Raw genomic sequence first — 144,179 nt, 5'->3', positions numbered from 1 at the left:
CAAAATTGATGTGTTGAAGACCTAATCCTCAGTACTTCAGAATGTAACTGTATTTGAAGATAAGGTCTTTAAAGAGGTAGTTAAATTAAAATAAGGTCATTGTGATGGACTTAATTCAGTATGACTGATAACCTTATATGAAGAGGAGATTTAAGCCCAGACATGTAAATAAAGATGAAGAGTACGAAGACATAGGGAGATGACAGCTATTTACAGAGAGGCCAGGTACAGATTTTTCCTTCACGGCCTTGCGAAGGAACCCTGCTGACACATTGACTTTGGAATTTAAGCCTCCAGAACCATGAGAAAATAAATTTGGCCTCTGGCTTGTATGCCACAGTCCTAGCAAACTGAAACAAAACACAAAAATCCCAAAACTGTCTCTTCTGGAATTAATTAGGATAACCAGCAAACTGATGGGGGGCAGGTGATTTCTGCTTCTATAGAAATGGCAAGAACCAAAGAGCAGTACCTTTGTATTAAAACATCTCCATTGTGATTTAAAAAAACAAAACATTAAGATTACATGAATTTCAAAGGAATTACCAAAAATTTATGTTTGCAACATAATTTTGCCAAGACTCTTTTGTTCAATTCTGACAACCCTGTGAAGTGAGTATGGAGATTTCAATCTGCAAGTTGACTTGCCCAATTCACACAGCTGGAATTTGAACTCAGATCTCCTACCTTTAAATCCCATTCTATCACAGTGAAACCTCTCTGCCCTGATTTCAACTGGGTTTAATTTCTTTTGTGTTAATTGCCTTTAATGGAAGAAGTTTCCTCTTTCTCTTTTCTATTTAACCTGAAGACCATGTCACTCATAAACAATAGAAATACTGGCAACTGGTGGTGTATTCAGGTTTTCTTATTGCCAATAATTTAAGATTATGAATTGTTTTTTCTTATAATGACAATTCATTCAGCTTTTCAAAACAATGAAATCATTTAGCCTCATGAACTTGTAATCTGTGTCTTAAAACTGAATGGTAAAATGTTATTCACTATGTATGTGTGAAAGATGTTATATCATTATGTATTACCCAAGATGTAATACAAGAATATCTCAATTATTTAAGAACACAATTACTCTCAGCATAATTATTGCTACATTTATTGTTATGAGGCCACAAATGATTCATTTAAATTTTTGTAATTTTCTGTGTTGTTTATAACGAGAAATAATGTTTAGGATGAGGGAATTGTAAATTTCTAACATCAAGTAGTCAGTTATATCAAGTTTACTTTATTTATAAGTCAAGAAAATAGAGATATGTTTACATTAAATTTTATGCCAAAAGCATTGAAATAAATAACATGTGGTGTTTTTATATCTCATTTATTACTTTCTACTTTCACTAAAGTTTTGTATGTGTTTTATATTTTACTGATTTGCTAAATCTCTGAAATCAAGATTCATATCTGCTTGGTCTTTGCAACTTCTATTTTGCTTGTAGTAAGTGCTCAATAAATATTTAATGAATGAACAACATCAAGATAGTTTTCCATGTATCACAGTTATTAAAAATATGAATAAGAATAATCATATGAATTAAATAAGAATAATCCACTATTTTTTGTATCAAAAAAAAACTGGGGCATCAAAATAAGAGTATTTATACCATAGTCAGATTTTAAACAAAGTGCTAACAACAGATGGTAGTGTTCTTTCATCTGTGTTAAATAGATTTTTTCACATTAACTTATGAATGGTGTTCATCAAATTTCTATAGCATAAGAAAAGTTTTCTTCCTTAAAATTTCTGCATTTAATATGTGACTTAAGAAACTAAAGTCCAGTAGTCTAGCTTATTTATGCCATCATCTTGGTGCATTGGACTCCCCTGGGATACTTGTAAAGTCACAATTCCTTCCTGCTGTTTCAATTAACGCTCTAGAACACTCATTATCTTCAGTAGAAACTATCTTTGAAACCATAACATCCTTCAGCTAGAAGTATGTTATTTGATTGTTCAGAGTTAAAAGGCTTAGAGTTTTTATTAAGGGACTCACACGGGGATGAAAACTACAAGTAGAGGAAGACTTTGGCCAAGACATTCAGAGAAATGGATCACCAAGTCCCTCCTGCTGCTTAGCAAAATAACCAAGTCCATAATTAGGGCATAGCTAAGGTTAAAATGCTAGGAACACACTTTTCCAGCTCTCTAAATGAGACAGCCTTTGCTTTCCAAATCATCTACCTCATCAGCTGGGGTTACAAGACCTCCTTTCTCACTCTGCCTACCCTTTAGTTGAGAAAGTAAGAACAACTCTTTAATCTTCCCCCATTTGACTAAATGGCTCCAGCCACCAGTCAACAAGGTTTATTGAGCCCCTTTTCTACGGAGATGCTGGGTGGCCATGCAGTATATTAGCACACGCACACACAAAGGGAAAAATTATATCTGCCTTTGAAGAACTCCAAATATGATAAATCCAGGAAAGATGTTAATTCCTATATCACCTTATTATTTTATTGGAATGTACAAAGACAGACACAAAGATCAACGTGAATAAATGCTGCCAAAAATATTTTCTTCTGCTGCATTGGGTATACTGCAGTGAAAAAGACACATGGGATAAACTGAGAATCCTCAGCTCACACAAATTGGCCTTATTTTTAGGCAAGTACACCACGTGAATTTGCAAATGCATTTGCTGAAAGGTGACCTTATTAGGAAAATTATCAACTACATGCTGTAAAGACATAAAATATATGACAAAATGGTTCTATAAATATTCAGCCTTCACTTTTTTAGGCAGAGACTAGTTGACTACAGGTAAAATCAGTGTTTCTCAAAATCTCATCTTCTTTTAAACAAGCAAATGTTAATATAAAGAGTTGTGAGAATTCTTATCAAAATGTTTTATTTACTGTTAAAAGGTTTGGGTTTTTTTGTTCTGCTTTTTGTCTTCTGATTTTTGCAATCTCATTCCACTAATGGAAGTGCAGTGTTTTGATAGACTGATAAAGACAGTGTATAACAACTCACGGGGAGAAGGAAACCAGTTTCTAAAACCATTTTATGATAACCTGAATCTCTCCTAATATTTTTTCTCTTGTGATATTCATTATAATGAATAAAGTTTCTCAGTGTTCTTGAGATTTATTGGCTTCATCACAGGCAAGAAATGTATTCTACCTAACTTCATTGAGTGCTATCCCCAACATGATTTTTGCTGTCTTATCATCCCTCCCTCCTTCTCGATTTCTCTGTCTCTTTCTCTCTTTCTGTCTCTCTCATTTCACAAATTATTTTAGGAGGAAGGGTAAAAAACTAGAATGAAGGTCATTGAGAACTAGGAACTGTGAAAGGTAATTATTTATCAAATGTTGACCTCTGGAAAGTAGGGACATACGTAAAGTTTAGTTTTTGGCTAAACGTTTGATTATGAAATCAGTGTAGTCAGTTCTTAAACAAAAGTTATTTCACAAAGGAAGCACTTTAATAACCAAAAGAGGAAAAAAAAGAGAAAAACAAAATATGTTCTGTAGTTGATATTAATGGCTCTTTTATTAAAGGTGAGGTGAACTAACTTTATAAAACATACTCTGATGCCTTTTCTGTAAAAAATATGAACCATTTTAGGACATTTCATGCATGTGTAGGCTCAGACACTGACTTAGGTGTTACATGCAGTTCATTATATATTTTTGTGAAGAAAAGAGACATTTTATTTACATAATTTAGATTTCTGTATCATTCATGCTAGACAGCTTATCGTAAGTTTAATGTATAGAATAACAGTGTGCACATCTTTAGGATGTTAGAGATTTATTTCTGGTCTGCAAATAGGGGATTAACTAGAATCATTCAGCAATTTCACAAATATATATTCAGTTTTTTCTGGGCTTTAGGTATGTACAAATTTGAGGGAAATGTGGTCCTTGACCCAAGGAGCTTATAGCCTAAGAGAGAAGTTACAGGACACATGCATATTCTTATTGTTAAATAAAACATATTCAAAATCATCAGAGGTTAAAAAGTGCTTTTGAATTGAGAGGAGTAAAAAATATATACATGGAACAGTTATCAAAGGTTCATTGGGATGAGCCTTAATATTAAGTCCTTAATATTTGGGCAAAAATTAGATGAAATCAATTGAATGAGTTTGGAGTAACAGTAACAAGAGACTAGAATGAGAAGGTAAGTATGGTCCTTGGCAGTGAATAATCCCATCTGACTAGAAAATAAGAGTATGGGAAAAATGAAGACAGAAAAAGAAGTTTGATAAAAATCTTGTACATTTCTTGAATGTTGAGCTAAATAATTTGGACTTTATTCCTCAAGTAATGAAGGAGAATGAGAATTAGTAGATACTGCATTATTATGCACCTTCTAAAACCAGTTATTTACATAGGCTATGTAATTTAATTTCCTCATCAACCTCATAATGAAAGCAATTTACACACAGGAGTCTATAAATGGGATTTAAGTGGCTCTTGTTCCAAAGCTCCTTTTTCTACATGACTTCTTTGTGGTCATAAATGACTTTGAGAATGTCATGAATGCTATGGTACTTCTTTCCAAAGAAACGCATATGTATACATATACACAAAATTTCTCTTACACTTTCATGGTATTTATTAATTTCCATTTTCATTCCCTGTTAAAACACTCTTGCTCCACCTAAAGATATGTCTCATAAGGCAATGCATTTCCTTCTGATTCCATGATCCAGTAATATTTCAACATGGGCATATATCAAAGAATGCTATAGAACTAAGTTTTCAATAAGGCCATTATGTTTCCTATTATGTCAATTAAAAAGGAATATATAAATTAAATGATTAAAACAATAATTTCACCCCAAATTTGGAAATGTTCATCTTATAAAACAAAACAGATTGGTCTAAATCTGAACCACCTCACATTAATTTGAATCTCTTCAATGTTTTATAAGCCTTTGTTTTACTTGTCTTAATATTTTTATCTAATGTTTTCCCTTTTTAAAAATCTGAATATCCTATTTTTACCCATATCTTTCAATTTAAATATAAACATTTTTGTTGGTTGGAAATTCTTGTATTTCAGTTGCTTAGTCATTTTGTCCTTAAGGTATTAGGGACAAAATGGCAAAATCTGAGTCCTGAATCTGTGTTGCTAGCAATGTGAATCTGGACACACTACACACACTGCATTTTATTTAAAACCATAAAACTCTGTCAGGTCCTTTTCCGGAAAATTGGGAGTAATAGTAATTATGCCCTTCCTTAAATGGCTATTATATGTAGAAAATTTCTAAATGATAGAAGTAGTTTAATATCCATGATATCCATTACTATTCAATTCGTGACCATTCTTTAAAACCTAGTTGGCATAACAGCATTAAGTTTGGGAATTTTTGTTTCTTTTGAGACAGAATCTTACTCTGTCACTCAGGCTGGAGTGAAGTGGCATAATCTCAGCTCACGGCAACCTCCACCTCCCAGGTTCAAGCAACTCTTCTGCTTCAACCTCCCGAGTAGCGCGGATTGCAGGTACATGCCACCATGCCCGGCTAATTTTTGTACTTTTAGTAGAGACAGGGTGTCACGAGCCCAGTTTGTTGGCCAAGCTGATCTCAAACTCCTGATCTTAGGTGATCCACCTGCCTCGCCCTCTCAAACTGCTAAGGTTACAGGTGTGAGCCACTATGCCCAGACAAGAAACAAGTTTAAAAGGCAAATATTTAAAAATAAGAAAAAGCATAGTTTAAAAGATAAATATATAAATAATAAATAACATAAGTGATGTAATAAAAGCTTAATATAAAATGCTAGGAAAACACAGAAGTAGTAATGACTGAGTCCTGGAGTAGTGCGATAAAGAGGTAACATTTGAGTGGAACCTTCCAGAAGCGGTTTTCTAGGTTGACCTAGCTGACTATTAAAGTAATTCTCCATGTAAAACAGTAGCTTCCTGTTCTTGTATAACATATTAGCCCATGGAACATGCTTTAGAATATGAACATTACATAAGCAAGAGAGATATGCTGTATTTTGATTTAAATGCTACTTACTGGACCATTTATGTGGTTGAAAACATGCAATATCTTTTCAGTTACATTGAGAAGTGCATACATTGCATTTGTTTGAAATTCAGGTATTAAAGTCAGATCATGTAAATGACATTAAAAAAACAATGAAACAAATGCATTATTTGAGGGGTCAAATACATTTTGTATTATCAATCAGTTTGAAAATTCTTATGAGTAATAATTACCAACTCTAAACCACACAAATGGCGTTGTTTCTAAATACGTCACCAAGGATGGATGTCTCTCCATGTCAATTCTCTCCTTGATATTGCACTTCTGTTCATTAGAGCTTCTTTAAAAAAAAAATATTTTAGGTTTAGGGGTACATGTATGTGCAGGATTGTTATAAAGGTAAACTGCATGTTGTTGGAGTTAGCTGTACACATTATTTAGTCACCCAGGTAATAAGGATAATACCCAATAGGTACTTTTTTAATCCTTTCCCTCCTCCCACTATCCACCCTCAATGCAGGCACCCCAGTGTCTGTAGTTTCCCTCTTTATGTCCATGTGTTCTTGTTGTTTAGATCCCACTTATAAGTAAGAAGATGCAGTATTTGGTTTTCTGTTTCTGTATCAGTTTGCTTAGGACAATGGCCTCCAGCTCCATCCATGTTGCTGCAAAGGACATGATCTCATTCTTTTTTTTCCAGGTAAAATTATTTTTTATTTTTTAACTTTTATTAAGTTCAGAGATACATGAGGTTTGTTTCATAGGTAAACCTGTGTCAGGAGGGTTTGTTGGATAGATTGTTTCATCACCCAGGTATTAAGCCTAGTACCCATTAGTTATTTTTCCTGATTTTCTCCCTCTTCCCACACTCCAGACTCCAATAGATCTCATTCTTTTTTATGGCTGCATAGTATTTCATGATGTATATGTACCACATTTTCTTTATTCAGTGTACCAGAGATGATCATTTAGATTGATTCCATATCTTTCCTACTGTGAATGATGCATGATTAACATACATGCATGTGTCTTTATGGTAGAATGAATCATATTCCTTTGCGTATATACTCAGCAGTGGGATTGCCGGGTGGAATAGTAATTCTGTTTTAAGTTCTTTGAGAAATTGCATCAGAACAGCCATTATTAAAAAGTCAAAAAATAACCGATGCTGCAAGGTTGCAGAGAAAAGGGAACACTTACAAACCGCTGGTGGGAGTGTAAGTTAATTCAGCCACTGTGGAAAGTAGAGTTGCTTTTCTTGCTCTGCCAGGAATCAGTCTAGTCATCTAACATTTACTGAGTCTTTAATCTGTACCAGTTACAATGCTAAGCATTCTGTAATGTTTTACTTTAGTTTTCTCCGATTTTACAGATGAAAAGTCAGATTGAAAGAGATTAAAGCAATTTACTCCAAGTCAAGAGAAAATTCTGTTAAAGGATGTAACTGAAATTTGAACAATATATTCACTCTGTGTCCATGAAATAAATCCTGAGATGCCTACAGGTAAGAGTGAGGCATATATTACACGAAAGATCCAAAACAAGCTCTACATGTTTCTGTGGTGGCCCAAGGTCCAGGATTAATAAATAAATCAGCAGCAAGACATTCAATGCCACATTAAGTGGACAGATAATTGTCTATTCAGCAGAGAAAGCCAGCACACCTCTAGCAGTCAGAGCCAAGGATTATCAGATGGTAAGCTGCGGGTTTCCTATCTGTAGGTTGTTGAGCTTCAACTGTGAGTGCAGGGCCAGGGATCCAGGCAGTTCAGAGGAGCATCAAGTCTCTTCCACCTGGAACTTTCATCCTTTAACTCACTTGTAAAGGGACATCATCACCATGCTAACAAATTAATGTGTACTGCCAGCTACCTGAATACAACTGAATGACTCATTTCAATGCACAATTTCTATCAAAGTAACAGGCAGTTTTTATCCCAGAGTTTCCAAATAACATAGGATTTTTCTACATGGCATGAGGGCTTTCTAGCCTAGATGCTTTCTGATAGCCATGACCTACCAAAGTGTCTTCTAGCTAGAACCTAGGATTCAAGGTAGCAATCAAAAACACTAAAATGTTATTTTCTTAATTAAAGAAAGGATGAAAGAGTGAGGTCAAATTTAGCATATATTGATGATCACCTACTACCACATACTTTAAGGTCAATGATTACATCTTATATAATCTTATATTCCCAAAACCTAACAAAAGTGACATTGCATAGTGAATATTCAGTAAACATTTGTGGGAGGATTATTTGGCCTGTTATTTGTATACTATCACTGAATTTAAATTTCATAAGGCTTTGAGACATGCTATTAATATTTCAATATTTTTATTGAGGTGATTAATTTTTTTCCAATAAAATCCAGCCAGTTACTGACTGCGTTGAAATTCAAAACCACATCTTCTCACCCTACATCTTGTTTTGAAGGTAACACCAGTGAATTTGATGATTCAAAAATGTGTACCTAATGATAAAGAATTGAAAGTATATGCAGTACCTACAAACTATGAGACATATCATGAGACATTGTTAATATTCATTTAATCCTCATAAAAATCTTTAGAAGTATTATTTCAACTTAACAGAAAAAGAGAGCTCAGAAGTATAGAAAAATGTGTTCAAGGTCAGACAACAGAATATGACTACTTACTATGTATCAAATACTTTATATATATTAGCTTCTCATGAGCTAGGAAGAATTTGAACCCCCAGAGTAAAATTCCAGCATCCATACTACATTATTTTTCATATGCTTATTCAGTGAGTTTTAATTTCCTGAATTTGATATTAAATATTTGGATTCAAATAGCTAAAACAAAATAGCGAAATCCATAAGACATAAAATTCACAAGTACCTTTCAGACAAAGACTTAGAGCATTATTCACAGTATTTCTTGAACTTCACAACCTGAAATACACACTTCATCCTCATCTGTGAAATCTCCCTTTTCACTTGGCCTATTTTAAATATTAATATTTAAACTTAAACCTCAACTGCAACAAAATACCATTTGATCCTATGTTTATAAATAATATAATACAAAACTTTCAAGATAGCAAAATGCTCACCATTACACTGAAGATGTATTAGCCAATGCAGAGTAGATGTTTGTGTACTAGTTCGACAGTTTAAAAATCAGATTTTTATATAATGTAAAGTACGATAAGCAATAGCTATTTTGATGAGTCCACTTCTAAGTCAAAATTGAGGATAACAAGACAGGGCCCTGCTTTGATAACCTTGGACATTTTGGAGAAAAGAAATAGTTATCTGTCCTTTCCATAACTCCACAATGAAGATAAGCCAGAAAGAAAGTATGGCTGTGCATATTTTGCACAGAAATGATTTAATAGAGATTTGAAAAATTAAAAGTAAATAAAAAGGGGCACCTTCTTTCTCCCACTACATTGTATATTTGCAGGTCTGTCATTGTTTTCTCCTCTGGTTTGTGAGCTCCTGAGGATAGTGATTTGTGTTTATGTTGTTATAAATCACCAAGCACACAAACCGTGCTCCATAAATATATAATAAGATGAACAGCAACACAAACATTACAAGAAAATGAAGTCCACGGTGACTCAACTTCACAATTCATGTGTGCCCTTCCACTTCCTCTGGCTCTGATTCAAATTGTCAGGATCTCTGAGCTTCTCTCCAATCATCAGCTCTTTCCATACACCTAAGGACTAATCTTTACCTTGAAATTTCCTGCTTACAAACTATTTTCTACCAAGTCATTATAAAGTAGCAGCTATTACTGGTGCTAAATTTATGAAATTCAACAAAGATCCATTAAGTAGTAAAAAATATTACTAGTGTTACATTGATCAACTTTTTTTTTTTTTTTTTTGAGACGGAGTCTCGCTCTGCCGCCCAGGCTGGAGTGCAGTGGCCGGATCTCAGCTCACTGCAGGCTCCGCCTCCCGGGTTCACGCAATTCTCCTGCCTCAGCCTCCCCAGTAGCTGGGACTACAGGCGCCCGCCACCTCGCCCGGCTAGTTTTTTTGTTTTGTTTTTTTTTGTTTTTTTTTTTTGTATTTTTTAGTAGAGACGGGGTTTCACCGTGTCAGCCAGGATGGTCTCGATCTCCTGACCTCGTGATCCGCCCGCCTCGGCCTCCCAAAGTGCTGGGATTACAGGCTTGAGCCACCGCGCCCGGCGCTAATTGATCAACTTTTAACAACTGCCCCAATTCCATGAAAATAAGTGAATAAATGAAGAGTTATGAATCCAGAACAAGAGAGGGAGGTTTCCAGGAGAGTACTTACACAGATTACTTGGAACTAGAATATTAATGCCAAATTACATTAAGTGATTTTCATATGCAGAAACAGAGAAATACATGAATATATTTCTTCAAAGGTGAATATGTTCCTTCAAGATTCCCCAAAGTTGGATATAGCTATTTAAAAAAAAATTGGTGATTGAAAAATGTCTACCAAATTTTTGTTGCCCTTTCAGTTATTAAACCAAATATTTGTAACAAAGAATCAGAGACTTCTGTGATAATGTCTCCTTATTACTCTTCAAAATAAATTTTATGATATAATCCATTTTAAATTTTAAAATACATTGGACTCTAGTAAAATCTGTTATAATGAATAGTTATGCCTATCTTTTAGCTGACCTGGCACAGGTATAAGCCAAGATTTTATTTGGTAAATTGGCAAATAACAATTTGGTTCTAATTTGAATCCTAATGGAAGGGCCGCTTCTGCCCCTCCCTTCAAACTTCAGTTGATTGTTTTCCAACTCCAAGCGTATATATATTACATAGTTGTTTTTTAAGTTTTAGAAGCATAAACATGCACTTTTTTTGGCACGCGGGGCTGATGCAATTAGGTTTTCAAGATGAAAAGTTGTAAAAAAAAAATTTTTTTTTAATTGTAAATTGATAAAGTCATCAGCTATTTTTAGAGTTCTAACCTCCATTCTAAAGGGGATATATAATCAATGAGGTTGATTGTGTTACTCTTCACATACATTTGGTCCCTCCCCTTCCTTGTGAAAGGTTGATGCATCACCGTGCTGTTTCACAAATTTGGCCATGTGACCTGTTTGGGTCAGTGAAAAAGGAGCAAATGTTATCACTTTTGCGGCCCAACTGTAGGAGTGACAGCATGGTTTGCATGCTCTCTCCTGCTTTCGTTAACTCACTTATCAAACAGTGAGCAGCTAATGGGTCACAGATTCTAGAATAAAGACAATGTAGAATAGAGCCACAGCTGTCCCACAGCAGACATGTAGCATGAAGAAGAAATAAATCCTTTTATTTTTGTAAGCTACTAAAATTTTGTGGTTGTTACTACAGAATTACTTGGCCTATCCTGTCTAACATACCTGTTCAATGTAACTCAAAAATGGTTGATGCTTTGTTTAGAGAGAATGTTTGGCTGTTGTTTACCATCAGAACCTCTAAAAGAATTTGTTCAATAGGGTCATTTATCATGAGGAAGTAACTGTAAACAGATGAACAAATCATTGTTACTGTGGTCAGGTAACAGGACATAGAAATAGTTTTGCCTGAAAAATTCTCTTAAATCTGTTAAATAAAATAATCACACCCCAGTTTAACCCACGTCTTTGTAATAACATGAGATTTCTCTTTTTAGAATGTTTTCATACGGACAGCCGAGAGTAAAGAATACAATGAGTAAACCATGTTTAATTATTTGCCTTTCTGTAAGAAGCACGTGTATTTATTTTTTTCTAACAACAAAAAGCACCATTCCTTACTCCAATGAAAAAATAAAACACAGGAAAAATGTTGTTTGGTTCAATGCCCACATTTTCCCACTTCACTTTTCATTTTGTTCTTGAAGTGCTGGTACTGAGGAGTGATTTTACTGTGTAAACAGCTCAGTATTTCCACTCATTTCTGGTAGTTACCAATGGCCTTTTATGGTGATTTAGGAGAATTCTGTTCCTGCCACATAACGTATTTAAGTTAAAAGGAGGTGTCAGGGTTCATGTTGTCAATGGTGCTAAATTCTTAAACCCTTACATATGCACAAATATGCAGTGTCAAGAAGAAATGATTTTGTTATCAGTAATACTGAAAGAGAAAGTGAGAGGGAGAGCACCCAGAAGGCAGCCTGGTTCCCTCAGAAGGGAATTAACATGTTCTGTTTTATCACATTCTTTGTAAAATACACTTTTTGTGTATGATTTGGAATTAGAGAATTCTTATTTTACATTAAAATACAGATAGATTTTCCAGCTCAATAGTTTCCCCAAAATCTCAGGCAATGAAACAGCCAATTGGACCAGCTTGAGAAAATAAAAATATGAAGATATTTTCTCTAATTGAGCTACACTGTGGAGGCCTTAATTGTATGCTATGTTTAAAAAGACAATCCGTGCCACCGACAATATTCATATTCTCTCTGTAGATGGCAGATGATTCGTCTCCAAGAATACTGTGATAAATGCCCTGCTACACTAGGAATCGAATGTTCTAATGTTTGAGGATATGCTTTGTTTTCACATCTGTATCAACACAAAATCTTTATTTGCAAGGTCTGTCATTTCAACTTACTTGTGAGAAATGATTTCCTCTCCTAGAGATTGTCAGTAGTCATCTTAGATTCGAGTCATCAACAAGGGCAGCAAATGGAGGAGAGTTCCTAATGCCAAGAATATACAAACATCTTATTCTAGAAAAAGATACTATCAGTGATTATTGCTCTAAGAAAGGGAGGGAAAAAAAAAGACTTTCAGAAACACTCTCAGTTCAATGAACCATATCCTACCTTTCCTCTTTCCAGAAAAATAAAATACACATGAATGAATGATATAAAAGAGGTCAGGTATATCAATGCTGTTTCACTCTTCAGTGATTTGTCTTTGGAAGTTCTTCAAAGGCAGCTAGGGTGAAGGAAAATTTCTTAGTTCTTGAGAAAATTAGTTGGAATTACAATGATAAAAAATTCAATAAGAAACGAGAAATGTGCATGACAAAGAAGCTAGGCTCCTTTCACTGAAAATCCAGATAAAAGACAAAGCACAAAACTTTAATGATGCTGATTAGATGCCATTCAGGGGCAGCCTCAGAAACTGAAAACTCCCCACTTTTGTAAGCATGGAGAAGATACTAAAGAAAATAAGAAAATTGTCTCAACCCTAAAAAATATAGTACACTACTCTGAACTAAAGGAGACAAAACATCCTATTTGGATGATTATAAGATATTTGGAGTAAAGATGTTTTCCGAAGACAAACTAATATGTAGTCAAGAAAGTATTTTAATAGGACAATTTTATTTTCAATAATATTTGAATTGATAGGCATTATCATTTGATAAATAAGCTGACCCTTAGCCTAAGAATCTATCTTATTCAGGGAATATATAATCCATGTGGAACCATGTGTCTAAATGTGTTTCTTCTGTGCTGTGTTTAGGGCTTTATGACATGCTGATCTCAATCCCTAGCCATGAATATGGCATCTTGGGATGGGCTGACTGATGACATCTTGAACTGGCAGTTTTCACCTCTGAGATAGGTTTGATTGCCCTGGCCTTTAAATGTCAGAGGCTGTGCAGGAAAGGTCGAGACTTTGCTCTTAAAGATCTAGCAGCTCCAAGATCTTCCCTGCTGATGAAGAAAAAGCAAATATTTTATTTCTTTTGAAATCTAGAAAATTTACTCTCCTCAAATTAAACAGAATAAGCAAAAACGTATCTCTATCGTCCTTCAACTCAGAGAGAGCTATTAAATTAAACTTAGCAACTTTCTTAAAGCTAGCCTTTAATCTCCAGAAGACATGTCTGAGGCATATTATTAAAATAAGAAAAAGGCCAGACGTGGATCCTCACACATGTAATCCCAGCTGTGATGCTAGGATGGGTTAATCACTGAGATCAGGAGTTTGAGACCAGCCTGGCCAGCATGGTGAAACCTCGTCTCTACTAAAAATACAAAAATTAGCAGAGCATGGTGGCAGGCACCTGTAATCTCAGCTACTTTGGAGGCTGAGGCAGGAGAATTGCTTGAACCCAGGGAGTGGAGGTTGCAGTGAGCTGAAATCACGTCACTGCACTCCAGTCTTAGCAACAGAATGAGACTCCATCTCAAAGAAAAAAAAAAAAGAAAAGAAAAAATGTTAAATCTTAGATAAGAGGCATTACTTGAAGTTGCAAAGCAGACACTGATTAACGTAAATGTGAAGAGGTTATATTCCTAAAAAAAGAAATATTTTTATCCCTGTTCATCTAGGATATAGGCTCTCCCTTATTAAAACTGCTTTAATGTTTAAAATAGAAAAAGAAAAATTATATCTATAGAAAAAGGGACAAATAAATATAGCTCATTAATAGTTTGGTTGAACATTCATAGCCGTGGAAGTATTTTAATATGACAATATTATTTTCAATAATACATAGCCATGGAAGTAGAATGATAGTTAATTGAAATCATTTTTCTAGTATAGCACTAGATAGAACATAGCATAGCACATAGCATAGCCCCTGCCAAAATATAACAAGAGTTACTACACAATACAATTTTCTGTTTTGTTTTGTTTTTTCAGACAGGGTCTCACTGTGTTGCCCAGGCTGGAGTGCAGTGGTGTGATCTTGGTTCACAGCAACCTCTGCTTCCTGGGTTCAAGCTATTCTCCCACCTAAGCTTCCCAAATAGCTGAGACTACAAGCATGTGCCACCACACTTGGCTAAATTTTTTGTATTTTTTAAAATAGAAACGGAGTTTTGCCATGTTGGCCAGGCTAGTCTCAAACTCCTGGGCTCAAGGGATTTGCTTGCCTCAGCCTCCCACAGTGTTGGGAGCCACTGAGCCTGGCTGCAATTTTAAATTTTCTAGTAGGTATGTTAAAAAGGTAAAAGGAACATAAATACATTTTGCTATGTTGTTTAACTAATTTTATAATAAATAATTAGTATTAAAACAACTTTATACTGCCTTGGCTAAGTTTGGCTCTAATGACTTAAAATGAAGAATAAAAAGTCCCTCAGTTGCAATAGCTGCATTTCAAGAACACAATACCCACACGTGCCTAGTGGCTCTCATACTGGACAGCACAATATGGGAACATATCAAGGTGAAAATATGCACATAAAAGTTGAGGAAAGGGAGGCTGAGATTGGGCAAATGAACTTTTTAAGGCTACCCAGCTGGAAAGAGTAAAGCCACCTCAACCAAGATCGTTTTTCTAAGCTCAAGATATTTAAGTAACGTCGTGCTGCATTCTAAAGCACTAAATTTTAATTTTACACACCAAAAAATCAAACAAACAAACCCCAAAACTTCTGTAGTTCTTAACAGTGCAGATCAATGAAGACTAATTCATTGATTATTTGGAAACTCAGAGGTTTCCAAACGAGCCTCTTTAAGACATATTCAGCAGCTCTGCAGGCTGATTAGGAGAAATGGACACTCTTAGGGCTCATATTTTATTCTTTCACTGAAATCGGCCAAATGTCCAAATTATCACAGCCCTCCTCCCCACGTTTTTCTCATTTTAGTTGGCCATTAGGGTTGTGGTTTTATTAAGGTTCTTGTGTCAGTGTCAGCCACATTCCAGAAATCAAGTGCATGTCATACCATATCCAGATCCTTTTTGAAAGTGTCCTTCCAGACAACTGGCCACAGGCAGAGTCACTCAGTTAACTCAGCTGTAACAGATGATGGATCTCCTTCACTATGGGATCTCTCATCCATCATAAAGCACACCCTGCTCTCTATAGAGATAATACATCATTACAGGGCTCAGGGACAAAAGAGAGAAGAATCACAAAGAATAATACACCAAAGAATGTGTTTTGTCAGCACAAGATAGAGCCACATCAAGCAAGCAAACAAAAAGAGAATTTTCTTCAGGTGTGAGTATGTTTGCTTTATAAAAATCTTCTGTTCGATGCCCCATTTTGTCTGTTGTAAACATGCTTTGTTGCTGCATAAAATTAAGAGTCATCCTTTGTGTTCTCAGACCTTATATCTCTTTCATTGAATTATCTTCTAATGTCCTGGACTGTACTGGAAACTGTCCCAGCGCCTTGTCAAATCCTTTTATTTTTGTTATGAAGCAGGTTTTACCTGAAGGAGATGCCCATTTGTTGCCAAACTGAATTAAGGAAAGTTGGATCTTTTAGAACAAGAAAAGCATATGAGTGGCTAAATAGCAAAGGACATTTTCTGTGTTTTTTCTACAGCACTAAAACAACACCATGTTCTTTCCATCTAAATAAAAAGACAAAACAGAACGCTTCCAACCCCTGCTGACGTTGTGCACATTATTTGATCATCGTTATCCCCACTTAACAGGTGGAGAAATTGAGATAGTGAAAGATATTTGGAGCTACCTAGTGCCACAAAATAGAAGACAGAGCTAGAAGTCATTAACTTTCTCAATTTGTACAGCACAGCTGAGGCACTGTGGTTTTGAAAAAGAACAGATGGTAAGTGAAGGCAAGAGCTGAAGATGAGACCTTCCTTTAGTAACTCAGAAAGCTGTGGAATGCTATTATGCATGCTAAGTAGGATAGACACTCCATATATTGAAAGCAAGCCATAGTGCCTTATATCAGGTTATAAAAAATATATCCCTTTCAAAAGGGTGGCCTATATTTATATTATCTTTTGGTGTCCTATTTTCAGGGGATCCAATTCAAAGAAAGTTTTTGTTTTTTTTTGTTTTAAATAGCAGGTGGTCTTTTCAGTGATCTGTTCTGCAAAGACCACCCACTATTCACCCCAAGCAGTAGGCTACAATTACATTTTTAGATGGGTTTCTCTATTTTTTTTTTTTTTTTTTTTTTTGCCATTTAGTTATCTAGTGCATTCAGAAAAATCTAATCCACAAATAAAGTCCATCTCTTGTTCCCAAATAAATTCTAACCTATTAAGGTTTTGCTTCTGTCTACAGAAACCCTGGAAACAAACTTTTTACTGTAATGCAAACCTGAGAACCAAGAAATCTGGATACTCTTCTTTTATGAGACTGCTTTTCATGTACCCATGACTTTTTTGTTTTTTTCTTTTTGTGAGATGGAGTCTCGCTCTGTCACCCAGGCTGCAGTGCAGTGGTGTGATCTCGGTTCACTGCAACCTCTGCCTCCCGGGTTCGAGTGGTTCTTCTGCCTCAGCCTCCCAAGTAACTGGGACTACAGGCCCGCACCACCACGCCAGGCTAATTTTTGTATTTTTAGTAGAGACAGGGTTTCACCATATTGGCCAGGCTGGTCTCGAACTCCTGATCTCGTGATCCACCCGCCTCGACCTCCCAAAGTGCTGGGATCACAAGCATGAGCCCACGGTACCCAGCCTTGTTTTCTTGATATATCAAAGAAGTGATACTTTAAGCTATGAGGCATAATTTCCTTCTGCCATATTCCCATCACTGATATTTAATTTTAATCTTATAATAACTTTTAATTCCATGTCTACAATTAAGACAAATTATTCAACTTTTAACTATATACTCTAAAACTACGCTAACATGGTAACCACTAGCCATATGTGGATATTAGCACATGAAAAGTGGCTAATTCTAACAGAGGTACACTGAAGTGTAAAATGCACATTGAATTTGAAAAACATTTAATACAAATAAAACATCTCAATTGTAATATTACACATTAAAATAATATTTGGAATATATTAGACTCAGTAAAACATTTTAAAAATTAACTTTGCCTTTTTAAACTTAACTTTTTAAAGTCGCTATCAAAAATCTAAAACTACATATATGACTCACATTTTAGTTTGATGGGATAATGCTACTATAGAGCAGGGGGTGGAAGCTTTTCCTGTGAAGGCCCAGGTACTAATACTTTAGATTTTGATGTGGCTATATGGTCCGTATTTTAATTATTCAGCTCTGCCACTATAGCATGAAATTAAGCATAAACAATAAACTGATGAGCATGGTTGTGTTCCAACAAAACTTTATGGACACAAATTAGAATTTCATATTATTTTCATACATTATGAAAGATTATTTTATTTTTTAACTGTTTAAAAGATTATTTTATTTTTTAACTGTTTAAAAGTTTTTTTTTTTTTTAATCTCCTTTCATGGTACAAAAAATAGTCTCCTTTCATGGGTCGAAAAAAGGATTCAGAATGGTCAGATTTGGCCCACCGGATGTGGTTTGTCAACCCTTGTTACGGAGTATATGTTACAAAAAGTTTGATGTGGGAGCAATCCTGTCATCCACCAAAGCCCATTATTCCTGTCAAAGAGAACCAAGTCCTGTAATAAAACTGGAAAAAGAAATTTTTTTGTTGTTGTTGTTGTTGTTGTTGTTGTTGTTGAGACAGAGTCTTGCTTTGTCGCCCAGCCTGGAGTGCAGTGGCCGGATCTCAGCTCACTGCAAGCTCCGCCTCCCGGGTTCACGCCATTCTCCTGCCTCAGCCTCCTGAGTAGCTGGGACTACAGGCGCCCGCCACCTCGCCCGGCTAGGTTTTTGTATTTTTTAGTAGAGACGGGGTTTCACCGTGTTAGCCAGGATGGTCTCGATCTCCTGACCTTGTGATCCGCCCGTCTCGGCCTCCCAAAGTGCTGGGATTACAGGCTTGAGCCACCGCGCCCGGCCCTCGGAAAAAGAAATCTTAAATGAGGATGGCTAGGATGAAAGTAGAGGTAAGGATACTGGTTTAATTTCTTGTGTTCCATAAATCACAAACATTTTTACCTTCAGGAATTAATGCTATCACATTTTATTCCAGATATTCTTATGCTAGTATTTTTTTATGCAAGTTTTAAAAAATGGAGGAGGTGAAGATGCTGAGACAGAGGGTAAAAAAGAATTCACGGATGTTAGTTAATTCTCATTCCTACATTTCAGTTGCCCTACCTGTTGTACGGTAGATCAGCTGGTGGGACTGAAAAAAGAAGTCAGCAGAAGGTGGTACCTTGGCAGAGTTGAAAAGCAGATGAAGTTTGTTATTTACATTTACCCATGTCTTCCATCTTTACCTGCTAACCTCTGACCTCACATAGTTTTTAGTAGGGCAAGTAGACTTTAAGCAGATAAACATGTATCATTTAACAATGTGAAAATGTGGCTGGGCGCGGTGGCTCATACCTGTAATCCCAGAACTTTGGGAGACCAAGGTGGGCGGATCACCTGAGGTTGGGAGTTCGATACCAGTCTGACCAACATGGAGAAACCCCATCTCTACTAAAAATACAAAATTAGCTGGGCGTGGTGGCACATGCCTGTAGTCCCAGCTACTAGGGAGGCTGAGGCAGGAGAATTGCTTGAAGCTGGGAGACGGAGGTTGTGGTGAGCCGAGTTGCACCACTGCACTCCAACCTGGGCAACAAGAGTGAAACTCCATCTCAAAAAACAAACAAACAAAACTGAAAATGTATGAAATAAAAGAGCAGGCACAATAGAATTGTGTTTCCCAAACTTAAACGTGCATATAACCTGAGAATTTTGTTAAAAGGCTGTACATGATTAAGTAGGTCTAGGTAATGCCTTTCATTCTGCATTTCTCTCAGGTGTCTGGATGATGCTGACATTTTGATTCTTAGACCACTTTTCTAAAATGCAAGGTTGACAGTGAGAAGTACTTTTGTCATTTTTGGTTCATTGATGCATCCTAATTACCTAGAACAGCACTTAGCACATAGTAATCACTCAAACACATTTTGAATGAATGAAAGTTGATAAAGAAGAAAATAACATGCATATATCATTTAGATGGAGGTATCCAAAAAATGTGTCTGATGGAGAAATATTTGAACTGAGCCTGGATCCAGAGCCATCTTACCTTCCAAATGCTACCACTGCATCCCTCTTTCCTCCACTGTTTATTCTCAACTCTAAGAATATGTTCTCATAAAAAACCCCAAATAAAGATGGAGATTATGGATAAGAGTGAAATATGTTGCCGCTTCTGTGGCATCTGCGTTTATAACATCAGTGTCAACAGTGTCTGGAGAAGGAACACTTTCAAAGGAAAGACTCTCTATTAATGGAGTTTAAGGACTAGTGACAATCAAGTGGGGACACATTTGGTGTCAGTGTCCTTTTGATCATGCCAAATAAAACTACAACTCTGTACACAAATGTAGTGATACAACCATTAACAAGAATGAGCAATATTTTTTTTTCTGTAAACTGAAGCTGGAAGTTATGACTAGCACTATTTTCCCTCACAGAGGAACTGATAGAATAGTGGACTCCTAGAGATGTAAAGAACCTGAAGGATCATCTATTTCAATCACTTTCTTAAGGTATTTTTTATTTCCTATTCAACCTTTAAGTGGTTATGCAATCTGAGCTCACGAAACAATTCATTCCATTGTTAGTACCTGGTAAACGGTATTAAGTTGTATCATTAATAATTTATCTACTCCTAAATCTTTTATTTACTTGTTCTGATTCATTTATTCAACCGATATTTTAGTGTCAACATCATGTTGAGATAAGTGCAGTCACATTCATGGGCCTTCCGTATATTTTCCTGTCCTCTGGAACCGATCAGAATAAATCTGATTCATCTTCCCTGTGACAGTGCTTCACAGTTTTAGAAGACTGTTATTCTTAAAGATGTGGGAAACTGTCCATTTATCTTTATGAGAAGTTATTTCATTTGGTCACTCTGTCATAAGTGCCACATGCCAGTTGCTGTCTCAAGTGCTCGGGATATTGCTCTGCACACGACAAACATGGCATCTCTCCTCATAGAAGTTATAGTTTTATTGAATAGTGCATGCATTGAACAAGTTAATACAATATTGAATATTTTTATAAGGCAAGAAACGATGCCGTGAGATCTAGATAGTAAGAGAGTAGGATCTCTAACAACGCAACCTTTACATTGAAGCCTAATAGAGTGAGGTTGAACAGAGTGGGAGAAAGAATATCCTAAACCAGGGAACAGAGAGAGCAAAGACCCCATTTGAGAAACAGAACGTCATATTTGGAACAAAGATGGCTATAGCATAGGGTGGGAAGGAAAAGTGTTATGAAATAAAGCTGGAGGAACCAGGTCTTGAAGGGCTTTGTAACTTAATTTGAAGGCTTTTTACTTACTTGAGCCAAAAGACATGAAGGTAAGGAGTTCTAAGCAAGATAGACACAATCAAATTTGAATTCTATAAAGATTGCCCTGGCTTCAGTGTTCAGAATGGAATGGAAGTGAATAAGTAGAGACAGGGAGATATGCCAGTGTTTCTTAAAATGTGGCATGCATATAAATCACATGAGGATCTTGTCAAAATGTAGATAAGTAGGGTTGGGTGAGCCCTGAGATTTCACATTTCTAACAAACTCCCAAGTACATGAAGAAGATTGTGAGCTGAGAGATGATGGAAACTAGATAAAGTGATGGCAGTATAGATGAAAAGAAGTGGATGGATTCAGGTGAGTTTTAGAAAACAGATTCAGTAGGTCTTCACATATGATTTGATGTGGGATAAGAGGGAAAGGATGCTCCCCAGGTTTCTGGCTTAGCAAATGGGGAGTTAGGGTCATAATGTCTTTGACCATTTTATGATTGAAAACATGGCAAAATCTCAATTATTTTCAGCCTTTCATAAATATAACAAGTTTCCTCCAGTCAGCTGTGTTGGTCCATGAACTCTCATGTATTTATTCTAAGTTGTGTTAAGTGGCTTGGAAAATGCATAAGTATAAATGTACTGCCTTGATATGGGATTTGTGTTTTTTTTTTTAAAGACAAACAATCTGGGGATTAGCTTTCTGTATACATAGCGACTTGCACATTCAGTAGCTATATCCTTGCAGGAGTGCAGATCTATACTTCTACAGTGCACTGTGGACTTCAATGGCTGGCATACCAATGGGGTCTCTTTTGGCTTTAGTAGCAGAAGCGGGTAACTAGAGATGAAAGGCTCATTTCCTAAGTTTTTAGTACTGGTGTGGCAGGAAGAATGGAAATCACATTTCTGTGATGAGCCGACATGGTTTTTTAACAACTAGCATTCTTTCTCCACTCCCACAGCACTTCTCTGGCAGATTTCTGTTAAAGAGAAGAGGCAATTTAAAGGTTTGATTATTATAGATTTCTTAAAGTTTAGCCCACGTAACAATTGCACCCAGCCTCTCTAGAATAGTTGAGAGAAGAGAGAGGTAAAGAAAAGTCTGATGCATTGAAACAACAAAATCTCATTGTGAGAGACACATCTATTCTCTCTCCTGTCTGAAATATAATACCATTTTGTTTTATGAACAAAATGTTTATTTGTTGAGCTATTCAGGCACAGAGATGATGAGCAGGTCCTAGACTTGTAAGCTGACTTGGAGAGTTAAAATATTCTTGGTTGCTAAGCTTTAAAAAGATGGTTGCTTGTGGTATATAATCCATAGTTTTCCATCTGCTTAAATTGAAGCTGACAGAAATTCAAAGTCAATGCCTTCCTTATAAAGTGATCCTTTGTGATGTAATTACAGAATAAAATCTCTAGGCTGAAATAGGATTTTCTCCCATGGAGATAACATTAAAAAGAAATAGAGATTACTAATAAACAATCTGAGAACACAGATGAGTAGCAATGAAAGGAAGAAAAGTCATTTCTTTAATTCTCTTGAATGTTGTCAAAAAAATAACATCACTCAACTGAAACAAGCAATTTAAACTAGGCTACAGGAACTGAGAAAGTCAACAGAGGCATTGCCAAAGTCCCAGGAAAAGACAGTTGTCTTATCACAGAAGACGTCATTATGATACCTGCCCACCACCAAACACTGCTCTCTGTCAACTTCCCTGCTGACCAACAGGATGGGTCCCTGTGGAGAAGATGATTCTTTCTTCCTGGATTCATGAAGAGACCGAATTTCTCAGCCTTCCTTCTGTTTAGATCGCCCTGTGATTAAACTCTAGCAATAGAATGTGAGTGAAAATGATGAATGCCACCTCTAGTCCTGGTTTCTAAGAACCCTTCTAAGAACTCCTCCACCTGTTCTGTCACTTCACCCATTGGCTGCCCAGTTGAAGAAACGATAGAGAATTCTGACATCATAGAGGAAGCCAAAGCTATCAAAGCCACTGACTGTGGTGTTGTTGTTACAGCAATCAGGTACAGCTGACTAATGAAGTCCATATAGCCATATGTTTGCCATGTGACTCCAGGACCCAAGTTAATTGCACTGAGGACAACAAGTTCACTTTTATTGGACTAGGTTCTCATGTCCTGGATAGAAGAGTTCAGTGCTCTTGGCCCCTGAAACTGAGGACATGTCAATTTAGAAGCTTGCAGCAGCCACATTTGGTCATAAGGGTGAAATAGATAAAACCAGACTGCTGAAGTGATTAACAAGCCAGAGTACCCATGAGAAAGACCATGAGGCATGCTGTGAAATGCATCAAAAAAGCTTAGTTTCCTGAAAGGTTGCTTCTTCCTGATTTTCTTATAAATAAATCTTCTTTTAAATTAACAGGTTATTTATTTTTAATTTTTAGCATGCTCCATCTAGCTTTTATGAACTGGTCAACAAGACACCTTTTACTTATCTAAATTCATGTGACTGATGATCAAAGCTGGGTTTTGGGACAGTTCTCAAAACCAGGCCACTTACTGCTCTTCTTTCCAAAGACTCAGAATTGAACTTATTCTAAACAAGATTCAGGAACTTGAATCATACTATTTCTGTTAAGTAATGCTAGCTATTCTTCCCTTCTGCGACTGGAACCAAGAACCCCAATTCGATCTGGACTGCCTGTTGCTTTCAGAACAACAGCGTCCATTAGCTAAACAAAGACCCTGCTGGCTTCAATGGTGGGAAGAGAGAAGGAAAGTGTTAAGATATTCTGATTCCTTCAGGAAGAAGGAAGGAAAGACAGACAGACAGAAGTAAGCTGTGGAAGATAAAAAATAGATCAGAGGCATCTGGAAAAAGAAAAATGAGGAAGAAAAGAGGAAAACGAGGAGAAAGAAAGGATTGTTGGTCAGGTTTATCACTGCTGGTGGACAGGCCAACAGACACTGAATGAAAAAAGAAGTTGCATCTGTAAGCCTCTGCAAGACTAATCTTCAAAACAAAACAGTTATGAGAAAAATAAGAGGTTCCTTCTCTGTTTGGGATGTTCGAGAAATAGGAAAGACAGTCTGTTAATATAACTATTTTGTGTATAATTTTAAAACTGTGTCTGAAATGCTATATATAGATATATACACATATATACATATACATACATATATATGTGTGTATATATAGGATAGAGTGGAAGTATACATATAGAAAGGGCAAGTAAAATTTTGCACACTACTAAATAGGACCTTTAGTTAGATAAGACAATTTTTGAACTAGTTGGCAAGCCAATAAATGATTTTTAAGTGATGATCACAGTTACTCCCATTTTGTTCTGGATTTTGCTGCCCTCTGTAAGCTCCTTGTCTCTAGTTTCTTCTATGCTCAATTTTTCTTTCATAAAGCAACCAGAATGATATGTTGACAGCAACAATTTGACTATTCATCCCTGGCATAAAAATCTTCAGTGACTTTCTATATATTTTGAGAAAGCAAAATCTCCTTATTAGCCCAATACAAGTTGTCCTTAGCATATGTTTGGACCTACATTTTTCTTTTTATCCCATTTGCAATCAAACTGAGCTACTACCTCCTTCCCTAACATTTAACAAGTTGCTACCTTAGCCTGAAGCTGCCCTTTCTATCCTCCTCTCTTAATAAATCATTGACGGTCTTTAAAGGGTATCCTTGAATAGCAACTATTAGTTCCTTCATTGGTCTTTGCTTCCTCTTAACCCCGTGACTTTTTTCTCCTTTGTCATGTGTTACTGACATTGCTATATGACAAGCAGTTTACTATATTAACTCATTTTCTTCAAAACAACTCTATGAGATGGGTATTCTCATTATCATTTGCTTTATAAAGAAACCAGAATATAATCTATCCAAAGACACAGGAATGTTAGTAGTCAGAACCAAGATTTGAATCCTAGTGTGCTGGCTCCACAGCCCACTATCCTTACCATGCTGCCTCTTTCACAGCTCGTGCTCTGTCCACGGTTATTTGCAATTTATCTCTCCCACTAGAATATAAGCTCATTGAAGGCAGATATATCTTGTTTTTCTTTGTTTTCCAAGCAGTGATTATAGATTACAGTGCATATATGCATATATAGATTTTTCCTTAATTGAATGGATAGAGAAGGAAGGCATTATGTTTGGAAGTCTATATTTGTTATAGACAGCTATAGAATTTTACACTGCAGTGAAGTATTCATCTGAGGTGCCTCTAGTAAAGGTAGATAACTCATAAGCAACACATAAAGTAAAATAATCTACATTCTGTGGTTTAAAAGGGGGACTTTTCATTTTTGTTATTCAAAATCTTTGTGTCCTGAATACTTTTTCTTACTAGAAAATGTAAAACAGGAAAGACTTCATTAGACCTAAATGTGAAGGAATCTTCAGAACATAAAACTGTGACTGCATTCCAAAATTTTGTGTTCCTGTCCTTACTTCTTCTACTTTGTCATTAGCAATAAATATTCTTTTAATATAATTAATCTACAAAACATCATTCATCTAAAATATGGTGGAAATGTAAATAATTCACCCTAGTTCCTTTGACCATGCAGATGACCAGATATTGTTTTGATCTAAATGGTTCCACTGAATTTTTATCATAAAACTGGAATGACCCTTTTCCTGGCTTCTTTTCATGCTCACCATCTGAAGCTATTTGTATTTGTCTGTTGATTTTTATATGCCTCATAAGCAAGTCTCAGCACTCAGAACAGCATAAGCAGCTTATAGTTCTTTCAAAGACGGTTATGGTGGATGCTGTCCATTTCATTTGTATCTTTAAAAAATAATTGCTGAGAAGTTTCTTAATCCTATTACATTTAGTAAATGTTTTCAAATTCTGATAAAATAACATGTAAAATACTAATAAAAAGTATAGACGATTTTTTTTTACCTGATAGTTTTTTAAACTTTCATTATTTCATTAGATTACTTTGTGTGATGGTTTTACTTACTATTTACTGGATATAGTGCTGCACAAGCAGGCAGAAGTGGATCTCTGCTATGTTCACTTCAGAATGAGCTATCTGTCTCTGATTATTCAAGTCTTGTTACATTAGATTCGTAGCATATTTCCTCCAAAAGGAAGAAACATGGCACAGAAAATCGCGATGGAGACAATATAAGAAAAGCTCATATTGCCTTTTTCCAGAGCACCAGACTAGAACATTCTAAACTTGGAATGCTGCACTGCCATCTGGGGGATAAAAATCTTCATAGTACATTTACTGTTGAGCTGAGATGGAGGGGCGAGATTCCACAACAATCACAAGAAATCGGAAGCAATGAGAATTTTTCTAAAATACAGTGTGAAGTCCACTATTAAATTTTCGGTTATTTCCCCAAAGCAAAAAATATGTATCTAAATCCATCCCTATCCTTTAAAGTAGTGTTCTGTCATGATGATGTATTACTTACTTTTATTGATTACATTTATTTTCTTTAAATCATAATTTGAACCTAAGGAGTTTTAGAAATTATTTAGCATATTTCCCTTATTGCAGAGATGATGAAATGGAGATGCAAGTATTTCTACACTTTGCCTTGTCACATAACTTGGTAGTATGATCCAAGAGAACTAACGTCTCCGATTTCCCAATTGAATGTCCTCTCTTCTGCAAGATCCTGTTCCCAACAATATCAGAACTTAGATGCTTTCCCACCTGGTAAACACCCACTTACCCAGCCTCCCAAGAGTAAAACGCGTGTACAAGTAAGTCAACAACTGTGTTGATTTTCAGATTCTATTACATACATTCCTCTAGTGGAAGGCAAATAAAGATATTAAGGTGGAAGAGTAAGAAGTGGCAATGATTGATTTCTGTGCTTATTTTAGAGACTAATGTGTTTGTTCATTATTAATCTTTTGATATTTATCTCCCAGAGTCCAGAGATGTCACTGATTTTAAAAAGGAAATAAAAAACTTTAGTACATAATTACCATTATAATAAATAAAATCTAAAATACATTAATTTGTTTTTTGCTCAATAAGATAACTAATCATTGGGTTATATGGAAAGTAAAAAACCATAAGTAACTAAAAAAGGTAGCTTCACGTGGTCAAGTAGTTTTAGTATTTTTCCATTAATTTTTAGCATATTTGTTATATGTAATAACATCATTGCTCTACTAATTTATTTATTAATGTTGTATTATTCCTATTTTTAAAGTATTGGGCAATCCATTGATATAACTAAAATTAAGTCATCTTTACCTGCACTAAAATTCAAAATTCCTAAATCATACTTTCTAATAAATGGGATTTCCAAGGGTCTTATTCTTGGAATAAGAATAAGAGAATAGCTGCAGCTTCCTGGGATTCCCTCCATGGCTTCCTAGCATCTGTCCAACCCTTAAGAATAATAGGTAAAATACCTTAGTCTCTAGTCATGCCTTTAGTAGGCTGCAAACCAGAGGGTTCAAAGTGCTTTAAACTTGAAGTGATTAAATACAGATCTTATTTTTAGGGGAGAATGACAGCATAATTACCATGGAGAGACATTGAGTTTGTGAGCTCTTCATCCACTGAGATAGCATGAAGAAGAAAACACTTAGGATAAATGAATGAACATCAGATTAAAATAATATTAAGATAATATAGAACAGTTAATATATACTTTTAAAAATTGTAACCCAGAGCAAAAGTCATTTTACTGCAACTACACACACATATATGCATAAGTTAAGCATATGAATGGGTATTCCTATGCTATAACGGAGAGATATAAAGTAAAGAAGTTCATTTATCTCATGTTAAGTTCCAGACAGAAGGATCAGGCCTGGGATGTTGAGCTAGGTTTCTTCTCTTTTGGTGTCTGGCCTTCATTACAGCACATTTTTGTCCTCACCTAGCAGTGAAGCTAGGTGCTTCACTGCCCATCACTCACGCCACACTCAATGACAAAAAGGAAAAAAAAAAGGAGGGGCCATTTAATATTTTTGTGTGATACATTTTAATGTGGTACATTAATACCACAGACTGGGTAATTTATAAAGAAAAGAAGTTTATTTAGCTTATGATTCTGGAGACTGAGAGGTCCAATAGCATTGTACCAACCTGGCAAAGGCCTGAGGTGGCAAAACGGTAGAAGGGCAAATGAGAGTGAGTCAGAGAAAAAAGGGGCCAAACTTCCACAATAACTAACCCACTCCTGCAATAACAGCACTAATCTATTCATGAGGCCAGAGCCCTCAAGCCCTAACTACCTCTTAAATGTCCCACCCTTTAATACTGTTGTAATAGCAATTAAATTTCAACATGAGTTTTGGATGGGGCATTCAAACCATAGCAAGGTCATACTCTTGCCTTAAAGTTCATGCAATAGACGTTATACATTTAAATTCAGTTCATATCCTACTGGCAGGGCTTTATTAAGCAGTCACATCTAGAGGTACAAGGGACTAGAAAATAGCAGTTTTAGCTGGGTGGCCATGTACTGAGTTAATATTCTATTACATGGAAAAAGATGTGTAAGCTAGGGTAATGCTAGCTTCTATCTAAAAACAAAAAAGAGAGATATCCTCAAATGAAAAATAGGTCAAACACAATCGAAGTTTATTTCTCATCTGTGTCTGGCATTTGTTTACAGGAATAGGCTTACGTTGGCTCCGCCATCTTTAATACATGGGTTCCATTGCTGGGGAGGTCAGAGAGGTGTTCTCTTTACATGGTTGAGGAAGTAAGAAAAGAGGATGGAGAAAGTATTCGTGTTTATTAAACATCTTCACCAAGAAATGACAGATTTACTGTGTCGCTTTTATATATCCATTGGCAAGCAGTTATGTGATCCTATTTAGATGCAAAAGGGGCTAAAAAATGTCCCTGTATGAGCATCCACTTCCCAATATCAACTCTGTAGTATGAATGAGAGCACGAATTTGGGTGGAAAGGTAGTTTTCTCTGGAACAGTAAAGAACAACGAATATCAAAGTCTACTTCAGTCTCTGCCATCACTGCCCATTTAGGTCACGCTTTTCAACCATAATTAAAACATGCTTTTCCCCTCCCACCCTGCAAGAGAGACAACTGAAAAATTCTATTCAGGTCCTGCATCTTGCTCAAGTTATCTGTCCCCCACTCCCCAACCTAAATCATAGTGAATAGGAACAGGATAGACATAATTTTTAAAAAGCTCAATTTTTTTTTTTTTTTTTTTTTTTGAGACGGAGTCATGCTCTGTCACCCAGGCTGGAGTGCAGTGGCCGGATCTCAGCTCACTGCAAGCTCCGCCTCCCGGGTACACGCCATTCTCCTGCCTCAGCCTCCCAAGTAGCTGGGACTACAGGCGCCCGCCACTTCGCCCGGCTAGTTTTTTGTATTTTTTAGTAGAGACGGGGTTTCACCGTGTTAGCCAGGATGGTCTCGATCTCCTGACCTCATGATCCGCCCGTCTCGGCCTCCCAAAGTGCTGGGATTACAGGCTTGAGCCACCGCGCCCGGCCTAAAAAGCTCAATTTTTAAAAAGGAATAGGAAGAATAGAAACAATACAGCAGTAACTGGACTCGATATCATGGCAGTGGAGTAATTTCCTGTGTTAAGCTATCTGGCAGCACTTTGAACCACTCTCTGCTGCTCAACTTTCTTGGTCATTATCCTATGAGTTTATGGCTTTGCCTTCAGGGAGGTTCTTGCATGTCCATTATCTCCAAGGCCACATATGAAGTAGACAATGGAGAGTCGTACCAACTTGGTAAGATTCAGAATGCCGGCAGGCTTCTTCCTGATAGTTGGTACAGGTTTAGGGAGATACAGTTTGCCTAAACAGGTAGGCTAGGGCAGACTTTCGTAAGCCTGGCCCGAGGTTTCTTGGAAAATGCAATACTGCAAAAACCTTTGGTAGGTCCACAGACTCTATTTCCACCAGTTCTGGGTGCAAGTAAATAAAGCCAAAGTTCTCATCTGTATGTCGTTTTTCAGCCTGAAAACTTTGGCCTTTAGTTACTTGCTTCCATGTCCTGTCAATTTCCTTCTTGCTCAATTTAATAGTGACCAACTTAAGGAGAAATAAACAATTGGCTTTAGTAGGAAGGCAACATTCTTAATCTAATGTTTTCCACTGGGCTGGCTCCTATTGTCTGGTAGTCTTAATGGTTTTGTCCAGCCTTACTTACCTTCTGCTAAGACTGTTTCTTGATTTAGAGACTCGTTTTATCACTGCCTCAGTTTGGGCACAGAAGCCTTTGTTTTTCTGTCAGAACTGATTTTTAAAGCCCTGAATTATAAGACTCTCAGTCAATTTACATCGCAGGCCAAAAACAAAGAAAAATAAAAAAAAAACCCTGAATGCCTAGCTTACCACAGCTACATTTTTTTCCTTTGCACCTTGCAAGTGACTAGTTCTAACTTGAGTTGTCTCTCTAGTAAGACTTTGCTATGTGGAAAAAATTTAAAAATTAAAAACAAACAGCCAATGCAGGCAGCAAGAATATAAGAGTTAAAAGCTTGGTTGGCAAATGGTCTTATGTCCAAGATCTCTCCAAGTCAACTTTCTAAAATGTTTTGCCATAATAGACTTATTGTCAACAGCTATACAGTCCAATATCTGTGTCCTTACTTCCTGCCACCTAGTAAGTCAATATCATATTTTTAAGTGTTGTTCCTATGGCCCACTCAATTTAACCATGGTCAGAGACAATCCGAAATAAAGCTTAAACAAGACAGATGCTTGTTTATGTCTTAATTAGAAGTCAGCTAGGTGGACCAAAGGTGATATGGAGGCACCATAAATCACCAGGGTTTCAGGGTCATTCAATCTTCTTGTCTTGCCATTTTCAACACATGATTTCTAGTTAGTGATACAAGTTGCTACTTCAACTGTCACCACTATGTCTGCATTTCAGCTTAAATAGAAGTCAGGAGAAGAAAGAGTCCAAATTTCCTTCTCTGAAAGGCACAACCCCAAAGCAGCTTACTTCACTTCTATTTATATTCTTTCAGCCGGAAGTCATATGGTCTTTCCTAACTACAGGGAGGCTGGGAAATGCAGTCAAAATGTACCTGTCTATCATTTAAGAAGAAAAGAACAGGTATTTGAGGAAAATCCAGCAGTTGTTTTTATTTGTGTATGTCACTGAAACAAAAATTTAACACAAAATCTGCCCTAACTACTTACAATACCTGATATTTCTACTCAAGTCTATCTACTAGTAAAAATGCTGATCAAACCCATAAAAATAATTTCTCTACTTATTAATGCATAACACCATCAATATGTGGGTCTAGACAGCAAGCTTAAGCACCATACCCTTCATTCTAATTCTGCATCTTTGATTATTAAAAGGACTCTTATTAACACTTAGGGATAATCTCAGTTTGTAGAAGCCTTCAGGGACAAAAAAAAAAAAAAAAAAAAAAAAAAAAAAAAAAAAAAAAACAAAAAAAAAAAACTTCTCCCAGATACAAGGCAAAATAACTAAAACAAAAAGAGAAGAATGGAAAAATAAATCTCTCTTATCAGCCTTTAACTAAAGACTAAGTCCTTCACAATTAGAGATAAAAAGCTTAAAGAAGATACAAGGACCTGAAGGTGTTAACCATGACTCCAAATTAGTTTCACTAGGTTTTATATCCTACAGGGTAACAATAATTTACCAATTTTGCTATTCAAAATAAATAATGCACCTATTATCACACCTCAAATTCTTAGCATCCCTCTGAGCTCACAGTCACATCCTTTTCAGACTGAATTTATTGCCAGCATATGAATAGGACCTAGAAAATTGGCTGTCTTTTCTTAGCACAGGTCTGAGGGTGTACTCCATATGGTTTCACAAGAGAAAAAACACAAATTTCCATCTTTGAAGAACTAATTATTTTGCCTTTTTTGATTTTTTTCAAATTTAAGATTTGGAATTGTATGAAATCTTGAGGAAAATAAACACCAATTCTCAGTGGATAAAAATTTCAAGAGTGAATATGGTTTTGTAATTGTCCAAACAAAAATGAATCTTAGACAACATTTAATTTAAAAAATCTAGCTTAAGGCAATATATTGAATTTTCAGGGGAGGTGTTGGTGCTGAACTGTGATGCTTCTGGGTTTTAAAGAAAATTATTGTTTAAATAAAATTGCTTGTAAAATGGCATATGCCACTAAGATTTTGGGTTGTAGAAAAAGGAGAACAAATGAAGCATATCATAAGTATCTCCAAAGCAAATATAAAACGGCGACTCCATTTCAGAATAATGTGTTGTCTGTTGTGACAAGCTAACAAAGAATCTCTGCTCCTTCTCCAGCAGCCTCTTCTGCAATGAGGAAGCTATCTCACATTTATCACTTTTCATTCTTCTTTAGTTCAACTGAACTTGGTAATTGATGACTACCAGTCTAATATCTCCAGTATTTTCACATAAAATAGTATAATATCCAGAAACAAATTTGCCATTGACAATTAGAAGATGCTGTTTCATAAAGTACAGATTTTCTATTAGCACATACTAAAGACAAAGGGCAATTCCTAACAGATGGCATTTAGCTAATTATATTGTAAAGTCATATTTCTCTTTTATGTTCACCCCCTCCTTTATCCCTACCATGCCTTCCTTTCGCCACCATAGAGTGATGTCAAGCTGACCAAGCTGTGTTGTTTGGCTCACACAATCTGCACAGTGACCTACATTAGTTCAATTAATACATGTGAATATTAGCTTCAAATCTCATCCCTCTTTATTGTGTACTAGAAGCCTGAGCAATGCTCAATCAACCTAAATATTATGTGGCTATGGCTCAAACTTATGTGTATGGCACCTGCTTTATCTGGAATTAGTTTTCTTTCGGTAATCGCATCCACTTTTTTCCTGTGTCCTCCCTTACAATGTCATGTTAACCTGGAATTTATATTTAACACATGCACTGTAATTGCTGGGTTTTGTAACCATCCTTTTCTTTAGATCACGAACACATTAAGAATCTGTTTATACCTACTTAATCTTGTTTATCCCAGCATCTAGAACAGTGCCATACATAATAGCACCTTAATGAAGCCTTCTTAAATGAAGTCATAAGGGCAAGAATATGAAAGCACTCATGATAGCTAGAACGTACAGTGCCCTGAGTGGGAGTGGAAGGGATGGTTAGAGTCTAGGGTTTTACAGAGGGAGAATGCTTCACCAACTGTATTACAGGAAAGTCTCGATTAAACATTCACATCTTGTATTCTGACTCATGGATATTTTCCAAACTTTAAGTTTATTTGGATGCAATTACAACTATATTTATACAATATAGAAGTACTGGATTGGGTAAACATATTTATTCTCTCAATTAGCAAATTGAGATTTTGTCCAAGCCAAGTAATAGGCATCTTAAGTATGAGATTCTGATACTAAACCAAGTTTTATAATCTGACTTTTATGATCTGGCAGCTAGAGCACCTGAAACAGCTCACACTGGAGACTTTCTGGTGACTGGTATTTATCTCTCAAGCCATCAAAGAACCTTCAGAAGAGCCTAGAATTGGTCTAAGCACTGTGGAGAAGTTAGTAGAATGGACTTTGCATTCTGATAAAAATGTAACGATAGAATATTTGGCTGAATATTGAATTTACTAAGAATAAATAATAATGAAGAAAAGCAATAGATAAATGAATTAATTTTTGCAACCAAACCTCTTTCATGTGTGTTTTTGTTTTAATATCTTTCTGTAGCATCTTAAGTTACACCTACCATTTATACAGTTTTCTCTTAGGCAGACTTTAATTCACAAGAACCAAGACATGAATTGAAATAATATGGGCTACCTTAAAAGGCATTCACTTACATGGCCTTATATTATTTGCAAAAAAAAAAAAAAAAAAAAAGTGAAAAGGAACTATAATGGAAAGGCTACACTTTGGTCTCACTTTCTCTGGAGAAGATATGAAGGCAAGAGAATCTGTTTTCTTCTTGGGAAGGTCTGCCTGAGGCATTCTCTGAGTCAGACTGCTAAGAAGTGTCATTCCTCTTTTATGCTCTTTCTAAAATGCTGGAGTTTTTTTTTTTTTTTTTTTTTTTTTTTTTCCCTTAATATCAGAGAGTGATTATTTGGGGGAAAAAAACAGCAAACAAAAAATTACTAGATAAAGAACATGGATCTTGAACATCACAAAGGGTGCCTGCAGAAACCAGCCCCGCTACACCCACTACCAATTCTGTATGGCATGAAAATTCCTAAAGAATTCAACCCTCCTCCTAACTCGTTGCTTTGTCTTACACCTTGCAGGACACCTACACCATCCTAAAAAGTGTACTAAAATAGAGTATACACATACATTTTCTTTATTCATTTATCGTTGATGGACGCTTAGGTTGATTTCACAGACTATTATGACAAGTGTTGCAATAAACATAGAAGTGCAGATATCTCTTTGACATGTTTATTTCATTTCCTTTGAATATATACCAGTAGTGGAATTGCTGGGTTATGTATTAGTTCTATCTTACTACAAAGCCATAGTAACCAAAACAGCTTGGTCCTGGCATAAAAACAGACACACAGACCAACGGAAGAAAATAGAGAGCCCAGAAATAAATCCATGTGTACAGCCAACTCATTGTTGACAAAAGTGCTAAGAACACACAATGGGGAAAGGACAATCACTTGAATAAATGGCTTTGGGAAAACTAGATATCCAAATGCAGAAGAATAAAATTAGACCTTCCTCTCTCACCATATGGAAAAATAAACTCAAAATGTTTTAGACTTAAACGTAAGATCTGAAACTATGAAAGTGCTAGAAGAAAATATTAGGGAAAAACTCCATGACATTAGTCCACACAATGGTTTTTTGGATATAACCTCAAAACCACAGGCAACAAAACCAAAATAGAATGATTGCTTATTCACTTGTTTAGAAACTGAACTCACTGAGTGCTTGGTATATAGCTCATATACAAGGGCCCCCGAGGCTACAGTCAGTTAAGACAAGTTGCTCATCATTCAGTACATTCAGTAACAGGAGATAAACATGTAAAGTAATACAGTACAATTGGCCCTCTGTATCCATGAGTTCTTCATTTGTGAATTCAACCAATGGCAGATCAGAAACATTCGGGAAAAAAAAAGATGGTTGTGTGTGTGCCAAACATGTAAAGACTCTTTATTGGTAGTTATTTCCTAAATAATATAACCACTATTTGTACAGCATTTACATTATATTCAGTATTGTAAGTAATCTAGAGGTGATTTAAAGTATACAAGAGGATGTGCATAGATTATATGCAAATGCTACATCATTTTATATAAGAGGCTTGAGCATCTGTGAATTTTGGTATCCAAAAGAAGTCCTGGGACCAATCCTACATGGACATTGAGGGACAACTGCATATATAATCAGTTTTTCAAGCACTCAGATAGCAGTATTTCGGCATACAGTGGAGGACACAAAATTCTACCAATTTGACCAGTAAAGGCTCCATAACATGCAACACATAGAGAAATGCAGAAACAACCTAAACATATAATGCTAACAGATAAGACAGGTAGACTAGTCAGGGAGCTAATCCAGCAGACTAGGAGAAAGATAAAGACCTGAATGAATCAGGGATGGTAAGAATGGATAGAAAATGGTAAAACCAAGAGATGTTAACGAGAAAACAAATATAAGCTCTATCTCTGTCTGGCAAATAGAAATTGCTAGATATGTTTTGGCTATATTTGTTGTTTAATTCATTGTGTACAAACAGATTACTCTGAATAAAGTAGTGGGCTCAGGAAAAACCCTTGATTGTTTGAGGAATGAATGAGGATCCTTCTATTTCCAGTAATGTAACAGCAATAATGGCACTAGGCCTAAGCATGAGGGTCCCCATACATGATCCCTGCATACTGGAGGGCGTGAAATGGTCCTTCCCTTCTCTCATTCATCTTCACAAGGTAAAAAACACATGTTCATGGAGACCTGATTGTCAGAGTCTCTGTCTCTCTTCTAGAGCAAGTTCCTGGGACACAGGAACCAACATTCCCTGCCCATATGACCTCAGCCTGTTCCACAGTATACTTAGGTCTCCTCCCTGCACTGGTCATCCTAAGGGCAGCCTGAGCCACTGCTGTTCATATCTCTTGGCTGGAAGGATAGCTAAGGAATAGCTGTTTATCGGGGCAGGAATGGGGCCTACATTAATGAAAATGAATGTGGTATCTATATGCAAATGGGGAAATCCCCTATAGTATGGGATGGACACAATGGTGGTAGAGAAGGGGAAGTGGATTGCAGGCTATAATCCAAGGGCTTTGGGGATAGGACTGGTTTTCTTTGAGCTACTACATTCCAGCACAAATATGTGAAAAGTACAATTCTAAATTCAAACCTTACCTTCCACGTCATTATGAGGGTTTAATAGTCAACACTGGAATAGAGGAGATATTTAATGACTCAATTTATGATGTTTAAATATGTAGACATAAGATATTTAGGCCTTTATTTATAGACTTGTCCTGAGCCCTGCAAAGCCCTGCAAAGATTAATGAAAATTTATGGAGAATAATTTTCTTGAAAAACTTAGAAAACCAAACACCGCATCTTCTCACTCATTGGTGGGAACTCAACAATGAGATCACTTGGACTCGGGAAGGGGAATATCACACACCGGGGCCTATTATGGGGAGGGGGGAGGGGGGAGGGGGGAGGGATTGCATTGGGAGTTATACCTGATGTAAATGACGAGTTGATGGGTGCTGACGAGTTGATGGGTGCAGCACACCAACATGGCACATGTATACATATGTAACAAACCTGCACGTTGTGCACATGTACCCTAGAACTTAAAGTATACTAATAATAATAATAAAAAGAAAAACTTTACCAAAAATTCTTATATTAGATGAAATTCAATAAATACAAATACAGAACTGATTTCCCAAGAAGGTAAAGAATAATTCCAAAGTCACAGAGAAACAGAAGGAAAATATGAAAAAGATTAAGAGTCATGAGGGATACAATGAGATATGTCTTCCAGTACAAAGAGGGGAATTTTAAAGGAGAGAAGCAAAATTTTTAAAGAAATAATATCTGAGAACTTCTAGAACTAATAAGAGATCTGATTCTTCAGGTTCTGGGATGCTCAACAAATCCAAAGCTGGATAAATAAAAACTAACCCCAACCTAAACTCTGAACAATAAAAATTCAGAAACAAGAACGTGGGGGAAGATTTTCAAAGCAATTATGGGAAAAACTGTAATATGCACGTAGAAATAAAGATGGGACCGATGAGACTTTCCACAGCAACAAAGGAAGCCAAAAGACAGTAGAACAGTATCTTCGAACTTCTGAAAATAAGTAACTGTCAACCTAGAATTGGGTACATAGATAAACTATCATTCAAGAACTAGGGCAAAGTAATGACATTTTAAGATAAAGGTGGATAGTTTATCACAAATAGAACCTCACTAAAAGAACTTGTTTTGAGAAGTAATCAAATCCAAAAAGAAATATTTCAGAATCTAACATTTTATTTTATGATAAATATGGGTAAAGTAAAACATCGAGAATAAAAACATGTAATTGTTACAATAATAATGTCTAACTTTGGGAGTATTATTAGTTGAACTGTGTCTCCCCTGATTTGTATGTGGAAGTCCCAATCCTTCTGTGCACCTTATTTGGAGATAGGATCATTACAGAAATAATCAAGTTAAAATGAGGTCAGCAGGGTGGGCCCCGATCCAATATGACTGGAATCTTTATAAAAAAGGGAAGTTTAGACCTAGAGATACACACAAAGGGAAGAGGATGCAAAGAAACACAGTCATCTACAAGCCAAGGAGAGAGGACTGGAACAGAGGGTCTCCTTGGAAGAAACCAATTCTGCTGATACCTTGATTCTGGACTCCAAAACTCTAAAAAGACAATACATTTCTGTTATTTAAGCCACCTAGATGGGGTTTAAAAAAAAAAACAAACCATTAGAATGACAATTTTGAAATTAATGACACGTAGGACTGGGAGGTTCTAAAATTTTCTAAGGTCCTTTTGTTGTTCCAGAATACATAAATTGATTAATATAGTATTTTAACGTAAGCAGGCATGTAAAAATTCTGACCAAAGAATGATGAGAATAAGGAGTGTACTTTTAAATCAATTGAGGGGAAAAAGAAAATTTATACCTAAAACATAAATTGAAAAAAATGCAAAAAGAAAATGAGGAGGAAACACCAAAGAAAAACAGAAAAAGTACACAGTGAAGTGGTAAAAATAAATGCAAATAATAACATACTATTTATTTAAAAAAGTAAATGAACTAAATGCAACTGTTGAAAGGAAAAGATACATTGAATAATAAAATACAACCTGGCAGTACCATTTACAAAAAAGAAAAGAAAAGATACATCTAAAATTTAACGGCATATTCACAAGAAAACAGAGATCTACAATGCCTGATAAGCAGTTTGGAAAAAGAATTATGAGAAAATTAAAGAAGTAGGGCCAAGTGCGCTGGCTCATCTGTGTAATCCCAGCACTTTGGGAGGCCAAGATGGGAGGATTGCTTGAGGCCGAAGCTTCAAGACCAGCCTGGGCAACATAGTGACAACCCTGTTCCCACACAAAAAAATTAATAAGTTAGCCAAGCATGGCTGCCCCTATGTGTAGTGCCTGCTACTCCAGAGGCTGAGGCAGGAGGATCACAGGAGCCCAGGGGTTCAAGGTAACAATAAGCCATGTCCTGTCACTTGCACTGCAGCCTGGGCAACAGAGTCTCTTTAAAAAATTATAAGAGAAGGTATGAGTAAAATATCTTTTGGGTATGTCTTTCAAATGCATTGCATATTTTTACAAATTACTTTGTAACTCTTTTAAGATTTTAAAAGATTCCACACTCCCTGTGCCAGTAAATGGTATTTTTATAACAGGGAGAATATATTTATTCTGATACTTACAATTAGGGAAAAAATATTTTTTTCTTTTAATATCTGAAAACCTATTGGATTTTTAAGTAAGACATTTACTTTTCTTAATAAAAACTGATGGTTCATAGAGACAAAAATCTACTTTCTTTCTTTCTTTTTTTTTTTTTTTTTTTTTTTTTGAGACAGAGTCTCGCTCTGTCGCCCGGGCTGGAGTGCAGTGGCTGGATCTCAGCTCACTGCAAGCTCCGCCTCCCAGGTTTACACCATTCTCCTGCCTCAGCCTCCGGAGTAGCTGGGACTACAGGCGCCCGCCACCTCGCCCGGCTAGTTTTTTTTTTTTTTGCATTTTTAAGTAAAGACGGGGTTTCACCGTGTTAGCCAGGATGGTCTCGATCTCCTGACATCATGATCCGCCCGTCTCAGCCTCCCAAAGTGCTGGGATTACAGGCTTGAGCCACCGCATCCGGCCAAAAATCTACTTTCTTAATAGCTCATTTTCTGCTGTAAGAATAAGTGAATATTATACTGTTGTTACAATAGGAGATCACTTTTTAGGCGACTTGGATATTAATCAAATTATTATTATGGTACTTGCCTAGAGACTTAAAAATAAAAAAAAAATCCACTAGGAATATCTAATATACATATTTTCACATTTTTGGATAACCCATGTTCTAGTTCAGCTGAAAATTAATAAATACCTATAACTTTGACAGATAGAAAAATTACTATTTATAACTCGTTTCACTAGCAAAGAATCAGTTGCTTCAAATGAGTGAAAAGATAATTTTTAAAACAGAAAATAACATTTTTAGATTTGCCAGAAAAGCATTCACTATTGACTGATTTTTTTTTTTTTTTTTTTTTTTTTTTTTTGAGACAGAGTCTTGCTCTGTCGCCGGGGCTGGAGTGCAGTGGCCAGATCTCAGCTCACTGCAAGCTCCGTCTCCCGGGTTCACGCCATTCTCCTGCCTCAGCCTCCTGAGTAGCTGGGACTACAGGCGCCCGCCACCTCGCCCGGCTAGTTTTTTGTATTTTTTAGTAGAGACGGGGTTTCACTGTGTTAGCCAGGATGGTCTCAATCTCCTGACCTCGTGATCCGCCCGTCTCGGCCTCCCAAAGTGCTGGGATTACAGGCTTGAGCCACCACGCCCGGCCTTGACTGATATTTTTAGGGATATAGTGTATCTCAAAAATTTAATTAAAACTAGAAAAACATATTTTTTCTATATTTTTATATATAATGTATACAATGTAAATAGAAGTGCTACAATAAATGAAGAAATTGTGGGAATGTCTGTCTCATATTTTTTCAAATTAGACTTCACTATTATGTTATACTAAAAATAAAATATTAAGGTAAAGATTAATAATATCTCAACAGAACATCAATTTTTCTTGTGTGATTTAATTCAGGATTTGGCAAGATAGACACTTTAAACCTCATAATTTTAGGTTGTGTTTGGGAAAGGAGGAAGTGAGGCTATTCTGTTCATTTTAAGATGTTTAGCAGTATCTCTGACCTTTATCTATGATGAGGTTTGGCTGTGCCCCCACCCGAGCCTCAGCTTGAATTAGAGCTTTCATAACTCCCCCATATTGTGGCAGGGATCCACTGGAAGATAATTGAATCATGGGGGCAGTTTCCTTGATACTGTTCTTGTGTTAGTGAATAAACCTCATGAAGTCTGATGGTTTTATAAGAGGAAACACCTTTCACTTGGCTCTCATTCTCTCTTCCATGCCCCCATGTAAGATTAATCGTTCACCTTCTGCCATGATTGTGAGGCCTCCCTAGTCACATGGAACTGTGAGTTCACTAAACCTCTTTTTCTTTATAAATTACCCAGCCTCAGGTATGTCTTTATCAGCAGCATGAAAATGGACAAATACAGTAAATTCTTACCGGTAGAGTGGGGTGATGCTGTGAGATACCCGAAAATGTGGAATCAACTTTGGAACTGGGTAACAGGCACTGAGGTTGGAACGGTTTGGAGGGGTCAGAAAAAGACAGGAAAATGTGGGAAAGTTTGGAACTTCCTAGAGACTTGAATGGCTTTGACCAAATTGCTGATATTGATATGAACAATGAAATCCAGGCTGAAGTAGTCTCAGATGGAGATGAGGAACTTACTGGGAAGTGGAGTAAATGTGACTCTTGCTATGTTTTAGCAAAGAGACTGGCAGCATTTTGCCCCTGCCCTAGAGATTTGTAGAACTTTGAACTTGAGGGAACTGATTTAGGGTTTCTGGTAGAATAAATCTCTAAGCAGCAAAGCTTTCAAAAGGTGACTTGGGTGCTGTTAAAAGCATTCAGTTTTAATAGGGAAACAGAGTCATAAAAGTTTGGAAAATTTGCAGCCAGACTACGTGATAGAAAAGAAAAACCCACTTCTTAATTTTTCTGAGGAGAAATTCAAGCTGGCTGTAGAAATTTGCATAAGTAACGAGCAGCCAAATGTTAATCACCAAGACAATCGGATAAATGTCTCCAGGGCATGTCAGAGACCTTTATGGCAGCCCCTCCCATCACAGGCCTGGAGGCCTAGGAGGAAAAAATGGTTTTGTGGGCTGGGCCCTGGGCCTCCCTGCTGTGCACAGCCTAGGGATTTGGTGCCCTGCATCCCCGATGCTCTAGCCATGGCTAACAGTGGCCAAGGTATAGCCAAGTCTGTGGCCAAGGTATAGCTAAGTCAGAGGGTGCAAGCCTTAAGCCTTGGCAGTTTCCACATGGTGTTGAGCCTGTGAGTGCATAGAAGAATTGAGGTTTGGGAACCTCCACCTAGATTTCAGAAGATTTGTGGAAATGTCTGAAAGGCAGAAGATCGCTGCAGAGATTGTGCCCTGTTAGAACCTCAGTTAGAACCTGCCTTAACAGAACCTCTGTTAGGGCAGTGCTAAAGGGAAATGTGGGGTTGAAGTTCCCACACAAAGTCCCCATTGGGGCACTGCCTAGTGGAGCTGTGAGAAGGTCACTGTCCTTGAGATCCCAGAATGGTAGATCCACTGATAGCTTGCACCATGCACCTGAAAAAGCCACAGACATTCAATAACAGCCCACGAAAGCAGCCAGGAAAGGGGCTATACCTTGCAAAGCGACAGGGGAAGAGCTGTCATCATGGAAACCCGCCTCTTGCATCAGTGTGACCTGGAGGTGAGACATGAAGTCAAAGGAGATCATTTTGGAGTTTTAAGATTTGACTGCCCCACTGGATTTTGGACTTGCATGGTGCCTTTAGCCCCTTTGTTTTGGCCAATTTTTCCATTTGGAATGGGGGTATTTATCCAATGCCTGTACCCCCATTGTATCGAGGAAGTAACTAACTTGCTTTTGATTTTACAGGCTCCTAGTGGGAAGGGGCTTGCCTTGCCTTAAAGGAGACTTCGGACTGTGGACTTTTGAGATAATGCTGAAATGAGTTAAGACTTTAGGGGACTGCTGAGAAGGCATGATTGGTTTTGAAATGTGAGAACATGAGATTTGGGAGGGCCCAGAGCACAGTGATATGGTTTGGCTCTGTCCCAACCCAAATACCATCTTGAATTGTAGCTTCCATAATTCCCACATGTTGCGGGAGGGACCAGGTGGGAGACAATTGAACCATGGGGGCAGATTCCTCCATACTGTTCTCCTGATAGTGAATAAGTCTCATGAGTCTGATGGTTTTATAAGGGGAAACCTCTTTCACTTGGCTCTCATTTTCTCTTCCTTGCCACCATATAAAATGTGACTTTCACCTTCCACCATGACTGTGAGGCCTCCCCAGCCACATGGAACTGTGAATCTATTAAACCTCTTTTTCTTTACAAATTACCCAGTCTTGGGTATGTCTTTATCAGCAGCATGAAAATGAAGTAATATAATCTACTAGATGCCAAAAACACCTCCTCTTCCAACCCCACATACTTCAAATTGTGATAATCAGAAATATCTATAGACATTGCCAAATGTCCCTTCTGGGGCAAAATCACCCTTGGTTGAGAATCACTGACATAATTTTAGTGTTTCTTGCTAATTTTTTTTTCTTAGTGACACTTCTCCAATAGTCTCAGTTTTATTTATTTTAGATTATACATATGTCCAGCATATAGCACAGAAAACTTAGTCTAAGACATTCATTGACACTTGAATGGAAGCAGTGATGCCTATATAAAGCATGTCTTTTACAAGGTATTTTTAAAGTAGATTAAAACATTTTCAGTTCTTTAATATTTCTTCTTAAAAAGATCATTGGCATTCTTTTTGGCTGGTTATATGTATTAATTAGAGATTTTGCTTGCAAAGACAATCTTCATGCAAGTTTAATTTAAAGAAAAAGCAGTTTGAGGATATCTCATGTAACCTAAGGGCAAGATAGCAGCTGGGCTATGATGATAAGCTAGGATATTGTGAGGACCAGAAATAGCCTCTTATTTCTGTTTACATGTTTGCCTTATTTTCTTATTTTAAACTTTTTATTATGAAAAATTTCAATTATACACAAAATTGAAAGCAATAGTATAATTAGCACTAATTTACAGATAACTTAGTCTCATCAATTACAATATTCTGCCATTCTTGCTTCACCTCTTACTTCTTTCCATATTATACTCTACTTCATGTTGTGGAGGCAATAAAAGCAAAATCCAGAATGTAACTTTTTTTTTTTTTTTTTTTAAATAACAGAGTTTTGCTCTTGTTGCCCAGGCTAGAGTGCAGTGGTGCCATCTCAGCTCACTGTAACCTCTGCCTCCTGGGTTCAAGGGATTCTCCTGCTCAACCTCCCAAGGAGCTGGGACTACAGGTCCACGCCACCATGCCCAGCTAATTTTTTTGTGTTGGTCAGGCTGGTCTCGAACTCCTGACCTCAGGTGATCCACCTGTCTTGGCCTCCCAAAATGCTGGGATTATAGGCATGAGCTACCATGCCCAGCCTATAACATTTTATTAGTAAATATTTCTGTATGTACTGCTAAAAGATACATGCCCTTTTGTAACATAATCACAAAACCATCATTAAATGTAAATTCAAAATAAAAATAATTTATTAAGATTATCAGCCGGGCACGGTGGCTCAAGCCTGTAATCCCAGCACTTTGGGAGGCTGAGATGGGCGGATCACAAGGTCAGGAGATCGAGACCATCCTGGCTAACACGGTGAAACCCCGTCTCTACTAAAAAATACAAAAAACTAGCCGGGCGAGGTGGCGGGCGCCTGTGGTCCCAGCTACTCCGGAGGCTGAGGCAGGAGAATGGCGTAAACCCAGGAGGCGGAGCTTGCAGTGAGCTGAGATCCGGCCACTGCACTCCAGCCTGGGCGACAGAGCCAGACTCAGTCTCAAAAAAAAAAAAAAAAAAAAAAAAAAGATTATCAACTACCCCATCAATGTTCAACTATCCTTGACTGTCTCATAAGTTTCTTTTAATAGTTTTAGAGTACAGACAAGTTCAACACTTAATGTTTTGTTGATGTGTCACTTAAATCTGTTTTAATCTATTAAAATTATCTCATTTTTTTCTAGTCCCTTTGTTTGTTAAAATAAGGTTATTCTCTAAATATTTCTAAATTATAGATTTGACTGACTGTATTATCTTACCATTTGATGTTCCTCTCTCCTTCGTGTATCTTTTACTTTGGGATTTAGATCTAGATGCTAATACATGTTCAAGTTTTTGGCGAGAATATGTCATCTGTTGCACTGTATAGTTCTTATTGCATCACATCAGAAGGTTTAAAAAATGCCAGACATTCCCTTTTTTGTGAAGTGAAACTAAGTGTCCCCAACTACTCTATTCTTTATTAAATATCCAATTGTCCCAAATTATGTATTTAGCACTGTGTAGGTTTTACGTGTGTGAGTGTACCATATTGACAACTAGTTTTAATTAAAATCACAATATATTTAGTGAACCCTTTGTCAATGTTTCTCTTTTTTGAAAAAACATACTTTTATTTGTATTTTTAATTTGTGTGGGTGCAGAATAGGTGGATATATTTATGGAGTACATAAGCTGTTTTTATATAGGCAATGTAATGTAAAATAAGCACATTGTGGAGAAGGAGGTATCCATCTCCTCATGCATTTAACCCATTGAGTTACAAACAATACAATTATACTATTTTAAAATATATAATTAAGTTATCATTGACTATCATCTGTTGTGCTATCAAATAGATCTTATTCGTTCTATTGTTTTCTTTCTCTATTTTTGAATGGATTTGAAACCATGTTAGAGCAAAAGCAGCATCACTGGACTTAGTGGATAACTTCCCAAATATTATTTGAAGAAGCAAAAATGCATTCAGATGTTTAATTGCTAGTAAATTTGTTTAAAACAAAAATGTCATGGCCTTATAATCACACTGTCAATCCAGTGACAAAACTAATAATAACTAACCTCTGGATGTGACTAGAGCTTTAGACCTTACTAAGCAGTTTTACATCCATAATTTCATTCAGTTCTCAACACAGATAAGAAGTGATGCTGGCAACGTATCTTTTACATCCAGGATGGATGTGGAATAGTGCTCCTACCTGAGAGAGTCCATCTGTTGTTGTCCAGAGAAAAAGAGATTATGGTTAATAACGTGATTATTTATTTCATGGATGCAGTGTTACTATCACAGATTGCTTACTCAATTTTAATACTCACTTTAAAATATAAGAATAAAAGTGGCAAAATTAGACTGAGTCTTCACGGATGATATTAATATAGGCAAAAATATATCAGAAGGCACAGGTTGGAAATGACTACAGGAATCATCCACATCATATTATGGAGGAGGAAACTCAGACCAAAAGTAAGAAATATAACAAAGAGACCACCATCTGTGGGTGTTATTTTGATTTGTATTGATTTATAAATAAAATTCTAATTTTCTAAAATAACTCTAATTCCAATTCATAATTCTAATTTATAAATAAGATTCTTATTTGTGCACAAAAATTTAGCTTTATTCAATATACTGCACTAAACTGAGAAATTAAAAATTCAAAATTAGATCTCTGTGAGAAAATGTTGACAGAAGGCCTGTCACTGAGATGTATGCACTAATTCCTTGCCAGGCTGTTTCAAAGACAGGAAAGAAGTAAAAAAAAAAAAAAAAAAAAAAAAAAAAAAAAAAAAAAAAAAAAAAAAAAAAAAATCAAACATATGGATGCCATGAACAGAGGAAAGATTACTTAACTTCATCATATTAACTATATCAACACTGGTTTGATAAATATTTAAGGGTTTTGCACATTCAAGGGTCTAAACTTGTACTGCAGAAGGGATAGCTATGAATTAGAAAAAATCATTGGTTAAGCATGTTGGTTAACAAGAAATGTGATAAACAGTTGTTAAAAACATTAGTTGAGCGGCAACTAGGCTGAAGCAGCCCCAGTGCCCTGGGTTCCTTGTAAGCAAACAGAAATACAACTCAGTGTAACAAAAGAAGACATGCATACAGCCAACAGACACATGAAAAAATGCTCGTCATCACTGGCCATCAGAGAAATGCAAATCAAAACCACAGTGAGATACCATCTCACACCAGTTAGAATGGCAATCATTAAAAAGTCAGGAAACTACAGGTGCTGGAGAGGATGTGGAGAAATAGGAACACTTTTACACTGTTGGTGGGATTGTAAACTAGTTCAACCATATGGAAAACCGTATGGCGATTCCTCAAGGATCTAGAACTAGAAATACCATATGACTCAGCCATCCCATTACTGGGTATATACCCAAAGGATTATAAATCATGCTGCTATAAAGACACATGCACACGTATGTTCATTGTGGCACTATTCACAATAGCAAAGACTTGAAATCAACCCAAATGTCCATCAGTGACAGACTCGATTAAGAAAATGTGGCACATATACACCATGGAATACTATGCAGCCATAAAAAAAGGATGATTTTGTGTCCTTTGTAGGGACCTGGATGCAGCTGGAAACCATCATTCTCAGCAAACTATCGCAAGAACAGAAAACCAAACACCGCATGTTCTCACTCATAGGTAGGAACTGAACAATGAGATCACTTGGACTCAGGAAGGGGAACATCACACACCGGGGCTTATTATGGGGAGCAGTGAGGCGGGAGGGATTGCATTGGGAGTTATACCTGATGTAAATGACGAGTTGATGGGTGCAGCACACCAACATGGCACAAGTATACATATGTAACAAACTTGCACGTTGTGCACATGTACCCTAGAACTTAAAGTATAAAAATAAAAAAAATTAAAAATTAAAAAAAAAAAGGAATGATAAAGCAAATTGGCAAAATGTTAACAACTGGTAAATCTAAGTCAAGAGCATACCAGAGTTCTCTGTATTATACTTGCAATTTCTCTATAGGTTTAAAATTATTTCCCAGTAAGAAAAATTTTATGTGCTTAAAAAAAAAAAGAAAGGCACAACAAAACTTAACCTTAACAATCTGGACCAGTCAACTGACTTCTAACTAAGGACTTTCTACTGGAATGATCTAAATAAGGCTATTTGCAACACTTTCATTAATCAAAAAAAAAAATTTTTTTTACCTTGCTTCAGTGTTCGTCTTATAAAAACCTTCCAACCCATTCCGTACCCTGCCTCCTTGCTGGAACCCCAAACCACCTGTAGTCTTGAGGCTGCCCCATTTACAAATCAACGTCTGCTCAGATCTACTCTTTACAACTTTATGGTGTCTAAATTTATCTTTCAACACAATGGAAATAAACAATGGGGATAAAATGATAAATGTTGGAAGTGCTGTTAAAATGTTACAGAAAATTAATTCCAACCCCAGGTAGTTAGAAAAACTTCATGAAAGAGGTAGCAATTTTAAAGGAAGAACAGGACTCAGACATTCTAGGCAGAGAAAACAGCAGGGACATAGCACAGAGATTTTTGAAAAAACTTTAGGTCATCGAGAGAGAAAAATGCATATCCTGGTTTGAGGAAAGAGTAACACAGAGGGATAATAGTACCAAAAGATAAAAGCTCAGTGGGGTGAAGTCAGGAAAGCTTTGAATTTCATGCTAGGAAATGGGGCTTTATTTGATTGACAATGGTGCATTATCAAAGAATTTTTAGCAGAGACATGCATGTTTACTACAATGATGTAGAATGATTTTTCTAGGAGCTGTATTAAAGATACACTGAAAGGGAAAGACAATGGAGATGTTTGTGGAGAGAACCAGCCAACCTCTAAATTAGGAAACAAAAGTAGGGACATACAGACCTACAAGAGAGTTGAGGAAATAAATTAACTAGGCCCTGGCTCCATAGCGGCTGATACTGCTTGTTACATCAATTTTTTGTTTCCTCTTTTCAGCTAATCAATGTTTTGTGTTTACATTTCAATTTAGATTTCTAAATAATGTAATTTTAAAATGCCAAAAATTATATCAATTGAATAATAACATAGATGTATACTTTTTTTTTTTTTTTTTTGCTTCCTGCCATAAAGTAGTGCCAAACGATGCCTGGCAAACATAAGTATTTTTAATTTGTTTTGAAGGTCAAGTGTAGACTGCAAACATCATATAAACAAAGGAGATAGTGGCACTTACTTGCCTTTGTTTTAGGTTTTAGTGAGGAACTGAGAAACAATGGAAGACCGCAACCATCAAAAAGCCTATCTGCATATTCATCTATAGAAACACTCAGTGTTCATATGTAAAATATGTGGTTAGATATAACCTATAAAAATATGTATCTTTTGAGGCCAGTATAAATTATCAAGACCAGAAAATATTTCTTACATGAGAAAGGGGAGGAGAATAATCCAAATACTAAATTTTATATCTCAGTGAAACATTGACAAAATGTGCTAACATCTATAAAGAATACCAGTACAACTACATATAAATCAATGTATAAATATTTGAAAGGAAAGATCAGCATAGTTTATGTGTCTCCATATGACGGAGAGGCAGGCACTCTTACTGAGAGAAAAGTGAAGCCCTCAATAGGTCATGTAGTCTCAGAACTTCAGTCAGGCTTTTGTTTTCACTATACGTGATATTTCTGTACACAATAAGAATGCTTGTTAACTGATATTGTCCCCATGTCATCTGGGTCCCATGGGATCCTACTGGACACTCCTGCCGCTCTATCAGGCAGTGCAGGGTAGTCCCAGAGTGACTGTCTCTCTTTTGTAGTATTCTTTTTTTTTTTTTTTTTTTTTTTTTTTTTTTTTTTTTTTTTTTGAGACGGAGTCTCGCTCTATCACCCAGGCTGGAGTGCGGTGGCCGGATCTCTGCTCACTGCAAGCTCCGCCTCCAGGGTTTATGCCATTCTCCTGGCTCAGCCTCCCGAGTAGCTGGGACTACAGGCGCTCGCCACCTCGCCTGGCTAGTTTTTTGTATTTCTTTTTTAATAGGGACGGAGTTTCACCGTGTTAGCCAGGATGGTCTGGATCTCCTGACCTCGTGATCCGACCGTCTCGGCCTCCCAAAGTGCTGGGATTACAGGCTGGAGCCACCGCGCCCGGCCTGTATTATTCTTTTTTGCTATCAATTATTCCTTTATAAGGGGAATCATAGGAATCATATACTTTTTATGTAAATGGGATTCTTTCTTTCACATTTAGATATATTGAAATCCCTCCCAAATCAGACTGAAGCATGTGTCTCTACAGGCAATGGGGCAGCGGCAAGGCGGGACTGTTACAACAGAAATACAAAGTGACAAACATTAACCTTAAATTTCTGATCACCTTGTACACCGCCCCTGGACCAACCTGGCAGTGGTCAAATTAATTCATTTCCTTCATTCATTCACTCGATCATAAATGTTTCTTAGATGCTGATTTTCTTTCAAATACTCTCCTAGACGCTGCAGATATATGCTGAATTATTATTTTATCTTTGTAGAGCTTATGTCTTAGTTATTATTCTGGAAAACCAAATAGATAGTATTTCAGGTGGTGGTAGATTCTTTTTTTCTTTTTTTCTTTTTTTTTTTTGAGACAGAGTCTCACGCTCTGTCACCCAGGCTGGGATGCAATGGCGTGATCACGGCTCACTGCAAACTCCACCTCCCAGGTTTGAGGGATTCTCCTGCCTCAGCCTCCCGAGTAGCTGGGATTACAGGCGCCTGCCACCACACTCAGTTTTGTTTTTTTGTTTTTTGTTTTTTTGAGACGGAGTCTCGCTCTGTGGCCCAGGCTGGAGTGCAGGCGCCTGGCACCACACTCGGCTAATTTTTTGTATTTTTAGTAGAGACGGGGTTTCACCGCGTTAGCCAGGATGGTCTCCATCTTCTGACCTTGTGATCCGCCTGCCTCGGCCTCCCAAAGTGTTGGGATTACAGGCGTGAGCCACCACGCCCGGTCCTATTTTTGTATTTTTACTAGAGACGGGGTTTCACCATGCTGGCCAGCTGGTCTCGAACTCCTGACCTCAGACAATCCGCCCGCCTCGGCCTCCCAAAGTGCTGGGATTACAGGCGTGAGCCACTCCACCTAGCCCAGGTGGTGGTAAATTCTATGGGAAAACAAAGCAAACAAAGGAGACCAGAGTGTCAACACAGGGTGAGAGGAGCTGAAGGGAAAGTGCTTTGATTAAACTGGCCCATGCAGTGGCTCATGCCTGTAACCCCAACACTTTAGGAGGTGTAGGCGAGAAGACTGCTAGAGACCAGGAGTCCAAGACCAGCCTGGGCCACACCGTGAGACCTCATCTCTCCAAAAGCTAGCTGTGGTGGCACGTGCTTGCAGTTCCATGACTCAAGAAGAGGAGGCAGGAAGATGGCTTGAGCCCAGGAGTTGAGGCTGCAGTGAGCTATGATGGCACCACTGCATTCCAGCCTGGGTAATAGAGTGAGAGCTGTTTAATAAATAAATAATAAATACGTAAATAAATAAAAATAAATGGTAGTCAGTGAATACCTTGATCAGATGGCATTTGAGCAAGTCCTGAAGGCTTGAATCATGCGAATAACTGTAGGAAAAGAATTCCAGGCAAAGAAAAAAGCTAGACAAATGTTCTGAGAGAACATGCTTGGTTCATTTGAGAAACCGTAAAGAGATCAACCAGTGAGGCTGGACAGGAAAGAGAGAGAGGAACAGGGATATTTGTGCTTGGATCTTAATTTTTCTAGGTTACCAAGTGAGAAAACAGAAAGGCTAATATTTAAATATACAATATGTATTACATAAAATATAAATTATATATTTAATATATATTATATATATTTAATACATATTTTATATATTTTATATAATATATTATATATTTTATATTAAATATATACATTATATATTTTATATATTATATAAAAATATACATTATATATTATATAATATATATTATATATTATATAGAAAATATACATATTATATAATATGTATTATATATTTTATATTATATATAATATATACTATATAATATATATAATATATACTATAATACATATTATATACATATTACTTACAGTTCCAGAGAGAAGGGAGCATAACTTGCCAGATAGGGCCACAAAGGGAAGCACCAGGTTTGTTCAGGAGGCAGAAGAAGGAACAAGGGAAGGCACTGGCCAGAGTTTTATTGGGATTTCCATGATAAAGGCAAGGCAGGGTGGGGTAAAAAGCTTAGGACCTGCTAGTTTGAATAGTTGTAGTGGGATTTTGGGCATAGCGTTGCCCTTAGTTGTCTGGTATCTGATTCTGGGTTGATTTAGTGCAGAAGAAATACTGGCTTGATGTGTGACAGATAAGGAGGTGTTGGGGGTACAGACCTGGGATTGGTTATAAGGTTGGTGATATGATTTTCATGCACTGTGAAAGCTAGATCACAGGACAGATATAAACAACTTTGAGTGTTAATTTGGCCTTGTGATGAATGACCACAAAATAGACAAGACAGAATTGAAAAAAACAGTTAAAACACAGTGATAGGACACAAAGCCAGAAAAGGAAAAGGGAGCAGATGATTGATGTGAATATCTGTAAGTCACTGTAAATATTTTAAATTTTACTATAGGTGAAACAGGAAAGCAGTTGGAGAGTTTTGAGCAGAGGAATAGCATAAACTGACATATTTTAAAGGGATCTCAGCCGGGCATGGGGGCTCACGCCTGTAATCCCAGCACTTTGGGTGGCCAAGGCAGGTGGATCACCTGATATCAGGAGTTCAAGACCACCCTGGCCAACATGGTGAAACCCTGTCTTTACTAAAAATACAAAAATTAGCCAGGTGTAGTTGCAGGCGCCTATAATCCTAGCTACCCTAAAAGCTGAGGCAGGAGAATCACTTGAACCCAGGAGGCAGAGGCTGCAGTGAGCCCAGATCATGCCACTGCGCTCCAGCCTGGGTGACAAAGCGAGACTACATCTCAATAAATAAATAAACAAACAAACAAATCTCTATAGGTCCCAGGCTGCTGTGGTGGAAATAGTTTGGAGAAATAAGTATTTCAGTAGTTTGATTTTTGACTTCTTAAGTTTGAACTGTCTAAAAAAGAAACAGGTGGAGATGTCAAAAAGTAGGTTAATATATAACTGCTCCTGAGTATAAATTTGGAAATCCGTGATGTATTTTAGATAGTGTTTAAAGCTGTGAGATTAGATGAGATCCCCCTAGTGTAGGCTGAAGAACTCCAATGACCAAGCTCTGTGGAACTGCAGAATTGAGAGATTAGGGTAAGGAAAAGAAACCAATAACTGACTCAGGATTAGTCAGTGTGGAAAGAATGAAACCCTAAATAGCGCTATGGAAGCTATGTGAAAAACATATTTTGTGAAGAAGGGATTAAGCGTAAAACTTTTTTTTTTTTTTTTTGAGATGGAGTTTCGTTCTCGTTGCCCAGGCTGGAGTGCAATGGCCCGATCTCAGCTCACCACAACCTCTGCCTCCCAGGGTCAAGGGCTTCTCTTGCCTCAGCCTCCCGAGTAGCTGGGATTACAGATATGCACCACCACGCCCAGCTAATTTTTTGTATTTTTAGTAGAGACAGGGTTTCTCCATGTTGGTCAGGCTGTTCTTGAACTCCTGACCTCACGTGATTTGCCTGCCTCTGCCTCCCAGAGTGTTGGGATGACAGACATGAGCCAGGTGATGGTCTTAATAAGATTAGATCTGCTAATTGAATGGATTTATCATTATTTGAAAGTCTTTGGTGACATTGATAAGACCTGTTTTAGTGGAGTAGCATTGGTGAAAGACTATTTGGAGAGGGTTCGAGAGAAAATGGGAGGAGAGAAATTTGAGACAAGAGTATAGCCAGCCTTTGTGAAGAATTTTGTTGTACAAGTGAGCAGAGAATTTTAGAGCATATGGAGATAAATATTGGGTCAAGAAAGTTGTTTTGCTTTGTTTTTAACATGGTTGATATTACAATGTGTTTTTATGCCTGTGGGGTTGAGCCAGCATACTGGAAAATAATAAAGATACTGAAATTAAGAGGGGGAAATAAATGGAGGAATGTTGTTAAGTAAAAGGGAGTAAAATCAAGTGACCAAATAGGAGGGTTAGTCTTAGATAGAAGCAAAGAATTTTATCCATAAGAACAGCAAGGACTACAGAGTATAGGAATATAAATACAAATATATGATGATGGGATAGAAGTTATTTCCTGATTGTTTTCTGTTTTCTCTAGTGTAATAGGAAGCTGAGACTGAAGAATGGAACAGATACGATTTTTTCCCTTCCCACACCTGAGGCATAAACCATCCTTCCATCATTGGCAGACAATAACACACCTAGAATAGTGTCTACATCCACTGGAACACTTCTCTCTGGAGGAAGGTGCATTAGAATATGCAACCGCAGGGGGTAGCTCCACTCCATGTAACTCAGATATGCCTCTTTGGAGAAGGGTTGCCCATCCAAACTCCACTGGGAATCTATCATCTATATGAGTTCTCTCCAAAGATACTCTCTACTACTTGCAAATATATTTTTACTGGACTTGTCTTTATTGTTTACCAGACATGCCTGGGCTTTTATGATTTTTAGAGACAGACTCAACACTGGTTCCAACTAGCATTAATGAATAAGTCACAAATATGGAATCACAATTCTGATAAGTGCTATGAAAAGAGAGATGAAATCTGAGCAGAGATCTGAAGGAGACATGAGATAAGCTAAAACAAAGAGAAGAACTAACATGTACAAAGACATCGAAATAGGTATTGAAGACAATGAACCCAGCAAGGCAGGAGCACAGAAAATGAAGGAGAAATAGATGATAGAGATGGCGAGTGGTAAAGCTGGGGAGATAGAACAGAGCCAGATAGTGCAGAGCCTTGTAAGTAACTTTCTGAATTCTTGTTTTTATCATAAAACCAATGGAAATCTATTGAGGTCATTTAAACAAACGTGCGACATGGTCAGATTTGCAATGTAAAAGGAGTTCAGAACTAAGCAGCTGGAAGTTCTCACCTTGAAGCTCACTGCATAAAGAGGAGAGGAAGGAAATTCCTCTTTGTGCAGTGAGCTTCAAGTGTACGTATGGTAGTTTAAAGGAGCCATGAAGAATCAGACATGCAGGATCAAAGTGCTATCGATATTTAAAGACCAAAAGAGTGAATATATAAAAGGAAGCTGGAGAGGTAATATATAAATAATCCATTATTTAATTCTTCTACCTTGCAGTTCTGTATTCCAGACTCGATACCTCAATATTTGTCTCACCAATAGTTTTCATTTCTGATTTTCCATTTATCTTTCCTGAGCCTAGCAGTGGTTTCTTCTACTTTCTCACTGAATCATAAATACTATCTTTTCTTCAGTGGTCCCAAAGGTTTTAGAAGGTCAGAACTTAAAGTCCTTTTGCATAGCACAACCTTCCCTCCACTATACTTGCTTCTGAATTTCTACCACCATACCTACATTTAAGGTAGTTAAACATTCTCACCTCCAGTAAGTCATTATATATAGCCTATTAACTAGAGTTTTCTCTCCTTTTATTTCCCTGTAGAAATTGATCAAATGAGGGCAGGATTCAGGTATCAACTTAAAGCATTACCCCAAGGCCAAGCAATTATTTACTTAAAGAAAATCAGGCAGAATTATTTTGGCTGATAATTTGATCAACGTAGTATTTTTTATTAAAATAACAATATGTTGAATGATTACTATTACACTAGGTAATGGTTTTCAGCTGTGTATCCTTGGCAACTATTTAGCTTGAACCAAAATTTTACTGTATAGCTGAAAACCTGAGCTTTAGAGGAGGGAGAGTTAGATAGTTTTCCTTTTAATACGAGCAAAAGTTACGATAATGAGCTTTAATCAAGTTGTTAGGATGCCATAAACATTAATGAGAAGGAAAGAAAGTGTTAAAATTTTCTTTTTAAAATGATAATTGAATAATTTTTCTAAATGTCCTGCTTAGGTTAAAATGCATGTGTTACTATTCTAAAGCATAACAACTTTGTGAGTTTAAAGTATTTTTGGTTTAATTTGCTCAATAATGAAAATAATGCTACCTAGACTTTACTTTTCACATTTGAATAGGGTTACATACACTATGTCATTGTTAAATTATAGACCTTCTCATAGTGATGGTGAATACTTATGAGAACCATAGAACAGCACCATCCCAAAAATTTCTCCAAACCATCTTTGGGACTTGCTTTTCAGCTCAGCTGAAAGATTAATTTGATTTAGGGATACTCTGAGTTAACTCAATGAATGATTTCTCATGTGTAACTCTCAATATTCTCCAGACAATGGCATTTTATCAATGTAATTTTGTCAAGCATCAGTATAGGAGATTAGGTCTGGGCTAAGAAGAACTTGTGCAGAGTTGTAGGAAAGCAATGGTCTTGCTCTTTATATCTGCATTGGAAATAAAATGTATAAGGTGCGGAGAATACTTTTCATTACTTAAACAATAGCTGCTCCATCCTTTGCCCTATTATTCTTTCCTGGTAGATTCTACTTTCCACACTACAGAGGTAGAAAATGCCAGATAGTCAGTCTTTCCCAAGGAGACCGTGGGCATGTGACAACCTATGTCAATGGGACTCAAGGTTAAGTTTGCTGATAAACTTCTGGGAAAGGTTTTCATTTTCCATAAAAAGTGGATGTGATACCTGGAGCTGCAGTAAGCTTCTGTTGACCATGAGAAAATAAACCTAAGGATTAAAGCCAGCACATTGAAATTGTAGAGCGGAAGAAAAGAAAGTGCTTGGGTCCATGGTGTTATAATAGGGACTCTAAACCAACCTTAGAACTAGCTTACCTCTAAGCTCTATGTTATATGGTCTATCATATTTTCTCCTAGTATAATCCATCTTTACTTGAGAAAAATGACCTAATTAATTCTCTAAGTAAACATGTTAATTAAACATAACAGTAGTCATAAGTGGAAAAATAATGGACAGTTCTCATCTCTGGATGCTTTTAAAATAATTTATCTTGATTATGAAGGTTGTTAATGGTAAACAAACCTGGAATTCACAGATTTATGAAGCATGGCTTGCTACAAAATGCCATGTCCACTTCATAATTAACAGAGTATAAATTCAGTTTGATGACCGTAACAGCTGTCTTTGTGTCAGTAATGCCACATGGGTATCACTCAGATTTCACAAATTAAGTCTGGGGCAGGATGGATGCTAATGTGCAGGGTGTCATTAGTCCCAGACTTTGCCATGTTTCACCTTTGTTTCTTTTGAATTCTTAGTCAAGTGTAATATTGGCCTAGTTCTCTAGATTTTGTGAATATGATTTGATAATTCAACCCTTAATGATATCTCATTGGCAGTCCTTTTAACTTTCATTTTCTAATGTGAAATACAAAATGACAACTCAAGCAGGACAATATTTTCAGAAGATGCCTAAAGGATAAATGTATTAGAAAGAAATTTTGCTGTAAAGAAATACCTGAGACTGGGTAATTTGTAAAGAAAAGAAGTTGAATTGACTCACAGTTCTGTAGGCTTTACAGGAAGCATGATGCTGGCATCTGCTTGGCATCTGCTTGGCTTCTGGTGTAGCCTTAGGGAGCTTTCAGTAATGGAAGAAGATGAAGCAGGAGGAAGCAGGAGCAAGCAAGCAAGCAAGCGTGTTTGGGGGGGAGGTGCCAAACTTTTAAATGAGCAGATCTTGGTAGAACTCACTATCATGAAGACAGCACCCAAGCCATGAGGGATCCGCCCCCATGATCCAAACACTTTTCACCAGGCCCCACCTCCAGCACTGGAGATTACAATTCAACATGAGATTTTTGGGCAGAAACTAATATCCACACTATATCAGGACAACTTGATGTCTTCTAATTTGCTCTGTATGACTTACTTCTAACAAAAAGCCAGACTTTGAGGCTGGCCACAAATAATTTTTCTAAAACTGTAGTTTGAGTTCTGAAGACCATACATTTTCCATAAATCTTGAATTTTTAGCTGGTTATGGTAAATAGTCATCTGATTTGAGGAGGAGGAGAGCATGCTTAAAGTAGATGTAAGAGTATGTGCCTGGATATTTGAGTGTCTTATTGTAGAGACTAGTATTTTCCATCTCAAAGGCATATTTTCTCTCTTACATAGTAGTAAGATTTTTGGATACACACAGAGATGCTCAACTTACGACAACAATTCTCAACTTCTCTTCAAACTAGGTAAGAGTGTGACGAAGTTCTAGCCAATGAATGTGAATGGGCCTACCATGTGCAATTTCCAAATCATGGCTATAAAGAAATGTGTCCTCTATTTTCTGTTTTTATTCTCTTTTCCTCTGACTGGCAAAACTCGTATTGTGTCATTAGATGGATGCTGTTATTAAAGATAAAAGGCAACAAAATAGAGGGAATCTAGATATTTGATCATTACAGATTGAGCATGCTAGCCTCAACCAAACTCTTACGCTCTCACATGAAAGGGCAAAAGGTCCTTTTGATCAAGCCACTATAATCTCTGCTCTCTACTACTGGGCTAAACCGGTATTCCAACTAATTATTCACCCATCTCCATAATGATTTGGTTTGTATACGTTATATTTGGTCCTATCAAATATTAAGTTTGCATGTATTTTCTTCCCATTTCATCTTTAAAACTCAGTATGTTCAACTAAAAGTTGGACTTATTACTTTGCAAAAAAGAGAGAGTAGGTATTGGGGAACATCTAGCAGTCTCTGTCATATTGAATTATTTTGATAAATGAACAAAACAAAATGTTGGTAGATACAGTAGTTTAAAACGTTCTTTTTTAATGTTTATTTATTTTGAGATGGAGCCTTGCTCTGTTGCCCAGGTTAGAGTATGATCTCGCTCACTGCAACCTCCACCTCCAGCGTTCCATCAATTCTCATGCCCTCAGTCTCCGAGTAGCTGGAATTACAGGTGTCCACCACCATTCCCAGCTAATCTTTATTTTAGTAGAGATGGGGTTTTGCCTTGTTGGCCAGGCTGATCTCGAACTCCTGGTCTCAAATAATCTGCTTGCCTAGGCCTTCCAAAGGGCTAGGATTACAGGCGTGAGCTACAGCATCAGCCTTAAAATGTTATTTAACAAATTGTATTTCTCAATTACCACCATCCACAGATTTTCCTTACCTGTTATTTTAAGAAAATGTTATAATAGCATTTGCCTGAAATTCCTAATATAAGCTCTTTTTTGGACCATGAGCCTTCTTCAAATCATCAGGTAGTTTTAAAATTTTTCCTAAAAAATCATTTTTGTTGGAAGGATGCCAATACAAAAGTTCCCACATTTATACACTTTTAAGTGAGGAATTATTATGCATGTAATAAAAGGTGTGCTCTAGGGCAAAAGCACCTTAACTCTCATCTTTTTATAAGCATTTGGAAGAAGGGTAGTAAAGGGTCATTTTATTTTACTCCACATCATTTTGTATCATTTTTTTCTATTGTTGCCGATTTCGATGTATTATATTAACTTTTGTTCACCATCACCTGAAAAGCACAAAAGCAGTGAGAATGAGAAAAGTGCCTAGAAAACAAAATTTCTGATTTGAAATAAAAATAACAATAAAAATTAAGCAATATGTCAGAAAATAATGTTGCATGAGAAATAATTACAGGAAGCATTATCTTAAAAGAAAACAGTAAATCATGCAATGTGTGGTAACAGCTATGTGCCTTTGCAATATAAAATAACAAAGTGATGAGAAAAAATTAGTCACAAATGTGAAAACCAGATCTGTGTGACTGGATCCAGAGTTCACAAGCTTTGCCAGATGTTGGAATTACTGAGAAGATTAAAAAAAAAAAAAAAATTACTGATGACTGCTGCCAGTCCTTAAAGATCCTACTCTAGTTGGTCTTTAATATAGCATATAGCATGTGGCCTAGATATCTAGATTTTTTTTTTTTTTTTTTTTTTGAGACGGAGTCTCGCTCTGTCGCCCAGGCTGGAGTGCAGTGGCCGCATCTCAGCTCACTGCAAGCTCCACCTCCTGGGTTTACGCCATTCTCCTGCCTCAGCCTCCCGAGTAGCTGGGACTACAGGCGCCCGCCACCTCGCCCGGCTAGTTTTTTGTATTTTTTAGTAGAGACGGGGTTTCACTGGGTTAGCCAGGATGGTCTCGATCTCCTGACCTCATGATTCGCCCGTCTCGGCCTCCCAAAGTGCTGGGATTACAGGCTTGAGCCACCGCGGCCTGATATCTAGATATTTAAAAATCTTTCCGCTGATTCTATTGTGCAGTCAAGGTTGAGAATCACTGGACTAAGATAGCGGCATTAATGTCAGATGTCAATTAGTTTAATATTAATGCAGAAGAAGCTTGGGAATTCATCTAAAATCTTATATTTAAAATGAGGGAGGGGTCTCATTGTAAAAATATCTTAAGCCATACAGGGTCAGTACCTGTTACCCCATCAGCAATAGAGTAGTTTCTAAGATTCTGTAAGATAAAACTAGCCAACAGAATTTTCTTCAATGATAGAAATGTTCTAATCCGTGCTGTCCAATATAATAGCCACTTGCCACATGTGACTGACTATTGAGGATTTGAAATATGGCTAGTGCAACAGAGGCACTAAATTGCTAATAGTATTTATTTAATGAAAAATATTTTAAATTAAAAATATGATCAAATTTTATTAATTTATATTTAAATGTAAATAAACATCAGTGGCAAGTGGCTATCTTATTGGATGTTGCAGTCCCAAAATAAACTCAGAAGACATTAAGTTGGAGCATTACCTGATTCTACAGATTTTCAGTGTTGAAAAGTGGGTAGCCTATTTTAGATAAAAATTCCAGATACAACATGTATTTGCAAAATAAACATATGAATTTTTTTTTTTTTTTTTTTTTTTTTTTTTTTTTTTTTTTTTTTTTTTTTTTTTTTTGAGACGGAGTCTCGCTCTGTCGCCCAGACTGGAGTGCAGTGGCGCGATCTCGGCTCACTGCAAGCTCCGCCTCCCGGGTTCACGCCATTCTCCTGCCTCAGCCTCCCGAGTAGCTGGGACTACAGGCACCCACAACCGCGCCCGGCTAATTTTTTGTATTTTTAGTAGAGACGGGGTTTCACCGTGTTAGCCAGGATGGTCTCGATCTCCTGACCTTGTGATCCGCCCGCCTCGGCCTCCCAAAGTGCTGGGATTACAGGCGTGAGCCACCGCGCCCGGCCTAACGTATATGAATTTTTTAAACCTCCAAAGAATATATACTCATACTCTTTTATTTACAGAAAAGACTAAAGCTTTAATTACCCTTTGCAAGTCTTGGAGCACTGAAAAAATAGGTATATAAACACATTTTCAGAAAAAAAAAATGGTTGTAAATATGAGTTTATATTCGGTTTTTATTTTGATTTTAATTAAATCAACTTAATTTCTAAATATAAAAGTATGGCAGTAAGCTTCATGTCTAAAATAAATTCATATGAAGAGACAATATAGAGGTATAAATTAGGACTCTGTGCCAATAAAATAAGCACGTGTTTCTTTTTCTATCTTTATACTAATAAATTGGACTTGTGTACTTACATACTAGACAACAGGTTAAAAGTTTTTTTATGCATATTCTTATTTGATCTTCACAACCGTCTTTTGAGGTAGGTACTGTTACATACATTAAACACATGCAGAAACTAAAGCTCACAGCAGTTAATTTCTTCAAATTCACCTAGCTTATGAATGTTAACGCTGAATGCTGCATTCTATCTTTATTAGTAGTAATAACTGGCACACCTCCTTGCAACTATGTAGGAATAGTTAGTAGTGTTATTTTTATTGCTAGCCAACATTTCAATACCACAGCTAAGATAAATGCTCTATCAACAGAAAACAATTGGCCACTGTCTGAACAGGTGTTACTTATTTGTGTATTTGTGAATGTATATTTGCTTCATTAATACCACTCACATTTCTGTACCTCTAGCTCTCCAACAGTAGTTTGAACTAAGCCAAATTCTAAAAGCCACACTAACAAAGTATTTATTACTATTCAGAGATTAGAACAATTCGTTGCTTTTCATTGTCTCCTGTAGTTTTGGCAAGGTAGCATAAACAAAAATAGGAATGTGATTATTACGCATGCCTTTTGTTTAAGAGCTATTAAATATGTTAAGATAATTTAGCCAAAATGCACTTTAAAAAGAACATGCTGATTTGCACATTTCTTCACCAAATAACAATGGCATTTAAAATCTAAATTTATAGTAAAGAGGTATCACAGGATTTTCAAGCAACAAAGCCATTTCTAGCTGCTAAAGTGCAAGAATGAAGAGACAGAATAATAAAACCTTGGGGACATGTCTAAAAATGTGACACTATACATCAAACATCCATCTCGAAGTGTCTCCAGAAAAGCCTGATGTATACTTTAAACGCAGGATACTGCCACAGCAGGGCCTTTTTCAAAATGTATCACTTGATTTGTATATTTCACCTTAGACTCCACTAGAAAGATGTAGGACTAGCCAAATTATGGTCATCAGCCAGCGAGTTCTTTCAAGGTTATTTTCTGGATACTTTAGAGATAAGCATCTCCAAGGCCTCATCTCATAGACCAGAGTTGCTATTTTCTTTTTTTTTTGGGGGGTGGGGGGACGGAGTCTTGCTCTGTCGCCCGGGCTGGAGTGCAGTGGCCGGATCTCTCAGCTCACTGCAAGCTCCGCCTCCCGGGTTCACGCCATTCTCCTGCCTCAGCCTCCCGAGTGGCTGGGACTACAGGCGCCCGCCACCGCGTGCAGCTAGTTTTTTGTATTTTTTAGTAGAGACGGGGTTTCACCGTGTCAGCCAGGATGGTCTCGATCTCCTGACCTCGTGATCCGCCCGTCTCGGCCTCCCAAAGTGCTGGGATTACAGGCTTGAGCCACCGCGCCCGGCCACTATTTTCAATCAGTGTAATGAGACAACACATTTGAAAATTCATATTAGCTTATGCTTCAGTGTTTCCTTTATTTCTGCTTAACATAAATGGTTATATTACTAATCATATTTCAATCTTCAAAAAATTATGAAATGACATGAAATAAAATTCAACTTCAATAACTGAAAATAGTTATTAATTGAATTTCACCATATGCCAGCCACTTTGCTTAGCACTTTATGTAATGCAACCCTCTACACTTTATGAAGAAAAAATTGTTTTCCATAGTCTACCTATAAAGAAACTGAGGCTGAAAGTTAAATGACTTCCCAAGAGTAACATAGCCAGTAGGGAGAAGTGCCTGGTAGCAAAGTCCATGTTCTCAATTTTTCTCCTCTATGCTAAAGTGAGAAAATACCTGGATGTGGTTAAATATTTTCTAGTCTTTTCTTGTCTGAAAGTAGATTATCATGCCTTTCACAAAAAAAAGAGCTACTTTGAAGAAACCAAGGACGCTCGTCATATAATCTACTCTTCCAAAAATATTTGTGCTTTCTCAAACTATCCAAAAATTCAACAAGAAATTATCCTTCATTTTCATAACATGTTGAAGCCTTATTTTACCAAAGAAAAAATTGAAAATAATAAATTAATGAACTCATATGTTTATTATTTTTATTCCATACTATGTATTTACTCTTTTCTCACTGAGACCCCAAATTTAGTGAATGGAGGACTGCCACACGTTACAGACAACAGGACAGGTGGTAATTAAGTTTAAAAGAGAAAACAAGACCACATAAATACTAGAAGAGAATACAGGGTCATATCTTTGTAGTTTTGGAGGAGAGAAGGCCTTTCAAATTATGACCTCAAATCCAGAATTCATTAAAAGTTTTATAAATTCAACTTCATCGATAGATATAGACAAGACATAGATATGCACAACTTTTTGATGATTAAAACACTATAACCCAAAGCAAATTACGAAACTCTCAAATCATGTACATCACAGAGAGAATATATGGAAGCTCCTTAAAACTAAGTAGTAGAAAACCAGCACCCAACAGAAAAATGGACAAATATGAACCTGATGTTTACAGGTTAAAAGAAAAGAAAAAAAACAGATGTCCCTTAAATATATGAAAGCCTAGTCAATCTCAGAGTAAATCTGATTTTGGGATCAGAACAAAGGAATAACAAACCCAAAACTATACCAAGAGATAATTTTTAACCTATAATAGACATGACAAGAACCTAAAATGTACAACTCTATTGGCAGGTTTGTGAAAAAAGTAACTTCTCTAATATGTTGCTATCGGGTGTAAAATAGTGAGACCCTGTGGAGACAACTTGAGAACGACCATTAAAATAAAAATGCCTTCCTTCACTGTTGATTTATCAGCCTCTACTCCTAAGAAATGATTCTGCTAATTTCTATGCATGTATACAGCGTGATATATGTAAGTGGTAATTCATTACAATACTTTTTTATGATAGCAATAGACTTGAGAAAACAACAACAAACATCTAGCAGTAGGGGCATATTACATAATTGACTATCTTCCTATTGATAAATATTTTCTTTTCTGTGGTCACTTTTTTCTCCACATAATATGCCCCAGCCTTGTTCTAGAAGGCAAATGACATAAACTGGCCTGTGAACACATGGAATTCTGGGAGTAAGACCCAGAGAGAGTCACAAATGGTTGCCCGGAAACTGTCAGAACAGCACTCGCACAACCTCCCTGCTCTCAGGAGAACCTGGCACAGCACGATCACCAACTCAGAGGGAGGCAAGCAACCTTGAGTCAGTTCCCAGGCAGTAATGAGTGTTCGAGGGAGATATAACTCTAAGGAAAAGGATTGAGGTCATGAATGAGAAGAAACAGATGGAAGAATCATTTGAACCATATCCAGGTCTTTTGAAAATGATGAGACAGAAGAGAAAGAGACAATTGCTTCAGACAATTTTGCTGAGAAATTTGCCTCAGATAAATTTCTAAGATAAGAAAACCCCTAGGCAGGGAGCGGTGGGGGGGCGAGGGGGAGGGGGCAGGCAGAGAAAGAAAAGAAAAGGAAAGAAAAAAAAAGAAAAGAGCAAATACATTCTTCCTTCTTATCTTCGACTTGCCAGAGTAGCTTTACTAAGATGCTGCCCAATCATTTCTCTCCAGACACTTTTGCCAATTATCTTTTTTTTTTTTTTTTTTTGAGACGGAGTCTCGCTCTGTAGCCCAAGCTGGAGTGCAGTGGCCGGATCTCAGCTCACTGCAAGCTCCGCCTCCCGGGTTCACGCCATTCTCCGGCCTCAGCCTCCTGAGTAGCTGGGACTACAGGCGCCCGCCACCTCGCCCGGCTATTTTTTTGTGTTTCTTAGTAGAGACGGGGTTTCACCGTGTTAGCCAGGATGGTCTCGATCTCCTGACCTCGTGATCCGCCCATCTCGGCCTCCCAAAGTGCTGGGATTACAGGCTTGAGCCACCGCGCCCGGCCGTTGCCAATTATCTTAACACTATATAGGAACATTTCTGGACTTGATTCATTAATGATTAGAAAGCTCTTAACTAGATGACCACGCTACAGCCTCACCTGCCAGGCAGTGCAGCTGCAGATCTTGGCTGACCATCCTGTCAGGTGATAGAGAGACTAATACAAAATAAATGCTTTTATAAATTGCAAGTTAATCTTCTGCTGATTGATATTCCTGAGTAGAATTACTAACATAGATTTGGGGAAGAAAAAAAGAGGGAAAGACAAAGATAGGCATTCATTATATTTTTCTATGTGTCAGGCAAAATATCAGCATGTTACTTGTGCTTTCTGTTAATAGTCTCATAAATATTAAAAGTTAGGCATTATTATCCTCCATTTTGCAGGTGAGAAAATTGGGACTTAGAAAAGTTTTTAGACTTACCTATGATCACATAGAGGCAGAGATCAAATTTGAATGTGAAATAGTCTGATTCTGAAGTTCCTGTTCTTTCTAAACACATTCTATTGTCTGTATTTCAAATGTGAAAAACTTGGGTTTTACCCTATTTGCAACCTAACACGTTAGTCTGCCATGGATGCTGGCAGAACACATGAGACTCCTGGGTCAGGGACAAATGACAGTTTATTACTTAAAAATAGCAATAGCTAGGACATATCATTTTTCTTATATCAGTTCCTCAGATCCCAAATATCATAGGTGACATGAAAAGGGGCAGATGACACCTGCACATGCCATGGGCTCTGTTACAGGAGAACAACACTGAATTTAAGAAATCTAATTGTTTTATAATGTGCAATGGGCATAACTGCCTTTTGCCCTGGAGAAAAACACCTTTTTCCCTATAAGCAGTAAAAAAGACCATCTCTATCTTCCAAGACTGTTTGTTAGAAAAATATCCTTGCAAATATTATCTGGAACAAAGACTATCACTGTTTCTGTTCACAAGGTGCACAGAAGTAAAACAGACCTGTGGAGAATTGTCTCCTAATACTAATCCAATAATCGTATTATAGTATTGCTTAGCATAGACCTTATAACAATTTCTCATACTTTCTAAAGAATATCTGTGCTCTTCCTTTCCAAAATGGTGGTGGAGAAGCAAGCTTGCTTCACTCCCCAGAACAGAAAATCAAAAACAAATATCTATCACCAAGATTATTACCAGTAATATCCCACAACTCAAATGTAAGAATGAGTAAGTTCCTGGGGACGTAGAGAGGTGAATAAATTCAAAAATGTAGAAATCATACCCAGTGTCTTTACAGACCATAGAAAATAAAACTACTAATAATTAATAAGAGGAATCTTATAAACTAGAAAAACACATGGGAATTAAACAACATGCTCCTGAATAACCTATAGGTCAATGAAGAAATTAAGAATGAAATGTTAAAATATTGAAACAAATCAAAATCAAAACACAACATACTAAAATCTATAAGATAAAGTAAAATTGGCACTAAGAGTGAAGTCTACAGCAATAAATGCCTACGTTACAAAGTTGAAATATTTCAAATAAACAACCTAATGATGTAACTCGAGGAACCAGAAAAGCAAAAACAAACCAAAACCAAATTAGTACAAGGCAAGAAATAAAGATGACAGCAATAATAAATGAAATCGAGATCATAAAATACAGAAGAGAGGTGACACAACAAAAGCACTTTTGCATTTTTGTTTTTTTTTTTTTGGAGGGTAAAGATAAACAAAACTGAAACTTTTTGCCATATTAAAAACAAACAAACAAACAAACTCAGAAGACCCAAATAAAAGCACAAACAAAAAAGGAAACAACCACAGAAATACAAAGAATCATTAGATATTATTATGGACTTTATGACAAGACATTGTAATTGCTTTATTCTATGTCTTAGGATTTTAGAACATGTATAGTTTGAGCTCTCTATGTAACATTAACTACTTGTACATGGTGTATTTTCCCATTTTATGTGTTATGTTTATTTATGTATCTTTAAAGAGCATAGAATATTTTGAAACATAGAACACTATCAACAGTTTTTCATGATTTCTTCTACTACTTCAGAATAAGCAAGTTATCACATAGCTTGATAAATATTGTAATTTCAGCTGTTTTCTCATAAAATTTACATTTCTGTTAAATGGCTTCTATATCAATCTGGAGTTTCTCATTCTTGTGAGAATAAAGGAATCATTCTTTTCAGGTTCCTCCTCAAATCTTCTCTCCTGTAGCATTAACATGCCTCGTGCCTTGAATCTTCCCTTGTGTAAGTCAGTTTACCATGTAATTTGCTGTAAGCTTCAACATTTGTAATAAAAACTTCAGTCATAAACTCCCAATGAAAGTAGAGTGTGATCATGCTTCATCTCGGTTTGAGATATTGTACTTCTATTCATTTAGAAAATGTCCATTTACATTTTAAAGTCTTTTATTGTCAATTGTTGGTTCTGAACAATACCTAAATTGGACTGATGTTGGCGAAAAGTTGAAGTCTTAGCAACTGATTTATTGGATTCAGCGTAAGGACTCATCTCTGATATTTTTTTTCGTTTTGCCCAAATTCCTATCTAAGGGGTCTGGTGAGTCACAAATTCTCACAAACCATAAATTCTCATCAGAATGAGTTTTATTTAACCCTGTATATCATGACTTACTTTCCAATCTGACTCTGGCATAACAAAGAAAAAAATCAAAATATTTTACCACAAACACGTTTCCCTGCCATATCTTGAAATGGCCCTGCAAAGCTAAGCTTTGTGGGGGAAAATCTGCGTCTGTAAAGAATCTCCATTGACATAGCTAGATCTTTTCCTTCCAGGCCCTCCCAATCCTGAAGAGATTAAGATATTAAGTCTAGTACCTTTTAAAGATCTAAATAGGAGGCCAGGCGTGGTGGCTCATGCCTGTAATCCTAGCACTTTGGGAGCCTGAGGTGAGTGGGGCTTATAAGGTCAGAAGTTTGAGACCAGCCTGGCCAACATGGTGAAACCCTGTCTCTACTGAAAATAGAAAAATTAGCTGGGTTTAGTGATGCACTCCTGTAATCCCAGCTACTCAGGAGGCTGAGGCAGGAGAATTGTTGACAGAGCAAGACTCTGTCTCCAAACAAACAAACAAATATCTAAATAGGAAATATTTGTCATCTACTGTCTCTAAGGGCAGCCACTATAAGACTTCAAAAGGACCCTGGTCTCTCGGTCTCCACAATCTTTTATCCTAACTTGAATATTTCCTTGAGATAGAGTCTCATTCTGTCACCCAGGCTGGAGTGCAGTGCCATGATCTTGGCTTACTACAGCCTCCACTTCCCTAGTTCAGGCAATTCTCATCTCACTCTATCACCTAGGCTGGAGTGCAGTGTCACGATCTTGGCTCACTACAACCTCCACATCCCGAGTTCAAGCAATTCTCCTGTCTTAGTCTCCCAAGTAGCTGGGACTACAGGTGCACACCACCATGCTGGGCTAATTTTTGTATTTTTAGTAGAGATGAGGTTTCACCATGTTGGTCAGGCTGGTCTCAAACTCCTGACCTGAGGTGACCTGCCTCTTCGGCCTCCCAAAGTGCTGGGATTATAGGCATGAGCCATCGTGCCCGACCTGAACATTTCCTTTCTATCGATCCCAGGTCTTCAGACAAACCCAACCAATTGTCAACCAGAAAATGCTTAAGTTTACCTACAGCCTGGAAGCCCCTGCTGTGCGTTGCCCCACCTTTCTGAACCAAACCAATGTATTTCTTAAATGTATTTGATTGATGTCTCATGCCTCCTTAAAATATATAAAACCAACCTGTACCCCAACCACCTTGGGCACAAGATCTCAGAACCTCCTGAGGGCTTTGTCATGGGCCATGGTCACTCATATTTGGCTCAAAATAAATCTCTAAAAATATTTTAGAGTTTGACTCTTTTTGTCAACAAGCACAAAAGACATTGAAGGTATTTTGACATCTTCATATGAAAATATAGTGCATTTTAAAATTCGCATCCCTTATCAAGAATTTTGTTAGTATGCCTATAAAGTCTCCATAGGTAGAAACAATATTGAATAGGGTAGACCTCTCTAGTTCATGACTAAACACTTTCTTTCTTACTAGCAATGGTTATAATTATTTTTAATCATTTATAAACTTATCTTAATTTTGCTGATATTCAAAGCTTAAACTTGAGGTTTTTATGGTAAATCATCTTAAATGTCTTGCTATGCTTCAGATGTACTGTTTTCCCTATTTCCATTTGTTACAGTATCAGAAATGTAAAAATGCAGTTACTTATAGAGTTGGCATTGAAACCTAGAATTAATCCAATCATATTGGCATTAGTCTAGGCAACTGTCAATCAAAAAGATGGGGAAAATGAGTGGCAGTCACATATTCTGGATATTGTACAGACAGACCTGAGTCAATTATTTGAAAATTTGTTATAGTTATATTAAAAATAACCAAATAAATTTGCAAAGAATCACTTAAGTTTTGCATAAAGAGGCAAATTTTTTTTATGTATGGTTTTAGTTATATATCCATAATATTACATTTTATTTTCTGTGATTATTTAAAATAGTCTTACAAGTGTTAAGGCTATAATTTCCAAATATGTAAAGTTTCAGGATACCATATTTTAGCCACAGATATCTGATTGACTAAATTATTTTGTACTACATAATTTGAGTCTCAGTATATTAAGACTGTGTAAGTAATGATTTTATTAGACGGACGTTAGTAGAACTCGGACTCTAGGAGACACAGGCTTTAACTAAACATGAAATCAATATGAATACCTTGGCTCAAATGACTAATCGATCAATCAGGACAAAAAGCAGTCAAATTAATTTTGTTTGAACTTACTAGAATATTTTTATTAAAAAAATTATTTAGTCTAATTGACCATTTGATGCGAAAGAGTATTTTGTGAATAAAATTGTTTTTGAAAATTTGTTTTACAGGTAGATAAAATGAAATTTAATCACTCAATAGATCTAATAAATATTTGTTCATTTATTTAATCTAATAACAAATATTTGTGATGTTTCAAAGAATTTCTATCTCCAATTGTTATAGAGTAAGTTAAAGGACATGTATATTAATGTGCAAAATATAACAACACTTACAGGATGATGCAGGATGTGATCTATTATTTCAAATTATGTCTACTCACAAATAAATTACAATTTGATTAGAAGGACTCTTGAGAGCCTGGATTTTGGACTGATTATTATTATTATTATTGAGACGGAGTTTTGCTCTTGTTGCCCAGGCTGGAGTACAATGGTGCGATCTTGACTCACCACAACCTCTGCTTCCCAGGTTCAAGCGGTTTGCCTGCCTCAGCCTTCCCGAGTAGCTGGGATCATAGGCATGCGCCACCATGCCCAGCTAATTTTGTGTTTTTAGTAGAGACAGGGTTTTCTCCATGTTGGTCAGGCTGGTCCCCAGCTCCCAGCCTCAGGTGATCCGCCCGCCTCAGCCTCCCAAAATGCTGGGATTACAGGCATGAACCACCACGCTGACTGATTATTTTAACAGTCTTGCGATATACTATCAAGTTGTTACAATGCTTTATGGAACTTGAACTGTAAGAACTGAACTAAATTCATCCTGAGCCAGGCAATGTTATTAAATCATGTAAGACCTTGCCAGCGCACTGCCTACAATGTCAGGATCAGACAGGATGTTGTAGAGAAGATTAATTTAAACTAAATACAAAAAATGTGTAGATGAAAAATAATTATTACAGAGAGATTTCAATAAAATTTTATGGTAGAGCTTAATTAGATGATAAAAATATGGTGACTGAAGTGCTTTGTGCATGAGAAGAGATGAGTAGAATCACAACTTGAACTCTTCAATGGTTTAGGGAAAAGATTTCCCCAGGACCAGAAACCTCATAGCAAATGGGTGAAGATAGAGGCCCAAGACCAACTTCCTTCTTTGATTTTATGCTGCACTTACAAAATTTCAAAAATTTCAGATTGTCTATACATCTGCACAGATAGAAATACTCAGGGACTAAAAGATTTTAAAAACGAGTAGTCAGAAATGACTAAAAAACAACTCCAACGCTTATACATACCATAGTGTATGCAAGAGCTAGAGAGTTGGCTCTTCTCGCCCTTCTGATTTTAGAAAATGTATAACTTAATTATCCAGCAGCATTGTTGGTTGCTCTCCAGATAATTTTTAAGAATGAAAATACTGAGATGCCAATATTTCATATGTGTAGAAAACTGTTAGTTGTTTCCCAACATTTTTCTGTCTTCCATAATAGAATGATTGTATCTGAACATATGACTGCCCAGCTAGAGGCAATATTTCCCAACCCTCCTTGCACCTGGGCATGCTAATATGACTAAATTCAGAACAATGGAATGTTGAGTTTAATGGTAACTTACTCCTCACTTACTTAAGATGAAATCGATGCCATCCATTTGGTGTCTTCTTCTTTCGTGGGTGAACACACACGCACACGACCTTTCAAGGGTGGAGAATTGTGGAGGGAGGACTGGGTCTTCACACCTTCTACAGCAGGTCTACTTCACCAGCTCTTGACTGGCTGGACTATCAAATGAAAAAAAAAAAAATCCAGTTTTATAATACTAAGTTGTAAAAGCAACTTAGCCTTTATTCTAAGGAATACAACCATCCTCATCCTGTATAAGTCTGTGAAATTCTTAATGGAAAGAACCATGATTTATTTACCTGGTCCGGGGCCTGGCTCAGAGTAGCTTTCAAAAACTACACATTTGTATTGAATAGGTGAGAGCCTTCTGAAAGGTTACTCCGTTGTTTTTCGTTTCTGTTTTCTCAGTCTACCTCAGTATCACATCAAGAAAAAAAAGGACTTAACATACAATTTGAGGGTAGTAATCATTTTGCTGCTTTCCAGGCTAAATGCCAATTATTTTAACCTTTTCTTGTAAGACTTACTTTTCAGCCCTTTAGTCATTATGTCACTGTCACTTCCTCTGGATGCTGCCTAATTTCTCAGCATTTCTTTAAAATGGAATGATCAAATATGCACATATACTGTATAAGAGTTGTTTAAGTAATGCAAATTAGGATGGAAGAATTATGTTCCAACCCCTACATGTAATACTAAGGCATATTTAACTTAATAGCCTGGTTAATATGGTTAGCTGTTAACTCCAGAACCACAGTAATAATCACATTTACCTAATGATTTACAAAAATGTTCTACTCTAGTTATTTCTTTGCTACTGTATAGCTGTTAACTCCAGAACCACAGTAAAAATCACATTTACCTAATGATTTACAAAAATGTTCTACTCTAGTTATTTCTTTGCTACTGTAAATTACCAACTTTATTATTAAGACTTATTTGTTGATATTTCTACTCCTTTTGAATCCATTATGTTTTTATGGGACTGTATCATTTTTGTTTACAAATAAAATTATCAAATTTTGATTCATTTAATTAGGTAATCAATAAAAATATCAAATAAAATAGAAATGAGTTCTGCAAACTATCACCTGAATTGCCACTCAGGTTGGTCTAGAATCACTGATAATGACTGATACCTGATCTTGCTGAGTATCATGTAAATCACTTTAGGGATCAAATGTAACTTCATATAGTAAAACTTTATCAAATTGGGCTTTTTTCACCCAATAAAATGTCTAGGAAGGGAATAAGGAAATAAATCAAGATTGCAGTATCCCCTTCACAAAGCCAGACTCCTGTTTTTGTTTTCCTCTGTCATCTTTAGCATGGGTCTATCATCCTAATGGTTTTTAGATAGCTGCCATGAACACAGAAAAGGGTAAAAGGGACATATCAGTATGACTACCATTTTTTTTTGTTGGGGGGGAAGGAGTCTCGCTCTGTCGCCCAGGCTGGAGTTGAGTGGCGCGATCTCGGCTCACTGCAAGCTCCGCCTCTCGGGTTTACGCCATTCTCCTGCCTCAGCCTTCCAAGTAGCTGGGACTACAGGCGCCCGCCACCACGCCCGGCTAATTTTTTGTATTTTTTTAGTAGAGACGGGGTTTCACCCTGTTAGCCAGGATGGTCTTGATCTCCTGACCTCATGATCCGCCCGTCTCGGCCTCCCAAAGTGCTGGGATTACAGGCTTGAACCACTGCACCTGGCCATGACTACCATTTTTCATCAGGATAATGGAGATTTTTCCCATAAGCCCCCCATCACCAGTAGATGTCTGCTACCCATGTTACATGGCTACTCATCACTAAAAAGGAGTCCCAGAAGGCAAATACTTGAACTGGGCACAGGGCCACCTAGAACAAATTCGGAATATGTTAGTAAAAAAGAGGGAGACGTTAACTGTGAGTGGACAAGTTTACCATATCTGCTATGTCTTATGCTGGCAGAATCCAGATTATAATTCCTACATTATAGACAAGTATTTGCTAATGGGTAGAAAAAAATGAAATCGATAATTATCTCTTCTCATTATTTGGCATATGTTTTCACTAAACACACTATAACAGTGTTCTAGATTGTAGTGTGATAAATGTTTGCTGATATATTTAATATTTACATAGAGCGATAAACTCTGAAATTCCTGGTTTTATTCTTTACGAAAAAAGACAGTATTTTCCTTTAATCAGCCCTCTGGGGATACGAGGAGCTTGATGCCAAGAGACATTGAGAAACACAAATGTTTTTAAACTGTCAAGGCCTCCACTCCAAAAAAATATTTTTTTCAAGGTTCCCATCCCTCTCTCCTCAGTGAGAAATTGTTGAGGAGAGGATGGATGTAGATTTGTTGAGTTTTCAATCAGTTGTGTCTATTTAGATAGGCTAGAAATGCCGATTTTGATGCCGAGCACTTTCAGTATGAGACTATTAGAGATTATCTATATATGAATGAGAGAGAGAGAAAGGGAGGGAAAGAAAGGGAGGGAGAGAAAGGGAGGGAGAGAAAGGGAGGGAGAGAAAGGGAGGGAGAGAAAGGGAGGGAGGAAAGGGAGGGACAGAGAGAGAACGAATAGATAGGTACCACACAGGAATTCTTGAAGAGAGAACAATACAATTTGATGGTGAATATTTTCTATCTTTTGGTGTGGCTATTCAAACTGTTCTGTAATCTAGTGGTTTAAGAGGCAATTTCAATATCTCCTGCACAGTTTTGATTCAGGAGTCCTTTGACAATTTAATAACACGTAAGAAGTGTAAGAACATTCTGGCCGTGTGGCAGGTATAGTGGGAAAAAGTCCTTGCTTTGAGATTAGACATGCCTGGGATTGAATTCTGTATTTCCTATTATTAGATGACACTCACTAAGTCATTAAATCACTCAGTCCCTGCTTCCTTTTCTGGGAATTGGAGTTTTGATATTCTTTTACAGGTTAGGAATTACAATGGTCCTTCTCCATTATTTTCAAACCTCACACTCTATCACAATGATTTATCGGAACTAGGATTTAACAGCAATTATTTCCAACTTTAGCAAAACTTTACCGCAAAGAATTTAGTAAAAGACATCCTTGACATGATTTACACCCCAGAAAATTGACAATCTTTAGGAATGGTACATAAAAGCTATTATTTTCCATGGTGCTCATCCCTAGAATTATAGATCTGTAGGTACATAGTGGCTTTTGTCATTTTTGAAAGTGTATTGAATGTTTTGCTAAATTTGGTGTACTAAATGTTGAAATGCTGACAGTTAAAAAGATACAAATTGTAATTTCACCTACTCATTGTACTTTCATTGTAAACTCTTTGCCTCACTGATTTGTTTCTGTCTTCTATTTTGCCCCTTTATTTACCATGTACTTTCAGCTCTTAACTGCCTCTGGTTTTATGATATAAGCTTGTACACTACAGTATTTGCAAAGCTTAATGATTAAGTTATTTCAAAATTCTGCAAAGTTTCTATTATAAGGATGGCATCCTTTATTCACATTATCTGGTGGATAATTTTTAAGGTTTTCAGTTCATATTTCACCACAAAAACATTGATGTCATTGTTAAAAATACAACTGCCCAATAGTGTTCCTCGGTTTGTATGGATCATAGTTTTGCACTCAGTTATTTAATATACACCTGTACTGAAACCCTAGGATGTACTTGATATACCTATTTCTTTCATTTTTTATTAATATATATTGATGTATGTGTTTTGGGGTGCATGTGGTAACTTGATACATTCAAATATGTGCAAAGATCAAATAAGAGTGATTGGGATATTCATCACCTTAAATATTTATCTTTTCTTTATGCTAGGAGCATTCAAATTGTTCTCTCCTATTTTTTAAGTGTAGAATAGATATTAACTAGAGTCACCCTACTCATCTCTCAAATACTAGGTCTTGTTTTTTTCCATAACCTCGTTAATTGACCTTTATTTATACCCTCACTTACCCTTCCTGTTCTCTGGTAACCAAAATCCACTATCTTCATGAGATCCACTCTTTTAGCCAACATATTAAATGAGAACATGCTGTGTTTGGCTATGATCATTTAGCATAAATAACCTCTAGTTCCATCCATGTTGCTGAAAATGACAGAATTTTATTCTTTTTTAGTGGCTGAGTAATATTCTATTCTCATTCTCTGTGTGTATATGTCTGTCTCTCTCTCTCACTCTGTGTGTGTGTGTGTGTGTTTTGTGTATCACATTTGCTTTGTCCATTTATCCACTGGTGAGCATCTAGGTTGATTCCCTAGCGTGGCTATTGTGAATAGGGCTGTCATAAACATAGGAATTCAGATATTTCTTTGATGTATTGATTTCCCTTCTTTTGGTCGCATACTTGTAGTGGAATTGCTGGATCATGTGGCAGTCCTATTTTTAGTTTTGTAAGGAAATTCCTTACTGTTTTTCATGGTGGCTGTACTTACTTACATTCCCACTAACAACGTAATGAGGGTTCTCCTTTCTCAACAACCTTGCCAGCATCTGCTATTCCCTTTTTGATAAAAGCTGTTCTAACTGGAGTGAGCTATCTCACATTGTGATTTTAATTTGTATTTCTCTGATAATTAGTAATGTCGAGCATCTTATTATATATCTATTAGCCATTTGTATGTCTTTTTTAAATGTCTTTTTAAATCTTTTGCTCATTTAAAAATCAGATTGTTTCTTGGCTATTTAGTTGTTTGTGTTCTTATACATTCTCATAAATTTCTTGCCAGATGGATATATATACAAACTTTTTTTTTCTCCCATTCTGTGGGTTGTCTCTTCATTCTGTTAATTGTTTCCTTTTCCATGCAGAGGGTTTTTCACTTGATTCAATTCCATTTTGTTTTTTATTGTTGCATTTGTTGCCTATGCTTTTAAGGTCTTACACAAAAAACATCTTTGCCCAGACCTATGTCTTGGAACATTTCCCCAAAGTTTTCTTCAAGTAGTTATATAGGTTCAGGTGTCAAATTTAAGCCTCTAATCAATTTTGAGTTTTGCATTTGATGAGAGATAAGTGTCTATTTTCATTTGTTCTGCAGATGATTAGACAGGTTTCTCAGCATCATTTATTGAAGAGACTTTCTCCATTGTTTGTCTTTGGTGCCTTTGTAAAAAAAAAAAATGAATTGGCTGTAAATGTGTGGATTTATATTTGGGTTCTCTATTTTGTTCCATCGATCTGTGTTGTCTGTTTTAATGCCAATACCATGCTGATTTAGTTACTATAGCTTTGTAAAGTGCTTTGAAGTCAGGTAATGTGGTACTTTGTTCTTTTTTCTCAGGGTTGCTTTGACTGTTTGGGATCTTTTGTGGTTCCTATAAATTTTTTTAAAGATTTCTATTTCTGTAAAGAATGTCATTGGTAGGCCGGGCGCGGTGGCTCAAGCCTGTAATCCCAGCACTTTGGGAGGCCGAGGCGGGCGGATCACAAGGTCAGGAGATCGAGACCACAGTGAAACCCCGTCTCTACTAAAAATACAAAAAAAAAAAAAAAATTAGCCGGGCGCGGTGGCGAGCGCCTGTAGTCCCAGCTACTCAGGAGGCTGAGGCAGGAGAATGGCGGGAACCCGGGAGGCAGAGCTTGCAGTGAGCCGAGACTGCACCACTGCACTCCAGCCTGGGCAACAGCGTGAGACTCCGTCTCAAAAAAAAAAAAAAAAAAAAAAAGAATGTCATTGGTATTTTGACAGGAATTGCATTGCATCTGTAACTTGCTTTGGATGGTACTGTAATTTTAACAATATTAATTATTCCAATCCATGAGCATGGAATACTTTCCATTTTCCTGTGTTCTCTTCAGTTTTTTTCATTATCTTTTATAGTTTTTCTTGTATAGATCTTTTACATCTTTGGTCAAACTGATTTTTTTTTTGAGGTGGAGTCTCGCTCTGTAGCCCAGGCTGGAGTGCAGTGGCACGATCTCAGCTCACTGCAAGCTCTGCCTCCCGGGTTCACACCATTCTCCTGTCTCAGCCTCAGAGTAGCTGGGACTACAGGCACCTGCCGCCATGCCAGGCTAATTTTTTTGGTATTTTTAGTAGAGACAGGGTTTCACCATGTTAGCCAGAATGGTCTCAATCTCTTGACCTCATGATCCGCCCGCCTCAGCCTCCCAAAGTGCTGGGATTACAGATGTGAGCCACCACGTCCGGCCTGGTCAAACTGATTTTAAGTATTTTATACTCCTTTTAGCTACTGTAAATGAGATTGCTTTCTTGATTTCTTTTCCAGATTATAAATCTTAAAAAAATGTAAAAATGCTACTAATTTTTATATATTAATTCTGTATCCTGCAGTTTTACTGAATTTGTTCATCAGTTTTACCGGTTTTTGATGGAGTATTTACATTTTTTAAAATATAGTATCATTTCATCTGCATACAAGCCTAATTTGACTTCTTCCTTTCTAATTTGTATACCTTTTCTTTCTCTTGCCTAATTGCTCTAGCCAGGACTTTCAGTATTACATCGAATAAAAGTGATGAAAATGGCACCCTTGTTTTACAGGAAAGGTGTTCAATTTTACTCACTCAGTAGGATGTTTACTGTTTCTTTTATACCAGATTCTTCAAGGTTTTTATCATAAAGAGTTGTTTAATTTTATCAGATGCCTTTTCCACATCTATTGAAATGATGCTTATTTCTTTGTTCTGTTAATGTGATGTATCATATTCAATGAGTTGCACGTTTCCAACCATCCTTGCCTCCCTGAGATCAATTTCATTTGATTATGGTGAATTGTCTTTTTAGTGTATTGAATTCACTTTGCTAGTATTTTTGTTGAGGATTTTTGCATCTATGTTCATTGGTAACGTTGGCCTTTAGTTTTCATTTATTGTTGTGTCCTTGTCTGGTTTTGATATCAGGGTGATGTTGGCCTCATAGAGTAAGTTTGAAAGTATTGCCTCCTCTTCAATTTTTGTGAAGAGTTTGATTAATATTGGTATTAGTTCTTCAAATGTTTGATAGAATTCAACAGCAAAGCTATCAGGTCCTGGGCTCATCTTTGATGGGAGACTTTTTATTTTTATTTATTTATTTTTTTTATTATTTTTTTTAATTTATTATTATTATACTTTAAGTTGTAGGGTACATGTGCAAAACGTGCAGGTTTGTTACATATGTATACTTGTGCCATGTTGGTGTGCTGCACCCATCAACTCGTCATTTACATCAGGTATAACTCCCAATGCAATCCCTCCCCCTCCCCCCTCCCCATGATAGGCCCCTGTGTGTGATGTTCCCCTTCCTGAGTCCAAGTGATCTCATTGTTCAGTTCCCACCTATGAGTGAGAACATGCGGTGTTTGGTTTTCTGTTCTTGTGATAGTTGCTAAGAATGATGGTTTCCAGCTGCATCCATGTCCCTACAAAGGACGCAAACTCATCCTTTTTTGATGGCTGCATAGTATTCCATGGTGTATATGTGCCACATTTTCTTAATCCAATCTGTCACTGATGGACATTTGGGTTGATTCCAAGTCTTTGCTATTGTGAATAGTGCTGCAATAAACATACGTGTGCATGTGTCTTTATAGCAGCATAATTTATAATCCTTTGGGTATATACCCAGTAATGGGATGGCTGGGTCATATGGTACATCTAGTTCTAGATCCTTGAGGAATCGCCATACTGTTTTCCATAATGGTTGAACTAGTTTACAATCCTACCAACAGTGTAAAAGTGTTCCTATTTCTCCACATCCTCTCCAGCACCTGTTGTTTCCTGACTTTTTAATGATCGCCATTCTAACTGGTGTGAGATGGTATCTCATTGTGGTTTTGATTTGCATTTCTCTGATGGCCAGTGATGATGAGCATTTTTTCATGTGTCTGTTGGCTGTATGAATGTCTTCTTTTGAGAAATGTCTGTTCATATCCTTTGCCCACTTTTTGATGGGGTTGTTTTTTTCTTGTAAATTTCTTTGAGTTCTTTGTAGGTTCTGGATATTAGCCCTTTGTCAGATGAGTAGATTGCAAAAATTTTCTCCCATTCTGTAGGTTGCCTGTTCACTCTGATGGTAGTTTCTTTTGCTGTGCAGAAGCTCTTTAATTTAATGAGATCCCATTTGTCAATTTTGGCTTTTGCTGCTGTTGCTTTTGGTGTTTTAGACATGAAGTCTTTGCCCATGCCTATGTCCTGAATGGTACTACCTAGGTTTTCCTCTAGGATTTTTATGGTATTAGGTCTAACATTTAAGTCTCTAATCCATCTTGAATTAATTTTCGTATAAGGAGTAAGGAAAGGATCCAGTTTCAGCTTTCTACTTATGGCTAGCCAATTTTCCCAGCACCATTTATTAAATAGGGAATCCTTTCCCCATGTCTTGTTTCTCTCAGGTTTTCAAAGATCAGATGGCTGTAGATGTGTGGTGGTATTTCTGAGGACTCTGTTCTGTTCCATTGGTCTATATCTCTGTTTTGGTACCAGTACCATGCTGTTTTGGTTACTGTAGCCTTGTAGTATAGTTTGAAGTCAGGTAGCGTGATGCCTCCAGCTTTGTTCTTTTGACTTAGGATTGTCTTGGAGATGCGGGCTCTTTTTTGGTTCCATATGAACTTTAAAGCAGTTTTTTCCAATTCTGTGAAGAAACTCATTGGTAGCTTGATGGGGATGGCATTGAATCTATAAATTACCTTGGGCAGTATGGCCATTTTCACGATATTGATTCTTCCTATCCATGAGCATGGTATGTTCTTCCATTTGTTTGTGTCCTCTTTGATTTCACTGAGCAGTGGTTTGTAGTTCTCCTTGAAGAGGTCCTTTACATCCCTTGTAAGTTGGATTCCTAGGTATTTTATTCTCTTTGAAGCAATTGTGAATGGAAGTTCATTCCTGATTTGGCTGTTTGTCTGTTACTGGTGTATAAGAATGCTTGTGATTTTTGCACATTAATGTTGTATCCTGAGACTTTGCTGAAGTTGGTTATCAGCTTAAGGAGATTTTGGGCTGAGACAATGGGGTTTTCTAAATATACAATCATGTCATCTGCAAACAGGGACAGTTTGACTTCTTCTTTTCCTAACTGAATACCCTTGATTTCTTTCTCTTGCCTAATGATAGAATTCAACAGCAAAGCTATCAGGTCCTGGGCTCATCTTTGATGGGAGACTTTTTATTAAGGCTTAAATGTCATTACTAATTATTGGTTTGTTGAGGTTTTCTATTTCTGCATGATTCAATCTTGATAGGCTGTATGTGTCCAGGAATTAATCCATTTCTTCTAGTTTTTCCAATGTGCTGATATATCATTGTTCATAATAGTCTGTAATAATTTATGTCTTTTTGTCTGATTTTGAGTCTTCTTTTTGTTAGTCTAAGTAAAGGTTTGTCAATTTTATCTTTACCAAAAAAAAAACCAACTTTTTGTCATGTTGATCTTCTGTATTTTTTGTAGTCTCAATTTTATTTTTGCTTAACTCTTTATTATTTCTTGATTTCTACTAATTTTAAACAGTTTTTTGTTTTTGTAGTTTCTTGAGGTGTATGACTCAGTTGTTTATCTGAAGTATTTTAACTTTTGTAATATAGGCATTTATTGTTTTAGACTTCCTTCTAGTATTACTTTTGCTTTATCCCATAGATTTTGGTATGCTGTATTTCAATTTTCATTTGTTTCAGTAAGTGTTTAATATTCTTATTTTCTTCATTGATATATTGGTAATTTGGCAGTATATTGTTTAATTTTTATGTGTTTGTATAGTTTGTGAGGTTCAACTTGTTATTACTTGTTTTATTCCATTGAGGTTACAAAAATACTTGATATGATTTCTACTTTTAAAAAAATTGAGACTCATTTTATGGCCTAATATTCGGTCTGCTCTTAAGAATATTCCATATGGTGATACCAAAAAATGTGTTTTCTGCAGAAATTGGGTGAAATGTTCTGTAAATGTCAGGTAGGCCTATTTGGCCTAGTATACTGTTTAACTCTGATGTTTCTTTGCTGATTTTTCTGATTGAATGACCTATCCATTACTGAGAGTAGAGTGTTGAAGTTCCCGATTACTATAGTACAGCCTATCCCTTAGATCTATTAATGTTTACTTTATATACATGGGAACTCTAGTATTATGTGCATAGATAATTGCTGTATCCTCTTGCTGAATTAACCCCTTTATCATTATATAACGATCTTTCTATTTTTTTAATAGTCTTTGATTTGTAGTCAATTTTATAAGTATAGCAACTCCCACTCTCTCTGGTTTCTACTCACATCAGATACCTTTTTACATCCTTTGACTTTCAGTCTATGTGTGTCTTTAAAGTGAGATAGGTTTCTTATAGGCAGCATGTAGCTGAGACTTTTTTATCCATTCAGCCACTCTATTGCTTAGTTGGATATTTGAGCCTGTTTACATTCAGTTTTACTACTGCCATTTTCTTGCTTGTTTTCTGATCATTTTGTAAATTTTTTTCCTTTCTTACCATCTTCCTTTGTGGTTAGGTGATTTTTCTGGTAGTATGTTTTATTTTGTTGCTTTTTACATTTTTAGTCTATCAATTATTAGTTTTCTCATTGTTTTAACAAAAAAGCTTACAAAAGTCATTTTACAGTTATAAAAAGTTATTTTAAAGAGATGACAACTTACCTTAGATCACAAAAAAATGGAACCAAAAAACTAAAAATAAAACTGTACATTTTAGTAGTTTTATACCCTTTCCATTTTTTGTTTCATCAATTTCCATATTTTTATATTACCTATTTTTAATAGGCTGCTGTAACTAATATTTTTATAGATTTATCTTTTAGGCTTTATATTAGAGTCATGAGTGCCTTGCCCACCACAATTACAGTATTAGATTATTCTCAACATTATCTTTTACTTAATTTTACCAGTTTTATACCTTCAAAGGTATTCTTTTTGTGTATTAATTTTTGTTCTCTCTCAGATTGAAAAAATACCTTTATCATTTCTTGTAAGACACGTCTGGTGCTGGTGAATTCACTCAGCATTTCTTTGTCTGGAAAAGACTTTATCTGTCCTTTTTATTTTAAATAGCTTTGCTGGATACAGAATTCTTGAATGGTAGTTTTTTTTTTCTTTCAGTACTTTGAAAATATCATCCTACTTTCTCCTGGACTGTATGGTTTCCCTTGAGATGTCTATTGCCAGATGAATTGGAGCTCATTTTTATGTTATGTAGTTCTTTTCTCTTGCTGCGTTCTTAGAATCTTCTCTTTGTTTGACCTTTGAGAGTTTGATTATTATATGCCTTGTGGTAGTCTTATTTGGATCAGATCTGTTTGGTATTCTCTGACTTTCCTGTACCTGGGTATTCATATCATACTCACGTTTTGAAAGGTTTTTATTATTTCTTTTAATAAGTTTTCTACCCCTTTTCTTCCTCATCTGTCTCTTAAATGCCAATAATTTTTAGATTTTGTCTTTTGAGGTAATTTTCTGTTTTTTAGGTGGTCTTTGTTCTTTTTCATTTTTTTCTTTTTTCTCTTTGATGGTATTTTCGAATAGTCTGTTTTCAAGCTCACTTTTTTTCCTCTGTTTGATTCAACTAGCTGATGAGAGACACCAATAAATTTTTCAGTTCAGCAAATATATTTATCAGTCTCAAAATTTCTTTTTCATGATTTCAATTTATTTGTTAAATATCTTTGGTAAATTTTTGAATTGCTTTTCTGTGTTATCATGGATATCACTTTGTTCCTTAAAACTGTTATTTTGAATTCTTGTACAGGAGCTCACATATCATTGTCTCATTAGAGTCAGTCACTGGTTCCTAGTTTTGTCCATTTGGGGAGGCCATGGTTCCCTACGGTTGTTTCTTGTGGATATACATCTACGTATTTGTATGAAATAATTAGTTATTTACTCCAGTCTTCTCTCTGTGGCTTGGGTTTTTACTGATTATGTTTGCTTAGAGATTCTTTGTAATTTACCTGTTGAATTTTTTTCTCCCCTGCTAGGGAACTGCTTTTTTTTTTGGCACCAGACGGCATCTAAGCCCAGGTTTGCCTCTGTTGCTGCCTGTCCTGAATGAAGGTGGTTACAAAGAGAACAGTCCATCAGTGTGGGAAGGCCGGCTAGGGGACTGTACTCATAGGACCCATAGGATATACGTCTTACATTGTTCTGCTGAACCAACACTCTGATCTGGTGTCTCTTTCAGCCAAGTTACATAGTAATTTCTAGATCTTGGAATGATAGTCCCACCTTTCCCCTTGGCCTCTGATTGTCTTCAGGAATATGTCTCCCTTTGTGATGCTTCCTATGGACTGAGGCAGAGACAGGTCTTCTGCCTTGTAACCCAAGATAGTGAGCAAGCTCATTCTCCATCTCAATCTCACATTTTCCAGTGTAGAAATCATGAGTCAGGTGTCAGTTCTCTATTTGCTTGGTGCTGGACAGATTGGAAGGAGATACATCCTAGATATGAAGTCTGATTCTCTTACCATTTGTTCAGAATATTTTCACTTCTCTGCAGCTCCAGGAACTGACTAATCCTCATATGTGAGTTCTAGAATATCCCTGGTGATAATCTTGGCATTGTGTATTTCTTATCTGTTTTCCATGTGGGGGAGTGAGGCCAGCTTGCTTCTACACTGCCATTTTGGAATCAGAAATTCTCTATAACTATTTCATAATTAAAAGCATAGTTTAAAGAATTAACAACCCTTGCAATATTCTTCTTAACTCCTGTAAAATAACAGAGCCTCAGAGATGAAAACCTATGATCTTTCCAGTGAGAAACAGAAGGATTAACTCAAATTTTATCTGAAGGCTAAGGAATGAGGTTGCACCCTGAATATTTCTAGCCATATTGGAAGCCATAATGGCTCACATAGTTTGGGAAATGTGGCTCTCTAGAATGTCTCTGAAGACAGCAACAATGCTATATTCCTCTGATATGCCCTCAGGTTGCCTGTATTAGTTTGCTCAGGCTGCTGTAACTGAATATGACAGACTTTGTGGCCTAAATAACATACTTTTCCCCACAGTGAAAAAATTCCAAAATCAAGTTGTTGGCAGTTATGTAATTTATCTGTTGAATTTCTTTTTTTCTTTTTTTTCTTTGAAGTTTCTCTTCTTGGCTTGCATGTCACTGTCTGCTGGCCTATGACCTCTCATGGCTTTTATTCTATGTACTCACATCTTTCGTGTCTCTTCTTCTTATAGGGACAACAGCTAAATTGAATTAGGACCCTACCCTTATAACTACACTTAACCTTAATTATCTCTTTAAAGGTCATATCTCCAAAAGCAGTCACATTGAGGGGTAGGGATTCAACATATGAATTAGGAGTGACACAATGTAGTTCATGATAATGTCTGTGCTAGCCATAGTACAGGGAAATACGTCTCCTTTGTAGTTCCCAACTCCAACACCTCAACATACTTCATTCATGAAGGATCAAAAATTTATATCTCTACGGTAGCTATTAATGCATATTGCATGGAAGGGGATGTACAGTAATGGTGCAACTCGTCCTCTGTACGTACTTAACTAGAAAAACCTCTTTTCCAATTAGGGTTTCAACAGATACTTTCATTCTGAATTATAAATAATTCTATTATTATGCTACTTATATTATTATTCTGTTTTATTACTTTATTTTTAGCCATAGTAAGAAAGATCAGTCAGGCACAGGACACATATTTGCATGCAGCAAATGTGTTTTGAATGACATTGCTATGTGCTAACTACAGCAAACAGTCATAATTAAATGACATTCAATCCATGTATTCAAGATACTTACATTTTAATAGCTCTTAAATATCTATTAATATTTTTAAAGAGAAGAGAAAATGTATTTTTTTTTTTTTTTTTTTGAAAAAAGGGACTAAGGGGATAGAGGAGAATGGGGGTTGGTAACTAATTGGTTCAAAGTTTCTTTGGAGAAGGATGAAAGTTCTGTAGTTAAATAGTGGTAATGGTTTCACACTTCTGTGAAATAAAACGTTGAATTGTATACTTAGAAGGAGTTAATCTTACCGCATCTATATTATATTTCAACAACTGTTATTGAAACAGAGAGTGACTAAAGAGATCCCCTATCTTGGTCTTCTCTTCATGGATGGTTTAAGCACTTCCAAACCACAACTAGAGGAATTTCTGTTTCCTCTGAATTTCACTACACTGAGTTGAAGTTTATGAAAATACAATTGAAAGAGTGATGGTGCACTAGGGATTTATTCTATAGCTATTAGGGGGCAATACTGTATAACAGTTAACTTAAATTTAAGAATTAGGATGCCTTATGTTAAAATTCTGGCTCTACCATTTGCTGGTTGTATAAAACATGGCACGTTATTTAACCTCACACATTTATGCACAAAAAATTTAGGCTAAGTATACTTATTAGCCTCATTTCACATATGAAGAATCAGGCTTGATCAAGGTCACATGGCAACTGCCAGAAATGTTGACAGTGGAAAGAAATAAAATATAGTCAGTAAGAGAATAATCTGCAATGAAATAAAATATGACTTCAAATCTTCAAATTTGGGTTCTATGACTTACTCTATGACTTTTGGCAGGTTATTTAATGTCTTTAGTCTTCTGCTTTCTTACATATAAGATGGTGTTTCAGGTACCTGTTGCTACATAACAATCCATCCCAAAACTTGAAGGCTTAAAATGTGTCATTATTGTCTTTCCTGCCTCTGCAGGATGAGTGGGCACAGCTGGGCAGTTTTCTTTTGGGGTCTCTTATGCTACTGCAGTTAGGTGCTGGCTGGAGCTGCAGTCATCTGAAGACTCACTTAGGCTGGATTTCCAAGATGGCTGGCAGCTGCTGGCTGTAGGCAGGAGAGTCAGCTAGAACTGTCAACTATGGCCACTTTGTGTGGCTTAGGTTCTTGAAGCATTATGACTGGGTTCCAAGAGGGAGCTTCTCAAACAGGAGTGTTCCCAGAGGTCCGAATGGAAGCAATAATGTTTCTTATAAACTAACTTTGGAAGTCCCTGAATGTTACTTCTGCTGTATTTTATTACCCAAGCAGGTTACTCAGGATAATCTAGATTTAATGGAAGGGGAATTATAAGCTACCTGGATGTGCTTTGGTCAAGGAAGAGACTGAGGCGGATATTCAGGTCTGCATGACTCAGCGAGTTTGACACGCAGACGCACACCTTCATTTGTTATATAACCTGTTTGTGTAAGTTCATACTTGGCTCTGAGCCACTATGGTCTGTAAAAGGTATAATTGCCCTGTTGACACTGTGCACAAGAGACATGGCTCTTGGGGCTCAGCTCGGCTCAACGTGGCTCTTCCGGCAGGTGCTGGTACCCAGAGAGAGAGAGTCAAAGAGAGCCAAAGAGGAGGGACCCAGGACACAGCTTGGCTTCCTAGTGCCCAGAGAAAGAGTTAAGCTGCTGACCCTGAAGGCAGGGGAGAGCCAGCCATGCAACTTCAGGCATGTGGGCAGCAGGAGCCTCAGAGCCAGAGCAAATAGCCAAGATAAAGGTGGACAGTGTAAGAGAAGTTGCTCATAAGAGAGCTATCTTTCACCTGCCTACAACACCCGCCACCCTGCTCTGCTCTCAAGTGTTTTTTCCGATCATCCACCCACTCCACTCCCCTCAGACTTCAGCATGGGCTGGACCCGGACCCCGGGATCTGACAGGAATTAGATCCCATTTCTTCAGGTAATGATCTGTATGCACATACCAATAGAGAAGGACTTGGTAGTTACCATTTTGCAAATTAATAACCATAGTCTGCCCTTCCACTGGCCGCTGTAATCACATTCTCCCCATGTGCAAAATATACTCACCCTCTTTCCAAGAGCCTCAAAATCTCATCATGTTATGGCATTGGCTTGAAGTCCACAATCTCTCTGCTGAATCAGCCCCTCATACAGATGGGGCTCCTCGGGTGAAATTCCACAATGCAGTTCCACAAACGCAGTTTGACTGAATCTGAAGACATACAAACCAAAAAGTTTTCTTTAGTTATCTGTCCCCTACACACCCAATATACAAAGGTGAGGTAAGCGTAGGGTAATGGCAAAATAACTCACATCCAAAAAGAGAAAGGATGAAAAAAAAGCCCTGGATCGTCACTGATCCACAATAGCTAACACCCTCGAAGGTTGACTTTGGTGACCCACTCACATGCTTACATAGCACCATAGGCTTTTTTTTTTTATCTTAAAAATAATCAAATTACATACAATTGCTTCTTTTCTTATCTAACCTGTCCGACATGTGGCAAGAGTTTGAAGAGCAAAGACTATTTTCTTGATCATTGTTCACCTAGTGTCTAGCACTTAACAGATGCTTAATCAATATTAAGTGAGTTAATTAAGGCCTGAAATATGAACTGTATTCTGTTAGTGTATGATCTCGTTTCTGTCATTTAATTTCTTCATTGTTACATTTCCTCATCTGAAAAGTAAAAAGTTGAGATTAGACTCAAGAACTCTGGCTTGCTCTTGAGTCTTCTGTCACTTTTGCCTTGACATACTGTGAACTCCAGCTCCAAAACTACATTCTTCTCAGATGCCCCAACTAGTCAGTATTTATTCCAAGGAGCTCCACTCCCTGATGGGTGCCAACCGAAGGAAATAGAAATGTGAACATTTTCACAAGGTGATGGAAAATGAGGCTCAGGTGCACGCCGGACTGGGCCTAGTAGCCAAGGGCCAGCAGAGGACAATGGCACCCAAATAATGTTTGCCTTGCTCCTCAAGCATCTTACAAATTCATCCTAGGGCTAGAGGAAGGGTCTGAAGAACATAATCCAGATACATCGCAGTGAAAATCAGCAGATGGCAGAGCTGTATGCTTACACTCACCATTGTCAGAATTCTCTGAAGTACCAGAGATTTCTGTACCTGGTTATCCTGTATTAGGATGGAAAACGTGGGCACAGTGTATCCTTTGAATTTCTCTGAGTTTTGATTTCTGATTTATTTATTTTATTAGTATCATTTTTTGTGAGCCTTGCCTCTGAGTTCCTCTGCAATGGGTTGCTAAGAAGACAAGTGCCTACCTTTGGAGCCCTGGTTGTATTTATAATTCCTTTTTTTTTTTTTTTTTTTTTTTTTTTTGAGACAGAGTCTCACTCTGGTGTGCAGTGGCACAATCTCGGTTCACTGCAACCTCTGTCTCCCAGGTTCAAGCAATTCTCCTGCCTCAGCCTGTGAGTAGCTAGGACTACAGGCATACCACCATGCCAAGCTAATTTTTATACTTTTAGTGGAAATACAAATACGTTGGACAGGCTGTTCTCAAACTCCTGACTTCCAGTGATCTGCCTGCTTAGGCCTCCCAAAGTGCTGGGATTACAGGTGTGAGCCACTGCACCTGGCCTCCTAACTATACATATATTTTAATGATCTTTCTCTATGTTTTATATCATTGTTTCACTTTCTTTCTTGGAACTATTAACTCACACAATAGAATCTGTAGGCTGTTCCCTCTTTCATTCCTTTCATTTGTTCTTTGTCTATAAACTCCGGGGACATAGTTCTCAAATTTCAACTTACATCAGAATCACCTGGAAGGTTTATTAAAGTACAGCTTGCTGGGTCCCATCACCAGAGTTTCCAATTCTAGAGGTGGGTCTGAGAATTTGCATTTCTAAATATTCCCAAGTGATGCTGTTGCTGCTTGCACAGGGACCACACTTTAAGAACCCAGTGCTTTAGGGTATGCACCAAAACCCAAGTTTAAAAGTGTTATTTTTTACTTGGGGAACGGAGTTTTCTTTTTCTTTTGTTGAGACAGAGTCTTGCTCTGTCGCCCATGCTAGAGTGCAGTGGCACGATCTTGGCTCACTACAACCTCCGCGTACCAAGTTCACGCCATTCTTCTGCCTCAGTCTCCTGAGTAGCTGGTACGACAGGTGCCCACCACCATGCCCAGCTAATTTTTTTTTTTAATAGTAGAGATGGGGTTTCACCTTGTTAGCCGGGATGGTCTTGATCTCCTGACCTTGTGGGTCTGCCCATCTTGGCCTCCCAAAGTGCTGGGATTACAGGCGTGAGCGACTGCACCAAGACAGAACTGAGTTCTTAACCTGTGGGGTCTGTACTAACCCCAGGTAGCTAATGCCCAACTTTTGAAAACAACTTACTTTTAACTATTAGGGATATATAATAATTGCACATATTTGTGAGGTGCATGTGGTATTTTGATACAAACATACAATGTGCACTAATAAAATTAGAATAATTGAGATATCTCTCACTTTAAGCATTTAGATTTCTTTGTGCCAAGAACATTCTAATTTCACTCTTACTTATTTTGAAATAGGCAATCAATTTTTTGTTAGCTATATTCCCTCCACTGTGCTTCCTAACACTAGATCTTATGCTATATAATTGTATTTTTGTACCCATTTAACCCTTCCTCTTTATTTCTCCACCCCTACTACCCTTCCCAGACTTGGATAACCATCATTCTACTCTCTATCTGCATTAGTTCAATTTTTGGGGGGTCCCACATATTAGTGAGAACAGGTAATATTTATCTTAATGAGCATGGCTTATTTTACTTAACATTATATATTCTCCATTTTTATCTATCTCTTTGTAAATGACAGGATTATGTTCTTTTTTATGGCTGAATACTATTCCATTGTGTATACGTACCACATTTTCTTTATCCATTCATCCATTGGGGAGCGCTTAGGTTGATTACATATTTTGGCTATTACGAATAGTGCTGCAAAAAAACAATAAAAATGGGAGTGCAGATGTATCAATATACTGATTTCCTTTCTTTTGGGTATATACCCAGAAGTGGGATTGCTAGATCCTATGTAGTTCCATTTTCAGCTTTTTGAAGAACCTCCATAGTGTCCTCCATTGTGTCTGTACTAATTTACATTCCCACCAACAGTGTACAGAGGTTTGCTTTTCTCCATAAACTTGCCAGCATTTGCTATTGCCTGTTTTCTGGATGAAAGCCATTGTAACTGGGATGAGATGGTATCTCATTGTACTTTAATTTACACTTTTCTGATGATTACTGATGTTGAGCATTTTTTTTCATATACCTGTTAACCATTTCTATGTCTTTTGAGAAAAGGCTATTCAGATCTTTGACCCATTTTTTAAATGGGATTATTTTGTTTTGTTTAGTTGTTTTCTGTTGAGCTGTATGATTTCAGTTATTAACTGCTTGTCTGGCGGCTGGTTTGCGAGTATTTTCTCTTTCTTTTTGACTTTTCTTTTCACTCCGTTTGCTGCTGTTTCCTTTGCTGCACAGAAGCTGTGAGCGCTGTGTGATCCGGTGTGTCCATTTTTGCTTTGATTGTCTGTGCTTTTGAGATCTTAAGAAATCCTTGCCCAGACCAGTGTCCTGGAGTATTTCCTCAATGCTTTCCTTCCAGTAGTTTTACACTTTTGGCCCATAGATTTAAGCTTTTAATCCATTTTTAAGAGATTTTTGTATATGATGATATATATCTTTTTAATGGCAAACTATTTTATTGCTTCTCAAATATGATAATTTTTGCTAAGAGCACAGATTTTTTAAAGCCTCTTTTGATTTCTCATTTTGTGTGAAAAGTCAACCTGGTAGCCTAATTGCCGAAATTCCTGAATTATACAAAGTAACAGGATATCTGAACTAACATCTGAGATTAGCCGTGGTGAAGGAAAGTTCCATCCACTTTGAGTTGTTTCCTAGGAACTTTAATCCAAGGGTGGGAAAATCATTCTTTCTCATTTTTTTTTCTCTCCCCGTATAAGCATATACTCTGTTTTTCTCTCCCATAACGCCATCTAAAAGATTTATAAACACACTAAGGTAACTAAATTTAGGGCATGAAAAAGAAATGTTTGTTCTACCAGGTAAAACTATTTCCCAGCGTTTCCATTCATCGATTGTCATCACTTCAATCTTAGACTTTGGTTAAGTAAACAAGCATTTTTTTTTAACCACTTAAAATGTAAGGATCTTCGACACTTTATTTAACCTCATTGAGCCTCAATTTATTCATTCATTAAGTGAGAGTATTGGTACTTACCTTCTAATAGTTTATGAGGACTTAATCTATAAATACTATCTTCATTCCCCCATTGAGTCCTGAAATTCTGTTGACTGACATTTTTCTCTTTCTTCCTCCTTTGATCTGTTTTTAATATTTTATAAAAATAAAAACAAAAAAATGTGGAAAAAGGTGGTCATGCTTTACTATATTTAATGTTTTATATTGGAGTGGGAAACAATTTTTATAAATTCAGGGCCTCTGTTGATTCAACACTTTTTCATGCTATTAGTTCCTTGAGTTGACTTTAACTCATTCTCTAATTTTATGTATTAGCATTCAAATTAGGTGTGACTCCATGAAAAAAAAATTCCTATTTTCCTTTGTGTATCAATCAATTCCTTTTTCATTGTGTGTAGCTTTTCTCAATTGTTAACAAGACCTTGAGAGCAGGGCAGATTATGCTTAACTGATACCAATTACATGTTCCATTTTATCTTCTCTTGATTTGTGCTAAAAAGTATAGTTCAGGATTTCTAGGGCTTTGATGTAGAGAAACAGCAATAAAACACATTTATTGAGCACTGTTAAGACAATGATACTCTGCTATGCATGACCTCCTTCTGTTCTTCACAACTGTTTGAGATAGGTATCTATTACCATTCTAGTGATGATGTAGAAAGTGAGACACAAATACATTCCAGAGCCAGAATTTTTAATCCTGTCTGATCCCAAAGATCATAAGCTTAGTTATTACAAAGATTGGTATTTAAACTTAGAAAAGCTTGAGACTATTAATACAATTTCCAACTATTATGTAAGAGAGCAGTTCCAGAAGAATTGCATCATAGGTAAGTGGGATTTTTACCAACTGCTTCAAAAAATAGTATTGAAATATCTTTTTAATATTTGATATTTTAACTATTTTTATTCTTTCCTCAATTTTTGTCCATTCTCAGCCAATAGGCTCCATGCTCTATACACACAGTCAAAACTATCGTTAGAACAACTCCATATTATCAGCTACCACATATTAAAGTCTAACTTCTGCCACTACATTTCTACATATAAGGAGACCAAGAAAGAAGCCATGAGAATTTATATCCTTATATACCTTCTTAAAGCATTGCAATTAGATAGATCTATATCCCCTGATGTGAAAGCAAACATGAGTAAGCAATCTATTTATTTCATATGCTTGAGAAATTGTACTTGTTGCTTTTAAGACAAACCACAATCTCTCTCCTCTTTCCCATGTCCAGAATTTCTCTTGCCTTTAATCTAAATATTCTAGAAAGAAAACAAACCCACCAGTTACTATTCAATCAGACTGCTACGATTTTTAGGAGGATGGCAGGGGCTAGCCATCAAAGGCATTGACAATTACCAGGGGAAAATTACACAGATCACTAAAAACAGAAGCAACAGAAGCTATTACACTGGCTAGCCACCTCTTTCCTATATATTCTATTTGACTAGCATTCTCTTATGATTAGTAAAATCTAATTATTTTTTGAGAAAAGGACAAAAGTTGCAAGCAGTTTGATTTTAAAGACTCAGATTTTAGGAAACACAAATAACATTTCATTGGAAAAAACCTACATTTTATTGACATAAAACCCTGGGATTGATAGTGAGATCAAAGGTAGGGAGGGAGAAAGTAAATGCAAAGTGGATGTCACTGATGCTGAAATTTGTGTATTTGGAGCAGGATGATGCATATGAGCCAAAGACGAGGGTCTTCAAAAGCAAACAGAAATAACTCAAAGCCCCCCTGATGGCTTCCCTCAATGTCCAACCAATTGCTTCTCTGGGGGAGTTATGCTGGTAAAGCAGCAACCACACATTCATTTCAGTAAGGTACTGTGACTGCTTTAACAAATTATCAAACTTGGTTGTACCCTAAGGCCCACTTCAAACAACAGAAATTTGCTATCTCAGTGGTGGAGGCCAAAAGTCTGAAATCAATGTATGGACAGCACTGTGCTCCCTCCAGAGGCTCTAGATGAGATTCTCTTCCTTGCCTTTTCCAACTTCTGGTGGCAGTGGGCATTCCTGGACTTGTGGTTGCTTCACCCCAGTGTCTGCATATATGATCATATGACCTTCTATTTTTTGTTTGTCTCAAAGCTCCCTCTTTCTCTCTCTTATATAGGTACTTGTAATTGGATTTAGAGCTCACCTAGATAATCCAGGGTGATCTCATAACTCATAACACTCACATCTGCAGAGACCCTTTTTCCAAATAAGATAACATTAATAGGTTCTAGAGATTTGACATGGACGTATGTTTTAGGAAGCAACAATTCAACCAATGATAACATGCTTGCATATTCCTTACAAACAGTCTTGGAAGAAGTGAAACTCTCTTTTTCTGGTGATGATTGTATGTCCCTCAAATGAGTCTGAGTTTGGTCTTCCCTTAGTGCAAGCATGGGGAAGAAAGGGGAGGAATAGAAAGGAATGCAGCTGTATTTTTAAAAGACTGGACCCTTACTGCGCCCCGTCTCAAATAAAATACTGGCTCTTTGAAAACAATGGTTTAAGGATACATACTTAATACAATGACAATATCAACCGAAATATATGAAAAAAATTCTATCACCAAAAGCTATTTCCTTACAAGAAGGTGGATATTTAGAGAAACAGTACCCTCTCTTTCAGGTTATCAGGGATCTACTCAGTGTTCATAATAAATAGTCCCAAGTTTGAGCAACCTAGAAGAAAAATGTGTAGTCCAGGATCTTGAGGAAATCACATCCTTGAAGAGCTGGCTTGATGTGCTATTGAAATGTTATTGTCTATCTTTCTGCAATGGGCATACTATATCACCAATAGGAATATTAGAAGCTTAGTCAATTTCCCAACAATAGAAGTGAAGAACTAATTTTTGGTGACCAAAGAGTTGCTTCTCTATTCTTATCTAACACAATACGTCTCATTTGCTTTCTTAAAGCATATGACTAACGACTTTAGGAGTTACAAATACTAATTACAATTAGACTCACAAATTGAGTTTTTAAAAATCTAATTATAAATTATGAAACAGACTTTATAAAAGTTATGTTTCTTGGCAAACTGAGAGTAGATAAATGGGCATAAGATTTTAACTCTTGTAATCTACATTACACCTACGAGGAAGTAGAAAAAGATCACATAAAAATAGTAACAAGACAAAAACACCTCAGGCCGCTTCAAAACCTTACTGAATATCTTGAACCTTATTTTTTTTCATCACCCATGTATGTATACACTGAGACAAGTAATCAGCAATAAAAAAGGCACATGGTAAAGCTTTGTTCCAGTGTAGTTATTTATTTAGTTTTTTTTTTTTTAAATCTACAGTTGTCTTTCCTTTTAATTCAGGATTAATATAATCACAGAGTACCTTCTTTATTTTGTATTCATTCCGTAACCTTCATCTGTATGCCTCTTTAAAGACAAAACTAACTTTCAAAAACAATTTGCTTCACTGGAGGGAATAATATAGTGCATATTGATGTGTAAGATTTCCATCTTTAACTCTAAGGAGTTAACAATTCAAAGACAACAACAAATACTCATCTCTTTCCTCCTTCCTCCTCTCTCCCTTCTCTCATCTCCTCTGCTCCCTCTTATCCATCCTCTTTTTTTCCTCACCCTTTGTGGTTCCTACTTCCCTGGCTCTCTGTTCCCTGCTTCCAAATGAGAACCCAGCTGTCAGCACTGTGCTGCAATGCGAGGGATGTCAAGGACGTTCTGCTAGGCAATGCACAGGACCATTGATCATTGTTTTTCTTCACTGTTTACAGGGAATTTCTTGGCAAGAGAAGTGTCTTTGCCATGCAGAAAGAATTCAGAGTGCTGCAAGGTTTTGGCTTTTTGGAACAACACATTAAGGTTATTACGTTCTGAATATTCAGGAGGTTAAAATTCCTGTTTTTCATTATTGCCTCCATAAAATAATATCTATATTTACATCCAAAACAAAATTCCAGAGTCTCACTATAACAAATGTAGGGAAGAAACTTTTTCCCTTCACAGTTGTATATATCAAAGCGACACAGTGACAAAACAAAACATTCAGGCATAACAATCTTAGTTTGATAACTGTGTACTTTGGAAACCAAAAAAAAAAAAAAAAAAAAAAGTAAAGAACACGCATATTACCATTCATGAAATAGCCATGAATTTTTAGCATATGGCATGAACCACAGAAGCAATACAATTTGTTCTTTAAAAGCTCTGGATAAGCTTTTAAAGTTATGGATCTGCAACACAAACAAATTTAAACCTAGGAAGACATCCTGTTGCCATGACAATATGGTACACTAGCTCCCTGCCATCATGAGTCCCAGGCTTCAGGAATATGATCACACCCTTGCAATTCAGCGTCCTTTGATAACAATGTGCTGCTTTTAAATCTTATTAACATGTTACTTATTCATTTTTAGCTTTAATAGATATAGTAAATCACCTGACAAAAAATAAGTATTAAATACATTTATTTCAAAATATATTATCTGATGCTAGTAATAACTGTGAACTTACAACCAAGATGTTTAGATTAGAGAGATAAAGGCTATTGTTCAAAATGAAAAAAGTATCCTTTGTAGGAATCACTCATTTTCAGTGCTTCCATGGAAAGTAAAACGGACACTAATTCAAAACCTTGGAAAAACTCATCGTGATATATTATTCATTCCACGATGATGTCTGCAAACGTGCTTTAAAAACAAAATAGAGAAACAGAGAACAGGCCTTAACTTGTCACAAACAACATGAGCCAAAAACAATCTCTTCTGAGGCACAAAACAAACAGGGTGAGAGGTTTCTTTTTGTCAAGGCAGATGGCAGCTTATTATCCCCAGCATCTCACTTTCTTCCCATTTCCCAAGATTGTTCTTGCTTTCTCCTTTCCTTATTATATTGCAGCTGATAAGTAATGAAAGGTTTCACTGGGTTACCCTTAACTCATTCTCTCAGTAAACATGTAACAGGCCTTCTCTTAAAAAGACAAGAGAAGAATAAGCTCAGCCTAGCAAGGAGGGCAAATATGAGAAAAATAGACATAATAAAATTCTAAAGGCTGTAGTCCTGGAATATAAAGGATTCCTTAAAATCATAGATGAGTATAGGCCTCAAACAGTCCCGAGGCACAATTTATGTTTGAGCTGAGCATTTTCCTAAGTAACAAGGGGTGAAAAGGAGAGGACATATTTCAAGAAAAGGACATGTACAAAGGCACAGCATTTTGGAGTTCACTATCTATTTTGGGAAATTCCATCAGGCCTGTAAGCCTAGAGTGAGGTGCATATGGGAAAGCAGCATGAAATCAGCTTGCCATAACAAGAGGTTTGTACTTTGTCCTGCAAAGTACAGGAACCCATAAAAAATTACAGGCCATGGGAAAAGAAAGTCCAAAAATTGTTGTAGAAAGATCACTAACAAAATGGGAGAGGATACACTGGATTGAGGTGAGCTTGAACACAGGAAAGTTAAGAAGCTACCATAATAGTTCAATTGAGAGAGATCTGAACAAGGACTGTTTATGGAGTGATCTGGAGAATATTAGAGTGGTCCATTTAACAAACCTTGGTAATTTATTCAATGCAGAAATTAAAGGTAATATTTCTGGCATGAGCGATTAGGTGAAAGCTGTTATAATTTTCCACAGTGAGGAATATGATTTAGGAGACAGGCATGGTGAGATAGATTAGTGTATTACAGGAAAATTCCAACAAGTAAAACTAAGAGGGAAAAAGAAGATTGAAAATCAAATGATAGTAACAGTTACATTGAAAAGATATACAGAGAAAGAGGATACAACAAAGGAGAAACAAAATAGTTAGAAATTGGAAGGCTTTCTTTCAACAAAAGCATTTCAAGAGAGCCCTCCATATTGAAATGCATTTGAATAATGTTTCTAGTGTGATAAAGGCATCCATGAATACGAAAAAAACTGTGTATATTATTTAACAGTTCATCCTTGCACCATGTAGAAGCATCATTTGATATTTACCACAAATCTGTGTGCCTAAATTAGGTATTATTATCCCTCTTTTTATAAGAAGAGATTCTCATATCAGAGATCTCATGTCTCTTATAAATAAGAAGCATAATATTTCCCACAAATCTGTGTGCCTAGACTAGGAATTATTACCCCTCCTATTTGTGGAAGAGAAGGCTGAAGGTCAGAAAGGTTGGCTAACTCCCTCAAGGTTACACAGCTGGTAATCTAGGACTGCTGACTCTATTTTCTCAAGATATTTAAATATATTATCTAGTTATTCCTGAACCATATACAGGGATTTATTTTGTAGAAATACAAAATCATTCAGTCAACTAAAGCTATTTCACATCTTCTGTAGCTTGGGGATGATTTAAATATCTAAAGAAATATTTTGGAATAACTGTCCTAGATATGACTACAAGCTCATTTTTACCCTGAATTTGTGAAACTGAGATAAGACAGTCATAAACGGCAAAAGGAAGAGTAGAAAAAGGTTTTATAAACATATTGTGAACAAGATATTCTTACTCACGTCAGAGAATCAACGTAATTTTTCCTCTGGAGTACTGCCAGACTCAAGGTGATAATTATTACCCATTACCTGTTTCAGATATATAAACAGGATACTCAATTTTAGACTCACCAAGTAATATAGCAATCTCCTAAATGAGTCAAAGAATATAATCAAAAGAAAGGGTAAAATTATTCCAAATATTTCCTTAAAACAATAAAAATAGCACGCATAAATCTCTTGTGTAGATCCATAAAGGGTAAATGGTAAAACGCTTGGGAAACCTATCTGTTGCCAAAAAGGTGATATAAAAAATGATAAAAACATCAGATTAAGAACTGAAACCAAAGCCATATTTGCACAAACATTTCTTAGAATTGTGATAAATCCATCCAGAGCCACAGAGAAATCAGCAGGTGTCATAAGAATCACTTCTGTTTCAGTGTGGTCACGGAGAATATCTCGCTAATACTTTGTAATAACAAAAATTATTATTTTAGAGCATAACTTGCATTCCATTAATACGTTCTTTACAATTTAAAATTTTTTTAGTCTAGAAACTTCTTTGCGATAGGTATTGTTTCCACCATTTAAAGATGAAAAATGGTGGCTCAGAAAAAATCAGTATTTGCTGAGTTTTATCAGAAGGAGAAGGCAGAAAGCCAGAATGTGAATTTATGTGTTTTCACTCTAAATCTTTTACGTAAGATCACTATACCACTCTATACTCCATTTCATAACTTTCAACTTTAATATTCTCATAAGGTCCAGGAAATAATCTTTTACAGGATAGTAAAAATCAAATCATATTGAGATGTTAGTTGTCTCACAGCAGTTATGCTTTATTATGTGATTACTCATCTGATACATAAAAAGCTAAATTCTTTTTACTCTCTAAACATAAAGTATGTTCATAAATAGCCAAGAGTGTATCTGAGGTTGCTTTAAGCTCACTAGTGCGTTACTACAGGACTCAGAGACTCCGCATTTTAATTACATGCCATGATTTCATAACTCAGTCCCATGGCAAATCATTATAATAAACACATCAAAAGAAGCCTCATCTCTTTATGCATAATGCAAGCATCAAATACAATGACCCTTCTCATATTTGCACATAAGTAATTTTATTTTTGCAAGGATAATGAATTCCTTTGCTTCTCAATTTATTCTTTGTTTTTGTAAAATATTAATCATCTGGTATTCAGAGTCCTTCTTTAGAAGTCAAATTTTGAAGTTTCTTTACTATAACCAAAAATATAAACATAGAATTCTCAGATAATAATTATGGATTGCCTAAGCTTCTTAACAGTATCTTGAGTAGTCCAGCTAGAACATGCCTGCAAACAGCAAAGAATATTCACTAAACCTCTATCCCTAGGACATTCTTTTTTTTTTTTTTTTTTTTTTTTTTTGAGACAGAGTTTCACTCTTTTTGCCCAGGCTGGAGTGCAATGGCGCGATCTCAGCTCACCACAACCTCCGCCTCCCGGGTTCAAGCAATTCTCCTGCCTCAGCCTCCCGAGTAGCTGGGATTACAGGCATGTGCCACCACCCTGGCTAATTTTGTATTTTTAGTAGAGACGGGGTTTCTCCATGTTGGTCAGGCTGGTCTTGAACTCCCGACCTCAGGTGATCCACCTGCCTCGGCCTCCCAAAGTGCTGGGATTACAAGCGTGAGCCACTGCGCCCGGCCCTTAGGACATTCTTAAGTAATGAAGCAGTTTTGAAAAGTGTTGGGACTTTTTGGAAAGTCAAATAAATTTGTGCATAGGGTCTTCCATATCAGACTTGCAGAATGAGGTAAATATTTAAATTATTGTTTAAATTAGATTTGGAATCTGTTTGTGAGGTGTGTATGTGTATGTGCTTCTGCCTTTTGTGAGATATGTATGTGAATACGTTTCTGACAGTAAGTCTCCCAGAATTGATGAGACCTTAGTTTAAACACCATTAACAGGTATATTGCCCCAAAATGGGTACTGATCTACATACCATGTCTATAATTATACTTATATAATTATAATTACCGTTATTTTTTCTTTCAACAAATTTTAAGCACCTACTATGTATCAGTCACTGTGCTAGGAGTTGGAAATATGAGGAAGACCATAACTCTCACAATAGAATACAAGGAAGACCATCTCTCAAGAAAGGAACATCATAAAACATGTTTACTCTCAAGTCCTCGTCCTTATCAAAAATATCTTCAGATTGATGTCATTCTGAGAAAAGTGATTTCATACTGAAAAAAAAAAATCTACAAAAAGAGTAAAACTTTTCTTCTCCATTTTCAGAACTTGGGGGCGGGGGCAGGTGTTCTCATCTACTTTCATCTTTGTCCTGGTAGAAATGATATGCTTAACATTTTGGTGAGGAAGGTCGGTCTCTAAGGCTACAGATGAGAAGATCGGTTACTGGATGTGTTCCTAACTTCAAAGTCAAATCCAAGAGCCTGAAAATAAAGGATAGAAGGAAAGGGAAACAAAGAAAAATTACCAGACAATGTGAAGACATTTTATGGAGAGGAAGAAAGAGTGAGCACAGGAAAAATCACAAAGGAATATACGAAGAAAAGAAAGATAACAGTTATTAGTAAGTAAAGAGATAATCAAGTGATAATCTTTTCAGTGGCATGAACACCATAGTTTGTCACATCACTGGTCATTAGTGATTTGTGAGAAGCAGTGTCTCAACTATGTTTCTGTTACATTAATTATACCTGAAATAAAATCTTCGCATACTTATTGTTCCACATATAGTTATTCCTATACTGTTTCATGAAAAAGTTAATAATGAATACCTATCGACTACTTAGTAGGTCCAATCAACATGCTAAATGCTTTATGTATATTGACTATTTTTAATATACAAACTCCATAAGATATATACTACTATTGGGCCAACTTATAGATACCAAAATTGTATACCACAGGACTTAATTCATCACATTTCTATTCATATATCCCCCTTCTCCTCCCTCAATAAAAGCTTGACATTAGTCCCAAGTTAGGTACAGACAGTTTGCTGTGTAATTTTGGATAATTCTCTAAGCCTTCATTCTTCATCCACAAAATAGATACGATAAAATGGAGTATATGACAGCATCGTTGTGAGGATTAAATAATTCACATAAAATCATTTTACTTATAGCTAAAACAAAATAACAGTAAGTGAATTAAAAGAATTATTATAATCATTATTATTTTAGATGGCTGATTAAATAACAATATTAAGCATTGTAATTTTTTTTTTCTTTTGAGACAGAGTCTCACTTTGTTGCCCAGGCTAGAGTGCAGTGGTGCAATCTTAGCTCACTGCAACCTCCTCCTCCAGGGGTTCAAGAAATTCTCCTGCCTCAGCCTCCTGAGTAGCTGGGATTACAGTTGCACACCACTATGCCCAGCTAATTTTTTTTGTATTTTTAGTAGAGATGGGGTTTCATCATATGGGTCAGGCTGGTCTCGAACTCCTAGCCTCATGATCCGCCTGCCTCAGCCTCCCAAAGTGCTGGGATTACAGGTGTGAACTACCACACCCAGCCTAAACATCAGAATCTTAATAGTGCCACTCATGGTTAACTGGCAAATATTTTATAATACATCAGAGTAGATGCTGGCTTAAAAATGAAATGCTCGAATTCCAGATCAGATTATGGGTTTCTGAAAAAGCTTCTTTAAAAGCATCTAAAATATTAGCTCAGAGCAAATAGCACAGGATTTAATATAATTAAATAGACATCCATAAATACTGCAATGTTTGGCATCACTATAAATGCCCGTGGGCCTCTCTGCACTGCTGCCTATGCTGCTCATGCCTGTGGGTTCTGAGAAGAGTTAAGTGACACAGCAGCATCATACCTTCTGCTATAGTGTAAGAGGCCAATATAATATTACATATATTAGATATATACAATGATTTTCACATATTTATAAGTGATGAAATATTATTTTTGAAATATTAAACAATTTTCCCCTTGTAAATTCCCTCTTTTCCCTCTGCTTAGCTTCTGCACTTCCTTCACAAACTTCCTCCCCCACTTCATGTCATTGTGGCGTTCAGTACTCACTGAGACAGTGGAAAGGAAAGAAAAAAGGAAGCCATTGAGCCTTTGATTTGTAAAAGCATAGAAGCCATTTATAGAAAGGGGGAGAATTTTAAGCATAAAGCAAACATTTGAGAGAGGTAGGTTGAAGAGACTCAGGATGTCCCAGGATTAGGAATCACAAACAAAAAATAGAGGACTGCTGGATCAGGGCTGACGTGGCCAGGTAGATGGGAATGAGGCATTTTTTTTTTTTTTTTTTTTTTTTTTTAACAGAAATCTGTGTCGACAAGACAACTAGTCAACTTAGTGATCGCCAGCACACAGGCAACACGGAAGACCACATGCCTTCCCTCTACAGAGGTAGTATATAAGCTCCCAGAATTTACCCAACAATCTAGTGAAGTCCAAATTGTTAGTACATTTCTAGCATGTGAATAGAACGCTCAGATTACAAATTAAATTTGCATATAAAATACAATGTGATTTTCTCACACACCCATGTCAGGTTCATATCCACACATCCTGACTGACTGTATTATGCATGTGCATATTTATGTGTGTGTGTGTGTGTGTGTGTAAAACACATATAAAGACACATCAATGTGGCCATAAAGTTATGCATTTAATTTCTAGGAAATTCTACAGAGTAGATACTGCATAAAAATTTCCCCTAGGAACATATAAATGTCTCAAAGGCAGGAATTCTGTTTTATTCATCTTTATATTAGCAGAACCTGGCACAGCTCCTGAACTAAGTTCTTACAAAATCTGTTAAACTAGTAGTCAATGTGCATGTGTAAGAAAGTGGCACGATGAGAAAATGTACTTTGAAGGACATTAATTTGGCAACCATGAGTAAGATAGACTAGGTGGTTGAACTAGGAGGCTATTTAAATGTCAAGGAATGGGTATGATGTTCTGAACTAGGCTGGTCGCCTTGGGAACAGGAAGGAGGGCATGAATGAGATCACTAAGTGGGAATTGATGGATTGTGGCAACAATTTTCTATTATAGAACTAGAGCTCCTGTGGGGTTGAACCTAGAATGGTTTCTATCCCTTGGCCAAATGCTTCAAGAGTGTAAAGTAAATATTAGCTATCAGTGACAATAGGAGCTAGTAGAAACAGCTTTTTAGAAAGAATAGTATTCAAGAAGTTCATCCATTTAAATTGATTACATTTAAATAGTCTATCTAGTTAAAACACAAAATACAACCATTAAAACTTTGAAAATACCTTTTTTATGTTCAAAATAAAGTCATTAATATTGTTCTAAGTACTCATCTTTAAAACAGCAATAATAGTAAAGTCAGTTATCTATGTTCAGTGAATAATCATATGAGCAAATACACACATGATAGCTTGCATTTTAAGAAAGATTTTTATATATATATATATATATATATATATATATATATATATATATATATATATATTCATTTCAAGCTGGAATTGGAAAGGTTGTCAATTCCACACTTAAAGAAATAGGTTAGTAAGTACAGACACGCTGAAATGCCTGGGGTCCTTATTATCTTTGAGCTTCAGTGAAACAGAATCTGAAAGGAGAAATAAATTCATGTCTCTATAGGCAGATCAAGATGAAAAATAAACATTTATCATTAGCTCCCCTTTGCCTTCTGCCATGAGTAGAAGTTTCCCAAGGCACTCAACAGAAGCAGATGCAGGTGCCATACTTCTGGTACAACCTGAAGAACTGTGAGCTAAATAAACCTTTTTCTTCACAAATAACCCAGTCTCAGGTATTGCTTCATGGCAACACAAACAGACTAAGACAAGACATAATGTCACCATCCCTATAAAAATAATTTTGGCAATGCCATTCTAAAAAGGTGAGTATATGTATATACAAGATTAAACAGTCCTGATGAAGGCAAAACATAATTTCTGATTCCCATTTAAAGCATATATAATGAGTAGAGGAGTCACCCTCAGAATAAAGGTCATTTAAACTAATTCAAAATACAAAATGGGTATAAGTCCCCATATTAGAAGTTGATAATGTAGACCATGAAACTATTTTCCCCTTCACTGTTATCATGACTCAACACAAAAATTAAAGAGCTTTACTGATCAAGGTCCTGAACTTGGTAGGTCAAAGCCATTACTTTCTCCAATTTATGCCAGCCTTTTCAAATCCTAGTATTGATATAGTAGACAATATTTGGTGATACCACATCAGTAAACTAATTTGTTCACTTATCAAGAATGGTACAGCTTTCACCTTTAACAATCTAAATTTCATACATGAGAATTTGCAGAAGTTTCTACCGAATAGAATCTTAGCACTTTTCCCTCAAAAGGTTTCCAAAAGGAGAAAAAAAAATTCAGGAAATATGAATTATATGAACAAAAGTATTAAATAAATAAATAATCTTCCTTTCTGAATTAATCTCAGACAAAGCAAAATGGCATTTGTGTTGTTTAAAGTAAGATCAGACTTCATAAAATGGAAGACCTGAGATAGAGTTTAGGGAGAATAATTGATTGTCTATGGAAACAAAAATTCTACCTGCAAAGAAATATAAACTGTTTGAACTCTAAATCAAAAGACTTCAAGAGATTTTAGTGTGGTTCTGAGAGCAGTTAAAAAGAGAAACTGCCTTTTTATTCCTTTTAGATTTTAGTAATCAGAAACTAACTGCAAGAAGAGATTATTTCACGTGGTCCATGAAATAATCAAGTTCAAAGAAAAGAATACCACTATAGGCTTCTAACACGTAAAAATATACTTGATAATCTAGCCGACTCAGATTAGTTTAAATATAATCTGAAAAGTTAAACAAAGCATTACAAGCTAAAGGTCCTACATATTCAAATGATAAAAATATGTTCCAAAATTTTACTAACATACTTCAATAAAAGACAATTATGAGTACTCTTTATCTTTAATGTATTTTTAAATAAATTGTATTGTTTCTAGTCATACAACATAACATGCTCCTTACAAAAAAATGAAAGAGCACAAAAACTTAAAGCAAGCAAAAATGAGAATAAATCTAACCTTTCAGTGATAACAGTTAACACTTGGCCCAAAACAGATGATTCTCCATGCTTACATACTATTATAATATTACATAAATTTGATAAAACAATAGACATATTCTCTAATGCATTTGCTAAAAGTAATACATTATGAGCAGCTTTAATATCCATAACTATCAAAATATTTATAAATAATATTTCCCTGTACGATTGTATCATAATACATTTAATCTTATACTGATAAAAATATATTTCTATTTTTTTACTATGAAATTCTGAGAATATCCAATGTATAATTTTTGTGTGTCTATCTGATTATTTTATGGTAAATTTTTCAAAGTAGAATTGTGTTTTAAATTTATTAATTTTAAACTTGAACATACAAGCTGAATAAATAATAAAATTAAGACCAAACTATATTCTGGCTACAGGAGAGTCACTTTGCCTATAAGGACTCACATAGACTGAAAGTAAAGAGATAGAAAATAACATCTCATGCAAATGGAAACCAAAAGAGAGCAGGAGTAAGCAATATTTGTCTAAAATAAAACAGACTAACTCAAAAAATGTAAAAAGAGACAAAGACAGTCATTATACAATGATGAAGGGGTCAATTCAGCAAGAAGATGTATCAATTTTAAATACATATTCACTCAATGCTAGAGCACCCAAATACATAAAGTGAATTTTATTATATCTAAAGGAAGAGACAGATTGCAATACAAAATAGTGGGGGACTTCAGCATCCCACTTTTAGCAATGGACAGATCATCCAAACAGGAAATAAAAAAAGGAACATTGGATTTAAACCTGCCCTGTGGATCAAGTGGACATATCAAACATTTACAGAACATTGTTTCTATACAGCTGCACATAAAACTTTCTCCAGGATAGATAGCATGTCAGGTCCCAAAAGAAGTCTCAACAAATTTTAAAAATTCAAAATCACATCAAGTGTCTTTTTTGACCATAATGGCATGAAACTGGAAATCAACCGAAAGAACTTTGGAAACAGCACAACTACCTGGAAACTAAACAACACACTCCTGACTAACAAAGGAATCAATGAATACATTAAAAAGGAAATTAAACGTTTCTTGAGACAAGTGGAAAAAGAAATATAATAGACCAAAACCTACGGGATACAATAAAAACAGTTCTTAGAGGGATGTTTACAGCTATATCAAATAATTTTTAAAATCTCTAACAACCTAATGTTATACCTAAAGAAATTAAAATATAAATTCAAAAATTGTAAAAAAAAATTAGAGCAGAAATAGACAAAATAGACACTAAAAGTACAAAAGATTAACAAAGCAAAGGGCTATTTTCGCGACAAGTTAAATAAAATCAACAAACCTTAAGCTAGACTGAAAAAAAAAAAGATAAAAGATTTGTATTACTTTGTTTTCATACTGCTGATAAAGTCACACCTGAAACTGGGCAATTTAAAAAAGAAAGAGGTTTAATTGGACTTACAGTTCCACATGACTGGGGAAGCCTCACAATCACGGCTGAAGGCGAGGAGGAGCAAGTTCCATCTTACATGCATGGCAGCAGACAAAGAGAAAATGAGGAATATGCAAAAGCACAAACCCCTGATAAAATCAGATCTCCTGAGACTTAATCACTACCATGAGAACAGTATAGGAGAAACCACCCCATGATTCAATTATCTCCCACTGGGTCCCTCCCACAACACATGAGAATTATGAGAGTACAATTCGAGTTTTGGCTGGGGACACAGAACCAAATCATATCAGGATTCAAATAAATAAATCCAGAGCTGAAAAAGAAGACATTTCGACTGATATAAATACAAATGATGTTAAGAGATTATTATTATTGTATACACTAATAAATTGAAAAACCTAGAAGGAATTAATAAATTCCTGGACAAATAAACTTACAAAATTTGATTCATAAAGAAGTTGAATATCTGAACAGAGCAATGAGTAACAAGATTGCATTGATCTACTACATATACAATGCACCCTCTTAAAATACCAAGATTGAATCAGTAACAAAATGTTTCCCATCAAAGAAAAGCCCAGAACCTGATGGCTTTACTGAAAAATTCTACCAAACATTTAAAGGACTAATACCAATTATTTGCAAACTATTCCAAAAAAAAGTTGATGAACAGTAAATTCTTCCAAAATCATTCTACAAGGCTAGCAGCACCCTGATACACAAATCAAATGAGGACACAACAAAACAAGGAACGACAGGCCAATATCTCTGATAATCATATATGTAACAATCAGAAACAAAACACCAGCAAACCAAATTCAACAGCACATTCAAAAGGTTATTCACCATGACCAAGTGGGATTCATCCCAAGAATGCTAGGATAGTTCAATATATGCAAATAAATTAATATGATACATCATGTTGAGAGAATCAAGTATAAAAATCATATGATCTTTTTAATAGATATGTAGAAAGCATTTGATAAAATTCAATACACCTTTATGATAAAAACTCTCCACAAATTGGGTATAAAAGGAATCTACTATACCTGAACACAATAAAGAACATGTATGACTAGGCCGGGCGTGGTGGCTCAAGCCTGTAATCCCAGCACTTTGGGAGGCCGAGACGGGCGGATCACGAGGTCAGGAGATCGAGACCATCCTGGCTAACACGGTGAAACCCCGTCTCTACTAAAAAATACAAAAAAAAAACTAGCTGGGCGAGGTGGCAGGCGCCTGTAGTCCCAGCTACTCGGGAGGCTGAGGCAGGAGAATGGCGTGAACCCGGGAGGCGGAGCTTGCAGTAAGCGGAGATCCGGCCACTGCACTCCAGCCTGGGCGACAGAGTGAGACTCCGTCTCAAAAACAAAAACAAAAACAAAAACAAAAAGAACATGTATGACATACACAAAATTAAGATCATACTGATTGAGAAAAAGTTGAAAGCTTTTCCTGAGACCTGGACAAGACAAATATGCTCACTTTTACCACCTTCATTTAATGTAGTACCAGAAGCCCTAACCAAAACATTTAGACAAGAGAAGGAAATAAAAGGGATCCAAATTGGAAAGGACTTCACCAAAAAAAAAAAAAAAAAAAAAAAAAAAAAAAAAAAATAGAGCTAATAAATGAATTAAGTAAAGTTGGAGGATACAAAATCAACAAACCAACTCAAAAATTAGTAGTATTTCTGTATATCAAGAGTACACAATCTGAAAAAGAAATCAAGAAAAAAATGTTATTTATAACAGCTACAAAAAATTAAGTAATACACCTAGGAATAAATTTAACCTAAAATGATCTCTAACATTAAAGATCTCTAAAATGAAAATGATAAAATATTTATGTAAAAAATTGAAGAGAATGTAAATAAAAAGATATTTTATGTTCATGGATTGGAAGAATATTGCTAAAATGTTTGTAGTATTCAAAGTGATATACAGATGCAAAGCAATCTACAGATTCAATGCAATCTCTCTTAAAATACCAATGACATTTCTCAAAGAAGTAAAAAAAGATCCTAAAATTTGTATGGAACTACAAAAGACTCAAAATAGCCAAAGCAACCCTAAGCAAAAAGAACAAAGCTGGAGGCAATCATACTATCTGCTTTAAATTATACTACAAAACTACAGTAACTGAAACAGTATGGTATTGGCATAAAAATAGACCAATGGAACAGAATAGATAACACAAAATAAATCTGCACACTTACAGGCAATTGATTTTTAATGAAGGCACCAAGAACATACACTGGAGAAAGGACAGATTCTTTAATTAAAAAAAAAAAAAAAAAAAAAGCACTGGAAAAACTGAATATCCACATGCAAATGAGTGAAAATAGAACACTTATCTCTCATCAGACATAAAAATCAACTCAAAATGAATTAAAGACTTAAAAGTAAAACCAGAAACTATAAAACTGCTGGAAGAAAATATCAAAGAAACACTTCATGACATTTGTCTGGGCCAACATTTTTTGAATAAAGAACTCAATAGAACAAGTAACAAAAATAAAAATAGACAAATAAGATTATATCAAAACAACTTCTGCACAACAAAGAAAAAAATAAAGAGACAACCCACAGAATGGGAGACAATGTTTGCCAGCTATGTATGTGACAAGGGGTTAATATCCAGAATATATAAGAAACTCAACTCAGTAGCAAAAAATTTAAAAATCAAATTTAAAAATGCACAAAACCCTGAATAGACATTTCTTAAAAGAAGATAAACAAATGACCAAAAGGTACATGAAAAAATGCTCACCATCACTAATAATCAGGGAAATGCAAATCAAAACCACAATGAAATATCACCTCCCTGAAACTAGAATGGTTATTATCAAAAAGACAGTAACAAATGTGGCCATGGATGTGGAGAAATGAGAATCCTCATACACTAGTGGTGGAAATGTAAATTAGTATAGTCATTAAGGAAAATAGTATGGAAATTCCTCAAAAAAATTAAAAATAGAACTATTATATGATCCAGCAATCTCACTACTGAATATTTATCCAAAGAAAATAAAATTATGTTGAAGAGACATCTGCACACCCTTGTTTACTGCAGCAAGGTATGAAATAGCCAACGTATGAAATCGACCTAATGTCCACCAGTGGACGAATGGATAAAGAAAATATGATAAATATATACAATATTTATATACAACAGAAACAACACGGAATGCTATTCAGCCAGAGGAAAAAAATGAAATACTGTCATTTGTGGCAACGTGAATGAACCTACAGGACATTATGTTAAGTGAAATAAGCCAGGCACAGAAAGAGAAATAACCCATGATCTCATGCATTTGTGTAACCTAGAAGAGCTGATCTTACAGAAGAATAGAGTAGAATAGTTGTTACCAGAGGTAAGGCAGAATGCAGTGCGGGGGTATGTTGGGAACGGGGAAAAAATTGTTTAATGAGTATAAGTTAAATAGGAGGAATACATCCTGGTGTTTTATTGCATAGGAGGGTGACCACAGTTAATATTGTATAATCCAAAATAACTAGAAGAGAGAATTTGAAATGTTCTCACCACAAGGAAATGATCTATATTTGATGTACTGGATATGCTAAATACCATGACTTGATTATCATACAATGTATACTTATGTTGAAACATCACACTGTACTCCATAAATATGTACAATTATGTGTCTATTAAAAATAAAATACAACAAAAAATATGAATGCATAATACCAAACCACTCAATTGGAAGCCTGGATATAAATATTTAGGGAAAATTCTTAACCGTAGACTACAAATTTCCCAAACTCAGGGATCACTACTCTCTTGGATTTTATTCTATTCTCAGTGTCAGAAGCATGACTAGCATACAGTAGACACACAATAAATATTAGTTGAATAAATTAATATTGATTAAATTAGACTTAAAGAGTTTAATTTGCATCTAATTAGTTCTTTATTTGAAATGGAGTGCAACTTTTTTTAGAGCCTTCCCTTTAATATAACCATTGAAAAGCTTTTGACTAGGAAATACAGACAGATTCTCTCTCCTCACACTCTACATGAATTATGCACCCATAGTGCTCTGCCACCACTTTGCATGACCTTAGGCTAATTGATTATTTTTGAGTCTCCCATTTTCCATCTGTAGGATGAATATAGTAAAAACCTGTTTGCCTGCCTGTCAGGGTTATTCTGAGATTTAAACAATATAATGGGAGGTAAAAGCACTTTGTACACAATAATATTGTCTACAAATAAAAGAGATTAACAATTAAAGACAGGTTTAAGGTTTCGGAATGCATTATACACAACTGTTATTAGCCTGAAAAGATTTCTATAAACATCCTAAAGCTCCAGGCTCAGAGGCTACTGTTTCCAATGTCCAACTGTACATGACATATCATAATGGTGATTTATTTAAGATTGGAAAATTGCATATGTTTTCACTTTTATCTGCCATATTTAGCTGAACAATGCTTCCTATTGATTTGTGGCATCGAAGTCACTTCCTTTCTTCAAGCATGACATTTGCTATTATCTCTTTGTAGGCACAGAAATCTAAAAGCAACACCATAAAAAAAAAATCTAAAAGCAACACCATAAAAAAAAAAATACAAACCTCACAGCTTAAGTATTGATTTAAAACACACTTGGTTCATTAAAAACACTGCTGGGATTTGAAGCACTTAGAGGTAATCTTTTCTCTTCCTCAGCATTAAAAAATATAGTGATTTATAGATCTTAGTGACTCTCAGGAGGAGTTAGTTGTTATTTAAATGTGTACTGGATTAAAAAAAGAAAAGATTATGAGTTAAAAAATACAAATTTCCCCTTGCTCTACTGAGTACCAAAGTATGGCAAAGATAATTTTTCCTTAATAATACTGACACATGTCGTTAATGTTTGTATAGACTTTTTAATAAGAGGTCTTATGTCATGTATCCTGTACCTCTGTCTCATCCTAGAATTTCTTGTTCCTCCTCCAAAAGGGACAAGGTCAGGAATGTAGCAGGGCTGAGGCAGAGCACTCACTAGCTTCTGTCTTCAGGGATCTTCCCAGAGAGGGGAAATCTATGCTCCTGTCAAAAGGAAATATGTGTCCTAATTGCAACCAACAACGTTGTGTTCCTCCCTCCAGCTAGGTGTCATGGTGGTGGGAGGAAGAGTCGGGAGTCATACGATGACTCAGACCCTTTCCCCTCCTACAAGGGCATTCAGCTAACACACTACTATAAATAAAGGGTAATAAAAGAGCTATCAATTGAAAAGGATTCTTAAACTTGCTTAAAACTCTTTAATATTCTTGCATTCATGTGTTTAGCTCTCTATGATTTAAAAAACTAACTCCACACATCAGTGATGTTAATCTTCAGTATTAACATACATCCATCACAGTTTTGGCCACGTGCATGTATCGACTATACTACTATCTTCTTGATTATTTTACTTGACAAATGTATTTACTTAAAATGTATTTTAAAGGAAGTTTTAAATCTAACGTACTTTATCAATATAAAGCCTTTAGAAGTAAAAATGGAACAAAAACCAAACAAAAATTCCTACTCCTGGTTTGTTACAATTGCCTGTGCTAAAGCCATTTCTCTGTGTCCTTTTATAAAGTGTAGTGATAGAAAAGTGTTAAGAGCAATAAACAGTATCAAAAATACTTGATCTTGGTTACAGGATTGAGAGATAATTTAAAATGGAGTTATGCTTTGTCATTGCTGTGTGACCTATTGTCCATCTACCACCTTAAATATTTCTCTTACATCCAGTGATATTTTTCTCATCTTCTGGGAAACACAGCAGTGCTGTATTTTTTGGTCATGTATCTCTTGAGCTGTATAACCTCCAATTCTTGTGCCCCTACTTGAATTGATAAAGCAGAAACATGACAAACATGTTATGTGCAGGCAAAATATCCAAAGTGAGTTTTTAAATTTTTGCTTACATTTATCGATTGTACTGTCCATAACTGAGAAACTACATGTAACAAAGGTCTTAGGAACATAAGGGAATTTAGACTTTTAACCCAGAATGAACTAACTCCCCCAGCACCCCCCACCAAAAAAAAAAAAAAAACAACAACAACCTTGTGCAGTACTTCTCAAATTTTTACATGCCTATAAATCACCTGCCAATGTTGATAACATTCAGATCTGGGTGAGACCTAACATGTTTGCATTTCCAACATGCTCTAAGATAATGCAGTCACTTACAGTTAGTGGGCTGCACTTGAGTAGCAACTTAGAACAGGTTCTCAATTCAGGTTCTGGACTTATCCATTGAATCACAGCTTCGCTATTGTCTGCTTGTATGAAGAGAAACAACATATTTCAATGCTTGCAGCCTATTTACTTATCTGTTAAATGGCATAAGAAGTGGGAGAGCCTATTTAACTGGACTGTGGTGGACAACAAATGAGTTCCTATACAGAAAGCACATTGAAGTGTATCTAATACTTATAAAACCCTTAATAAATAAATATTAGTTCTTATGATGAAGCCACAGATGAGGATAACAAATTTTCAGGAGTATTGCATGGTTCTTTGAACAAAAGCTTTGTTACTACATGGGAAGAATTCAATTACCAACAAGTCTCAGAAAACGCCTGCAGTATATCATCGCTATACTTTGGATATTTGATCCTCCAAACCTCATGTTGAAATTTGATCCCCAGTTTTGGAGGTGAGGCCTAATGGGAACTCTTTGGATGATGGTGATAGATCCCTCATGAATGGCTTGGTGACATCCTCACAGTAATGAATGAGTTCTGCCGCTCTATCTGTTCCCATGAGAATTTCCCCAAAAGCTGGCTGTTAAAAAAAGCCTTCCACCTTCCCCCTCTCTCTCAATATGCGATCTCTGGATAGTCTTATCTCCTTCTTCCCATTATGCCCTGTATCATATATTTTTAAGTGAGATATTTACTCTCTTGATTCTCCAATTATTATGTGTTACACATCTTGAGCTGTATCATCAGTACCAGGGGAGAACTGTAATTTAAGTGTTCATCTCACTGCTTCACACAGTGACACTACATACTTGAATTAATGAGACTCAGAAACTGAAAAGATATATGCAGGTTTACAATATCCTCCTTTTTCCTCTTTCAGGAAATTTTCACTTATCAGTAATATAATAACATTTAGCTATCCAGCACTCAATATATATTAAAGGACTTCTCCTTTGAAGAATTGGTAAAAGGATGCAAAATTTATCCATTACTCACAATTAGTAATTCTCATATCATTCACAGAATAACTTTTCGTATGCCATGTTAAAAAAATTGTGTACTCTATTATGCAATATGTCTGTGTTCACATATTTTTAAATAAAAACATTTTATATTAATTATTATAAAATATTTTTTCAAAGTTTCTTACATCTTCCTAATTAATGTACTTTTTAATGTGCCTACCACCTGCAGGAATGACTGGAGAAAACCCCACATTGCATATCAGATTGTTATGACAGGCAAATTTTCTCCTTGGCCAATATTTTGGGACATCAAGTTTAATCTTAAAAAACTGTTTCTTACTATTTTAAATTTTATTTTATATAGTTTTATGTTAATATATTGCCATTTTTGAAATCAAGAAGCATTTAAACAATCTTTATCACCTTAAAATTGTAATTGATAGCATTTTTTCTTTATATTGTGATATAGAACATAGTATTCCTTAAAAGTAATGTCACTTTAGACACAGTATAATTTTAGTATATGGGAAAAAATGGCAAGAGATTTTTACCAGTTGATGAGTAGGTTAATGTGATCACAGAGGAGAACTACTCAGAGCACTGTCAAAAAGGTGGCATAAAACAGATGATCACTAAAGGAAATTTTAATGTGCAACTTCTTGTTAGACAGTGAAGCTGCAAAAAGTTGCTAAGAGTGTCTAGGATTCATTGCTTAGTCACTTTGACTATCTCATGTAAATATTCTCTAAAGGTTTTTTCCAAATGAAGAGGGAAGAGTGCCACTTCTAATTCTGGCTATAATAAACTAGCTTATATCAGTCCAACCCCTTCACCAATAACAACATAAAAAATGTTGAATATGTATTAAAAGCATCAGTTTGAAGGCATGGGATAGCTACAAAGATACCCAAACTTATAGCCAAGGTCTTAAAGAAAAATGCAGAGGGACAATCTGACACTTAGTACATCTTTTGTCCTTGAAGCATTTGTGAGCGCATTAGTGATATATGCACCACTGAGTAGCTTTTAGCAATTTCAAGGGGCTTGGAAGAAAAAAAAAATAGAGACTATCAATGAGGTAAGGGCATGGGAAAATCTCCAAATTTTCAATTGAGATGCTTGAAAGTTTACACCAGAGAATTAACAGAGAGCCAGGAATAGAGAGTCTTTACAATGACAAACTCAACCTCAAATAAATTTAATCTATGTTTGGCTTACATAATATTCTCCAAGTCTAACTACTGCCAGAGGAAAGGGAAATTCCCCACTGAAGAAAGATAACATCTTCAAAATACTCAAATTATGTATGTAACCTTTTATATATGATACGCAGCATTCAATCAAACACTGCCTGACGCATCAGCCGAAAATACCAAATTACCACAAACAGAGGTAAAAAAGAAAGACACCTATAGAAGATTCCAATATTGGAGCTATCAAGCATGGACTTCAAAATAGCTATGGTTAATATATTAAAGAAAACTGAGATATATAAGGTTAAGTCAGCATATACCTGGGATCTACGAAGCAGAATTACTGTGAAAACCTTGGAAAATCCAGAACTGAAGAATACAATAAATGAAATATCAAAAATAAATAACTCATGAATTTGACAGCATATTAGACATAGCTCAAGGAAGGATTCGCTGGAAGATAGGTTAGTAGGCTAGCTCTAAAGCATTAACCACACACAAAAAATCAAAATACAGAAAATAAATGTGTACACAAAACCATAAAACCTTATTGTGATATATAAGTAATTCATAAACAGTTTAACAGAATTTCATGCATTGAAACACTCAATAATGTAATATTAATTTCTGCCAAAGTGGTGTATAATGTCAATGAAATTTTTCTTTGCATTTGACAAACTGATTTTTTAAATGATGTGAAGATGCAGGGAGAAAATAGCCAAACAATATTGAAGAAAAATAAATAGTGTGTACAATAATCTTAATGTGAGTTACCATTCACAGTCTTTTTTCATACATATTTTACCTCTACTTTTCTCAACAAATGAGCCTTTTGAAGAATCAATAAATTATTATATATCCCATATTTTTCTTTACCAAGTAATATATCCTCTCATTCTGTAAATTTTCATGTTTTCACAGATATCATTGTTAAAATACATTAAAACCTAACATAATGGACAAATAATTCATATTAATATTGGTCTTAGCCTATTGATACTACAACAAAATACCATCAACTGTGTAGCTTATAAGCTACTGAAATTTATTTCTCACAGTTCTGGAGACTGGGAAGTCGAAAATAAAGGATTTAACAAAATCAGTGTTTGTTGAAGGCCCATCTCCTGGTACATAGAGGGCACCTTCTTGCCTTACGTTCACATGATGGAAGGAGAAAAGCAGCTCTCTGGGGCCTCTTTTATATGGGCACTAATCCAACTCATAAGGACTCTGCCCTTGTGACTTAATCACCTCCAAAAGACACTGCCTCCTAATACCACTACATTGATAATTAGGTTTCAACTATGACTTTTGGGGAGACACAAACCTTCAGACCACAACAATGATATAATCCAACCATAAAATACAGTCAAATTCACCATAGTTTGTCATTTCTTTTTACATAAATATTTCCCACCACATTCAAATTGTAATTAAATAGCATTATTTAGTAAGAATGTTTTTCAGTTTTGCTGCCTCTTTCTGACCCAAAACAATCTGATCATTTCTACAATAGTTTAATTATATCTAGAGTAATAACGACCTAAGAAAATATGCTCATTTACGAGTCTAGAATGTAACCTCCTTATGTAGTTCTACGGCTAACCTTAAAATAAGGTTCAAGCAATTTTTATTTGCTATTTGGCTGTTGTTATTGTGGTATTGTGCTCTACAAATAATACGTTTCTCTTTTTTTCTATAAAATCTTCTGGTGAATTTCATTTAATTGTCCATAATTACCATGCATCTACTACAAAAGACACCCGAGTTCTGAGCATCCCCAGTTTGTAGCCCTGGATTACATTAGATTTATGATTGATAAGCCTTATCAGTTAAACTAAGAAAATAACCCTGACATACTTACTCCCTTCCAGAGATACTCCTAAACTAATTGGAATAAATGAGAATATTTGTTACTTAGGTAACTGAAGTACATAAAGGAGAAATTTAATGTTTTAAAGTTTATAATTACAGTTTAAAATATTTAAAGTTAATTAACGTTATAAATTTATGAAAAGGATCAAATGTCAATCAAAATTCCCCTTAAAAAAGATTGTTCATATTTGCTAGACTTACAATCAAAATAGCAATATTTATAAGCTATGCTTAAAATCTTAAGAAAAAAACTAGCTTCTTTATTAAATCAACTATAAATATTTAAGATCAAATTTGATCTCTGAATAATTTTTTGTGTCTGTGAAAGCCACCTTTGAAGGCACCAAAACCTCACTTTAGCAATAAAAAACTTAAAAGTTTATGAGGTTTTCTTCATAATCACCATTTGGATTATTGGTAATTCTCAACAAATCTTATCAATTATTGTATGGCTTTTATTGTGCCTTCTTTGGGAAAAGAGGCATGCAATTGATCACATGCAACTGATTACTTGGTGATCTTCACTAGATATGGTATGAACTATGAAAACTATTACGTTGGTAATGACAAAGGAGCACACATTCATCAATATGAATAAAGTCACTCAATCTGTCTAATAACTGGGGGTCAGATCTTTTCAATGCTACCTTTGTTATACTTAAATTTCAAACATTATATAATACATATTTAAACTTATTTTTCTCTGTGTTGTGATTAGAATGGTTAGAACCAAATGTCTATAGACTGCCCAACCCTAGAGAATGTCTTTAATATTGCAGTTTATACAAATATTGCCACCCAAGATTAGCAGCTTGGTCACTATTATTACTATAGTAACTTTTCCAAAAACAGTACAGTTTCAAGAAAACTTTCATAAAGTTGCCAAATTTGCTTCCTGTAGTTCATTTGAAATGTTAATTTGTCCACCTAGCACATTTTAATTTACTAGTACAATATTTTATTTTTGATCTCTCAATAGCACGCTGTTGTAACTACACATTTTTTTTCACAGCAAAGTGAATTTAGGATTATCTAATGTTGCTTGGTAATGTTGTGAAAGGAATTATAGGCATTGAGGTAATGCACAGTACTCCCACGTCTTTCACCTCACTGTGCAGTCAGCCAAATTATATGTTTATTAATTTTGTTAAGCTGGCCTCATGAGTCAATAGATTGAATAGAGTCCCTGTTAATTAAGTTTGCTGATGAAATGACTAGAAACTTGGAGAATAGCTTCAGAATTAAAAATGAGTTTAACCAGCTGGAGAGGATTTAGGTATTGGCTAAGGATTGGTCAATGTGGTCTTTTTCACCTCTGGGATTCTGTGAAAGACTGAGAAATCAATACAGGAATGATTTATATGAAAAAAAATAATTCAATGTAAAAAAAGTTTAGATTGAATGGATTTATTAAATATATATTTTAAATATCAAAATCTTAAATGGTTTTACAGAAGCATAATAGTTTTTTTAAATATTCTAACAGAGAGGCATTCTAAACTTATGTTACCAGGTTAAGTTGATTCAATTATGACACTGAGATGCCTTGCTTTCAAAAACAGCCTTTTCTATAAAATGTTTTTTATTGTGTGCCAGATAGTAACTAGCTATTCAATGAAAACTGTGTTCTCTACTTCCTGCCCAATCAATAAGATTACTTTTTTGGTAGCTAAAATTCATATAGCCAAATTAAATTTTAATCAATATAATGTATATATAAGTGCTGTACATCAATTTCAAGTTTTCCCTGTAAATATATCCTCATGAGGTTTTCCATTCTCTTTTTTTAGCCCGGCTATCATAGACTGATATGCAAGGCAATGCAAACTTGGATTATCTGTCTTACAGATGACATATCTCAAAACATATACACACATGCATTTTGTATATATTTTTTCTTATTGTACAATTTAACATGGCAGAAATCATGAATAGGTATTTTGGAAGAAAATATCAAAATATCCAATAAGGATATAAGAGGCTAGTAAACTTCATTAATCATCAAGAAAGCACTAGTTAGAACCTCAGTGAATACCCTTACACTTCTGCCAGAATGGTTACAATAAAAAAAAATACCTTACAATGCCAAGTAGTGGCAAGACTGTGAAGCAATAGAAATTCTTACACACAAGGTAAACTGAGAGTTTGATGGCACTACTAAAGGAAATCAGACACATACTCTATAACCTAGCAATTCCACTCCTAGATATTTTCCCAACCAACAGAAATCCTTAGATACATTTACCAAATGTATCTACAGAAATCCTCAAAACAACGATACTGATATTAGACGAAGCAGAAAAGTCTGTCTACAGTAAAATAGGTAAATGGTGATATATTTACAATGGAGTCTCATAACAAAAAAGAACAAACTTTTTATTCTGAGCTAAATTATGTAATATTGACCAAAGAAAACCAGAAACAAACACAAACATACATAATTTCATTTATATGAAGTTCAAATGTAGGAGAAAATAGTTAAGTATAGCAATAAAAAGTATAGTAATAAAAACAGTGGCTATGTTGAGTGTATATGTAGGGTGGATATTGACTTATAGGGAATTGTGGGAGGCGTCTGGAATGCTAGAAATGTTGTGTATTTTTATTTAGGTTGTAATTCCACAGCTGTATTTGTGAAAAATTATAGAGTTTAAACCTAAAATTTGTATACTTTCCTGCAATTAGGAAAAAAAAATGTTTCCAGCAAGATTTATGGTCTGATGAGTCTAGGTTAAATGTCCCAAATATATATCTGAGATATTAAAACAGTAGAAATTCTGCACACTTTCCTTTCTCAAAGGAGATTCAATGGTTTAAATCATGCCCAGAGGCAGGCTGGGAGATTAGATGACCTTTCGGGGTCTCTTTCAGCCCTGTGATTCTATATTTCCTATGGTATGTTGTTTTTCTTAAAACCCCCTTCAGTCTTTCTATTCTCTAGTATGGAGTTGTCCTGGACTGAATTTAAGACTCTAGGGGGTTTCTCACAAGGGCAACATAAGTAGAAAGTCTGTCACCTCCCTAATAGGTAATGTGATAGAGTTGTATCCCATGGGAAATCTCAATGGCATTGTGTCCAGCCCTGCTATAGTTGGATGGATAATGCAAGGTCATATACAATTTTTTCTCTGCTCTCACCTCTGGATGTTTTAACATTATTTCCTCACAAGTTTCCCTTCACATTGCCTGCTTTGCACTAGATTATTTTTTCCCCAAGAGGTACTAAAATTGACTTCCCTTTTGTCAACTTTAGAAGAATTTTGTAAACATTCTCAGTGCAAATATATGGAATGAATAGTGGCGATTTCAAGAAATTTTGTGGAAAACATCTGTGGATCCTTTGTCACTACATAAGCAATGGGTAACATTGATGAAGTATTTTGCTTTGAAACACATTTTAGTGTTATGTGGACACAGCCAAAAAGATATAGGCTAGAAAATAGATTGAAAAAATACTGTATAAATGATTTTATCATAACCATAGATATTTGAGATCTCACTCCTTAAATATTTTTCATAGGAATTATAAATGTTACTATCAATATTACTTTAAAACACTTGATTGACTCAGTTTTGAATATTTATTAAATGAAGCAATTCACACTGCTACAATATAAATCAAATTATTTCTATTAACATATTGCAACTTTCAAATAAAATTTAATGTTGACTTCTCTTTAGTTTTGGAAGTGTGCTACATATATTTTCCTTGGGCTTTGTAGAATATAAAAAATAATAATAAATGTGTTAGTTTCCTTTCCACATAGACATTTTAGGAGCACTTTTAGTTGGAGAATCCATAGCCTATTATTTCTGGAAGTTCCTCAAGCAAAATATCTACTCTGGAGAAATAAGCTTACAGATTTGACGACATCTACGCGAATTGACACTATAACATTTGTCCCAGACTCTTAAGGCTCTCCAAAGCCTGTAATTTCAGGACACCCATTCAAACTTTATGCCACTAAATGCTTTGGGGCAACTACAAAAAGCAGCATTCCATTGGTACTGTGCATCTGTGTATATAGCAATCTCTAAATGCAGCTAATGGAATCTCAGCATGAAACTAGAAAAGATTTTTCCAAACTCATTATAGTTACAGGTTACTCTAGTTGAAAAATTGATTTTGCACTGGAAAGTGAAAATCTAACCTCACAATGTCATCAATCATTGGGAAAACATGTAATAGAATAATTATTTCTATGCATTGAGGCCTGGATGCAAACTTATTCATTCGCAATTCAAGGAAAATTTTTTTGTTATTCAAATGCAACCCAAATGTCAATAAATTTGGAAGATAACTTATAGGACTGCAGAGAGGAAAATCTGTATTTATTTTAAAGAAAAATACTTAAAAAAAAACTTCAGAGCCAATTACTAGATATTCCAGTCCCTGCAAAATCTGTAAGAGTACATAGCAGCTAGAATTAGTTTCAATTCAAGAAAAACCTCATTCTTCAGATGACTGATGCCAGAGAAGAATTCTAAATGATATCCATCCTATTGGGATGCATAATAGGCAAATGAGTAAGTTCCATTTATTCGTTCATCTAGAGATTCACTTAACAGAATTTTTTTTGGTTGTAACTGTCTAAAAGGCCAATAAAAGAGTAGATTTTATGAATCATAATTTTTCTTACCTGGATCATATTTCAAATTTTATAATCATATGTATGATCTAATTTCCCAATTCCAGTAGACTATCTAGCCTCAATGTTTCTAAAAGCAAAGAATTTTGCTTATATTATTTGCTAAAAGTATTTATGTAAAGCCCAGCATTTTATGGATCCTTGATTGAAAAACACTAGTTTAGTTGACTAACGATAATCATCTATTTATAGAGAGTTTTGTGACTGTAATTCCACAACCAGGTCCAGAACACTGTTGCATCTGTCAATCATACCGTTCTTTATATAGGTCAGAGGAGAATCTTGCTTAATGCCCATTTCATGAATTTGTAAAACTGATTTATTAGATGACATCTACTTTAACGTGATTCCTAAACTGTAGATGGCAGCCTCTGTTGACTGCCAACATCCTGCTTCTTGGTTTTTATACCTTGGTGTCGCTTCCCTCAATAATTCAATCGACTTATTGAATCATTTCTAACAAATAGAATATAGGAAAAGTATTGAGAAGGTCCTTTCTGAGATTAGGTTCTAAAAAAGTCTATAGCCTCTACATTGGGTACTTGTTTTCTCTTGTTCTTTTACTCCTTTGTTCTGAGGGCAGCCAGTTGCCATGTTGCAAGCTGCCCTACAGAGAAAGGTAGGTGGCAAGGAAATGAGGAAGGTCTCTGACCAGAGAATGGTAAGAAACTAAGGAAATGAAAACCATCTCCTACCAACAGCTGTCAAGCAATTGAATACTCTGAGGAACGAATCCTACCAATTGACAGAGAAGGAGCATTGCCATCTGGGACAAGCACCACCATTTTAAAGTTCACCTTGATAAAAAACTGCCTAAATCCAGAGGGCATCAGCCTAATGGCTAAGGTCAGCATGACCATAAGCCAGAAATGACAACTCTGACCAGAAACATTCCATCCCTAAGATAAACCCCACCCCTGAGCAGAGACATGCCAGCCCTGAGATAACCTCCCCTCCAGCCAGAGAGATGTCAGCCCCAAGATAACCTGCCCTCTGACCAGAGACATTCCAACCCTGCAATAAACTTCTCCCCCATGCAGAAACATTCCAAGTTCGTGACAAGCATTCTCACCCTAAAACCAACAAATACCCTTAGTCTGTAAGAGAGAGCACTCCTGAACAAAACTGGCCAGAATCCCCTCTCAGGTTTGTTCTTCAAAATAAACCTGTCTTTGACTGTTGAGCTGCTTTTTATGTTTCTTTCCTCTTTGACTCCTACACCAATAACCACGTTAGTGAGTTTGGAAGTAAATCTTCTCCCACTTGAAACTTCAGAGGAGACCACAACTCTGTCTGGCAGGCTGACAAAAATATCCTGAGAGACCTCAAAGCAGAGACAGCCAGTAAAGTTAAACTTAGATCTGACACCCAGGGAAATTGTGAGATAATAATTGTTTTAGACCACTAATTTTTGTGGCAATTTGCTCTATAGCAATAGATAATTTACCTTTTCATAACTTGTGTAATTAACTCGTCTTACTACATCTTGTGATTAGCCTCTGAATTTATAAATGTTTTCAAAATATTGAAAATTGCTAAAGTTGGTTTCTGGGCATATCAGTTTATGATATTCTCTACTTCTGTATGTTTACAAAAATACAAGTTTCTTAACTTGTTTTATGTAATCAGAAAGAGAATCCACATTTTCCCTTCCCTCTATGTCTTCAAATTAAACATTATTTCCTCTTACATTTCCTCATCTGAAATTTTCATCATTCTTTAGTTTTTTCCACATATTTTAGAGCATATTGGTATAATTAGAAATATTTATCCCAAAACAACCAGAAATTTAAAAAAAAAAACTAAAATATTTTTTTTTTAAATGCAGGATCTGTAGGAGAAAGATATATCCATCTCACAGGTCTGCATAAGAAGTATAAACCTTATTATTAAGCAAAAATGAGTTTAAAATAATGCAAGAATAGTTAATATGACTAATCCTTATTTTGTAAATCTTTAAGAATGATTGAATAAAACTTGCCTTATTAGCCTGTGATAGCGTATTAATGTAATATTTACTACTAGTTGGTGAGTACTTATTATGTAATTGGCAAATAGTTTCCTTGTTTTATTTCATAGAAACCCTAATAAAAGCCGATAAGATAGAATCTATTTTTTCTATTTAATAAAGAGAAATTAGGCATTAAGATATTAAGTAACTTTTGTAAGAACACACAGATAGTAAGTGATAAAGCTGGGAATTGAACTGAGATTTTAATCACTAAACTATACAATATATAATATATATTACATATCTAAAACAGTATCTACCACAGAAAAAGTGCTATTGTAATTTTTTCTCTTCATTTTCCTCATGCAGATAGACTTGAGAGGCAGTGAAATAACTATCTGCATTTGTCAGGTTTCTACTGACATAGGTTATACAGCTACTCCCAAATCTCCATGGCTTAAAACAACTTTCCATGCTTTCAGGTCTTTAAGTTGTCAAGAAAATGCCCTGCTTTGGACTGGAGATCATATCCAAAACATTGTGTTTCTTATCCTAGTCCAGTGGATACCCATAGCAAATGCTTTTCATTTCAGATGGAAGAGTCTCCAAGAAACTTAAGCGAAAGTATTTAATGCTTTTTGAGGTGTCAACTCAGAACTGGCACGTTCTCACTGTACCCTCATTCTATTGTCAAAGCCCAAAGTCAACGGGACATGGAAGTAACTGGCCCACAATGAATCATGAAAGGGAGAGAAGAAAGGAAGAATTGTAGATAATACAGTCTGAAACAGCATTCATAAAAATTGTTATAAAATATACATTGAATGAGATATTTGATGTTTAAGTTGTATATGCTCTAAAATGTTATAGTTTTAGCATAATAAAAATGTTGCTTCCTAGCAATTTTTCAGGTCATTCTCATTCAATTTTACTAGTCATTCTGATTAATACATCCATTAACACAAGTCATTTTGCTTTTCTTTTCCCTTTTTAAACCATTTTTAAATAAAGAAATATAGGGATTTTAGTCATTCTTAGGAAATGCTTTCTTCCATAATTACTCAAGCTAATGCCTAATGGCTCTAAAGTAATACCTATAATTACTAAGTTACTTTAGAAATTATGTCCTTAGTCACCATAAATCACTGTAAATTTAAATGTATTATGTTTTCTAGGTACCTCTAGGTAAAAGCTTTCACAATTATAATCTGATTTCCACAGCTAAATACAACTGATAATTTGTTTTCACTAATGCTGTATGTCTCATCTCTTTTGCACTAGGCAACTTAAGGAACATCAAAGAATTTGTTTTAATTGCCCTCTATTATTAATTATCCATCTTTGATGATCACAAAAACAGAATTGCCACTTTCTCTTATCTTGCAATAAGATAGGATAAGCACTTCCTTGGTGCTTCCATTTTTTACTCATAGTTTTGTTTGTTGGTTTGTTTTTGAATAAATGGTTTATGTATCTATCTCCTTCACTACATTGTAACCTCCTTCAAGGAAGAGATAGGATCTTATTTATCTTGGTATCATTTGTGCATGCCTATTCCATGCCTGTTCCAATCTATGCCTCTTAAGCGAAACTTGGCTGAACAAATAGATGACATAATTATTCACTAGACAGTCTGACACTGAAAGTTACAGAAAAAAGTTCTGTTTTAAAAATAATAGCTTTTGACTAAGAAATATCCCAATTAATTCACTTTTAAAAGAGTTGAATGTTCATGTAGTAAGATTTTAGAAGGCTATCATTTATCAATGAATAAGACAAAACATGTTGGGATCAAAATGATAAATTTAGAGAAATCTGTACACAATTTGTGGGACCTCCCCCCCGCAACCAGTACACAAGGAGGAGCTATAAGAGGAGCTACACAAGAGAACAAAGACTATTACATTATGTATACTATCGAGCACTACAGCTACATCCTGAGTTCACAGTAGGTATTCCAGCTAAATGGAAAGTGAAATGCTTAGAGGTATTAAAAATATATAATTATTAGTGTAGGAAAAGAGCAGTCAGTATCAAAGGCTGTCAGGATTTATTCCCTAGGTTCACCTTTAGTACATCAGAATCCAAGTCTTACTGTCAACAAATCTCAAAGAACACTCTACTGTAGAAACGAGAAAAAAGAAAAGAACAGGAAAATATAGCATTATAATGTACCAGAGTTTTTCTAAGAACAAGAAAACATAGTATTATTATATACCAGATTTTTCCTAAGAATTCCATTAGATGTCTGCACATTATTCATTCAAAACGTTTATTCAGTGTCTACTTGTGCCATGTACCATTTTATGTGCAAAAAATAAAATGAGGCAGAATAGAGGAGAGTATCAAGTCCAGTGAAAGAAATGTCAAACTATACATAAGACTTTTTGTTTTTTTTGAAACAAAGTCTTGCTCTGTCGCCTAGGCTGGAGTGCAGTGGTGCGATCTCAGCTCACTGCAACCTCTGCCTTCTGGGTTCAAGCAATTCTCCTGCCTTAGCCTCCTGAGTAGCTGGGGTTACAGGTGCCTGCCACCACGCCCAGCTAATTTTTGTGTTTTTAGTAGAAACGGGGTTTCACCTTGTTGGCCAGGCTGGTCTCAAACTCCTGACCTCAAATGATTCACCCACCTCAGTCTCCCAAAGTGCTGGGATTACAGGCATGAGACTCCACTCTCGGCTAATAAGGCATTTTTAACTACAGTTTATTTTATGAGAACATAGAACACCCAATCTGAATGCAAGGGATGGGGAAAGCTTACAGCAGAGGAAGTGAATTCTAAGTTCAGAACTGGAAGATGAGTGACAGTCAGCTAGAAGAACATTCCAGAAGAAAGAAAAACATGGGTGATTCAATACGTTTCTTCCATAAGCCACGTTGTGGAGTTTGGACTGGAGAAAATGAGTATCTGTTAATTTTTATTTGCCATTTTGACAAATAAAGCACTCTTACGTCTAACATGAACAGCAGGAAGATATTCCCTTTCCTAAACCCTGAATAGCTAGTGTCCTACATTAGGTCAAAACTCAGTCAATCTGGGAAGACCGTGCCTGTGACATAGTCCTGACTCCACTTTGTATTCCTTTTGTTCCACACATTTTCTGAGCCTTGATTGTATCAACTGTTTGATACTCTTAAAAGGAATTCAATTTCTGTTCAAGTTAGCCAGAGTTGGTTTCTCTTATTTTCAACACAATTCCCTGACAACCTGATCTTTAAAAGATTTTAAGCAGAAAAGTAGCAGATACATATATGTACTTCAGAACAATTTGTCTAGCTGCAGCATTGATAATGGAAAGGAGGGTAGCTATCTTGGAGTCAAGGAATTTGTTTCTGAGTTTACAACCAATCAAACTAGATTGCAACGGCCTCAACTAGAAGGCTCAGGAGAACAGCCTGTGGCTTTGAGAGGTATTGAAGTAGAATTTACAAATACGTGGGCATTAAAGAGAAGTAGAAATAATGGTTTTCTTCATTCTTATGAAAAACATTTACTGACCAAATTCTCAGTGCACATTTGTTATATAGACAATAAACTATGTGAAGACACTACCAAAGAAGTCTGAGGACAAAAATATAAAGTAAACCTAAAGAACATATAAGAAAGGGAATAATAGAGATGCAACAGTTAGAATTTAAGCAAAAACATACCACAAAATAGCTCAAACAATAAATAACGTTTTGACTTATGTATCTTAGCGTTCAAAGGCAGATATTTGATTTAATCTAGTAACTGAAGTTAAATCTCCCTGAATTATACCTAGCTTTTAAAAATCTTTTTGGGGTATCTTTTCTCATTAGGATGATATGAATAAAGTTAGTGTAGGTTGGGGGCACAGATTTGTACTAAAAAATGCTCAGAGAAAAGAGTCCACCTCCTTTTGTGTCCATCTCTTCTAGGAAAGGCCTCAATTTCCAGAAGCTCCAGAAAACTTCTCTCCCTTAATCATCGCTGTACACTAGGGCATGTGTCCATTCCTGAAATAATTATTGTAATTGGAAGAATTTCATGTGTAACAATCTTAGGCTTGGGTTCCTCTAGTAAGACTAATCAAGAAAAAAATATGTAATAATAACGAAAAAGGAAGGTACAAATAAATGGTATTAGCAGTTTAAAGGGTCAATGCAATGACAGTATATTAGGGATTTTTTAAATTATAAAAATGTATTATAAATAACTTTATGCCAATGTAACTGAAACCATAAGAATAGGCAATTTTGCAGGAAAAAATAAGTTACCAAAACTGATTTAGTAAATGGAAAAACTGAATAGACTAGTATTCTCTGAAACATTATATCAGTTAGAGAATAAAAAACTTCCCCTAACATAGGCCACAGACCCAGATCATTTCTTAGGTAAGTTTTACCATGTCTTAAAGGCACAAATAACCCTAGTATTACCAAAACAAATTTTTAACATGTTTGTGGAGGTATAATTGACATACAAAAACTGCACATGCAATGCCTAATGTGTACAATTTAGTGAATTTGGACATATGCAAACTCCTGTGATACCATCACTATAATCCAGGTCATGGATATAGCCAATACTTTCTAGAGATTTCTTGGGTCCCTTTGTCTTTGTTTTCATGGTTAAAAAAAAAAAAAAAAAAAAAAACTTGTGTTTTTGTGAATGTTTTGTTCTAAGAACACGTTGACATTGAAAATGAACAAACTTTGAAGTGTGCTAAAGCACTTCATTGTAAACCAAAGGCACTGTGTTGTACGGCAGATTTCCAAAACTTATTCATCTAGCACAACTAAAACTTCAGGTCCATGGAACAACTCCAATATAGTTTAGAGGCGAGAAAATTATGGAAAACTATTTTAATCTTATGAACCTAACATATGTGATAAAATTAGACAGCAACAGTATAAAAATTAAATCATTGTTAAATATCACCTTTAAAAATAGATGAAATAAAAATTTTAAAAACATAAAAAGCAAATTCAATACAATGTAGTATTAAAAGAAACCTCAAAAATACCAAAAAAAGTCTTATTCTAAGATTGCAAAATTAGTACATTTGTTTAAATTAGCAAATCCATATAAAAGTTAATCTATTAAACTGAATCAATGTATGATTTTTAAATATTAGATAGAGAAAAAATCATTTGAAAAATTTGACATTCCATTATGAAAAACTTCTTATCAAATTGGGCATCAAAAGGAACATCTTTATTTGATAAAGTGTTACCAAAAATCCATAGAAATATTATTCTTAAAGTAAAACATAAGAACTATTCCCACTAATGTCAGAAATGAAACAAGTGTTTTATTATCTTTCAATTATTGCACATTGCATTAAATGTCCTGGTCATTATTGTAATTCAAGAAAAATAAAAGTTATCCATACAAATTGTAAAAGAATTAGCAAAATAATTTTTATTTACATAGAAAAACTAAAATAATTAAAGACAGCATTCAACCTGAAAGAGCTTAGTACTTCTGCTGTATAAAAACCCAACATACTGGCTGGGTGCAGCGGCTCACGCCTGTAATCCCAGCACTTTGGGAGGCCGAGGCGGGCGGATCACAAGGTCAGGAGATCAAGACCATCCTGGCCAACACGGTGAAACCCCGTCTCTACTAAAAATACAAAAAAATTAGCCAGGTGTGGTGGCAGGCCCCTGTAGTCCCAGGTACTCGGGAGGCTGAGGCAGGAGAAGGAGAATGGCGTGAACCCGGGAGGCGGAGCTTGCAGTGAGCCTAGATTGTGCCACTGCACTCCAACCTGGGCGACAGAGCCAGACTCAGTCTCCAAACGAAACAACAACAACAACAACAACAAAAACTCAACATATTGAAATTATAATTCTTGTACATAGCAGTAACAAATTTGAAAATGCTATGCAAAATGCAAACATTCACAATAACAATGAAAATTAGATTTATTTGTAGTACTTTTAGGAATAAAGCTAACAAAAACTGTGAGACCAGCAAAGAAAAAATTGTAAGATGTTATTAAAGGACACAAAATGTAAAAAAGTGGAAAAATACATCAGATTCATATTTATATATAAAGCAAAACAATAGTATGTCAATATTGGCCAATTCTGTGTGGTGGGTACACCGGTATTTGTCATATTTACTGTACTCTTCTGTATTTTCTTTAACTTTTCAAAACAAAGACAAATCAATACAAAGAACTGTGTTTTTCTGCAGAGAAAAATACATCTTTCATGAATCAATGAAATAAACTTCTTAACGCTTTTTCATAAGTAAAAGTTTGCCACAAGTATTAATTTCTTCGAACCAAAGCCAAAGTTTTTCATGTAGAGTGACTAAAAACATTTGCTGTTTGACAAGGAAATACTAAAGTCTGTTTAAAAGTATACAAGGAGAATCATACAGTGGGATTAAAATCCTTAAAAATTACAATAATTTTCTGTTCCCCTTTTTATTAACATAATTATATCAACATACACCTATCAAGATAGGTATATAAAATTAGGACCAATATTTTTTCAGTCATTTGGAAAGCAATTAAATAGAGCCATAAGCTAACATGACTAAAAAATATGTATGAAGCAAAATGAGGTTAATTTTGAGGAAAATAATATTTTTCAAGTATGTTAACGTATGTTCTTTAGCAGTCACTTATATTCTAGAATATTGGATTCATACGTATTTTCTATCTGAATACAGTATTAGCACCTTTCAAAGTATCCATAAGGCAGGATTATTTTTTTCATAATTAGTGAGGGATTATTTTCTCATCCTATTTCCAAATATTATTAGATATTTGACACTTCTGGATGACTTAAATTATTTTTTATTAACTCAAGGTCACAGTTTTATCACACTGCATCCTGAATCAAAAGAAGAGAAAATTACATATTAGCTTTATGTTCTTGCCAAGTTTACACTAAACTAAAATAGAAATAATAAATAAATGGAAATAATAAAGTGTAAATAAAGTGTAATAAAGTGTAAAAAATAATAAAGAAATTTAAAAAAAAAGATGTGTCTTTTGGGTTCAAAGCAGACACATATGGGAATCGTGACTTTAGTTGTTCCCCTCACAAAATCTGGGGACTTGAGAAAGCATTGGTGGTTAAACACAAAATCCACAGACAGCATCGCAATAAACTGCAAATCCTGAATATTTTTCTATTTAAATTCTTATCACTATTATCACAACTATTAAAATTCTACACGTCATTAAAGTACAATTTACATTTTGTTTCTAAACTATCTGATTAAAATTAGATATGAAAAGACCAGGCACGGTGGCTCACACCTGTAATCCCAGCACTTTGGGAGGCTGAGGCAGGCGGATCATCTGAGGTCAGGAGTTCAAAACCAGCCTCAACATGGAGAAACTGTGTCTCTACTAAAAATACAAAAAATTAGCCAGGCATGATAGTGCTTTCCTGTAATCCCAGCTACTCAGGAGGCTGAGGCAGGAGAATTACTTAAACCTGAGAGGCGGAGGTTGTGGTGAGCCGAGATCACGCCATTGCACTCCAGCCTGGGCAACAAGAATGAAACTGTCTCAAAAATAAATAAATAGATAAATAAATAAAATAAAATAGAGATATGATCTCTACCAGCAAGCCCAGTTGAGGTTTTGTGTAAACCATGCTTAGAATCACACTCTGCTAGATTTGGAGCGGAACATTCAGGTGATTTAGGTCGAGCCTCTTTCCAATGAATAAATGACTTTCTTACATAATAATGCTAGCAAATAGTTGGGGCAGCTTCGCCTTAAACCCTGCTGAGTTCTTACAAACTTTGAGACATTCTGTGGAAGCCCTTTAATATCCAATTATGATTCCCCCCTTTCTCCTTACTCTCAAGACCAGAAATCGAAGCGGCAAATAAAAGCAAATCCAAACTTAGATGAGGAAAAAATTTATTTGGAAGAAAGATTATTGCAAAATGGAGAACTCCCAGATTCCAGAAATCTTCAAGAATCTCAAAATCAAAAAGAAAGTCTCGTCGTTTATAGGGAGGGCTAAGTGGTAGGTGAGGGGAAGTGAGGCAAAGGAGAGAGTAAGTACTACATGTTTGGAGGTTTGACTGGAAACACGTCTTGTTATGGTCAGTCAGTTCCCAGGATACACTGACAAGGGGGCATGTTCTGCATTTTAGGGCTCATTCAGGGTTGCGGGCAAGCTGATGTACAGTGGCCTGTGGGAAAGAGAGAAGCCTGACTAAAGTTTGGTCAAGACAAAGCAGGATAAGAAATGGAAATTGTGAGCTGTTATTCAGAAGCTATGATGTGTGTCAGAAGAAGTGATGTTGTCTTGGCTAACAACATGCATGCAGATTACTTCTGTTTTATTTTCCTGATAAAAAGGGGCCCACTGAACTGGTAAGCAATGTTTACAGACATGAAGTAGAGCAGCAATATTATAAATATAAAGAAGAAACCACAAATGAGGAGCCAGATCACTTTTGGCACCGTACAGTCAGCAGGAAGATCTAGACTACTTCAGACTTCTTTTATTGCATTAAAAAATAAAGTATTATTGGATTAACAATACTTTTATTACTTATAGCCATCTTAACATATATGAAAATTATGTTTAACAGTCTTTCCTAAAATTCTGCCAAAAGTCATTATTAACTTACAATTTTTTAAGATGCCTGAAATCAGCTGAGTGCAGTGGTTCACACCTGTCATCCTAGCACTTTGGGAGGCTTGGGCAGATGAATTGCTGGAGCGCAGGAATTCGAATCCAGTCTGGACAACATGGCAAAAACCCACTTCTGCCAAAAATATTCTAATCTCTCTCTCTCTCTCTCTCTCTCTCTCTCTCTATATATATATATATATATATACACACACACACACACACACATACACACACACACGCACATATATTTCTAAGAGTTCAAGTTATTAGATGTGAAAATAAAATATAAAGTACTACACAAATGTTAATGTTGGCATATTGTTTTGTATGCTGTCACTGTTTTTTGGTAGATACTCATGAACAATTTTGAGTAATAGCATGAAATATCTAATTCTGACAAATTACAAACATTGAGAGAACTTGGAAAGCTCTCACTTAGTTTTAATGGTATTTCAAAATATCACCACTATGCTAATGGCAACATGAAAAGAATTAACTATAACTAACTATGGATATCTTTCTGAAAGTCTTAAGTTAATTGAATTATTTCAATTGCCTTAGAGAAATATTTAGAGAAATCCTGTAGCGAAACCTTTCACAAATATAACAATTATTCATTTATTTACCTATAATTTATCTGTTGAGTTTGTTTTAGGCAGACTTTGTAACATACCAGTACTTGCAATAGTGAGTTATATAAGCTTTAACCAGGATGTCCAAAAGCAATTGAAATAGTTGTCAGAGAGATGAGAGAGGTAAAAGGTAACACTGAGGGGAGAAAAAAAAAATAAGCTGAAACTCTTCCAGTGAAGAATTTTAGTAAACAAGGCAGTTTTTTTTCTGGAAGCCACTTAATCTACCGACCAGCACTGCCTAGGGTCTAGAGGCCACGTTACAATCTAGGTCAGAGGTCCCAACCTTTTTGGCACCAGGAACCAATTTCATGGAAGACAATGTTTTCATGGATGGGGGTGGCAGGGGATGGTTTCAGGATGACTCAAGCACATCACATTTGTTATGCACTTTATTTCTAGTATTATTACACTGTGATATGTAATGAAATAATTATACAATACATCACCACATAGAATCAGTAGAAGCCCTGAGCTTGTTTTCCAGCAACTAGACAGTCTCAAAGTGGGGGTGATGGGAGACAATGACAGATCATCAGGCATTAGATTCTCATAAGGAGCATGCATCCTAGACCCCTCACATGCACAGTTCAGAATAGGGTTCACACTCGTATGAGAATCTAATGCCACCACTAATCTGACAGGAGGAAGAGCTCAGGCAGTAATGCAAGTGATGGGAAGTGGCTATGAATATAGATGAAGCTTTGCTCACTCAACCACAGCTCACCTCCTACTGTGCAGCCTTAATTCCTAACAGGCCATGGTCCAGGGGTTGGGGACCCGTGGTCTATGTAATGCTCACCCCCTATGTAAATCTATATCTCTTCTGGTTGTTTATGGTCCTTATATGAATGAAGTTTTCAATTTTAAGTACAGATTCCATTTTATCAGATCCCGCCTTCATGTGGATTAGGGTGTAGTCAAAATCTGGCAAATGGAAGATCTGATTCAAGCCTTGATACTGCCTAAATAGAGTCCTCCAGGGTCTGTGTGGTGTTACATAAGGACAATTAAAATGCAGATCAGATAATATAAACTATCACTGTCATAGTCGAATAAATTTTCTCAAGGGGAACCAAAACAAACCTAAATTGACAGTTTCTTAGTTTTGGTTTTCATCTGGAGCAAGTCATCCTCACAAAACATCAAAATAAGTTTCAAATTTGGTTCTAGATAGGCTAATTAGTGGGATGCTCAGTGAGGAAGATTAATCCAAATAGGAGAAATGTCAGAACTTTCATGTATCAAAAATTATATCTTAAATGAAAGGTTAACATGGTATATTATAGGTTTTTAGATGTATTTGTGTGAATAGGAAAATGGTTTATAATTAGGAAATAAATTATGTATAGGTACTCGATGTTTCCAAAGTTCATAAGGATCTCCCAAAGCATCTTTTTTTATATTTTAATTATTTTAGAATATTTTCTTGTCAATCTACCTTGTGGCATTCATTTTCTGTACCAAACTTGTAATCACAGATTGCGAAAGTAAGCTTCCTGTTAGGTGCTATATGAAAGACAATATATTCTAAATAAAATCTCAACTTAAATATGTTAAAATTTAAATACCAAGTTTTCTATAAATATATTCTATTCATCTTTATGTAAGGACAAAAAAATAGAAATTATTGGTGGTAAAATTTTAAAACATTGAAACTATAACCAAAACCATTAAATAAAACTGTCAAATATCAGAAAACTTTTTCTATTGTTTGAAAGGCATTCAATTCTGGGCACTTTTCTGGTACTTATAAATAATTTCCATTTGAAGAGATATGTTTCTTACAAGGAGAGAAAGCAGTAGATTGTTAAAATTGTTTTTATAAGCAATATTCAACTATTATATGGATCATGTTTCAGTACTCTTCTGTCCTGTATTTACAGACAGGATTTGTAACCCTAAGAATTCTGAAAAGCAAGTTTATGTAACACTTATTATTGCCAATGTCTGCAGATTGAGTTCAGGGAGGAATCAGAGAAAGAATTGGAGGGCAACCAAAAAAAGAAAAATATCGGTAGTACACTAAATGTGAATGTGTGTTTAAATTTAAAAATATATTACTTTTAAAAAAGTAATATTTTTTCTGTCAAATCTAAATTATTTTTGTAGTATTAACTGAAAATTATTTAGGAAGAGGGAACATTATTGTACATTTTGATTTCATTATCTTGTATTCTTCTCACCTTTCATAACTGAAAAATCTAGAAAAATACATCATTTGCATTGAATAGTTACATCAGGGGACTTAAAAGTTTTAACGCTGCTTCCCTTGAAAGCTCAGGGTATGTCAAGCTAAACCCATTATGATGACTGATGGTAACGTTCCCTGTGACTGGGTTGGCCACCCTCAGCTGAAGACCTCTGCCATGCTGTCATAATCATGGTCAGTCTTCTGGCTGGCTGACCCCAGCTTCCTTCTACTCCACAGCCTATAAGTACTCAATGGTTAATGGATTGTAAAATAAAAACCAGTGTTTGAACAAGTCAGGATCCTTTCTCATGTATGCTGAAAGGGAATACAAAGTTTCTTCCCTGAAGTTGTCAAGATTTTATGGGAGAAACTTCCTTTGTCTTTTTTTTTTTTCTCTCTAGTTATATGACTGTTCTGTTACCAATGTTGAAACCAGGCATCAAACTGGTTAATCAAAGACCTTTTTTTTTTTCTATTGTAACACTAAAGAGCTGCTATATGTTTTTCATCAATGTATTCCAAGTTATTCCAACCACTATGATTCATGATTAGCTCTTTCAAAACTTCCATTTTAGGGCTGTACTTTGGCATCAGGGGCCTTGTGAAAGAGAAATAATTCAGTGAAGCAAATGTAATTTTAGAGCTGAGAACAGGCTGACTCTAAAGCTTGTGTAACTGAATCAGGAGTGCATAATGTACATAGCAAGGCTTCTTCTAATAATATTGTTTCCATAAGTAAACAAAAAGTCTAAATAAAATCAGAACCATAACTAAAAAGTTCAGGAGAACAGGAAATAAAATAGAAAAATTTAAGAAGAGAGAGATGAGACCTGGTTTAATGCTAGCATATTGATTTCTAGACTTCTCATCCAAATTGCATTTCCTAGCAAATTCTTCTTGCTTAAGAATTACAATTCCAATTGATTTAAGAGATTCTCATGGATATTGAGTATGAACAACTAAAAGCTAACTTTAGCTCTCAGTAAATTTGAATTTAGCAAACATATTGCAATTAAATTCTTCTATGAATAAAATAAATTTCTTCGCTTTAGAAACCATGCCTTCTCTGTAGTCCCAGCTACTCAGGAGGCTGAGGCAGGAGAATGGTATGAACTCAGGAGGCAAAGCTTGCAGTGAGCTAAGATCGCACCACTGCACTCCAGCCTGGGTTATAAAGCAAGTCTCCATGTTAAAAAAACACCAAAAGAAAAACAACAACAACAACAACAAAAAACAAAAACAAAAAAAAAAATCATGCCTTCTTATTCTCCTTGTTATAGAAAATAAATGGTGAAATTACACATAATATCCCATTATTATAAACCCTTGTAATTCCATTACTGCTTTTTGAAATTACATTGGTCAAAAACATATTTGTCATCTTTTCTTTTGTATTATCTTTTCTGGTTTTTGAAATGTTTACACTTAGATGCATTATTCTTGTTTATGCTTCAAGAATACATATTTCAGTGTTCTCTGGTTTGAAAATCAACTTCAAATCACCTCAAACATCCTAACATGAACATTTCTTTCTATTCCTTCAAATATATATTCTTCCTATCAATCTAGCTCATATATGTACAAGATAATATTTTTCTGAGATGTGGATTCACATCATGACACATCAAAATAGTTTAGCATTTTGGTAGAATTTGTGAGAATTTAGCACAAACATTATTATTCAATGACCAATCAAAAGACTTGAGAAATAGTGGCAAAAAGATAAAAAAGTTTAAAAACTGCAGGCATCAGAAAATGTTTTTGCGAAGTTGCTACTATGAATATTTCCTAAAAATATGCTTTGTTAACAGAAAATTCTTATATTTTTGCACTCAATGTGAAAAGGAATTTTTTTTCATGAAAGTTTAGCTTTAGATAGTTTTTACGGTAGCTGCAGTATCACAATCATTATCTTCAATTTCTCAAACAATGTCAAGAACAACATGAGACTGATAGTGACTGTGAATTGACCCACTTAGGGTCAGTGTGGGTGTTAGGACTTTTTTACACAAATGCTTTTCATAAAAATCAAACAACTAAAAGAAAAATAGCTGGCCGGGCGCGGTGGCTCAAGCCTGTAATCCCAGCACTTTGGGAGGCCGAGGCGGGAGGATCACGAGGTCAGGAGATCGAGACCATCCTGGCTAACACGGTGAAACCCCGTCTCTACTAAAAATACAAAAAGAAATTAGCCGGGCGTGGTGGCGGGCGCCTGTAGTCCCAGCTACTCCTGAGGCTGAGGCAGGAGAATGGCGTGAACCCGGGAGGCGGAGCTTGCAGTGAGCCGAGATCGCGCCACTGCACTCCAGTCTGGGCGACAGAGCGAGACTCCGTCTCAAAAAAAAAAAAAAAAAGAAAAAGAAAAAGAAAAATAGCTGAAGATGCCAGGCATTCTGATTTTTCAAATCTGTGTTTTCTTCACATAGGTATGGCATTGGTGTCAGGATAGAGGTGCTCAAAAATGCATAATGCGTGTCTAAAAGCTTCATAAAATTACTAGATTTTTAAATAATTATCTCAAGAGATAGAATACAAGAAAGAATTTTAGAAAGCTCAGCACAGTTTAGTTGCTATTGTTTTGCCTTTATTTTTGCATGTTTTCTTATAGTTTTTTCAGAAGAAGATGTTCTCCGAGAGCACAAAGCAGTGGCAGTGCTCTAATGACTGAGGGAATGTGGCCACTATAGGTAAAATTCCGCTCCCTGGTGGTGTAGCATCATGTTGAGAAAGCAAGTAATTGTTTGGCTTCTTCTCTTACTAGCCAAGTACTCCCTGATATAGCCATCAACTCACCAATTCTACATGTATGACAGGAACTACCTATGCCAAAGCAAAGCAAGGCTCTGACAGACAGAAACAGAAAAATCACACAAGAGTGACAGCAATAGAAATATATTCAGTTTTGCTTTTTGGTTTACTTCACTATTCTTATTTGAAAATAAAATCAAGCACATAAAGTTATTTACTCTAGAGATTTGTATTTTCCACAAGGATATATCAAAGATTGGTTTATTGCTACCCTAAATTGGTCAAGGTTTGGGCTATATACCTATAAATTCTTCAAAATAGACAGCATGGTCCCTTAATATGTTCATTCATTCATTTATTCAACAAATATTTATTGATAACATGTTGATTCTTAAGCATCCTTTCATGTGTTGAAAAGACAGTGATACACAGGGAAAATAATGGTTCCTAACACCAGAAAATTTCCATCAAAAGGAAGAAGATAAAAAGAAACTCCATCTAGAGGATAAAACAGAAAATACGTAACTTGGCAAACATAGATGCATTGATTCCATTAGTGTTTTGAATAAAAATGAAACATGACATAATTCAGTGTCTAAGGATGAAGAGAAACTACTTTAGAATATACAAGGAAGGATTTTCTAAGAAAATGTCATTTGAATTATGACATGAATTATGATAGAACCTGGACAAGCAAACGTTCAGGTGAGAGCACCTCGTGAAGAAGGCAAGGGCTTAACTGGGTTATTCAAGAAACTGAAGGAAGTTAATAAGGTGTTGTCTTCTTTCTTTCATGCCACTGAGGACAGAAGACTTAATATGCTTAGAGCCTTTGAAACACTAAGATCCTAATGTTCTTCTTCAAGTATAGTAGACTTTTTTACATTTTAAAACTGATACATATCAAGACTTTTAAGAATCTTCACTTTCACACCAATCATTATTTTGAAAATGAACTCTGGACTTGGACCCTAGCTAAATGATCTGAACCCAAGCTCACAGCCCACACAATCAATATTTAAGTAGTTTTACATATATAAGCACATGTCAACCTCAGAATAAACTATATGATTGAGTTAACATTCTAAATTTTTTAATGAAATTTTGAGTGGTTCTTAAATAGCTGAAATGAGGAATATTAAATTCATAAATACATAGGTTCTAAAATATCACTTATTTTTATCTCTTCTCCATTTCTACCGCATAATCTACCTTATTTACTTTTCCTTCAAAATGTCTTGCATGTATCTTTTTTCCTTAATCCAAGTAGTATTATTTTATGTTTTTCATCACCTCATATTCTTCCCTATGTTTAATGCCTTTCTAACCGTGTCTTCCTGGCTAAATCTTACTATCTTTCAAAACCCAGTTTGACATTCTCCCAACCTTAATGTTCTTCCTATGAACTAGACCAAAAGAAATTATATAGTTTACGTCTCTTTGACACTTAGCACTTTGGGTATCAGCTCCCCTTCTATCTGTGTATATCTTACAGCATCTAGCAAATTTCCCACCCAGAACAAATACTTGTGGGAATGGTAAGAATGGAGGAAGGTGGAGATAGTATTCTATCCCATACTTTTCACATAGAGGAGAGAAAATGTGGGCACTCTAGAAGAGAAAAGCATGTAGTAATATGTAGCCCTCTCCTTCCCCAAAAGAAAAAGAGACATCAATTGATTAATTAGGGGAAAGACCTGAGATTGTAAATTCCTGCTTCTGTAATTCTTCAAAGCAATTGTGTCTCAAGGTGCATGCTTCCTCTGCTTTTCTGATAGCAGGCTCTGTATCTGTTAATGCCTGCATTTCTGAGCATATGCATTTTATTGTACAGGGAAAATATTAGGAAGTCTGATTATAGCTACATATCTGGAACACATTTTCTAATTTACTTATTAACAAAGCTGTAGTATTTTTATGTCCATCTTTATGATTCTCCACCTTAAAAACTTTCAATACATACTTGATGAATAAATGAATGAATGAACACCAAGTAGAGGATGATAACACACCCACCCATCTCACAGTTTTGTATTTTGGCCTCATTAAAAGGCCAGTCTTCCAATTACATTTGGAAGATTCACAAAATGACACAAGAGTATAAATAAGTATTCTCTGTAGCATAATTATTTCACCTGGCCCCCGAGACAACACATCAATGTGGCAAAGTTATATTTTGAGGTTTCTTTAAAAATTTCTCCAAAATAAGAGTCTTTTCAATTTTAAAGACTAGAAGACTGAGTGCTAAATATTTTCTCCACCAACATTGATGAGAAGTAGTATCAAATAGGATGCTTTAGACATACATAAAGAGGCATGTTTCATCCACTACTCATCAGCCAAGCACTCTCATTTATTTCAATGCAGCATTGTGAACCTAGAGACTCCAGGAAATTTACATTTCCAATACATTGAAATAACCCCAAATACTACATAACTAAATAATTATTACATTGAAAATAGTGTCTGTTATTCTTTCATAAAACTAGAATTGATGCATAACAAATACACAGCCCCCTTCCTCATGAGGCTCCTGGGAGAGTCCCTGCTGTGCTATACTTTAATTCACTATTTGATCCGGACCAGTGAGGGGTGGCAGCAGGGAAGGAAAAGAAACATTTGACATTATCAAAATTAAAGTTGAAGAAAGCAGTCATAATTCTCAGTATCAGTGCAATTGTTAGCGACAGCTAGTTTAAGACAATTCTCTGCATTCTATGTTTAAACAGAGTACAATACTAAAATAAAAATTGTGAGTCATACCAAAGAACTAGAATTCTTCAGCAAAGAAAAATACAAGTGAAAAGCATATTGTCTTTTTTTTTTTTTTTTTAAAAAGAGGCTTTCAAATCTTTTCCTTTACTTCTCTAATTTAAATGTTTTCTAGTAATGTTTTTTCTACAGTGGCCACAATTTCCTCTGTAATAAACACCAGTTTCTGGGAAGCACATTGTACCAATATCATTCTGCTAGAATATAGCATTTACCTAACAGCTTAATTGTCAACAAAAGTATTTTTAATATTAAAATATTTTTAAATATTTAAAATTAAAATTTTAATATTTTAAAATTAAAAATTCACTCCACATCATATTCCTATGAATTTAATTTATATTTTAATTTATATATTTATTTATTTTGTTATAAATTACTAATTTATTTTACTAATTATATTTAATTTATATATTTATATATTTCAAAATTTAGAACCTTTCCATTTTCCTCTCCATGAATTTGCCATTTAGATATGAGCTCACTGGAGGAGAATTAAAACTTAAGCTGTTATGACCAGGTGCAATAATAATATTAACCACCAGTACAGAGGTTGACCTCTTAATGATTACCAACAATGTCTGAAACGGAAACGCCACATCACTAGGTTTATTTCATTGAAGCTAGACCTTATTCAGCTGCCATCTCACCATCTAATCACATTTTTCTCAAGTTATAAAAAAGGTAGTGCTTGTTAGGTGAAAGAAGCACCAAGCTTTTCCGAGTCTAATAATGTCACCATCAAAGCAGCAGCAATTTATAGTTGTCAGCCACTTGCCATTGCATGAATACCAGTCTATTTAAAATATTACCTCTGTTTGTATGCAAATTGCTATCCATTTCATCCAGAATCCTATTAGCAGCCATCTACTCTACTGCGAGTCCTGGCTTTAGAAGAAAGGGATAGTTAGGCAGCTTTTGATGAGAAATAAAAATTAGCCTAAAATTTATGTTTAAAGGAATTTTACTAAGGAGAAAATTCAGATCAAGGATATCTCTCCAACACTCCTACCATACTATATACTCCATATGATCTAGGTTTAGCTTTACCCCCTGAAACCTCCATGTAGGAGCCCAGCAGAATCCATGAGCTGGTTCACTCATGAGTTTTCACCCTCCTTCATAATGGAGACATATTAGTCCCAAGGCTATTATGTGTTGGTCCTATTTTCTTTATCTTTCCAAAGTCTACATGGCAAAAGCAATGATTTTCTTCCAGTAACAATATTATCCTCTCTTTTTTTTTCTAAACTATTATCTTCTTTTCTTCTGTCTACAAGTAAATTAGGCATGTTTTGAAAATTTAAATTAAAAAATGCTTAATACTTTGTTAGACTTAATCTTTCAGACTGGTCTAAAAATCACTAATATTTTCTGACAATTACTGATGTCTATAGTACAAGATAGACTGAATATATTTTTTAAAAAACTAATAAGACTAAAACAGTAAATAAATGTGTTTTATTTGGGGGAAGAGATTGGGAATGATACTCCAATCTCTTATTTAGGGGACTCCAGTGTGATTAACAGCCTAGGCTTTCTATGTCTCACTTTCCCCAAGGGATAAATATTTACTTAACTAACCGATGATTTTGCCGTGAAAAACTGGGGAGAGCAGTCACTTCCTCTTCTCTTTCATTTTGGAGACAGGGTATTTGAAGGAAAGATATATTCAGCATTATTCATCTATGCTGTTACCCTAAGCATGAAGATCTAGCCCCAAGCCACAATGACCTGTGGCTGGGCCTGTCTGATTCTGTACTAGATATACCATTTTCCTGTAACTATAAGCCACCATCTGCAGCATGAACATCATCAATAAGCAACGTTATTTATCTGTCCTCATCTGTTTTAGTCTTTTGTCTTACATTTCAGTTGTTCAGAACAGTGTTAGGGAATTGATAGTTTTATTTCATAGACTCCCTATCCAGCATGTTTGAAGAAATTATATCTTTTCGTAATTCATCTACCACTTAATAGAAGGGATAACCCAAAGATCATCACTGTATGTTTGGAACAATCAAGTAACTTAATACCCATTTTTTTCTCAGGTTCATTTTTAACTGGTCAGCCTATCAAACAAGTGCTTTAGTATAACAAAGAAATTACATTAACAACCTGCTTAAATATATAACAGAGCATAAGTTAATTTATCCTAGAGCAATAAGTTAGCATAAGGTAATAAGAGTTAACATATTAAGTAAATGATGGTTAATAGCTAATATTTATTCAACACTATGTGCTAATACTACTGAAAACATATTGTCTTAATTAATTTTCAAAACAGCACTAGGAGAGGAACTATTATTATCTATACTTTGAAAATGTTAAAATTCAAGCTTTAAAACCCTGTGTGAGGACACAGAACTCTTACAGGATTGAAAGACAGGTCTGTTTGACTTCAGAGTCCGTGTGCTCTGGAACCACATTTTATATTGCCTTTGCAAGAATGCTCTTGTTAAACTAGAACATTATATGGGAAATTAATTCAGTTTTATTCAATTTGAATTTGCTGGTCAAATCTTACCAATATGTAAAAAATATACACAAATTAATCAAGGATGCAGCACTGCAAAATTCATAGATGTTATTAGGAGCCTATTGTCTTTAAACCAAAGATTCATCTAAAAGATAAATGTAAAATGAGGATCCTTTATGTTTTGACATTTCCAGGAATAGAGATGCAGAGAGATTGTTTCAGTTATTTGGGATCCATCTTAAAGAGTTATGGGAAAGTAATACAAATTGGAAGCAGTTCCAACTGCCGCATAATCAAATCTTATGGAGAACTGATATGCTATGCCATGTGCAGCTCGAAAGCCCAGTTATCCTGTTACCCTCTCAGCAGCACCCCAATTAATTCTAACATCTTCTATCCTGCCATAATGATGACTCGAGAGCTTTATTTTGCTTCTCTCTTCATGTGTGTTTTTTTTTCTATTCTGCTCCTGATCGCCTTCACTCTTTTTCATGAATTCTGCTTTCTTCAGACATCAATTGACTTATGACTTTTGCTCTAGATGAGCTCAACTTAAAACATCATTAGCTTTCCAACTTAGACTCAAGTTGTTATAGGCTGATGATTTATTGTGTTCATGCTTTTGATTTTATCCTATTCCAGTGGTATATACCAAGCAGTTTCCTTCCTAAAGCAATCAGATTTTCCTTTGCTTATTTTGAAACTTCACTTTTGATGTTTCATCATGTTTTATTCCAATTATTTCAGAGAAAGACAATGCCTTTGATGATATATTTACTTCATTTACAGGCATATAGTTCCCTATAAGACACAATATGCCTGTATGTAATTTAAAGTTTTTTTTTTTGTTTTTTTTTTTTTGAGACGGAGTCTCGCTCTGTCGCCCAGGCTGGAGTGCAGTGGCCGGATCTCAGCTCACTGCAAGCTCCGCCTCCTGGGTTCACGCCATTCTCCTGCCTCAGCCTCCCGAGTAGCTGGGACTACAGGCGCCCGCCACCTCGCCCGGCTAGTTTTTTGTATTTTTTTTAGTAGAGACGGGTTTCACCGTGTTAGCCAGGATGGTCTCGATCTCCTGACCTCGTGATCCGCCCGTCTCGGCCTCCCAAAGTGCTGGGATTACAGGCTTGAGCCACCGCGCCCGGCCTTTAAAGTTTTTTTAACTTCAGTTTCAACCCAACAATTTTTTGTTTTGTTTGTTATTACTGAGACTGAGTCTCAGTCTGTCACCCATGCTGGAGTGCAGTGGCGTGCTCTTGGCTCACTGCAACCTCCACCTCCCAGGCTCAAGCAATTCCTGTGCCTCGGCTTCCAGAGTAGCTGGGATTAAAGGCCCCTGCCACCATGCCTGGCTAATTTTTGTATTTTTAGTAGAGATGGGTTTCACCATGTTGCCCAGGCTGGTCTCGAACTCCTGACCTCAAATTATCCACCTGCCTTGGCCCCCCAAAATGCTGGGATTACAGGCATGAGTCACAATGCCTGCCCAGCCTTGTTTTATTTTTAATCATCACTGATGATGTTGGCCAGTTTACTGGTGTAGCACGTATTAGTGTTAGCATGCAGCACAACCATACTGTTATAAATGTATGTTTTAATCATTACTGAATAATAAAATTGGGAGGTATAATCAAAACTGCAGTTTCTTTTCTCTATAGTCACAATGTTTCCCTCTACCATACTTCTAGTAATACATCCCACCTTCCTATCCATAGAAGTGAATCTTAACCATAGTGACCCTTGCCTCTGACCACAGTGAGTGGTTCAGTGATAGATTCATGATCTAGACCAGACCAATCACAGCTCTTATACAGATTTTATGTAACTGGGGCTGTAAGTTCCTCTTTAGAAAATTCTCTAAGATGTGATTCAAGTGGTTCAGCAATCACAATTCTTAACACATGGGGAAAGTTTGCCTTTCATAGAAGAAAATACTGTAGAGCCAATTAACAATAAGCAAAGAGAGCTGGAGGGACTGAGAGGAAGAGTGCTGGCTTTGACCAAGTTCAAGTTCCTGTTCCTTAAGCCCCTAGAACTGTGGAAGTCTGAGCTACAGCAATATTCTTCCAGTAAATCTTCTTTATCGCTTAAATTAATTCAAGTTCAGTTCCTGTAATTTACAACTGAAAACATAGTAATGTAGCA

General features: G+C 35.8%; 1 long non-coding RNA gene across 2 annotated transcripts; it reads right to left on the bottom strand.

Annotated features, from left to right (window-relative positions):
- Positions 1-58,395: 58,395 nt before the first annotated feature.
- Positions 58,396-110,951, bottom strand: LOC126931271 (uncharacterized). Of its 2 annotated transcripts, none has more exons than XR_007717815.1 (5): positions 110,708-110,951; positions 90,791-90,895; positions 86,586-86,730; positions 70,860-71,014; positions 58,396-58,612 (listed from the first exon to the last, which is right to left on the bottom strand). It is a non-coding gene; the product is annotated as an uncharacterized LOC126931271 (long non-coding RNA). The 2 variants fall into 2 exon arrangements; XR_007717814.1 differs by lacking the exon at positions 58,396-58,612 and adding an exon at positions 68,529-68,752.
- Positions 110,952-144,179: the final 33,228 nt, after the last annotated feature.

This window comes from Macaca thibetana, chromosome 11 (assembly GCF_024542745.1).
Source record: "Macaca thibetana thibetana isolate TM-01 chromosome 11, ASM2454274v1, whole genome shotgun sequence".
NCBI classification, from domain to species: Eukaryota; Metazoa; Chordata; class Mammalia; order Primates; family Cercopithecidae; genus Macaca; species Macaca thibetana.
The sequence above is the reverse complement of the archived record's forward strand: the minus strand, read 5'-3'. Positions and strand labels throughout refer to the sequence as shown.